Below are 144,179 nucleotides of genomic sequence, written 5' to 3'. Positions count from 1 at the left end.
CACATTCAATGGTCTGCAAGTGCTGCTGCACTGTAGCAAATGTCCCTCTGAGGTAACAAGGCCAGCTGAGGTGAAAGAAAGCATTGTCATTCCCTGTGGCTGCAGGAGCATCTGTGTCACTTCAGCTGTGGTGTGACCCTTGTCTGCTGAGATAGGAGTAGACTTTATTAACTTCCACTTGTCCCCCTGACATCAGCCAGAAATGCAAAGTGTAATTACTCAAAATAGGGTCAGCATCTTCTGATGCCAGCAGTTAGCATCAAGTTTGTGACCCAAACTTGATATCTCTGTTTCTTGGATAAAAGGAAGTAAAATGGCAGGTGGTGTCTCTTTAAAACAAAATATTCTGGCAGTCTTTCTGTTGTAAGCAGTTATTGGCTGTGTCTCTTAGGGAAAAAAAAAAAAAAATAGTTATCTTGATTTCTTAAAAGAACTGGACTGGCAGCTACAGCTTTTTCAAGACAAAGTGGTCAATGACCTCATTATTTCTGCAAGGCCTAATCAGCAAAATAAGGAAAGAGAGAGACCACCAGTTGCTATAAGAAAGACATGAGTATTTCAGGACACATCTGTGCTGCACCCAGCAAGGTCCTCTGTGGTTGCTGCTCAGCCCTGCCCAAGCTAAGCCCTGTGGGGAAGCTCCCTCTCACCTGCCCTGCTTGTGTGTGCCCACTGTGAAGCTGAGCAAGGCAATGACAACTTTTCAGGCTCAGTGTTTGGCACAAAACAGGAATGAGGACATGCCATGCACAATGAAATACCATCCATAAATAGAGGTTGTGGCTGTTAGGAAGACAAGGTATGGGTGGAGCAGGAAACAGGAAAACAACAGACAACAGGAAGAAAATAATCATCTCCTGAGGGGAAAAAAAAAAAAAGAAAATAGGGTATGTTACTTTCTTTTATGTAACTAGATGGGCGTGACCCTGGGCCAGACTGCTGTACAGCTGCTGAGTACTTGAAGGCCCCTTTCTGCAGGGATAGTACTTTATAACTCTCTACCCTCAGTACAGGATGGGTAACATCTCAAACATCAGTGACTTTCCCCAAGAGGAAGCAGTAATGGAGAGAGAGCCTTTGGGCTGTAGTCAGTGTGCCACACACTGTCATCTTCCCTGAGTCCCACAGAGCTGCTCCAATGGCTGAATGTTTACAGCTCTCTGTTCCCCCACTAAATGGGTGCTCTAACACATCTGTACCTTTGATATCAGCTAAAAAAAATCACTGGGAGGAGAGAGAGAGGTGCTTTGTGTATGCAAACAAGGGACTTTGTGTATGTTTTTACAAGGGAATCCAGAACCTGTCAAGGAACTATACAAGACTCAAGATGTGCATGAGCCTCTTGGGTTTGCCAAGCTTTTACACTTCCTTATGTGTAAATCACAGCAAGCTTGTGATTTGTAGGCTGTGGCTGCTGTGTTGTCCGGAGCACTCTCATGGTCCAGCAGTTGTAGCTGCTGCCACTCCAGGAATTTTGGCCCGTGGAGATCTGAAAAGGCTTGAAAAGGCAGCAGAAATATGAATTACTGGGGAGCCCCAATGTTCACACAGAAAATCAGTGCAAGTCAGCTCTTCTGCACAACCTGCTCTCTGTGTGCTGTTGTGTACATTCTGCACAGCCACACTCCAGCCTACAGTCCCTCCTTTCTCTGCATGCCCTGGGGCTGCCTCTGCATCAGTTATTCTGTGCAAAGCTCTTCCCCACAGCATCTGCCACAGGGGCTTTCACACCTCTGCATTTTGCCCTCTGCTACAGCTGCTCTGTTTGCCCTTCTCCCTTTGCACCAGCTATTCCATACCTCCATATATCCCAGACAGCAGCCTCACACTCTTTAAAGTTTCTTTTGACTGCTTGTTTTTTGTCTGAGGCTTTGTTGTTTTAGCAAAATTAAGGAAGAAGGAGGAATTTTTATTTCTTTCCTTCCAAGCTCTGGAGTCTGGAGTGCTGTGCTGAGCTGTTTCAAGCCCATAGCAAAATACTTGGGCACTGGGTTGATGAGAAGTCTATTTAACCACAAGGATACAGGATACAGGAGATGCTGCCTCTGTTTAGGCACCACCAGGCAGGAACTGGTGTTTGTAGACTTGCAAGGCTGAGGGTATACCCCAGGGAAAGTGTGTATGGGCAGTATGGGTGTGCTTTCTGTGCCCACATACAGTACTGAAGTCCAAGGAGATTGCTTTGAAGTAGGAAGAAAACTTTAAAAAGGAAGGAAAATGGTGTTTACCATATTTTTTATTAATTTTATTCCCTTTATTTACTTGGCTAGTTATAATTGTTATAATCTTCATTTAATTGGACATGCCCAGGGAAAGCCTCCAAGTCTGTGTTTATTCTGATCCTTATTCCAACAGTAGCAGGTTATTTTTGCAACTGTGCTGTAAATAGTAGATTTGGTCTCTTATCCAGGCTTTCCCTATGCTAGTGTCAGCAGAGCAGCTTTCTGGACCTTCGCTGTAGAAGAACTTTGCAGGTGATGCCATGGGCTGTAAAACGAGGTGGAAAGAAAAACCTCTGTCACTTAAGGGAAGTTGCTTAGGAGACTTTGTTGGTTGGTCCAATTCTCCATCTTCTGTCAATCATTAGAGAAAATGTTATATTGCCTTTTTATACTCAAAATGTGGGTTATATTTACCAGCAGTGAACTAATGCTCAGGGAGAACAAAACACCACTACAGGAGAGAAACTCAGTCTGCAACAATCACAAACAAAAAAAATATTTGGGTTTTTCCTCTTTTGATTTTTATCCTCTGGGGAGAAAGGTCAGACAGTGCTGCCCCATCCTCCCTTCCTCTTCCCCTCCCTTTCTCTCTCCCCCAGAGACTGTGAGAATATGTCAATATTAAACAGCATTTTCCCTGTAAAGATCTCTGGAGAATAACAGAAGTAACTTCTTGCTCTTTCTTTGTTCAACAAACACCAGCCAGGACTTCACAAACAGCCAACTGAAGCATAGTCAGGAAAAAACAAGTTCTTAAAGACAGCAGTCGCCAAGGAAAATAATTGGGCAGCGTGAGGGTTTTGGTGACGCAGCTGCACAGCTGCTGAGTTCAATGACTCTCAATTGCCTCGATCTGAAGTTGTGCTCCACTCTTCAAATGATTTTTACCTCCATTACTATAAATAGCAGGGCAGGATGATTTGCTGCTTGCAGCCCCTGAAGGATCTTGGGGAAAAAAACAAAACCACAACCAAACCCTAACAACTGAACCAACACACAACAAGAAAATAAAAAGCCTTCAAGTGTCTTCTCAGTAGGATCCTAAATATCAAGGAGATTGTGAGGTTCTAGAGTACAGTGCTAATGCTTTTGATGATGATTTTCTGACATCTTTGTTGATCAAGAAGATGTGCAGCACTACAAGAGTCATGCCAGCTGCTCTGTTCTCCTCCTGTAGGAAGAAGTCCCCCCAGGGCTGGTGTCACATAAACTGCTGGTCATCTCATCTGAGCTACCTGTCTAGGTGCCCCTTAGCATCAAGGGAAATAAACTTTCCTCTTCTCAGAAAGTAGAGGTTCAAAACAAGCCCAAAAGTTTGTATGCTAAAAATATTTATTGTAAAACCTCCTTCCTTTGAAGAAACCTCAGATAACCCGACTGCACTGTACAAATCCCAAGTTAGATGAGATTTCTTTCTGGAAATAAATAACCTTATATTCATAAGATGGATGCGGAATAATTAAGGTTTCACCTGTGATTACTAGTTTCAACTCAATCGTAATTTTGAATGAGTGAAAAAAATCCCTCAACTTTTTTCCTTGCCCAGCAGAAGTAAGCCCTAAAGTTCTGTGACAAGGAGAGAAATGTATTTTCTGAGTGTAGTAATATGTGATAATTCATGGTATTGTGTAGGTTTATCTACAAGAGAAATGGAGTAAGTTTTTCTACTGAAGGTAGCAAAATGTTGGTTCCTGACTTGTTCAGGTTTTAAGTTCACTCCCTCATGACATGCCCACCACAGCCACCTACCCAAAGTTATCTGATTTGTGTTTGAAATGCATTAATTGCACTTGCCTTTCTAGTTGTTTTACCACCAAAGCTCTTTCTTTCCTGTCTATAAATCCAGGTGCAAGGAACATAGGAAAATACACCTCAACCAGCAGAAATGCTCCCAAAACCCTTTTCTTTGTACATAAAATTATCTGAGCTTGGAAGTCCATCATGTCCTTGTGGTTGGACACCAGTGCTCTGTTTGCCTGCATGTCACCCACTGCCAGGTGTACATCCTGCTGGAAAACGAGCTCACATTAAGGGCATAAAGCTGCCAGCTGTGCCTCTGCAGAAAGACTTCAACATCTGAAATATGTTACTCCTCTGGGGTTAAATATTGCCATTCTGGCCCATAAATCTTACAGTGAAATTTCCCTTTTAGAGAAAAGCAGAGAAGCCTTTGCAGCAGGCTAACGGAGCTCTGATGTTTTGAAAAACTCTTTGCAGTTTCTCAGTGGTTTGGGATGTCAGATGTCATATGAAGAGGAAAGTCAGTGGGTGAAATCTGAGAAAGTGATGAGAGGGGCAGTGATGAATATATACCATTATTTTGCATGGTTTTTCCTCCCAAAATGTCTGTACACATGGTCTCTGGTTTTGTTTGTTTTATTTTTGAAGTAAATTTTCTGAGTGCTTCTGAGATTTTTTTAAGGAGAAGTTATGAGCTCTTGCTGATCAATGTCTTTCATCTTATTGGTATAAGGCTAAGCAACCAAAACCAGGAACTTAACATAATATAGAGGAGCTGCAATTTTTTTTTTTTTTTGGGGGGGGGGTCGTTTTTTTGTTTTGAGGGGTTTTTGTGTGTTCTGTTGTTTGTTTTTTGCTTCACATCTGTAGCATCAGCTGCAGAAAAAGACACATGAGTAAAATCTGGAAAATTGAAAAAGAGCAGCCTCTGAAGGCAGCCTGGCCAACTTCTCTGTATCACCACTACCAAGCAAGCTTTACTACAGCTTATTTGTGCCATTTAAACAATTTAATATTTGTGTTGAAAATAAAAATACTAACCTCTACACATTTTGAACTGGTTGGCATTACAAATTTTCCTTTAGTTGGAACAATATTTGAAAAACTTTTTGAACTATTTTGCTTTGAAACATGGTAGGTAATAAAATAAAATCAGAATTTTCATAGGAGAGAGGTAAGCCTTGTCTAAGATAACTTTTTAAATAGGTAGTGTTTTCATAACACAACATTTATTTTACACATTACTGAGGAATATTCACCCATCAAAGTAAGTTGCTAATGCTGACAACACTAGTGGTATGGAGTCAGATTCTGGGATGAAAAACTAAGACATAAAGACTATGTAAAAGATATCTTAAAGTTCCTTTGTCAGCTAACTAAGGCCTACCATGTAATTTGGGTAGGTTTCTGTAATTCTGCTGACTGCTACAGCCCAGGCATACCTTTGCCTCTTTATGTAACTGTGAGAGTTTGCAGCAATTGCTATTAATTACAGCAGCTGGGCAAAAGTTGTATCCCCCTCCCCTGCTTGCTGATACCCACCTCCATCTGTTTGAGAACATAACTCTGCAGGTGATAAATAAGCATAAAATATTAGCTTCATTTTCTCCTGAAAACGGATTCTTGCTTACATTTACTTCTAATATGCAAAAAAAATTGCTACAGTTATCATTTTGTTTAGGTCCATGAGATTTGGGGGGTAAATGGAAAAAGATACTTAAGATTAAGGTAGTCAGTGAGTAGAAAGTTATGCAGTTAAAAAATCACAGATTTTGAACAGCTCTTGGCACATTTTCATTTTGTATGTGCAGTGTGGGATAACAGATAGATGTACCCTCTGTGAAATCAAGCCTCTGTGGTCTTTTTTATTTTTAGAGAAAAACAAGGAAGGGGATGTCAAAGAGTGAAAAATGAGCTCCCCACCATCCTGCTTTTATTATTAGCACGGAGGAAAATGAAGGAGAAGAGAAAAGCAGGGGTGGCCTGAAGCTCAGCTTGCTCTTGCTGTGGTTCAGAGTGGTTGGATGATACAGAGGTTTATTTAGCTGTGTCTTTACACAGTCCCATTCCCATGGGATTTGAGGTCCAGGTTCTCCAGAAGATGTAGGTGGTATTTCATGAATACCTTATAGATTACATGATTCGCTGTGTGTGGTACTTTATTTCCTACAGACTGGCCATAAGACAAAATTTATATGTGTGTGGCAGTATCTAACACCAGAGCACTGGTTTGTGTCCTGATTTAGGGGAGAAAGCATCAGCATGTAAACATCTTTATTGGAGGAAAGACTTCCCTGAGGTTCATCTTGACACTTCTAATTACAGAGGCACATTTTGAGGTTCATTTATCTCCCTACAAACACATCAACAGCTCAGACAGAAAGAAAATAAAATACATTACATCACAGGGCACATAAAGTGTCCAGGAGAAGGCAAGAAGGAAATTTTTCAAATTTTTAATGGCAGCTGTATATAACTAATTTAAAAAATGTGGGTTTTGCTCCATATCAATCACCTTTAACTAAAATCACACCATTTTGAGGAACTACTTAATGTTCAACATTCAGATTTATACAAGATAGGAAAGCTCTGCATGACATTAAGGCTAAATGCTTAGTGATGTGTAGCAGCAGCTCATTCTCGCTGATAATTCCCCACCTGTCATTGTGCTAACTTTAACAAATAGAAAGTTATATTGGTAATAATGTATTACACAGGATAGATTTGGTTTAGATTGAAATTTTCCCCTAAAAAAAAGAAAAGAAAAAACAAGCCACTGTAGGTCATTTAACTTTCGTGTGTGTGCAGATTAGGGGAATTAGAGAAGGGTCTGTTAGTGGCATAGGAGGTGTTCTGAGTCAAACCCAAGACCTAATCCCATGGCTGTAGCAACAGATTTTGAAAAATCATTTTTCAGCTGCTAGAGTAAATGTTTCTGAAAACAGAGGAGGAGTTCATAGTCTGTTACAACAATGAATCAAAATAACTCTGCTCATTTTCCATACTAAGTCTCAATAGCCTTGGTAAACACAGAAACAGGAGAGTGGCTGACAATGTAAGGTAACTAAAATCCTGAAAGAGAAAACAGGTAGAATAATTATCTCTGAAACTGATACTCATCTGCTCCTCAGTTCCAGGCACAGGAGCTGTGTCTGCTTAACAAATAATCTGTGGGTCCAGCACAAATACACCATAGGGCCTGATCCTAAAATCTGGGAAAGAAAACATGTTCTTGAAGTTGAGCACATGGTTAATATATTGGTGAACACTGAAATCTGCTCCATGCTGGAATTTTCATGTTTCAAGTATTAAAAAATCTCTCTAAGTCTCTGCAAGTGAGTAATCATGATTTGCCAGTCCAACATGTTTGAGGGTTTTGAGGGCCAGTTTTGAGGGGGAAAATAGAAGACAAGATTTATTCCATTTTCTTTCCATCTGCCATAGGTAGCAAATTCACAGCAGCCCTGATCTTATGACAGATGAAGACACAGCATACATTTCTAATGAGTTACAGGTCATATATACCACAAAATATACATGATGCATTCATGTTGTGTGTGAATATGCAGTCTATGCAAGCATTAGCTATGAAAAGTAGAAATTAATATAAAAATTGTAAAAGTATTCACCAGGGAAATCACAGATGAATTTTGTGGCTAGCAGACATTAAAAAATCTGACCAGGAATGAGAATCTCACAGGAATGAGAATCATGTGGCAGGAAGAAGGCAAGGGAGGAGGTGGCTGTGGTAAATAAGCCCTGAATTTATACAGATAACAAGTTTTCATCAACTTACTTGAAGAGTAGTGAGGTTCCAGTTTAAATCTATTCCAGACTGTGATTGATGGTGGACTGGTTGTTTAACTCCTCCTCTGCTTCAATTCCTGCATCTGTTAGATGTAACTGGTAGCAAAGCTAACACAAAGCATTCTGATAACTCAGGAAAATAAGATTATGCTATCAAATTGCAAATTCTGTCTCTGTGTGATTTAAAATAACACGACTCAATGAGCCTGTGTGGTCTGCAAGAAGACAAATGTCTCAATGGACACTGGCTCCTCTGATATTCAGTCTCTTCACTGAAACCTTAGCTCATGGCTATGCACATATGCTTTTCTAGATGTCTGAATTCAGTGTCTCAGCAGGCTAAAGACAGCTAATACTAATGCCCAATTAGTCAGGGTGTTGTCTCTAAGCTTCCTCCATTTCATTAGGACTGATTTTTCAGCTGACAGTTTATATTTTAATAATTTTTTAATCCTGATAAGTCACCACCTATTCTCCAAAACATTTTGTTTTTCTGGGTAAAGTCCTGCTTTGTTTCCCCTTTATCAGAAAGAGTCAGTGCTGGTGGTTTTTTCTTTTTGTTTTCTTTTTAATTTTATATGTTTTCTTTGTGTGTCAGACCTCAACAAGTCTACTCTCTTAGGATATTAAGATTCTTGTAATTAAAAGATAGAATAGTAAATATAAAATTAAACTATCCCTTAGATAATTTCTTTCTTGTTCTTCATAAGTTAGGGCCATACTTCCTACCATAGGAAAAACTCAAGGCTAACATGCCAAAACAATATAAATCCTGCCTTGCCAGAAGATCTTCACTTGCTTTTACCTCCTGAGAGGAAGTGACTGGTGCTTGGGTCAAAACTCAGAGAAGTTAAAGCACAAGGATGCTCTCCAAATTTTATAGGGATTGGAGGGAAAAAAAAAACCCAAATGCATAAATTGTAATTGTGTTTGACAGATCTTACCTGCAGAACCACAGCAAACATTTGTCTGAAAGTGTCAGGTTTTTTTTGAAGGCAGCCTCCATTATCACCCCCCTACAAATTAACTCAACATTACAAGTAGGAACAGGAAAAGTCCCCAGAAACATCTTTGTGCATTAACAATGTGTTTGGTTCTGGAAGGTCTGAAATATCTGGGAGCTGTTAGGGTGTTTGAATATGAAAACCAGTGCAGGGCTTTGAGGTGTGCTAGAAGTGGCTGACTACAAGTCACCTGTCAGCCTCCTTGTAAATCTGTTAGAAAGCAGAAAATGCACAGGCTGGCTGATTTTCCCTATTTTTAGGCATGGAATAATATAGTAGTAAGTAATTTTGAAGTAAGTCAAGTAATCTGTGCATTTTATACAGCATAAAATCATCAGGCAGCTATTTGGTACTGGCAAGGCTTCTGAGAAAGCCAGTTTTGAGGGGGAAAATAGAAGACAAGATTTATTCCATTTTCTTTGATACCTCAAGATGCAAGAAAACATCCAGCCTTGCTGCTACTAAAGCCTTCAGAAAACCCTTTAGAGATCATACTAGGGCTGTATGCTCTGTGCTTCACCACTAAGGTCAGGTTGTCAAATTAAATGACTTGTATCCTTTTTATCCCTGTCTTTCTGCTCCCAGCCTTTGCTTTTTGCCAAGTTGACTTTTCCAAATAAAGACAGGAGACAATTTGGGAAAACATCAAGCAAAGAAAAGGAGGATTTGTGAACAGAAAAATCAAAAAAATTCTAAGTTTTTAACAAGAATAGCTATATTTTTATTATCTACATGAAATATAGTAAATCTCAGGAGGGAGATGTAGTGAGGCAAGATTTATTCATTAGCTTATAATGAAATGTAGGTAAATAAGAAGGCTTCTTTACATGTTGGAAAACAGTATTTTCCTAAAAATAAGCTTTTATTTTTTTGGGGAAAAAAATCCATTATCTGATAAATATTGGTGGGCTTCATTTTCAGTTTTGACACAGAAGCAGTATGAAAAAGGCAAGGAGTAAATCCAGACACCAGGCAATCCCCTCCATATGTATTGAAGTACAAACAAGGTCTTTGTGGTAAGTTACAAGCTGTTAAGATCTGGTCTAAGATCAACAAGGTCCTTTTTCATCTGTGATGAAATGGCTGTAATTTTATGTTTAGGGGTGACCTGGATTTGAGCCAAGTGGCCAAATGGAAAATATACTGCCAGTTTTAGGATCTGTATAAATTACTAAGCTGACTTCTTCTGAAGAAACAAAGCTAAAAGTGTTCAGATCCCTTTGAAACATTGCAAGAATCAAATTACAAATATATATCAAATATAAATACATAAAATCAAATGGAGGACAACCTAGTTCTGGCCTTGCCTGGCCTGGCTTGGCCTCTCCTATTCAATGCTCTCCTATCCTATTTTATGTTTTTCCATTCTGTCCTCACCTGACTTGACCTCTCTGAGGTAGCAAATAAAAATGTGACTATGCAGTCACTGGGTGTTATTCTCTAATGCTCTTCTCAAGGAATGCATGCAGTTGGTAAAAATAATAGGATTATGTAATGGTCTGCACTTTTTAGCTAAATAAAACAGAAGAAGTTTAACATCTAAGAAAATGTTGTCCTCAAAGAGTTTTAGACCAGCTTAGGCGTACCCTGAATTTTAATCATAGATTCAAAGAATCACTAAGATTGGAAAAGTCCTCCAAGATCATTGACTCTAACCCTTAACCCAGCACTGCTAAGCCCATGAGTGCCACATCTACACTTTTTTAAAGTACCTCCAGTGATGGTGGCTCCCTGGGTAGCCACCTCCAGTGCTTGATAACCCTTTCCATGATGAAAAATTTCGCAATATACAATCTGAACATCCTGTGGCATCATTCAAGGCTGTTTCCTCTTGTCCTGTTATCTGGGAGAAGGGACTGAACCCCACTGGCTACAACCTCCTTTCAGTGGTTTTAGTGAGCAGTAGGGTCCCTCCTGAGCCTCCTTTTCTCCAGGCTAAACACCCCCAGCTCCCTCAGCTCTCCCCATCAGACTTGTGCTCCAGACCCTTCCCCAGCCCCATCGTCCTCCTCTGGCCACTCTCAGCACCTCAGTCCTTGTTGCTGTGAGGGGCCCAGAACTGAGCTCAGAACTGAGATGTGACCAGTGCTGGCTACAGGGGGCTAGCATTTACCAAATGGTGAAGGCTCCTAGACTAGAGAGCCAATGCTGCTGTTGAAGTGAGAAATGTAAAGCCACAAGTAACTGTAATTACTTGAAAGAGAAAACAAAGCACACAGACCCATAGAAACAGCCTAGATGTCATATTATTTTTTCTTGGCTTAATGGAGGGGTATCTCAAGAATCAAAATAATAACCTTCAATCCAAAATACCAGATCTAATGCATAATTAGAATAAGATGCAATAGAAAAATCTTGTTGCAGTCTCTAATATTGTAAGAGTTTGTCAGTGTACCTCTGACGTATAAATACAGAACCAACAAAATTGTATTTTCCATATTGATGCAGCAGTAAGATAAAATTTAATCACACCAAAGCCAGTTTCAAAACATTTATTTTGGAGCTGGATGTAGTGATAGAAACACTCAGCTTCAGTGTTGCCCCTTGCCTCTTATAGCCTGGAGACACTGTTTTTCATAAACAGATAATTCTTATGACATCTCTTGCAACACTATCTCATTGTTCAAACAGGAATTGAATATGAAACAGATATATCTTTATGACTCTCTTACAAATTGTGGCAACTGTTTTGTTACAGCAGATATTTGTTCCTCTGAGAGAATCTCCCAATTAGTGGTAGCCTTTTGTAAGAATGCTTTATAAAATATTTGGCTGAAAACTCAAAAAGTAACCCATAACATCATAGCCTTGAATTTTGAGCCTGCACTTACTTCTGCAATTAGATCAGATCTTTTTCCAGTTACTTTTCTAAATCCATTTATGGTGATACAGAAGGTAGTATGACCAATAATGGAAGTTTAAGAAGACTCCAATAGAATAGCTTTAAACCCATTCTCAATAGCAAGTAATAAAATTCTATCTTTTAGTAAAGAGTTACCAGATCTCACAAAATAACCTTTACAACCCTACTTTCCAGTTCCAAATAAAGTAGACAGAGTTCTGATAAGACTATTATTAGGATTTTCCTTTCTGGGGCATAAATGAATTCAGATCTCTTTAGAAAACTAAACATTTAGTGCTTCATGTACCACAGTGAATTGGGTCTCCTTTCCTACTGTGGACTGGAACTGCTTCAGAGCAACAACTGACCCCTCTCTCTGTGTGCACAGCCTGTAGCCCAGCCACTGCTGAACTCTAAATAAGTGCATTGACTCTCACACTCACTTTGACTTAGCCTGGGTTTGTGGTTTGATAGATTTCCCAAAAGCTTTGAGAATTTAGCCCGAGATTTTTTGCCTGCCTGGCATGCTGCTTAATGCACAAGCAAGAGTGTTGGAATACACTTTCTTGTATATTCTCCCTCATCAATAGTAAAAGACCTGACCTGTGAAACTTTCTAACAGGCAGAAGTGCAACAGTGGAGCCACAGAAGTCAGTGAACGTGGGTACTCATGGACTGAGCAATTCTGGGGTCATTCCTATGGCTTGCATGGAAACCTCACCTCCACCCCAGCTTCCTTGATCTCTTGAAGGCCTTATCCCAGTGTGGGCTCTGAGCAGTGCCTGTCAGACCAGCCCATCCAGCAGATGTGCTGCACTCAGCCATGTGCTTACGCATTAAGGGGAAGAAGGGACAGCAATTGCTTCACTTTTGTAATTACTGGAACTTGGACACTATGGAAAGGTTCAGGGTATTTTGGTTGGTTTGTTGGTTGTTTTTTCCATGTCTTCTATTTCTTCCTTTCCACAGAGGGCAAGAATTTAGTTCCATTCATACCAGTTGACCTTTAAGTTCTGAATAGATTCCTCTCATGAATTATAACAAATACATTGTCTAATGGTACTGGAAATAAGAATTGGGAGAACTGGACTTTCTTACTCAGTGTTCTGTGAGTTCTGTATGATTCCTGCCCCAAGGGAAAAAAACAGAAACCAGACTGGATTATGAGAACTGGGTTCTGAGAAGTTATCTGAAATAAATCTTAACTAGGATTAGATACAAGCGTCCAGGATTGCAATATTGAAATGCTTCTCAAGTACCATCAATTCTGAGAAACATCCAAACTTCAACCTACAGCTGCCTCTGTGCCTCTATCCAATGTCAACGCAGCTGTGATAAGACTAGGAAAAAAGGTCTCTGTGTAATTGTCAGCTTTAGAGCTCTTTTCCTTCCACTCAACTTTATTTTTATTTGTCATTAGTTACTGGCCATTTTTAGAGACTTTCACTAAGAGCAGTGCAAGTGATCCCTGAGTGGAAGAAAGTCTTAAATCAATGTGAAATGCTTTCAGAGAGAGGTGGTATATACATATCCTTTCTTCTTTGTGGGTGGCTCTAGAGAATAATGAGCCTACTTTTTATACAGAGGCAAAAGGGCAAGACAGGGGAAAAAGTTTGACCCAACTGTAAGCATCACTGTAAGCAGCTCAGGGGGAGGAGGGTAATGCAAACACAGCTCCATAAGATGGAAGGCACTTTATTGAAAGCAGCTGGCAAGCAGAGAAATAGGATATTTTGGCACCATCAGAAACTTTATCAAGACTTAACCATGTAAGGTTGCATTGATTGTTATTTATAGCATCAGCTTAGAGGGGGTATGGAAATTATACCAGGAGCCTCATTAGTATCAGCATGAGAGCTGTGTCCAATCTTTCTGCTCTAGTGATTGTATTCATTCCATAGCACAGATAGAACATGCAGCCAGGGAGAAATCTTCTCAGTGGCTTTCAGCCTGATTATGGGGGGAAAGTGTAACCATGGAGGGCAACTGCAATACTGACCAGGCAAGACCTTTTTTTTCCTATCTTTTTCTAGAGCCTCAGATATATACTGCCACCCCTCTCCAACAGAAAGCAGATTTCTGTTTCCTTCACAAATTAAAGCATTGGAAAATAGAAAGTTTCTAGAGATAAAGCTTTAAAAATCTGTTCTTATTTTTATCAGAAGATATAATCCACTCGCAGATATGCAAGTTATCTACTGTGTGGCAAAATCTGCAATGAATTGGTTTTAATTGTAAACATCTTATTAAGTTGAGCATTTTTCAATATTTTGGGAACTTATTTTCTTTAGCTAGGTCACCTGGTCATGAGCCAAGTCAAAGAGATGGCTGACTGCTTGTTTAAACTAAGATGCTGCCAGTTGCTAATACTGCCTATATAATGCAAATGGCACTATAGGTGTCACAGCTCTGATTTATGCCTAATTTTCAGGCAGTCTGTATGTGCTGCAGTCTCATTTTGAATATTTGCTATACTCATTTTTTTTTTGCTTCAAAAAGCCTTTTTTCAGGTCTGAGCAGCTGGTGTGTCTGTCCCACTAGATCTTTCCAAGGAAAAGCTGAAAGAGGCTTTGCTTTCAAGGGTTTGAAGGCCTGGAATGTATATTTGAGGGCTTTGGTACTTAGCTGATTTGCAGACTGTATCATCAGAGAATTGCAGAACGGGGCAGACAGAACTTGAGGAGTCTCGGTTTATATAAAGAGCAGAGCTGCACAAATGTTATTGAAAAGAAAAATCATGGCTTGAAGTGTAGAATTTGCCCCATGTGCTTACTACTGCTTATTGTCTGCATTTAATAGCATATCCAGATTTTTAAAATTCAGACTCATTTGCAATCTGCCCTTATCCTACTAGTTTTATATCAGGTAGATTAAGTGGAAAAAGACATGCAATAGCACTATATTTTGAAATTCAGTGTTCCGGTGGGAGTCTGTTAATTTTCAAACATTGCAGTTCAGGCTACAACTGAATGACTGGGATAGACATTAACAGTCTGATGCTTTTCAGTATTAAGCCTTAGCTGAATTGGATTTAAAGTTGTTGGATTCCTTTAATGCAGGTTTATTTTGCATTCTGTACTGTCCTTAATAGTTTCATTTACTTATTGATAGTAAATCAAGTGATCAAGCACACATGAAATACAACAGCCCTGTCAGTAATTAAAACATCTGATCTAACTAGTCTCTCCAATTTGGTGCAGGTATTCCTAATTTCTTTACTTCTGAATTTTTCTCCTTTGTGAATTAATTACTCAAGAAAACTTATCCTGACAGTCACACTCCTATCTCAAGTTCTATTGTGCTAAACCAGTGCATCCATCCCAATTTTTTCTCTTGGACTAAATGACATTTTAGTACTTTTTCTTGTCTTATGCTTTGGCTATTACAGGAAAATCCAGTGTCTGGACCATGAATATGTTATTTTCAGGTGAGTTTTTTATATGCAAATTAGTTTTCTCCTTTTTGATTAAGTTCTGATATGATCTACCATTGGCAACTGTTCCCTTCAAGTCTTTATGAGAGTTAATTAGATCTATTACAACTTATGAACATTTGAGCTGGCACTTAATTCTTTCACTTAATTCTTAATTCTTTCCCATTACTGTTAAAAATCAGATGGAGTATAATCATATACATTTCAAATGGCCTCTTTTTTCTCATTGCCACTGCAGAGATCCTTCTGCATTGTTTATCTCCAACACTGCTTCCTCTCCTGGACTTTATTACATTTGCAGACAAACTTGAGTATTCCTAATAGGGACTTTTACTGGGAAATTACCTGCAATGTGCATTTTTCTGTAACTCTGAAAGAATGTCTTTTATTCCCTAGTAGTGTTTTACGGTGTTTCATTTAAGATTGGGCTTCTGCAATCAGAAATTTCCAACCCCACAAAGACCTTTTAAACTTATTCTCTTGTAAGCTGTCAAGAAGTGACTGAAGTTGTGTAATCTTGCATTTTCTAGGCCACAACTGCTGAAAGGGGAATCAGGCTGCTATTCTCAAGTGAGCTATTAAATAATGATAGAGGATTGCATGGTTTCTGGTGACTGCACTAGAAGTGTAGCAGACAGACATTAAACATCCTGTGCCTCCCATTTGCATAAACATTGGTTTGGAAATAACTAGGGTCAGTAGTCTTCAAAATGCTCAGTAACCACCTGGCTACCATTAGGGATTAGACATGCCAGGCCAGCTCCAGGGCAGGAGTGAGATGTGGGCTCAGGATCGTGCCCAGGCTGTGACCAACACCTGCTCATCACACAGCACTGGGTAAGGGCACAGGGAGGGAGCAGAATATCAAAAGGACCAATAACACAGCTCAACAGCAGTCTTCTTGTGCCCTGCAAGTCATCACTCCTCCTAGTTCTTCTAAAACTTAGGTGGAACACAAGCATAAAAGAGGTTTCTGCCTTCCTAGAAGAAAATTATATTTCCTACATGAATGCTTCTAAAGCCTCTGTAAAGTATTTAAAATTGTTTAAGGTTATTCCCTATGCCTAGTATCTGTACCAAAGTTAGAAAAAACAGCATTCTCCACTGATTTAATGGAAAATGAGAGTTTCCTAAGAAAGATTCCAATGGCTGAGATATGATTATCTCCCTTTGTAACTGTTGCTGGGTACCCGTTCAAGAGTGACCAGGGAGAGAGCAGCATTATGTATTAACCTGTGAGTCCTGAAGTAGGAGTTAGGGGTATTAAATAGTTTTAAATATTTGTAGAGATTCCCACAGAGATAATGACAATCAAGGTGAAAATTTGATAAAGTAGGAGGGGGAGAAAATGCTGTAAGGTAAATTGGAAGTCTAGGGTAATGTGGTGAAAAGAGATTGAAGAATAGAGGAGTGTCTGGCAAATGTTATATAACTGAAATTATTCTGGCCAGCTTTAGGTAGAGAAAAGCCAAAACCCAGAGAAGGGTCTGGTAAGGACCGCCCAGAATGAAGAATTGGAATGGAAAAAACTTGTGAAGCACTTTCCAACTGTCCCAAATTCCTTTGTCGGTAACGTGAAGTGCTCTTTATGAATTGCCTTGGATGGGGCTGGAGGTGGTGAGGTAGTGTCTAAGCTTCAGCATGTACCTTGCAGCTTCCATGCATGAGCAAGCTGAACTGGAGGAATGTTGACTTCCCCAATATTTCTGCAGAAGGAAAAAAAAGGAATTCTATTTAATTGCTGACTTTTTCTCAGTTTGCCTACCAGCGCTAAGCCATTGTTAGAACACTCAGATAATTTTCTCCAGAAAATATGCTACCAGCAGAGCAGCTGTGGTGTTTTAGTGAAGCATCTAAAATTAAATCACATGAAGCCATCTAATTTCTTATTTTCCCATTCCAGTAAAGCCTGTTTTCTGGTTCAAAAACATCTTGAGTGCCCTCAGCTTTTTATGACCTACATTCCATGCATTAGATAGTCTCACCCTGCCCCCCCCACAAATGACAGACACCCGAGGACAAAATGTCAATAATATTTTCCCAGAAATAGTGATGATGCATGTCTGAGTCAGGGAGAGAGAAACCATGGGTATATAAACAATGCAAGCACAGAAAGATGAAAATGATGCAAGAGAATTTGACAGAGTTTTTTGTGTTTATAGTTTTTTATAAACAGTCAGTATATTCAATACTGAAGCAGTATTATTTTCCTTTCAAAGTATTGGAGGTGAAATAATTGTTCTTTCACCACTTTAAAGGTGCTAGACACCTTTTTTCCTTTCTATAATTCTCTATATTGTAAAAGGGAAATTATTTTAAACTTTTAAAGCTCAAGTGTATGATGATGCAATTCTTATTTTTTACCTGGATACTTATTAATGATGTCTATTGGCATGACATCTATTAGATACATATTCCTGAAATAGGTCTGAGTAGTACTGTTACTGAAGTTTTGAGGAAAAGTATTGAAGCACAGTGAGATTTGAAGACAACCCAGAACAACCCAGAACAAACAGCAATTAGAAGGTTGAAGCTGATGGTAGCCCAAAAATATGTAGCCTTACTGACTGTCTAAGCCTTCTTTTTATTTTCTGATCCAAGATTTCATACTTCAGAACATGTAACTTTCTTGATAGCATGAGATTAAATAAAGATTGTGATGCAAATGGATTTGGTGGTAGTGGGTAATCTGTTGTTTTTCAGAACAAAAAGGCAGATCATAAGATGCATCGTAGAATGGCTTGAGATGGAAGAAACTGTAAAGATCTTCTATTTCCAACCCCCCTGCCACAGACAGTGATCCCTTTCACTAGACCAAGTTGCTCAAAGCTCTCAAGTGTTCTTGAACACTTCAGGGGTGGGACATCCATGAATTCTCTGTGCAATCTATTCCATTGTCTCACCACAGGAAAGTTCTTCCAAACACCCAAGCTTAACCTACTCTCTGCAGCCCAGAGCCATCCTCCCTGCTCCTGTCACTATTAGTTCCTGTAGCCTCTCTCAATCTTCTTTGTAATCCCCTTTCAGGTACCAGAAGGCCACAATTAGCTCACCCTGATGCCTTCTCTTCTCCAGGCTGAACAATCCCAAATGTCTTAGCATTTCCAAGCAGCCAAGAGATAAATAATGGACTTTAGATGGCAGCGAAAGAGCAAAGGTCTTTTTAGCAAAGTATTCTGAACTTTTGAGTAGCCAGTAACATCTTTAATAAGGTAGGAAAAGGACAAATAATCAGTAATATGCAGTTCTTGTATTTTTCTACCAGGAAAATATTCCCCAATGACTTAGAGAATTTGAGATCCAGGTTACAGACTTCTATCATTCAGTGATAACTGAATGATAGGGGTTGAGGGAATCCTAATAGAAATTTCATTCCTGGTGTTAAGGCATTAGCAACACTTAGGACAGTAACTGGAAAATATGTGTGTGATAGTATTTGTTCCTGTAATCCCATTCACACTAAGGAGAAGTGATTATAGACTGAGTTGTTCCACTTATATTGGCAAATCAGTTGCACAGATTTCATCAGAATATGCTGGGTGGCTTCAGTGTCTGGATAAAAAAATATTAATTTGGAATCACGAAGTGCAACAGTCCAGCCAGTGGTTTTCCATGACTCTTTTATACAGAGCTCTTACATCTCCATTTCTGTATCCAAAAAAATCAGTGTTTTGATTCTGTAATGTGTTTTCTAAACATTCTGCTTGTCACACTATAAATTGTTTTTCTATTTTGAGGGTAAGTTTTTGGTGCCTGGATGTTTTAAGTAGGCCAAATAAATTGAGATGATACCAAATTTTGTTACATACAAAGACAAGAAATTTAAAGTATGGATCTAGCCCATAGGTTGTTTTCCTAAGAGAACTTTGATGCACCAGCATTTCTAATTAATTGACCCTCTGAGTGCAAAGAATAAGTGTGTATGAAGGTACTTGGCTCCCTTTGAAAAGCAGGGGTAAAACTGGACATCTTGGAAAATACATAACACATGTATTAAGCAAGGAGAAGCTTAATGCTAACCAATAGGAAAAACTAAGAATGGTTTCTATGTGTTATGAATACTATCCCTCTCCAGAGCATAGAGTCTGGATTCAAGCCTACAGAATGATGTATCCATACATTTTATAGTGTAGAGGGTCTTTTGTGGCTAGAGATTTACATCTGGTTTTTGAAAGAATAATGCTTCATGCTTTTCTTTGAAAATAGAACTCCTCAAGACAGAAGCGATTCTCTTGTTTTATGAGTCTCGTGCTTTAAGCTCTTACCAGGCAAGGAGCTGTGCCAGACAGGCACTGAATGAGGGGCATTCAGCTGTGCTTTCCTGCCAGAGAGCAGAGCTCTGGCCCCTGCGCTGGGGAGAACTGGAGCTCTCCCTCTCCACTAAGCCAACAGGACCCCAAGGTCCAACAGGGAACAAAGCCAGGAGTATGCAACTTGTGGATGGTGTGGAGGAGGGAATCTTGTGTTTTGGTCCACTCTAGCACAGATAAAATCTGCACAGAATATTTTTTGAAGAGAATATGGAGGAAAACTTATGCTACATACACGAATAGTATTTTGTCTTCAAGATCAGCAATCTCTCTAAAGTGGACCTCTGGGCAAAGCTGGAGAATGGCTTCTGCCTGCATCTCAGATAGGCAGAGGGCAGGAAGCATCCAGCCTGACCACTTGGGCATTGATACCTTTGTTCTACCAAAGTCCTCTGTTCATGGTCTCAGCTCCTCACTGACTGTAGCTGTCAGAGACCTAAATCTGCTCTATTTAAACCAAGGACTGAATCCAGACCTCCTCTTGCCTGCAGCCTTACTGCAAATCCAGTAAGATATAACTGAAAGCCACTGCTTTGAGATGCAACCTGAGGACTTCTAAGTTTGGGAAGTATTTATCTGAAAAATGATCTTCCCAAATTCCCTTCATTTCAGAAAGATGAAAAGATTTTCTAAGAAAATCCAAAACCAGCAGTGCTTGATTAGAATTCTAACAAGTCACCTTTGTGTCAGCCTTGCTGTAGGAAGCCTTGGAGAGCACAGACAAAATACACTCTGCTTTAGCTCAAGTAAGCTTCAGCCCTTCTGCTGTAAGCAAGAGGAAGAATTTAATTCCATGGAGCTGAGGTTTTGGTGTTTGATGCTGACTGAAGTGGGTAGCTTTGCTGGCACTGATGTGACACAGAGTGACTGTACAAAGTCAGAGGCCAAACTAAACTGTGGAAAAACCTGTGGCTGACTCTTCCTAACCTCAACAGTAGGTGAAATAGAACTGCAATGGCACCTTAGGTTTTTCCAACCACAAAGAAATATCTGTGCTCTTTCAGTTCAGTATACCAAATCCAGAAAAAGTATCCAGATTGGTTTGTCATTTTCTTCTTTGGTTTCAAAAACAAAGAGCTGAACACTGAAATAAACTATGGGTATATAAATTCTGGTATCCAGAATAAAATTTCTTAGATCAGGAACTAAAATAAGGAAAACTCATGTGATAAAAAAGAAAATACACAGGAATATTTCATATTTTAGGGAATTGTGTGTGTCAGCACATGCAGAATAATTTAAAATGCCACAGGCAAATCTAGAAACTAAAATCAGGCACTGAAATCTTAAGAAGTCATTGGGCCCATGCATTTGCCTTCCATTGATATCAAGTAGCATTTTACACAAACTTTACACACTGTACCATCATTGTACCAAATAAATGATGGCCTGCCTATTTGTTGTTTTCCTACCAAACAATGACTTTTAGGCTATGAAGCATTTGAATTCTTTTATTGTATTTTAGGCCATGTCCTAGCTGGATATTACTGCAATTATGAGTTAAGTGACCAGATTGTGCGAATGCTCTTTGTCTAGTTCATTGCAACATCAGTCAGATCTGAGAATTTTTCACCAAAACCTCACCAGAATTCACACTGCATATGGAAGAGATATTTTTAGGCCACATTTAGAGATGATGGAGCCATTGGTACAGTTAAACCACCAGAGGCAGTCAAATTTATGGCTTAGACAGCAGTGTCATCTTAAACCACTGTACCCATTTCTGACCAGGCCTTATTTCATATTTCTTGTAAAAGAAATAGAGGTATTTCATCATGTATCATTGCTGAGCACAGCAGGGTGCTGTCAAGCAGTTAAATAATTTATAGCAGAAATAAATTGACATAATTTATAGAGCCCAGCTGTGAAGAAGAAAAATCCATTATAGATCACCAATGGGTTTCACAGCTACTATCTGGAACAGCAAGGGATGGGGCTTAGGAAGCTGGGTATCAATTGCAGGCTAAAAAAAGTATGTTATGACTCTCAACTTGTCACTTCATGTCTCACCTTGTCCAACATGTTCCTATGACTGCACTGATTCTTCTGGGCCTCTTATTCCAAGTAATTCATCCAGGCCCACTTTCCATCCTCCAGAAAAGATTTATATCTTCGTTCACTCATTTTCAGAGTGTCATTCTCCTCACTGGTCTGTCTTTGCCCCCTCTCCAGTTCTTAGTAGAGCTCTGTGCTTCCTCCCATCCAAGTTCATGTTTCACTTTGATTTTTATTTATTCTATACCAAGAAATCTGACTCCAAAGTGGAAATCTGGAAGATGCCCTATTTCCAACTCTGTGAGACCAGCACTACAGCAGATGTGAGAATATGAAGACTATTCACTGAGAACAGAACTGGTGCTGTTTTGCTTTTAAAACAGAAGCTGCTTCTGCTGAGCCCATTTAATCTATGATATCATAGAAGTTTATCTTGTAAAACTTCGTCTAGATTTGGTGGAAAGAAGTGAAAACGTGCTTCATGTAAGAAAGCATAGTTTTCACTGTATTTCCAATGTGTCTTGTAGCATAGTCTTCCAGCTTCTCCAAGAAAATGTCTGCATACTTTTAACATTGCAAAAGAGATTTAATTTTCTCAGTTTTGTTCATGAAGAAAGCTGGACAGTTGTGCAATTTTGGCTGACACTTGCCAATAAAATTCAGCCTAAGGCTGTATTTTCTGAGCTGCATGTAAAACTGCAGCCCAAACCATTCAGGTCTGGCAAAGCTATATGCTGTTAAGCACAGAGCCTTGTAAGTGGAAGTGTTAGTAATGTTTAATAGTAGGCAGTGCTACCAACTCCACCTCGAGGATATCTTAAATCTACTATTAGGTCTATAAATAAGATCATGCTAAAAGTAATATTAAAACAGTAACAAACATGTTTTTATCAAACTTGAAGTGTCATGAAAGGTTTTACAGCCTTAAACTGATATATAAATGTAGGTTCTGATCTCGCAGTATATCCTAAGTGGAGGCAGAAGTCAACACGTTTCAGTTGTGGTGTCAGTGTTCCCACAAGACCGTGTTGGCAGGGCTTCACTACCTTGATCTGCTAACTAAAATTTCTGTGGGAGTTCCTGTGCTCTGCAGTTCATGACCTGAAATCTCTGCTCCCACTGAAGTAGAATTTCCCTGAGAGAGTATTGAGCAATAACCAGATAAGGACCTCTGTGTGTAGAAACGTTTTTACAGTAATGCTACCTCTGTAGTGCAGTTTGTCATGCTTTTATGGTGAAGGAGAACAGGATCAGGGCGCACACATGGTGGGAGGAGTAGGCAAGCAGTGTAATAATTAACATCTAGCAGACCTAAATTCTTTCTAAGTTGCTGGAAAGCAGCTGTTAAAAGGATTAAAACAAGGAAGAAAAGAGCACAGTTGTTTCAGACAAATAGGTGCACTAATGTCTTCCAAAGTTTATGTTGAATTTGAGGTAGGCAAGAAAATGGAGAATGGAATGAAATGTCAGGGATCAAAATGGGTTTCGTTGGCAGAAAAAGTTGGTTTTTTTGTCTCCCTCAGGGGAAAAAAAAAACCAAAAAAAAACAACAAAAAAAACCCATGGAGCAAGAGAATTAAATATCTTGAAATGTCCATAATTGTAACCCAACTCTCATATCTACACCACCTTTCTCTTTACACTTCATGATCAGTAAAGATATCCTTCCACCTCTCTGTGCCCCAGGCCCAAAGAAACCATATAAAGTTGTTCTACCAAGTTTAGCTAATCCCTAACCCTCTCATTATAATTCATTAGGAACTTCTGATGTCTTGTCTTTTCTCATGTACATTTTCCCTTTCCACCTTATGCTCTTGTGTAACTATTTTGGTTGCTTTAAAGGAATTATTTTGTCTACTCAAGCTCCTGTATTTCTTTTGTTATCATACTGCACAGACACAGCTGTAAGCACCAGCTACAAGGTCACAGCAGAAGCATCAGATTATTGGATCAAAGTGTGTCTGATGAGATTTTGAACATGAGGTGCCCTAGAGGGAGATGGAAGCCGGGGGTTAGCAGCTGAGACTGTTGCTCTTTATTTCTTGCCAGTGCTGGGGGCTTATTAAACAGAATCAAAGTTAGAAAATGAATGAACTCCCCAGTGTCCAGCTTTGCTGATAATTGTTTTCCTTTCTGAAGAAGTTGTAGACTGTATTTTACACCACCTAAAAGTCTCTCAGTGTGCTTATCCTGTACAAAAATGCTCACAGGGACAGATGGAAGAAGAAATGAATATCATTAAATAAAAGGTTTGCTAGATAATTTATTATTACTCTTACTTATATTCCTTATTATATTTAAGAAATTATGAGAAATTTCTAATTGCATTTGATATAAATAATTTCTGCCCCTTTGCTCTTCAGGTGCTCTTTTGTGGGGTAATGGGTTGTTTGCCCCAGTGCAGAGGAGGCTTTTCCTTATCTAGATTCAGAATTCCTGCCTCTATGAATCAGATTTTCAGTTGTCTCCATTCCTCTTATCAGTAAAGACAAAGGTGGAAAGAAATCAAGGAGAAATGAGTTTTCAGCAATGGAGAAGTTTAAAGACCCATTTGAATTGAGGATTACAGAGTGAGACCTCTGAAAAGAAACACTGTTTTCAAAAAGCTTTTGAAAAAGAGCAGGTTTTAGTCCTTACAGCACAATAGAACTGTATTGAATACATCAAGGATGATCATACTAAACCAATTCCCCCTCAGAATGCCAGCTTTCCTGAAGGCATTTAGAAGATAAATAACAACAGAAATGAACTATTTTTCTATTCATGCAGATGAATGGAGCCCATGCTTATCAATTCATGAGGAAAATTAATAAAGACAATTTCATGCTGGCTCTTTGGCATAATAATAAAACAGAAGGTCAGTATTCCTGTACTGAAAAGGGATATGACTATTCCTGAAATCCAGAGTCCTCTCTTCAACCTGTCAGACCTGTTTTCCCTATTCTTTCTGTGCTGGGAATGCTCATTCTTAACACACCTTGGGTTTTGCGCTCTCCTTGAAGTGACATCTCTGGTTAAATGGAGTGGCAGGATTAATACACAATTGGAATTCAGAATATTTGCTGAATCTGGACTTTATAATAACATGGCATGTAATCTCATTTCAGAAATGAATTAAAAAGGAGTAGGATAAATACACTTTCAAGTAGGCTGGCGAGCAGACAGGGGACCATAAATCAAGGTTAATGATAATGGCTGTGTTCCAGTTTGGAAGGGAAGATGAACATAAGAAGTATTACAAGAATTGGTGCTAGGCCCAGCTTTACTAAAAGCCATTATTTATCATGTTAATGGAAACTAAGAAACACTGAAGTCAGACCTTGCCAAAATCTACAGAAGAGGGAGAAGACATCTTGCCTAGCTTCATCTATCTGAGTCCTACTTGCTGAGAACATTTCAGTTTTCTATATTTTCTTGAAAAAAAAGAAGATAACTTTCTTCAAAAAGGGAAATAGTCAAGAAGAAGGATGTACTTTCTAGAAGCACCTTTCTACAGATTTAGGAAAAGTCCAGATGACCATAGTAGTCACATCACTGAAGTATTTTCAGGATGAATAAATGCTATTAAATATGGAAAAAGATTAAATTATGGTCTTCACAAGATTTTCTTCGGAATGAGATATATAGCCAGACAAAAATATTCTGAAATCTTGGTATCAATGTAAAGTTTTAACACAAATCAAGAAGTAAGAAAACATCTTTTAACTTTGAAGACTTCCAGAATCAAGTGATTTTGTGTGTCATATGTAAATTTTAGATAGGTATTAAATAATTTAATTAAAATAAAGAAATGAATGTTGAATTTGAAGAGTTAACAATATTTAATGAGGAATCAATGAGTTAGTTAAGAAAAGCATTGGAAGATCAAAAAAAGGGTTTTTTTTCCAAATTATGACTAAGAGACAGAAGAAAACATGCTAAAGATATTTATTAAAGTATTTATGAAAGATCAAAACAGCAAGAGTGATAGCCCAAGGGGCATGAGTAAGGGGGATGAACTCAGTGTAACACTAAGATGAAAATTAAAACTATTGTTTGATACTAAATTTCTTCAGGCTTAGAGTTTGGTTTTGCTAAAAAGAAGATGGAAGCCAAATAACATTGGAGTTGTGCTATTAAAGTTATTGGTTTGGTTATTTTTACCTGGTTTTACAAAACAATGAGTGTACACTGTAGAGAGGGTGTTCCTATGCTACCAATGTTGTGGGCAAATCAGAAATGAAATGAAATACAGATGTGGCCTACTAAAATCAGAATAAAAGATTTTCTAGTGATGGTACTATTAAGTTTTGATCACACTCAAGGAAAAATGAATGAGACAGAAGAAGCAATGAAATCAACTCTCTAATTTAGTGGTTGGGTTGTTTCCCTGAAAACTGCAAAAACTCTCTTTTAATTTTACTGCATTTAGGAGTTTTGCATCCTATTTCTGCTGTATCCATAGTAATTGGACAGGATATTTAAACAGGTCTTACAGCAGGACTGGAACATGAGTCTGCCCTCATACTTTAAACTGAAAATAGAAGGATTATCTCTTGGCCTAGTGAATCTTTTATAACTCCAGTAAAAGCTGGCTGTCTAGAAGGGTGCATGAAGTCATCCTCCAACAATTCAATGTTTAGATCACATTCCTAGGACATGTAAATTTGATATTCCTTAGGCTAAGAAAACAACTAGAAATAGGTGTTTCACAGGCTGCATGAGTGCTCTGCCCACTGCATTAACAGATGACAAAAAAACACAAGTGCCAAAACCTTTGCTGGCGTTTCCATGAAGAATCTTACTCAGTAGACATGCTGAAAAAAGAACTGTAATATATAAGAGAGGTAGGAGAATAGTCATAGTCCTGATGATGTGCTGGGTTTTTCTGTGTTGTCAGTGCTAGAGCTTGCATGGCTGATCCTGACTGGGTGCTTAAGTTGCTGGTGAAAATGAAGGCATTGAGGGGCTACCATTTTGCAGTTACACAGCCTGTGTCACATATCTGAATTTAATTGGCAATTCTGAAAAACATAATGTGCTGACAGAAGCATCTGCTTGGGAATTCGCTGGAAAAGAATTGTCACACAGACAATAAAATCTCCAGAGCTGATTTTCAGGAAGCAGGAGTAGAGGACTGGTGTCTCTGCAGGCTGCCTATTTGCACTACATCCCCTTTGTTATTAATCCCGAAAACCTTGTCACTGTCTGGAAACTATTTGCTTTGACTATGTTCAGGACTTCTGGACCCCATTTCTACCTGGCCCCAAACAATTCCCTACACTGCAGGTAGTCCATTAAACACTACACAATTCCTGTTTAGGGTTTAAAAAAAAATAGCCTTTTGCTTTTTGCACCTCTATTTGGATTTTTATTGACTGACTGTAGTAGACTATTATGTCACTTGCTCTGTAAAAATGCACAAGCCATGAATGACATCAGTGTCAGAGATAAAAAGGAAAGGCCAAGGTCTGCAAAGGAGCTTAAGGTACTTAAATCCAAAACATTGGATTTTTTCATACCTTTCAAATAAATGTAATTCCCATCAGTGAACATGTCTAGATGTCTGCATTTCTAGTGTTGGAAATATGGGTTTCTTTCAAAATCCTGATTGCATATCTAAGTCGTCTTAGGGTTCTTAAGCTCCACACATTTTGTCAGTCTTCCTCATGATGTCCCTGTCCCCTGGGGAATACTCTCAGGATGTGTCCCAATTCTGCCTGGAGAAAAGCTGGGAGAATGAGGTAAAATCTCTAGTCTTTGACAATGCAATGATCAAGACACTCCATGCATGAAAATTTTCCTTGTGTCTAGTTTGGCCCAGATGTTTTTCCTGAGACTTTTTTCATATAGGTCAGTGAAGCCTCTCCTGTCTATAGCTCAGCCTTTAGTGAGCACCTTCCACAGCACCACAGAAGAATAAGTGCATGTCTAAGTGCCCACCAGTCTGTCAGGAGGGGAACTGAACCACAGGGTTGTTTGTGCACCGACTGACACTTGTTCTCCTGAGGTTTCTCAATGGATAATTTCACTGTGCACAAGCTGCTGAATAATCACTGGGTGGTGGAGCAAACTGGTGAAAAGTCTGTTTTCACTGGTAAGACACTGTTCCAAATTTATGGGCAATACAAACCTGGCTCCACTGCCTATATGAGTGCTGCAATTGAGTGGATGTTTGGTGGTGGAGGAGATTTGCATCTTTGCTTTGTGGGAAAACTGCTGGGCTAAGATGGGATCTCATTCAAGGCAAAAGTCATTCTGGGTCTTAAGAAAGGGTATCAAACCCTTGCATTTTCAGGGATGTGACAAGCAATCCATAGAACAGTCATGGAGTGGAAAGCAGAAGATCTGGCCTAGGTTCTCTAAAATTTGGGAAGTTTTATATCATGGCACTGAGCAGGAACCCCTAACCACCAGCACAGGTGCTATGCTAGGCTGAGTTAAAGTACCCACACAATATCTTGTGGTGCAGAAAAATATTGAGTGTCTCAGCAGGCTGAAATAGGCCATGGCTTTAAGGATCTCTAAAAATAGATACCTGGGTGGCAAACACATGAAAACCATCTAGAACATCATCAAAAGGGTTTTCTTGCTTCTTAACTAGGTATACTATTACCTGTATCACAGGTTAGTCCAAGATGGATGTTTAAAAAGCTCTTATGCAGGCTCAGATTGCACTTGATAGCTTCAAAACGCAACAAGCAGCCCTGTCATTGTCTGCAGGGTGTGTTCTAAGCGGGACTGAAGAAGAGGGAATCGAGACAGCATTCTTAGAGTGGGTGGGTCCCTTGTCACCAGCTTTTGGCAAGGTAGCTGCTGTGTCAAGGCTGTGCCTGCCTTCAAGTCTGCATTTTGAGACACTGTGTTCTTGTCTCAGATCTTCAGATATCCTTCAGATATCCCTGATGTTTCACATCACTACTAATGGTAAAAAATAAAAGATACAGGTCTTTTATTTCTATTAAAAACCTGCTGCCTAGCTCAAAGCAGATCCTTGACTTTTTGAACACTCTCTAGTATCTACCTGGACTACTGCTAAAATAAAAATCCATTTGCTTCTCTTTAAGCAATGCACTCAAATATGGTCTCTGCAAAATGCAATTTCCATCTAATGCTTGAACTAGACCTCATGAAATAAGATGCTGAGAAAGATTTACGAGTCACTGAAGCTCAAGCTAATGTGCTGATAGCTGTGGAATTTCAGATGTTTAAATAAAAAGTATTCACAGCTGCAGCAGGAGTTTCATAATTTGCCAAAAACCTTTAGAAAATAACTCTCCAAAATGGTAAGTACAGTTTACACTAAATATACACATTTAATTTTTATACAATTTTAAATGGTGCTTGCAAACAGTTAAAAATAATTGTGGAATCATCTTTATCTGTGAAAATACTTCTGAGAGTGAAACAAGCAAGCAAGAGGGAGATGGACCTTTCTGACAGCTCTGCCCCTGGGAATTCACCTAAATGCACACACCTGATGTCACCTACTCTGCAGAATAGCTGCTAAAACCTCCAGAGTCCTCTGGGAAGGCTCTTACTGAGTTACCCTCCATTGAGACTTTCCTTGGCTTCTAAGCACAGCATAAAGAGCATAACAGACCAGCTCCTGCCTTGAATAATCATTTAAAGGATTCAGTGATGTTAAGTGAATGTTTTATTTAGCTAAAGGCTGCATCACCAATTTAATTATTAAAAATAATGGAGGATTTGATGCAATGGAAAGCTGATTTACAAATATGTCATGTGCCAAATCCAACTTTCAGGTTTCTTGGTTCACTTAATGTTATTTCAAGATGTCAAATGGACCATAAGAAGGATAAAAGCCATTTGAGAAGATTATAGGCAGTGCCTATAATCATGTAGCTGGGATTGTTTAAGAGCATTATTATTTTTCCAGTGTATATATGCTGGCATAATGCTGTTTTGGATACAGTTATAAATGTATATTAATAAAAACTTTTCTACTATTATAATTCCTTGCCTGGCCAAAATCAGCTACACAAGTATAAGCATATGTATTTAAGCACAACTGTGTTTATACCATTAGTAGCTGCAGTTGAAGCCTCTTGTACAGGCAAACCCAAGCCCTTCAACTCTTCAGAATACACCAAAATGGCACCAGCCTTGATGTTTAGAGGTTTGACCCTCTTTTGTAAACAAATTAAAAATCACTTTACTCCTCTGTGTTTGGGGAATAGTCCTTAAGTGAACATGTTTAAAGAGATGTCGTGCTTCCAACTGAGGCATTGGAAACGTTTGAATTTTTTTTGTGGTGCCTTTTCAAAACCAGTTCTGTCAAGTGTGTCAAGTGTTTGATGTTGGCTTTCTGACAGGAGAACTTAGAAATGTATTGTTTGGGCTGATTTTGGATAACACAAATGTTTCCATGCTTCGATGAATCCTTGATGTTGTAGTACTTTAGAGGAAAGATGACCACAACTTCAAACTTCAGCCAAGGCCCTTCTATTATATTTCAGTTATATGTAGTCAGAATTCAAGCTTCAGGGTAACCACAGAATTCAAGAATGGTTTGGGTTGGAAGGCACCTCAAAGATCATCTAGTTCCAACCCCCTGCTACAGACAAGGACACCTCCTGCTAGATCAGGTTATTCAGAGCCCCATTCAGTCTGGACATGAACATATCCAGGGGATGGGCAACTTGTTCCAGTGTCTCACCACCCTTACAATGAAGAATTTCTTCCTTTTATCCAATCCAATCCAATCCAATCCAATCCAATCCAATCCAATCCAATCCAATCCAATCCAATCCAATCCAATCCCCTCTTTCAGTTTAAAGCCATCCCAACTGCCCTATCACTACATGCCCTTGTCAAAAGCCCCTCTCCAGCTCTCCTTTATCCCCTCGAGACACTGGAAGCTGCCCTAAGGTCTCTCTGGAGCCTTCTCCTCTTTGGGCTGAACAATTCCAGCTCTCTCAGACTTTTCACAGGAGACATGCTCCAGCCCTCTGATCACAACCTGGACATGGCCTGGCTACCTCACACGTGGGCTCTTGGTGAGCACCAGCCTACGAGAGAGTGTTGTAAACCCAGGATACTTCTGTACTAATACATTAATACATGGACTTCATTTAGGACCAGAAGGGTCAGTTTCATGTCCAAATTATTAAAAATAAACAAGAAGAGATGCAACACAGAGACGTTTCTGAACAATCTGTTGATTGAGTTGGTTGCTTCTCCATCCATTAGATTATTCTCAACTCAGATGATCCATTATTAGTTAGGGGAAGCTGGCTGTGAATGCATTGAGCGGTGAAGAAATAAATCTTTTAAAGCAGTGGGAATTTAACTCATCATATAGAAAATGATCTTACTTCTGTTCTTAGAAGTGGATATAAGTTAGACGTAAATCAAATTAATTGGTTTTTAATTTGTTGATCATGAAGATATAAATGTTTTTCAAGGCTTGACCCAAAGTTCATTGAAGTTGGAGGATGCTGCTATGCTGTTTTCCACAGGTTGTTTCTCCAGCCTCTTAGTAAGTCTGTATTTGCAATGCCTCAGCTCCCATGACTCATTATATTGCTCAAACTTCACACTCTGAGATAGCATGAATGTGTGATATCAGTTTAAGGAGAATAATAATTGCTAGAGAATTGTTCCAAGGACATTTGGGACCACATTAAATCAGATTATGTATTTTCAGTTCATCTTTCTGCAGCTCGTCAGTACGTGTCATTCCGAGAAGACACAGCTAAGTTAGGATGGTTTCCAGCTCACTGTAGGTTTTTGGGAATTTGCTGCAACAAATGAATACTCAGTCCCTCCTAGGAGAAGGAACCTCCTAGACATCACTGGGTGTGTGAAACAAATATCATCCAAGGGATCAGCAACATCAGATGCTATTTGACCAGTGATAAAACAAGACACAGGCAATTCAGAGCAGGCAGTAAATTTTGTACTTTGCAAAACAAATGTCTTTGCAAGTGTGAATTCAGCATTTTATCAAAGCTTGTGGTCACAAGAAAATTGTCAGTTTTATTTTCCATATTCCTTCTTTTTTCTTGTGAGTTGCTTTTATTAACATTGTCTTTGATATTTCCTAGAAACTCTCCTCATTTTCTTGCTATTTTTAAGAGGCATGCTGCTGAAAAAGTAATCCTGTGCAAAGCACTCCAGTGTAGAAACTCTCTTTGTTTTAAATGTTTTAAAAATAGTTCTAAATTTAAATATTCTCTAGCATTGAAGAGACTAACTGAGCCATTTTCTTTATGGTTCATACTGAACCATATGTATGTCACACAGTGCTGTATAGGATTTCATATTTTATTCATTAATTTAGTTTCAAAGAGTATCTGTTTAATGTGCAGCTATTTCAAGCCAATTCTACTTTCAAAAATCCTTCTAATCAAATTGGATAATCTCCTGATATAAATATTTAATTTTAAAAATCCTCACCCTTGTGATAATTTTTTATTCTGCATTGTAGCTTTCAAACTGTTCTTCCATGCATGAAGAAATTGCTGTTACTCTCATTATATACACAAAGACATTAACATTTAGTTCTACCTTCTAGTCAGCTTGTGTAAACATATTTCAGTACAATTAACTAGTTTAATGTTTGGGACTGAGTTTGGACATATGACAATGCTGTGTCTGCTCCTGTCTGTAGCTCTTGATAGAACAGCTAATTAGAGGCACAAATTGCAGATTTCCTAATGAATTTACCAATGTTTGGCTATAGCAAGGAGGGAAGGGTGGCCTTGCTTGTCTCTAAGGGGCTGGGGTGCAGCCTCTGGGGACCCCAGCTGTGCAGGCATCACCCTGCAACTTCAGGACATCACCTTTGTGTCCAGGACAGCGCTGAGATGGCCAGGCTTGGGCTGGCACCACGGGGGCTCGTGGTGGGTGACACGGTGCCAGTGCCACAGCCAGGCTCCAGCAGTCACATCACTGCAGCCCCCACACACAGCCTGGCCTGGCACCAGCTGTCACCCCATCCACGTGCATCATCTGCACTTGTGTCCTCAGCACGGACACTTTGCAAAGGCTCAACTCAGAGATGGCATTTAAAGAATAGTTAGAGAGAAAGAAAGCTGAGGCAAAATTGGCCTTTGATGTCATATCCTAATGATTATAAATTGAGCTAAAAAATGACAGAAGTTGGTGATTTCTCTTTTTTTTTTTCCTTTTTTTTTTTTTTTTTTTTAAATTATTTTGGGGGATTTTGCATTATTCCTGCAGCCTAGGAGGGCTCCTGGCTGAGCTTTGCCTCATGCCATTGTGTTGAGGCAAGCATGGCTGTGCAAGTGGGAGGCTTTACAGAGAAAGAGAGCTACCAGTAAAACGTAGCTTCTTCCAGGATTAACAGCAGCTAAATGACAGTTTTCCACATCACACTTAAAAACTTAGATTACTATTCAATTGTAGCTGGCTTTTTTGGAGTTAGCCTTTAACCCCTCTGCCTGTCTTTTTCCTCTCTGTTGAGGATATATACCTCCCTCCTCGTACCTCAAAGAAGGGATTAATATCTGTCTTATATTACCTCATCCCTTCCATCTTTCCACCAGTAGATTATTGCTCCTGGGAGAAGTATTTAGGATTTTGTGTGGTCCAGTTTTGAAAGACTTTGGACACAAGAAACAGCCTCTTTCCTTATGGCATGGTTTCACATCCCACTTCGTTCAAGTGGTGTAAATCGTATTCCAGTTTAAATTTTCATTTTTCCTAACTTCGTCCTGTGAGAGCCCATTTAATTAGAGCAAGCAACTAAGCCAATTCTCATTCAGCCAAAATGATGCTGGCTTAGTCTCACTCCCCTGAGCTTGGAAAAGCACCATGCATGTGGCAGAGTGGTAAAGCAAAGACACTCCCCTCATAGTGTGCTGTGGGTTTGCTGAGACCCGACCCCTCACACCCGAGGGAAGGTGAACAGCCTGGGCCCACATCTCCACTGCCCATCCAGATTTTCCAACAGTTTGATTTCTTTTTTCTACAACCTGCAAAAAATGTTGATTTTTCTATTTAAAATAAAATGAACCCCTCTGTTTTTCAGCCCATTGTTATTTACCACAAGTGGGACTGAATCATGATTCTGCATTTCCCCTCTGTTCTTCACTTCCTGAATCCAGGCCACTGGCAAATTTGAAATGCTCAGTGGCAGACAGCAGGGCACGTGGAATATATGCTGAACATTGTGTATGGGCTCTAGAAAGAAATTTAGCATTTATTAGAAGGTGGAAACACTTTTGTTTCTAATGTGCAATTAGGGAATTACAAATCTTTCAAGACCATCCAAATAGGCAGGATAAAAAATTCCAACAGACTAATATCCCCAGTAATATCCAGGCCTGGCATTTAAATTAAGGATCTCTCTCTTTCAAGGAGTGTTCATGGCCACAAAACAGCATTTAATGCCATTTACACACTTAGAAAGTCCACTCCTTCTGCTATATCAAGGATTCACAGTCACAGAATCACAGAATAATGAGGTTGGAAGAGACCTCTAAGATAATCAAGTCCAACCTATCCCCTAACACCACAATTAGACTATAGCACCAAGTGCCAAATCCAGTCTTTTTTTAAACATATCCAAAGATTATCAGATTATCATTCCATCACCTCCCTAGGAAGACAATTCCAGTATTTTATTATTCTTTCAGTGAAAATTTTTTTCCTAATACCCAACCTAAACCTCCCCTGATGTAGCTTGAGACTGTGTCCTCTTGTTCTGCCACTTGCTGCCCCATGGAAGAGACTGACCCCCACCTGTCTGCAACCTCCCTTCAGGAAGTTGTAAGAGCAATAAGGTCACCTCTAAGCCTCCTCTTCTCCAGACTAAACAACCCCAACACCCTCAAACATTCCTCATAGGGCTTGTGTTCCCAGGCCCTCACCAGCCTCGTTGCCTCCTCTGGACGCGCTCAAGCATCTCAATGTCCTTCCTGAACGGAGGGCCCAGAGCTGGACACAGCACTCAAGGTGTGATCTCACCAGTGCTGAGTATAGGGGAAGGATGACCTCCCTGCTCCCACTGGTCACACAATTCCTAATGCAGGCCAGGATGCCACTGGCCTTCTTGGCCACCGAGGCACATTGCTGGCTCATGTCCAACCAGCTGTCGACCAGCACCCCCAGGTCCCTTTCTGCCTGGGCACTGTCCTGCCATACTGTCCCCAGCCTGTAACGCTGTAGGGGATTTTTGTGTCCAAAATGCAGAACTCGGCACTTAGACTTATTAAACTTCATGCTGTTGGACTCTGCCCATCCATCCAACCAATCTAAGTCTCTCTGCAGAGCCCTCCTTCTTTCCAACAGATCAACACAAGCTCCCAGCTTAGTATCGTCTGCAAATTTACCAATGAAGGATTCAATGCCCTCATCCATGTCATCTATAAAAATATTAAACAGAACTGGTGCCTGAGGGACACCACTGGTGGCTGGCCCCAGCTTGGATGCAGCAATGCTCACCAGCACTCTGGGCTGGCCATGCAGCCAGTTCCTAACTCAGTGAAGGGTGCTCCCATCCCAGCCATGGGCTGCAGCTTCTCCAGGAGTGTGCTATGGGAAATACTATCTAAGGCCTTGCTGAAGTCTAAACAGACACATCCACACCCTTTCCTGCATCGACCAGAAGAGTCACCTGGTCATAGAAAGAGACCAGGTTGGTCAGACATGACCTACCCTTTGTAAACCCCTGCTGCCTGGGTCTGGTACCCTGGCCATCTGTAAGTGCTGTGTGATAGCACTCAGTATGAACTGTTCCATTGTCTTACCTGGTACTGAGGTCAGGCTAACTGTACCCTTTCATGTACCCTTTTCTCCTACCCTTTCCAAAAGCAGGGAAAGGGCTGCCTGAGGACTGACACTTTGTAAGAGAAGTTGTTTAACATGAGTTGGGCAAGTTTGGATTTTTTCCATAGCAATTCCTAGTGTAGCAGCTGTGAGGGTCCTGTCAAAACATCAGCCTAAATCATTTACTTGCTGTCCTTTGCCATTCCTTTATTTGTGAGCAAAACTAAAAATAGAGATGAATTATGGAGCTCCAAGTAACTACACTGAGTGTAGCATTTGAGATGAGAGTGTGTGTTTAACAAGAAATGTCTTATAATTGAAATAGAAATAGTAGGAGCTAAATATAGACTTTTAAAATCATTTGGACTCTGGAGTTGGCAGTTTTGTCTTTATGGTATTTGTATGATTTCCTTATTTGAACCAACATGAAGTGGTTTTATTTTTGTTTTTCAGACTGCAAACATTTTGATGATCCAACATTTTTGGTACACATGAGAATGAAATATCTGGCAAGTACAAGTCAAATTTTAAAATCAGACTTTTTTCCCTTAAACAAAGTTCCTGTGATGAAATCAAACTGGGCAGTAGTGAACCCCTCAAAGGGTGACAGTGGGAAATAATAACTTTTTTGGCCAAATCTATTATTTTTTGTTTAATTTTGATTAATAGGTCTGGGTTGATGATTCTTTCACTCTGTTTGTAGAGAGACATGAGTTACTTCCTCTCACACTGATGCCAAGCCAGAAGAGCTGAGACAACTGAGTCTGCTGTGCACAATTTATTGCTACCATGCAAAGCTAGGAAGTCCTCTTCTGTGATTTCCCCCTTGAAAAGCTCCTGAAGAAATCACTGCACCACATTGTGGATGTTCTCTAAATTCTCCTGGGTAAGTGGGAAGCAGTCTCCTTTCCTGCAGGGCAGATGATGCCTGGTCAATGAAAAGCAAAAGCACTTTGGGTTGTCATTGCCCATGGATACCTGGCTGTGGTGGGCAGTACAGGGTGTGGCAGAAAAGAAACAGGGTAATAAAAATAAGTTTATTAGGCCTTAAATTGCCCAGTAAATGGGCAGTAAAACATCATGAGTAGTCCTCTCACCCAGCTGTAGCTGCCTATATGACAGGAGCTGGGTCTCAGTTCATTGTCTCCAAGAGTGGGAGAAGGAGGATTAATCCCATCCTAACACAGGATTAGTACTGCCCATTGGAATATTTCCACTCTAGTGAATACTGGAAAAGCCTAGATGCCAGTTCAGAGTCAGAGAATCCTATTCAAAGAACAAAATTACCCAGAAAAATGCAAAGATCAATGTGGGCTAATTAAAAACTTGAAAGTGTCCCTGTAGAAGAGATTTTATACAATTTTTCTTTCTATAACAAATTATTTGAATAAAGATACTAGCACTGCTTCAGTTCAATCTCAATAGAAATATACAAAACATATTTCTCATTAAAAACAGCAATTAGTGAATAACAGGATATAACTTCCCAACACATCCAAAAAAGCTGCAGGCCTTTTGAAAACGCACCAGCATCCCGGTGGCAGAAGGGACATTGTTGACTGAGCTCTCTGGTGACAGTGAGTCTCATCTTCACCTCTCCATCAGGCCTGCCAGGGGGTGAGTTCAGAATTAAGTCAGGAGGGGCAAAGACATCACTGCATCATCTTTCAGCCCTTCGAAAAAAACAAAGAGCACATACTTGGCAGCACTTTAATTTCTATGGTTACTTATGAATAACAGCACAGCTGGGGAACTGTTGCTACAACCCACTAGCAGAGATCATTTAAGAGGTCACACTTAAGCAGATCTATTTTAAAAAGCACTGTTTTTTCAGAGATAACAAAACTGAGGACTGTAGGTTATACTCTTTATGTCAAGTGGACTATCCTACTAGTCATATATTTGCCCTCATTGTTTCAAAAGCAATAGGAGGAAGGATGGCTCTTTATTTAAGACACCAACTAGGTCTGATGATTTCTGGACAAAATCTTGACCAGCAACATGATTCACTTGGATTTTGTCAGTCACAGATGTTGATGTCTCCCATGCTAATGCAGGCCAGTGCCTCTTGCAGCTTGGAGAGGCTTTCTGGCTGGGGAGATCTGCATCAGGGCTCCACTTTCTACCAAGGGGACAGTAACACAATTTTCCAGCAAAGTCCAGAAAAAATATTTGAGTAACCCTGAATCAGAATGATTTGGGAGCTCTGACACAGATTCCTGTACAACCTGGGTGAAATGGCTGGTTTGTGCTTCCAGTTTTGGTCTTTATTTTGTTTCTTAGTTATCAGGACAACAGTCATGAAGCCCTGGTAACTTCATCGCAATAAAAGATATCTTTAATTGGTGCAACAGACTTTAAAAGCTTTTAGGCCAAGGAAAGGATATTGCTTTGTGTTTCACAGTGTCCAAATCAGGATGGAAGCGAAGGCAAAATTCACCCTTGATCTGCTATGCACTTACTGTGGTCTCTGAAGCAAATTCATTCCTGAACATCTGGGTATAAGGACTTTAAGTACTCATTTTAATTTGACAAATTCAGAAAGGCAGCACGTCATCAGGGAATGGAAAACCTGTTATTTTACATGTTTGTGTATGAATTTTAAAGGACACTATTACAAATATAAAATAATTATTAAACTTAGAATCAGAGAATCATAAATCATAGAATGGTTTGGGAAGGACCTTAAAGAACATCTTGTCTCACCTCCCCATCATGGGCAGGGATGTCACCCACTGGATCAGGTTTCTGCATTAATGCACTGTGAGTCAGCCCACAGAAATGCATTGCTGTGTCAATGCAAATGTTGTGTTTTGACATTTTATTCAATGTAATGCAGGATTAGTGTCGGAAAAGACAAATGAAATCCATGCAAGACCTTATTCAAGACTCTTCTTTTTACACACTGTCCCTACACACACTGGAATAAGCACATCATCCCAAATAAAGCCACTGACATCAGTAGAGTTTCACCTGGGACAGATTTGGCTTACTTTTGCTAATTGCATCATTACCCTCAAGCTACACTGAACAATTCATTAGTGGCAGACAGCTGAATTTCTAAACGTGTGTGTAACCTAACTCTAACCAACAGCACAGTAGAAACTACTCAGTAGCTCCTCTGGGCAACCAAGGACACCACAAAATTGAATAAATAAATAGAAACAAATAATGTTTTTCAATCTGCTTCCCATCTGGAGTCCAGGCTATTTTTCCAGCTCTTAAACTGAGGCACCTTTGTGTTCTATTAAGACTATCCTCTACCTTTTGCCATCTCTGATGACCCCAGTGAATTTAAGACCATTTCTATAGATTAGAGATTTCCCTTTTCAGCACTTCTAAAGAATAAGCCAATCTGCCTTTTTTTTTTTTTTTGGTATTATTATCTAAGGGAAAGGTCAAAGTACTATTTTGAATTTTATTAATTCTTCCTAAATTTTTCTCGCCTATTTTCCCCTATGTGTTAAATTACTACAAATAATGAGGCATTGCTGGGCATGGCTCCCAGCTGAGTGGGGCTGAGCTGCCAGAGCAGTGGCAGGGCTGGGGTGACAGGGGCAGCCAGCTCAGCCCTGCAGCTCCTCGGGCCATTCCCCACCGTGGTGTCCTCATGCTGCTGCCTTGTCCTGGAGGACTGGTGAGCTCTGTGGCAGAGCTTGCCCTGTGCCTGCTGGCCTGGGTGCCTGACAGCCTTTCTGAACCTGCTTAATTTACCAGCAGAGACTTAACCTCAAACTCTGCTGAGACACCTTTCACTGGTAGGTACACACTGTGGTCCTTCTTCACTTTTGTCTCTAACACCACTTAAAGAGGAGCAGTGTTGCTTCATCCCTCTTGTGTTGGGCTGTGAATAAACAGGATGTTTCCTACAGAACTTGCAGTTTGACTGATGTGTCTAATACCCAGTGTAGGACTTAAATAAATATCCAAACAATCTTAGCTGTTGGCTAAAGTTTCATTTCTCGAGGCACAAAAAGTTACCTAATCTAAAATGTCACAGTTCTTGTCCTCTTTCTCACTCTCTTACCCATGGTCACACTTCTCAGGAACAGTGCTCCAGGAGGAGAGGGACCATCACTCCATCAGTGTCATCACTCTCCTTTCTCCCTGTGATGGCTGGAAATGGCAGAGTCTGTATGTAGATACTCATAGCTTGTTTCTGGATCTCACCAGAGCTGGTTGGGTGCAAGTGCAGCAGATCTGGGCACATGTGAAATAGACCTACAGGATGTGCCCTAACGTTCCAGTCTGGAAACAAATAACTTTTTAGTGTCTGCAGAAAATGTGGTTCCTCTCACCCCACGCCAGACCTCTGAAATTGCTGTTATGAACTGTACCCTGCAGGACCCTGCTTGTGTTCCATGATTATAAGGGCATTCAAGATGATCACCTCAGCTGCACCTTCAATAGATATGCAAGATATAAGGAGAGGCTGGGTCAGACACCAATCCCCTGCTGTATATAGGTCTAGGTAGGGGCTGCTTGGCTCATCCCTTGATGAAGTATCACAGATACTATCTACAGAGCAAAAATCTGAGATCAAATCTTCTATTTCTCCTACATGTCTGTCTCCACCCCGATGTGTTCAGCACCCTTTGGCCAAAGTCCAGCCTGCAGACTGACCCCAGGTTTTCCTTACAGCCTGCCTGACTTGTATTTGAGGAAGACCTACATGTTCCAGTCCCAGAATCAGCATTTTCAAGTTTTTCAAGAGCTGAGGCTGTGCCCAGAGAAGTACTTTGGGGACTGCATTTGTGACTATTCCTGATAGATGCTGACTAACCTGCACCTGCTGCTCAAACAGGTCCCTGCCAACATCCTGGTTGTGGTCTGGATTTTCTGTTTTCTCAGAAGTGCTGACTCATCAGAGCCTCTCCCTTTATATGCTGGAGCATATAATGCTTTGTTCTGGAGTTTCTCCAGACCTTATCATCTCTAATAGCACAGGGTTCCCAGGAAAACAAATCATCCTTCATGAATGACCTCATAAGACAAGCACTTAATTGTCCTCCACCTCTGGTGAGCTACAAAAGTTCCATGTAAATAAAGAAGCTGAATCATCTTTTTTACAAATGTTTAACTTGACCCAGCCTATAAAGAAGGATAAGAGTAGAAAAAGATTTTTATAAACATAATGTACATGTCCAATTTGTCCTGTTTTAGTCAAGTGTAACCAAGAAGTAGAGGTGTTGACCAGTACTTCGTAGAAAGCTTGTTCCTTATCATCTATCTATCTATCTATCTATCTATCTATCTATCTATCTATCTATCCATCCATCCATCCATCCATCCATCCATCCATCTAATTTATTTATCTAATATCAGTGTGTTCATGCTTTCCTTATATATACAAGGCTGGTTAGCAATTAAGTTTGGGGATAAAGAAAAGTCTATTAAGGCCTAAATTAAGGGGACAAGACTTTAAAACTTAATTGAGACCATGAGTAAGTTTGAAGGCAGCTACTGCCCAGCCAAGTACTGTAAATCCCTAGAAAAAATCCCTAACAAACTCTCTGGTGAGGCTTTATCACCAAATGTTGTGTCTTCCTTTAATTAGTGGAGTAAATTACAAGTAGAACTTTATTTTTCTCTTCATTTCTCTACTTCTTTATTTCTTTGCTTTAGGTCTCTAAAGAATATGATTGTTTGTGTAAAAGAAGCAACAGCAGCGACAGTTTCTCACTTCCTCAGATTCCAGGAGTAATGACAAAAAAACCCCTCTGATGCTTCAACTCCTGCCTGTCCATTCAAACCAGCTGCTACAGGTCCAGCCATTTTAATATTTATCTGCATTTAACAGCTCTTTGCTAATTTAAGCAGTCAAGCAGTGATTAAAGGTGATTAATGAAATGGACAACCCAATGTCAGACTTACTTTCCTTTTAAACCCAGAAAGTGCCCAGTGTGGTGAGTATGAAGTGCCAGCACTGTCACTTGCAGTAACTGGTGGGGTCTGAAGCCCTGGTCGCTCAGGATGTGCTGTGGTTGACCACATTCCTCCTTCTCAGCTTCAGCCAAGGACATCACAGAAGTTTTTGTGCTGGGGCTTTGTGGAGCCCAGAAGGAGCTGGGATCCACACACCAAGCCTAAACTTCTACTGCTGAGCTGCTGAGCTGCAGCTTTGCTTCTGTCACTTGGGATGCAGCCAGGCGTGGTTTCAACTTGCTTCAGGCAGGAGAGTGGTGAAGGCATTTCCCAGGGAAGTGCAGGTTGTGCTGAGAAGGAGCTCGATGCTGCCCTTGCCTGCTCTGAATCAGTCACCTCCTTGCTGGCAGCATGGTTAATCCAGCATGGTTAATCCAGAGAGGGGCTGTGGATTCTGCACTCTCCTGGGTGCTCATCAGCATCCTGGACTGGACTCAGCAGCTGCAGAGAGGAGCAGGGCTCTAGATGCACCTGTCAGCACCATGCCTGCTGCCACCAAGCCCTGCACCTCTCTTGTTCACAGCACATGCACCTGCTTATACTTGTGCTCTTGCATTTTCGACCCATAGTTATGCCATGCAATTTTGAGTAATGTGATTACAGTGAGTTTGTTTAGCACTTCAAAAATAAAGTAAAAATGAGTATTGGTATGTTTAAAAGGAGCATTGGACAGTTTGGGTTGGGACAGCAAATAGTTGTCCCACTTTAAGCACATTTCTTGCTATAATTATTTAATGAAAATAAATTTAATTTGTTGTGTGAAATGGCTAAAAGATTTTAGGGACCATTTAGCAATTATGTACAGTCCAAGCAGATAAGAAGAACAGAAACTGAGCTCTTCAAAACTCAAGGAATCATAGCATGCAGCAATGGTAATTTGACACAGAGCTTACACAATGCATTTCATTTATTCTTAACAGAACAATAATTGAAAACTGACATAGCCCCTTAAATAAACCAGTGACAGCTGGGAAAATCAGCAGATTGGCCCTTTGTGCCTGTTTATAGTAGATTTTGGCAGCAGGATAGTTGATGTAGTCTCTATAGGACGCAGCTATTATATCTTCCAGATGTGCTTGACCTTTATCTTGGATAAAAAAGCATCTTGCCATAGAAACTATCCATTTATGTACTCTTAGCCCAAGTCATCAGCTCCTCAAATATGCTGAAAAACCCCTCTTGCAGTGGTAATGCTTCCACTGCCATTCAGCACAGACATCTAACTTGTGAGTGCCTAGACTTTTCAAACGTGAGTACATAATTTAGATCAATGTGCGTGTAGAACTTCTGATATGAGGAAGATCTGTAACAGAATAAGGATTGCACAGTGCTTGCAGAAGGACATATGGGAGGTCCTTCCTTTGCTAGCTGCTCACACTGGGTGGGGCAGAAAGAAAAATGGCAATGGCTTCTTCACAGGTTGCATTACTATTTGTTTATGTGCACAGGGTGATGCTACCATTGCCTTTAGTGCTTTGTGCTTTAGTGATTTATTGCTTTTGGGCACATCAAGCACAGTGCCCAGGGAAGAGCTAAGCTGCAGACAGCTTAGTGCTCACCTGCCAGACACTGGAGAAGGGCACAGCCCACCTCAGACCCTCTGACTCAAGGGGACAATGGCACACCTGTGGCAATGTCAATTGACCCACTGGCAAAACCCCCGAGCCAGGAAAGGGAAAAAGAAGTCTCTGGCTGTAAATGCACTTGAGTCAAAGGAGGATTTTCAGTGTGTAAATTTGACTCAAATTTTGTGTCAAAAACTACAGCAGCACTTGGAGTGGCACAAGTGCATATTGAATGTCATCAGTGCTCATGGGGAGTAGAATAAGAGAAACAGGTAGAGTGTTGTGGGACAAGAGGGAACCTGTGGGAACCCTGGGCTTGGCTTGGAGGCACAGAGAAGAAGTTGAGAACATCACATCATCTCAAAAAGAAGACTTGTTTTGCTGGAAAATAAAGCAAGATGATGTCAAGTGTTGTACTTGCTGTCATGTACTCAAGCCTCTGGGCTAGTAGTTGAAGAGTGTGACTACCTGCTTGCCAGTGGTTTTGTGACATCTGCTAATCCTATGGTGACTGAATTCCTTGCTTTTCTATTTCATATAAGTCAGGCATGAGAACTCCTGAAACAGAACACAGGTTTAGTACAGGAATCCAGGCTGGCACACTCACTCAGAGAGATCTGTGTTCTGGTCAGTGCATCTCAGAAAACCTCAGTGCAGCATTGCAAACCTTCTGTGATGCCCTTTCATCATCACAGGATGTGATTTCCTGGTCCCCTGTGACTAGACAGGTTTATAGATGTGCTTGTCACCTGCTTAGTGCTCCCACAGGGCCACCTCATTATGTGACTTTGCATACAAATGCTTCGTGCTGGGAATCCAAAGGTTTGAAGTGGGGTGTGATTTAATCAGGGTGGATCAAGGTTCCAGCAGAAGAAACCTTGCTGCAAGAAAGGCTGGAGCCAAGCTGCACAGGCCTGTGGCTCACCAGTATGGACCACTGACAGTGGTGGATGTGACTCTGCCCTCTACATTGCTGTGGGACAGGAATATGGGCTTACAGAATGATGGGAGTATGCAAGTGATGATGGGAAGAGAGAAGAAAGGGGCTGAACAACATTCTCTCATGTCCACATTTCACCTGGATGTAAAACCTGAGAGATCCTGTGACACAACAGTAAGGCAGTTTTGAAGGAGTAGGAGGATTCTGGAATGGCATATAACACTGTTTATGCAGCTGATCTTCTGAGGAATTTTTTGTGGGAAATTAAAAAAGAAACAAACCCACAGTAACTGCTCAAATTGGACCTAAATTGAGCACAAGTCAAAAATCTTGATTGTTGGCCTTTGTGTCTGTCTTCTGGCTCTTCTACTGAGTCAAAAATGCCAGCTGGCAACAGATGGATGGCACTTTCTGAGATGTTGTTTCCTGGAGATAGCAATATTTTGAAAAGAGGTGATAGGCAAGGCAGGACTTTGCTTCATCATATGGAGCCTCTGGTATAATGTTGTTAGAGGATATTGCTTAGTTTTGCAAAGTGACAGCTCTAAACAGAACTTTCTTCCTGTGTTCTGCAGAGCTTCCTGAAAAGGACATATTCTATAAATCCCTGTTGAGGAAGATTTTGGCAGCACATTTCTCTCTCTCAGGATTTTTTCATAGAGGTGCATAGAGAGACAGAAAGAAAGAACAATTTCTATTTCTGCTCCTTGTTTTTCTCATGTGGAATGTGTTTTGGAGAATTGTTTACCTGAAGTGAGTGCTTGATTGGATTCTGGTGAGGATTGTTGGAGCCTGATGGCCAATCCAACCCACCTGTGGCTGGACTCAAGAGAGAGGGTCACGAGTTGTGTTAAAGTAGTATGCAGTTTTAGTATCTTCCTTTATATAGTATATTAATGTATTTTAGCCATAGTTATAATAAAGAAATCATTCAGCCTTCTGAACTGAGTCAGACATCATCATTTCTTCCCATTGGGTTTGCCTGCATTTACAATAGAAGATGTCATGGTACACATGTCAATTCATCCACATTTGGGACTTCAGTCATTTCACAGCATCTTTAAAGAGGCAAAACAAGGGAATGCGTAAAGCAATATGGTAGAATGTATTTCATCAAAATAAGCAAAATGTTGAAATAGCAAAAAGATAAAAAAAGAATTGGAGTGGTGGGAGGAGGAAACAGCTGCATCAGTTGTTACTTTGCTGTGTAAACAATTTAAAGGAACTATAAATATGCTTCTGTGTTGTAAGTAAAAAGGTTTTTCATGTAACACTCTTCCTCTGCTTTCAGCTAAGTCCTGCTCTTGAGCCACAGGCTCTGGCTGAAACATCTGCTTGTCACTCCTCAAACACAGCTCCCCATGTGCTACCGAAGTGCCAAGACAGCCTGTGGCTCAAGAGCAGCTTCCTATGCACAGGGCACTGCCTGCTGCTTCTTCTTTCAGCCTTATGAGCTGAAACTCCCTGGCTCAGAAACCACTGCTTACTGTTGACTATTCACTATTGGGTTTGGGTTTTTTTTTGGGTGTGGTTTAACCCTTGACTTACCTGCTGTGCCCATAACCTGCAGGAGATATGGCAGAGTTTGCATGGGTCACAAATTCAAGAAATGGGTTTAGGCAGAATTTGGCCTTGAAGTGTGGAAACAGTACAATGGAATAATTTAAAACACATTTTATTGCCTCAGTAATCAGAGAGGCTGTATGTGTTGACATGGAGTTTGCATGAAACCTTCAAGCTTTTCTAACCATTTATAGTTTACATAGCTATATGTTAATCCACAGACAATCTATAGCTCTCAATAGCCTCATAGCAACCACAGATCAACAAATGATTTCCCTGGGCTCTCAGGCATACCACTGCCATTAGGTCCTATGATTTTTAATTAAGAGGAAATGTCTCTAAACATCTTGAGGTAATTAAAGTGATAGTATCTTCTGTAAGATGCATTTGATAAAATAACAGGAATTCCCCTATGTGACTTGAAAATATAACTGCAACTTCATTAGAAAAATTAGATTTACCCATTTTTTTTGACCTTAAAGTATGTTCACAGTTTTGCTGTAACTCTTGAACATAATAAGAGAATTCCCTCTCCCACATTTTACAGTGTAACTCTTGATATAATGATCTTATTAATTTTTATTAAGATTTTAAGTAATAGGACATATTACAAACAGCTCTTTATTATCTCTTTGCCATTCATTACACTTTCATAAGGAGATGATTCCTGTGATATGTTATGACTTAAGAAATATGCATGCTAACTTACATTTAGACATCTATTTTTGGCTGAATTCTGACAGAAAGAAGGAGCACCCAGAAAGAGAATGATTTGCATAAACCTGCTTAAAGTTGTTTATTTTTGCTTCTGAACATATTTGTGTGGGTTGAGTTTTGTAAATAAGTGTGTGTCTGTGTGTGTATGAAATCTGTATATGGAAATGTTGCAACATGTTGCAGTGAACCACTGCATTTTAGAAGTTTTTAGAAAAAAATATTATTCCAGGTGTTGCCTAGATACACATGGAAGCAAAAAGCAAAAAATAACTGAACAAAAATTTAAACAGATGTAATTACTTAAAGCAGTGGTTTGAGGAGAGATTTCCAATGTGTATGACAGCTCACCATCAGCCAGTCTTGTTCTTATGTCCAAACTATCTCTAGACTTTAAAACTCTTTTGAGCTCTCTGTAAAAACTATTGACTTCCCTCTCAAACAGTTAAACATACTTATAGAAGTATGCACCCATTATTTCTTTTTCTCTGTCCTTGGAAAATGCACCTCTGTCCTTATAATTTCCATTCCAATACAGGATTTTATTTGCACTTTCTCTTAGCACAGGACTTGGCACTATCTCTTGCTTTCTCTGTCTCTTCACTGACTTCATTCCTACATTAAGTGTAAACCTTGGTCTTCACTCTCAGAACTCATCATAGCATAATCTTAATTTTGAAGTCTTTTATTCACTGATAGGACATTTTCTCCAGACTCCATGATGCCATTCTGGATACTGAGCACAGCTACCATTTTTCATGTAAGCTTCTTTTCAAAATTAGGAAGGCGTCAGAAAATTTTGGTTAAAAATGGCAAATGGAACATTGAGATTGCTGCAGATAGTGCTAGCCAGTACTGACATATTGATTTGTTCAAAGTGCATAGTTTCTTGTCTTCTCTCTAAATTGCAGTATTTTGGAGATCTATTTGTGTACAGCACTTAGGATGGTGGGACCCTGGGCTGTGATTTCCTCTCTCATTCATTACAAGTCCACCAAGAATCTACAAAAACATGTGATGAACAAGTATTAGATTTCTAAAACAAGATCTATGCCTGCTGGTTCCAAGAAGTTAATTACAATTTAACATTGGATCTGTATTGAAGAAAATGTGAGATTTCAAGACTAATGCAGCTACTATTAATCTTGTCTTGGAGAACAGAACTTGACCATATGACACTTAAGTTGCTTCAGTTCCTGTGATGTGAGGACATCTATGAGTGAGTCTTTATTGGACCTGCTAATTGTTTATCTTGGTTGCATCCCTGAATGGGAATTTGAATACACATGAGTGAATGCTTCTGCTAGTTCAGAGGTGAAATGATGGTTCTGAGAAGTGCTGAGACACACCTCACTACTAATGATGATGCCACCATATTCCTCCAAACTAAAACAAGCTGTAATCAATCATTTTGCAGACTGACCTTCTAAGGAATGTGCCTTTCTGTAAAAGTTTTTTGCTCTCTACCTAATTAAAGCAAAATACAGTGTGAGCCTTTTGACTCTGAGCTTTCTTAGGTCAAAATGGGAAAAAAAAAAAAAAAAACAAAACAAGAAAAGGTTTTTTTTCTTTAAACATCTAAAATCCTGTCTTGTGAGATTACTGGGTGAATCAAGAGTTGAATAATATTATTATGGGAGAAGTCAAGCAAACAGAAAGATGACTCAAACCATTTACTGCCAGGACTATTTCTTAACACAGAAGAAAATCATATCTGGTTGCATATGGAATCCTCCCACAATGAACAGAGAGCCTGGCAACAGAAATAAAACTACAACTCCAACTTTTGCTGTTGAACTGTCCTCACAACTGGAGTGTAATGAGAAGACACCAGAAATTTGAACACTGAGGAGGAGAAATCATAACATACCTAAGCAATTCCATGCCTATTGCCTTCCTTATTGTCAAAAGAGACAGTCTGATCATTAGAAAGGTGAAATTTTCTTTAATTCTCCCTCCCCAGCAAAAAAACCCAAAATTAAACCCAAAGCAAAAAGTGATCCAAACAGATAGAGTAAAAATCCCTGAAGCCATGTCCTCTGTGTAACCAGGATGGGTTGTGCAGGCTGAGAACCTGCTCCTTCTGCTCCAGTAGAATAGAGCAGGACAGCCCTGCACCACCTCCAGAGGATGCCCTGGTGTTCAGAGCCACAGGGAACAGAGCCCAGCAGGGAGGGCAGAGAGTGGCTCTGGCTGGATCTGTGCCCAGGGCTGTGCCTTGGATGAACAGCACTGAGTGCAACTGATGGCTGTGACAAAAATACATGGTTTTCATCTGCCACAGAGCACAGTGCAACCAGGCAAATATTTATGTATTGAGCAAAGAACTGGGCTGCTGCTTGCTGAGTGTCTGAGGCACTGGCGTGTTTGTCCCACTGCCCCACACTTCTGGGTTCAGGACTCACCCACAGATTTAGGACTGGAACAGGATATGCAGTTCTGCAGGGCTGGAAGACATCTCTTTAATAAGAATTTGTAAGGAGATCAAAACAAGCACAGAAACCCAATTCCATCCTATATGTCAAAAATAAATTTACAGCTGGGAATACTCCCCAGGAGATATATTTTTCCTGGCTTCTCCCTCACACTAGTGAAACACAGCCAGTGCTCAGTTCTGGACTTTGCAAACACTCATCATTGATAAAGTGGATGGAAAAAGCCAAGTGTTTGTGTGGGCTTAATAAAAAAAATCATTATTTAATGACACTCAGACAAGTATGTTTTTGGAGGGCAGTTCATATGGCACCAGCTGCTCTGACTTAAAGGATCTTGGTACAGCATGTAACACAACCATAGACCATGGTTTGGTCATCCCAAATAACGTGTATATGCACAAACCTTCTTTCAAAGTAAACCATAACCTTAAATCTCTCCCTGGTGATCAGACACAAATTATATTTGTTTTGACATAAAACATTTTGCTCCACTTTGGAGAAGCCTATAATACTGCAATTGCTCCAAATTTTAAGCTCATCACTGACATGCTAAACATTGAGTTGGTTCAGTTTCCTGTTGTACCACACTTTTCTCTGGGTTTGAATTCAGTATTTTGGCTCCTTTTTGGTCACTTTGTGCTCTTAAGGAAAGCAGGAATTTGACATATGGTTTCTGCAGATGAATGCTCATACACAGTACAGTTTCCATTTTTTAGGCAGGCTGGCATTTGGAGCTAGCTTTTTTAACAGGAGGACTAGACAAGAATCAATTCTCTGATCACATTAAGGTTATAATGATCTTTCATTTTCTTACTCTTCCAGTGACACTCTGTGGCATTTAGGACAATTTCAATTCTCTCCCAAATACATTAGTTGAGGTCAGCCTTTAATGAGAGCAATCAGCCAGTGTGGAGAGAAAAGCACTCACCTTCCCTCAGCTCTGTCTGGCCTAGGATGACAAAATCTCTCTTTATCCCCTACATTTTTGAAGGAGATGTTGCATATTTGGGTTAGCAAAACAGTCTGATTTAAACTTATTAAGCATTTCAGATTATATCAGTTATCACCTAATTTACCAGTCCACCAATTCTGCACATTTTAATAGAAGAGATTTTAAAATTATTTCCAGCTCACTGAGGAAAATAATAAGCAGTGGCAGGTTTAGGATTATCCCTAACAACATCCCTAAAGCACAGAGAATGATTTCTCCACTGATGGCTTCCTGAGTGTGTTTGCTGATGGACAGAATGCTATTTTTTTTTTATCTCAGTGTCATGAGACACTAAATATGGTGTGTTAGAGGCAAATGTCTATGTTGCATGTCACATATATGTAAAAATCAGAGTTTGAGAATACCTAGAATGAAATCAGGTTTGTCTGACAAACTGTATTTTCTGTAAAGTTTCTGATTGATATTTTTTGTATTGCTATATGGTAATTATTTTAGTAACTTAATCCCCCTTCAGGTTTTCCATTAGTTTGCTTGTCATAGAATCAAGTTTGCCACTTTTCTTTCTTTTAAAATATTGGTAGAACAGCAAACTCTAATCTGGTGGAATTTCTTTGATATTATTAAATTTAAGAGAAATTGGTATGCTTAGGCCAGTCAAGTCTTCACCATCTTTTGTTACATGGCTCTGCTGGTTTTAGTGCTTACCATAGTATGTGTTGTTTAACACCTTTCTGGGTTACTGAGGGATTGGAAAGTATTTCATCACATGTCAGTGATAAGAACACATAAATACAGTGCAGAACCACTAGCTGAATACTTCTGCCTCTTTAGAAATAATTTTGTCATTGAAGCTCATATTTTTGCAATAGGAAATTATGTCTGTCTATAGACATTTGTTTTGATTATTAGTTTACAAAATAAAATTTAAAAAAATCAATAAAACAACACTGAGGTTTAATTCTCAGGAAATGGTTACCCACTGCTCATGGACAGGCTGCCCCCTTACCTGTGGAGTGGTAAGGAGGTGGTAAGTGCAGCATATTCTCTCTCTCTATATAGTATATTCTCTTTCTCTCTCTCTGTATATATATATACTGCTCAGTATGTGCACTATATGCTCTACAACACAGTAGCAATATGGTGGCTTTCCTCTGGATGCCCTGGAAGCTGTCCTGGCCCATGGATCACATGTGGAAAGCATGAGTCACATCCCAGTCACAGCCACAGGACAGACTCCAGATCCATGCTGGTCTTCCACAGGTGGTTTTCTAACTCCTGGTTATCACTCCATGGCAAATATGCTGCCCTTCTAAAAAACCTGACATTATGAATTGAGGCATTTTTTCTATCCAAGAACATGTAATTTAAAAATATTCTTTGCTTAAAACAAGGAGTAACAATGAATATTTTGTAAGTTGACAAAAATAAGTATTTAGCAGAGCTCTGAGTAGAGAGAAGATGACAAGTGAAATGAGTTGGGAAGGGCAGGAGGATGGAAGAACATGGGCAGGTGAAGGCAGCTAATGTCCAGTGATGCTGGCTCTTTGGAGATAGATGAAATCTCAGCAGATGCTCTACATTGAGGCTGGCCAAACGAAAAATATAAAAATGTGAAATTTGCCTTCAGGAAATACACTAGGAATTCTTCTAGCCATGCACTTACTAGTCTATTATTTGTCATACACAGTGAAGAAATTCCTGATGGAACTTGAATTAATTCAAGAGAGATTCATGCTGAGGCAGTGCTGAACAAGCACAACCAGGCTGCAAACATTTGAGACTAAAACAAGGCAAGGTAGTCAGCAGAACTGCTGTTCTCAGCATTTACCTCTCTTTGCCTTGGAAGGAACTGATGTGAAATGCTCTGCTTGTGTCTCATAAAGCTGTGGCTTGTCTTGCCAGGAGAAGAAGGAAGCTTCCTGCCCCTGTTGCCAGTGGCAGTGCTGTGGGCAGCCTGCTGTGACCCAGCTGACCCCACCTGGCTGGAGCGTGGCTCAGATGCGAGCAGCACGTGGATGTCACGCAGCCAGCTCCCCTGGCCTTGGTGCTCCTCAGGCCATTGAACCGAGTTAAAATGATCTCACTGTGATCTCAGGCTAATGAGAATTGGGAATAACAAAACCCTGGAGGCCTGTGAAGGTGTGGTGCTAGCACAGGAACCCTGTGGTGTCTGCAGGGCTGGAACAGAGGGACAGAGTGGTCATGCTGGCAGCATGGGCTGGGACACTCACGTTTGAAAACACATTAAGTCAGTAAAGAAAATATATGAACAAAGGCAAACAGAAGAGGAACTCGCATCCCTGCAGAATGTGTGATAAGGCATTAATTACAGTGGGAAGGAGGCTTTCAAACAGAAGAGCAGCATATGAGTCTACTCATTCCTGCAGAAAACAAGTACCCCTGAAACCACATCCACAGAAATGCAGATGTAAAGCATGGCAGGGCTTCCACCTGACCCACAAAGCATTCCTCCTGAAACTACCACTCCTAAAAAGGTGATGTGAAATATTCATGTATTTATCTTGCCACATCAGCAAGGGAGATGTGTGCAGTGTTCTAGCACACATAAACAATTCCATTCTTTCTGTTATAACCTTTTTGCTTTGAGTCACTTCAGAAGAAGTATCTTACCATAGAAGAAATACCTGGTTTGAAATACCCTGGGCAAGTGGTTTGACAGTCACAAAGCAGAAAACTGCCACTCTCCAGGAGAGGAGCACAGGGCCCTAGGGATGCAGTCTTATGGCTCTTTCAGGATTACTTGGATTCAGCTTCCTGGTGCCTTCTTGTGGCAGCTTAAAAGAATGGATTCCTGAGGCCAAATTATTTTGGACTGAAGCTATTTGACTGATTTTGACCCAGTTCTCCAACCAAGATAAAATGACACATCCAACTTTGCTTGGCATTTGAAGTGGGAGGGAAATTACTTCTCTGTTCTGCTAGAGGTCTCTCATTTAATGTTCTACAAAGAGGAAGAAACTGCATATAATAATGACATCTTGTGGTAGTTGTTGAATTATTGCCCTATGATTTAGTAGATAACTGGATGCCAAATTTCATTACATCTCTCTCTTTCCATGCTGCAGCTCTGCAAGTTCAAAGATACAAATTCTCCTGCTCTGAGAAGCTGGACGTAGAAGACCTCTGGAAGATTTGGCTGTTGCCTTCAGAGGAAAAGGAACATTTTGCCCATTTGATTACAGAGCTGGCTAAAAATACAGGTCAGAAATTCATAGTCTTACCTGATAAAAGAATCTGATCACAGTTACCCAGGTATTCATACAAGAAATACTACTTCTGATAATGTTGAGTGCAGAGTGGCTCTGGCCCATAGAATGAGCCTGCCTTTGCTGGACCACGGCTTTGTACTGGGTGTGAGAGTAAAGAGTGACAGCCTTGGCTGCAGCATGCAAAGCCTGACAGCTGCTGAACACCTGCACTGAGCTTGCAAACAGCCCCGGAGAGCAGCCACCAGCACCCAGTGCCTGGGGATGCAGGATGTTTCAAAGAGCAAATGCCCAAGGCCTCACAGTGCTTCTCCTTATTTCTGCTTTGGTGCTCAGGTCTGTAATTCCTTCCATCAACCAGGTGTCCAAGGGTTCCACAAAGCTCTAAGCTTACTGCAGGCTGTGTGACATTTCATATTTAGGGTTCATAACTGTGCTATTTAACTGAGTATCCCACTTTGACTGCACGTAATCATGTCCTTGCTGTTGCAGCCTCTGCTGTGCTTGCTCTAGTTGAAGTTCGCTTTTCAGAACAAACAGCACTTTTCACTTTGTACAGTCCTTATCATGAGAGGCACAGCTTGTATCAGGGAGTTTGTCTGTTGCCAGAATAGTCATAATAAGATTAGCAGGAACAGCTTAGGGATATATTTTTACAGGGTGTCTGTTTATCTTGTCATGTGTTTGGTGAGTAGCCTTGTGGTTTACCAGGTCTCCTGGTCTCTGCTACTGTGACAGTTTTGCTGTGTCTTTTCTTTATTGGGATGAAGGTGGCTTAAGCCATATGCCAAACACCTTTGCATTTTCTTCTGGGCTACCAAGGCCTCATAAACAGACTTACAGTTTATACACAAGATTTACACACAGCTGTTTCCCACCTGTGGGGAAGGAGGAAAGAAAAGACTGAGTCACTTAGGAAGAGCTCAGAGGTGATGGTGAAATCACAGACATGTATGACAGCACAATAATGCTGCTGATCAGCATTGATAGTGCAAAATGGGGACTGACACATCAGTGCTCCTACATTTAATGTGGCATGGCATCTTCCCCATTTGCCTTTTTTTACTGCCAGAGTTCCTGGTATCCACACTGGATACTGGGCAAAACAAGCTCTGCCTCTTTCCTTCAGAAACACTTGCTGGATTCCCCATTGATATGGAAAATTCCTAAGGATAATCATGAGACCCCACCACTCCATAACATCTAATGATAGGCGTTTTAGCTGCATTGATCTATTTTTTCTTCCATAGGATGATGCCACCTATTGGACTTTATTAAAAGAGGCAAAACAGTTCAAAGAAAAGAAATACTTTATAATGGGGGTGTTTTTTTTTTTTTAGCAAAGAACATTAAACTTTTCTACAGCTCAATTGCAAGAAAAAGAAAAAGAGCTTCTATTAGGACATTCTGAGTTATAGTACCTCACTGGAAAACAAGAAAGAATAAAGGCAGGAAAAACCATAGGCAACACTGACTATCTCTGGTGAAAAATAAAAGAAATTAAGGAAAAAAAAACATACAGTTTAACAGGATAGCTTTTATCCATTTTTCCAGTGGGACTATAAACAACAGCCATAGAATTTCAGACTTTTTGTTCAGCTTTTCTTTTAACTGAAGTGTGTTGAGGGTGATAATTTTGAACTTGTGCTGGTAAAATTAACATCTAAAACTGCTCTCAGTCTGGCCAAGAAGCTATCTTTACTAAAAGAACATTCCTTTCAGCTAAAAGTTAACAATGGTGATTGTTTCCAATTTCCCACTTTGAGCTAAGACAACACAGGGTGTGCCACCTATCAGAGCCATCTTCACACGTTGCCACGTTGCTGTTTGGTTCCTCAGAACCGGGGCAGTCAGCAAACTCCCCCGTGCTCCAAGGACAGATACCTGCCTTTGTTCACACTGAAATGATTGCTTGTCCTCACCTCTTCCCTTCTTGTCTTCTGAAAGGCAATATAGGTGGTTCTCTGCAATCTGAGGACAGAGGAGCAGGGGGAAAAATGCTCCCCCAAAGTTGCTATAATCATAGTTAATACAGGTTTTGTCCAGCTTGTCCTAATTTTCTTTTCTGCCTTTATCAGCTTATTCATAATTCCTGGTGGCAAATGTGTTTTAATTATTTACCTTCTGTTATATGAAAGTAACAACAGAGAGTGATTGGAAAATTTTATTATAAACTTTGCAAAGAAGTGATTATAATAAATCTTCATATTTTAAAATTTCATTGAGAAAATATCTATAGTGTGGAGATGTGCTGCTCTTGGATCTTGTCTTTATTATGGTAACAGTCTCTCAGATCAAGTTGGACTTGATTTCAAAGTTATTTTAAAACTTGGCACATCTCAATGAAAATCCCTTCCATTTTGGTGTTCATATGGTCTAATTTCCTCCTGATGTTTATAACAAGGCATCCATCTCAGGCCCATCCAGACCCTTAAAAGTTGTTTGGTTTACAATCTTGACCTCAGCCTGCCTATAACAGGTTTATTACTGCAAAATTCTGCCCACCAGGAAGGTCTGTTCAGAGCTTTGTTGCCTTGAAGGATCTCTCCCCATATATTTTTGTATATCTGCAAAACAATTAAGAAAAAAAGGATTAATGCATAGAGAAGAAACAAAACTTCTGCAAGATAAATTATTAAGTTAACTTATTGGCTGAAATGAGATTTTGACTGAATTTCTATATAAGAAATGTGAACAATTATGTACAGGCAAGACCAAACAGAACAATAAGGACACAATTTCAAAGTGAGATTTCTGTGTAAATCATTTAAACTATCATTGGCATAAGAGCAGGAAACCAGAAACTTTTATTATCTCTGGTTTTCAACTTGACAGGAGTTACACTATCAAAGGCAGAAATTTGGAAACAAGATTATATTAAGCCAATTGTTGTTGTGTCCCAACCTGAGGACTGTGTCTGAAAGCACCCATGGACAGCTGTTGTTATCTTTGAACACTCTTCTGGAAAGTAACAGAACTTCTTTCCCAGTGTGAACTGTTTGATTTGAGCATAAGAAATTCTTCTCCCAAGAGCAGATTGCTTATTTGCCATTTTACCAATTTGCATTTTTTTTTTTTTTTTTTTGTGTAAGAGTTTAAAAGAAGCAAATTTTGCAAAAGTATAATTTTAGCAATATTTGTCAATGCATAACTAACAAAAGCTTAAAACTTGAAATAACTTTATAGAAAAATCAGGAAAGACAGAACATCTTTTCAGCTGTAAGAGAATACAGTGTAACAAAATATTAATGTGGTATAAAAGCATTCAGTGAGGTAAAGTGAAATGCCTTTTTTCTCATCAAAAGATGCTGTGGCCCTAAATATCAGTGATGACTTAAATATTGAAATATATTTATTATTAAATATATTTTACTTTGATTACATGGGCTAATGTAAATTAATTATTCCATTCTAATTTTGATTAAATGTTGTCTAACAATTTTTAATAAATCCTGAAATAAATGTGGCAATACCTTTACAGACTTAGGCTGAGATTGTCAAAACTTTTATGGAGAAATTATTCACTCCATCAGTTTCTTTTAAAGAGAATCTAAATTATTCTTTATGGCTTAAGCCGCCTATAATAGAAATTGAAATTTCTCCTCAGCTCCAGTTATGATCTTTGGGTTATGGTGCAAGGCACTCCACTGCAGCACAACACACCTTATCCTGAATTAATCTCACCTTTTTGTTATACTTGGATAATCCATTCTTTACCATGCTGTAATTTTTACTCAAATGTTTGCATTGGTTCTTAGAAGGTGCAAAGATAGCAATGAATAGAGGATTAAACATAGACAGCCAGGAGACAATGATCTTTATTAAGTATTTTGGGTGAGGGATTGGCAGCCTTTTCTGAATTTCAGTTGAAAATATTTACACAAGTTGAAACCAGACTTACAGGCAGTTCAGAAAACGTTCCTGAATTCTATAGAACAGGGGTTGAATAGCACTGATTAAAATTATTTTCTCACTAATTCAATGACTTTATAAAAAAAGTATATAAGGAAGTGTTTGGATTCCTACATGCATTTCTCACATATAATACTCCTAATATTAGTGTCTAATATTGATAAGTCTCTATGGTTTCTGCATTTGCAAGAACTAAGAGGTACCCAATGAGGAGCCAGCCAAAACCGTCATGACAGCTTTATCAGACACTGATAAGAAATCTCCAGGTGACTGCTAGAAAGGGGATACTATTCTAGGAATGGATCACTATACACTTGTACCATATTTTATATTTCTGCCTATAGCATCTGCTCGCAGCTTCTGCCACAGACAGAAAATTGTGTTAAAATGGGCTTTTGGTCAATACAGATACTGTTAACATTCTAATGAACTGTGTTCCTTCTCTGCAGAGTTACCTTCAGAGCTTCCCTCCCACGACCTCTGCATTAATTTAATTCTCAAAAACCTATAGAAATGGAAACAAAGTGTCCAGTGATGACTATAGTGATGCTAGCCCTCCAGGCGATAGATGGGTAGGTAGAGGCAGCCTTTCCTGACTCATTTGCAAAGACTGTGCTAACAAAGTAATCACTGTGTTTGTGTTAGGTCAGCTCAGAAACATCTGCTCTGCCCTCTGTACTGCTGGATCACCATGGGAACAAGGGACAACTTCAGACAAGAAGTCACAGGAAATACTGAAAACCACAGAATCTGATGCAGCATTCCTGTCAAACATCCTGGCAGGCTCCCCAGGCTCCAGGGATTGTCTGCAGCATCCATCCACACCAACCCAAACTACTCTACAGTGACACTGGTCCCTACAGAATAGTTATCCCATAGCCTTGATGAGTAGGTTTGGCACAATCAGCAAGAATTTTGGTTTGCTGAGAATTTGGAATAAAATACAGATTTTGAAATATGTCCAAAAAAAGGCAGGGAGGGACGAGGAGCTGTTGTAGCCAACTCCATGGTGCACTCACATCCCAAGTCCTGCTTGTAGGTCTGGTTATGCCACTTCCGAAAGGATATGGCAGAAGCAGAAAATACACAGAGAAGGAAAACAAGGTCTGTCAGAGGAATGAAAAGGCTCCCATAGATGGCAAATAGATATGGACTGGGACTAGAAAGTATTTTCCAGCAATACTCAAACTGTAGAAATGATGGTGTGATATAAGCCAAATGACAGCTGAATTTGAAAATGGATGGAAAAAATGGAGAATAGACATCTGTGGCTTCTAACAGAATGATACAAACAGAACCTATAGCATGAGACATCTCTTAAACTGCCAACAGCTGAGGCATCAGGAAAAGAACACTTTGCTATTTCATCTGTTTCACAGGGCTCTCTTTGGCCATCCATCCCTGTCTGCCCCAGAGTATTCTGTGAACTGAATCCAGTATGGCTCTTCCTGTGCTTCTAACTCTAGCTTTGTGTAACTGCCTAAAAATTTCTCTCAGCCCTTTTCCAGTTCAGTGCACAGATGGCCACAACAGCAAACTACAGCAATGCTGTACAAGTTTCCCATTGAAGTTTATCTCCAGCAAACAAAAAAGTTCATTTTCTGATGATATCAATTTAACTCTGGTAGTATTTTCCACTGAAAAAGTGTCTTTCTTTTCTTTTGTACTTGTGAAATGTCTTGAATATGTTAAGGCTAATTACAGGCAATAATCTTTTTCATGATCAAACTTAAAATATTTACAATGTGTTTTCTTACCTCTCCACTTGCTTTACCAATGGTGGAATTGAGAATGAAGTCAGAAGGAGCAAAGACATCAACCAGGGCAACTGCATCATCTTTCAACTGTTTAAAACCAAAAGACATACATTTGACAACTTCTCTAGTTTTCTATGGCTGAACTACAGAGCAGCATACAAATTATTTTCATAAAGTGCCAGCTTTGATAATTTAAGAGAAAACCACAATAAGTAGCCTAGTTTAATTGTAATTTTTTCACTCCCTAACTGCCAAAAGAGACTGTATTTCAAATGTTTTCCTCCTTTACCTAGGGAGTTTTAAACACATTTTAACCAATATGGTGCTGCTTACACATATATTTTTGAACTTTAAAAACATAACGACCAGATTATTTTTAAAATTTTCCTGACCAGCAAAGAATATGTTACGGTTTGGAAAGCTTTTGTGCTAAGAAAAAAAAATAAATCACAAACTAACTCAAAAATGAAATAAGAATAACTGTGTTGAAATATTTCACTGGCTTTCCAATAAGATTGCAAGGCCACAAATGCTATGTTGTTATTTGCTAGGACATATTGTTATCCATTTATTGAAATAAACTAAGACTAGATTCAGGGTTAATGAGCTGCTAAACTTTACAGAAAATTACTCAGAAATTATTAATGTAATATCCTGCTAAATTACCCCTTAAAGTAAAGAATATTCTGATGACTATAAGCCATGTATCCCTCTTTTAGCGATTATATACTACATACTTAATCACAATAATCAGGCTTACCCTGTAACAGAGCTCCAGAATAGCATCCTGAATAAATTTCCCAGGTTGTTCACCTGAAGCATAGCCACCTTAGAGACATTCACAGAGAAGCTTATACCAGTTAAGATTACACTGATAAAAACTTTTTGCCAAGTTCATGAGCTCAGTAGGCAAGACTAGGTAGCTGCACCTGTGTAATTGAACTGACAGTCTTTCATTAATGAGCTGACTGCAAAACTCTTAATCCAAGCCATGCAGAGCCTTCTGCAGTAACGAGCTACACTACAGCATCTTGCTGCCTATCCCTCATCCTCTCACACAAGCACTGGATCACAGCAAAACCTGTGATCTCTCCATCATCTCTAAGGTAATAGAGAGACTTTTGGGTTAATTTTTCACTGCAGATTCCAGCTCCTGAAAATTTGGTCGAGAATGATTGTTTCGTATTAAACAAACAGTAAGAAAATACTGCAACATAAATCATCCTTAGGATTCCCTGCCCCGGCCAGAGAATACTTTTTGTACTTTTTATAAAAAAGTGACATACACAGAACATTCAGGGAGCTGATCTCACCTTGGTAGAGCACAGCCAGGTGTTTACTCAAGGACCAGAGCCCATAGAGAGCAGTGAGATCCCTAAGCACTGGCTGCAGAGCTGCCGGGACGCTGGGATCGTGAGTGTAGTCGTGGTAGCGCTGTAAGGCTGTCTGCTCAATAAAAGCAAGAGCCAGAGACCGACAGTAGAACACCTTAGGAGAAGGGAAGAACACTGAGTAACAAAATACAAAGAGCCACTCCTCAGCCTGTACAGCATGGCATTGGTCTGGTGAAGTTAGTGGAGTTCAGCTGGTTCAGGTGTGATGATCTAGCTTGAGAAATTCTAAGAAACAGTAGGAGAAAACACTTTCCACATTGTCTATGTAAAGGTTACTTATGGAATGTCTTATGAAATGCCTATCAGAAGGAAGACTGAATCCCTATTACCAGTGTAATTTTGCATCCAGTTGCACCCAGGCTCTATAGGATCAAGAAGCTACATCAGAAAGAAGACAATGTAAAATCAGGTCTGCTGGTTTTAGGATTGTTAAGAAACCCACATAAATCTAGAAGGAAAAAGGTAGGTTTATATTTATTTTATATGATCCAGCACTTTATAAAGAAGATAAAATATTCCTATTGAAAAATTATTACAATCCCTTCAAATAATAAACAAAAATCTGACCATGTCAGCGTGAGGGGATTCTGTTGATGGATTGCAATAGATTGCAGCATGTTTTGAAGAAACTATTAAACTAGTCCTTGTCAACTATCTGACAAGAAGACAAGTCACCAATTACGTTAATGCAGAGTATAAAACCTTAAGTAATTGTATGTACTTACATAGGAACACTTCTCTACATTGATATACTTTAACTTTGCTATATGTGCTGCCATGGGATAGATTGCTGACTGACATTCTAGCTGGTGAACAGCAGGGGAATATGATGCCATTGCTCTCCTGGCTGACTTGCTGCAATGATGTAACTCGTGTGTGTTTTGTTTTGTTAAGGTTTGGGTGTTTAATTTTTTTAGTGTAGACTTAGTTGAGTAGTTTAAATTCTTTTATTTTAAATACTTGCATTATCCTTGCATTTAGATCCATTGCAGCATATAAAAAAGGCATATTCCAAGGATCACTGTCTCTCTCAACAGCAGCTGCTCAGTGGCACATTTATGTCCAAGCTCAGATATATTTATAAACAGCAAAATACACATCCTCTATTCTCTGCAGCAGTACAGATAACTGCTCCCATACTAGATGTTTTTTTCAGATATGCTAATTCCCTAGTCAGAATGAAATAAGCCTTAACATCACAAATGAAACATTAAGAATTATTTTCCTGTTGTTCTCTCCTATAATTCTATTTTCCTCTTTCCCATTTCTTGCACTTCTGTATTGTTTCTATCAAGCTGTATCCAAACCAAAATAACCTAGGGATAGTCTAGGAATCTCTTACAGATCCCCCATAGCATGAACAAATATTTTGTATTAGTCAACCACTGGGCTGACAGAAAAGTGTTAGTTCATGCTGAGAAAGTTTTAAATCAAATATGTACATGATGTACATGTCTTCAAAGCATAGCTTGTAAATCATTTTCAGATGTTTTTGAGGCATGACATTTAAAATAAAAAGTCCTTCTGTCCTGAGGATGAATTGTAGGGAGAAAAAAAACCCTAATGACCTGAAGTATATCAACATCTATCTCACAATCATTTGTGTGCCTGAACCTCTTTGAATTCTAAATATAATAGATAAGACAATCTTCATATTTCTGAGCTCACTCTCTAATGCACTGGCCCCAGCACCAGCTTCACCAAAACCTGGCTAACTACAATCAGACTGGAGTTTCTGAATATTCCCATTCTGGATTTGACCCTGAAGAGTTTCTCTAATAATCTGCTTCTAGGGTAAAAGCAGGAAAGATTTTCTCCCCTCTACCAGTGGTTTCACACAGATCACCCCCCGCTGAAGCCAGGCTGGGTCTTTCTAGGTGCAGAGCTGAATGCTGATTATTCCTTCTTGCTGTTTTTTAGCTTTGCAGATAAAGTAAATGACAGCAACCATCTTAAGGGAACAGACCTTTCCCAGTGACAAATGACAAGTGCTCATTCTTTGGATGAGAGCCAATTTTCCTCAATGGAGGTAGTAGAGGAAGCTGGTGAGCTTGGGGATAAATGCTGAAATTTGGAGTTAAGCCAATCCTAGCTGTTAAAACTCTCTGGTGAGAGAGTGGATCTGCTGTATGTAAATTGTCAATGTTTCCTTTTCAGGTTCCAATGCTGTCAGTCTGGTATCTTTCATGAGTACTTTGCACTATAGGAATTAGAGATGAAAAAGACCTATTAGGTCATCTAGTTTACCTACCTGCCAGAGCAAGATTCTTTCCTACACTATGTATTTGGCCACAAGTGCAGATGGAGAAGTAATAATCAGATGCTGCAGTGTATTTAATACTAACAGATTTAGTCTTCAGAAGTTGTGCTATCAAAATTGAAGACATCACACAGCACATGCCTGTAACTTTTCTGAAGGGAAATATATCCTGAATATATCCTGGAAGACTTCTGCTGTTGGTAATTATCCTCATGCTGTCATGTTCTATGCAAAGCACATGGTCAGGTATTAAGTTTTATTAGTTATTTGACTTGCTGCTTTATGGTTCAGGAAATTGTACTTTATGATACAAGAAGATAAAACTAATAGAAACTCACAAGACTTGGATGAAAATAAATAAATAAAATAAGAAAGATTATTAAGTATTACCTGACTGTTGTTTTTTGCCTCAAAATCACTTCGTCCAGCCTGCTTCTCCTTATTCATTTTTCGGTAACTTTCTCGGAGCAGGTAGCAAACCAGCCATTTATAAGCTGCTAAAGGAACTAGAAAAAAGAAAAAAAAAGCAAAATTCTTAACATTCACAGTTATGATGCAAGAAGTCACATGAAAATTCTACTACAGTATCATATTTTTTTTTACTAGTGATGAAAACTAAAAGCATTAATTAATCAAGCCATTGACATGCCACTTTTGCCAATAATGTAGATACAATAAATATCTGGGGAGATCAGTCAGGTTGTGAGGGTACAGTGAAGACATAATCATGTCTGGCCATACACTACTTCAAACTGATCCTAAGTTGGAAGACAAGGTGTAGTCACAGCTCAGCTTAAACCTCTTAACTTGAATAATTTTTTTTCCTTTTTTTTACTTAGGCCTGCAAGGTACAAAGTCTCTTCTGCGAATACAAGAACAGAAGACAGTCCACAATTATTGGAATCATGTGACTTGCAACATTGTTTTCACTGGTGGCTGAATGTAATCACATTTAAATTACTAGCTTTTACATAATTGTGTCATATTTCTAAGAGCAGCCTAGAACTATTAAGGTAAAAAGTTATTCAGCATGAAGTCCTTGCATGAATCCAGTTTGCTTGTTTCTTAGTTGAAGATTTAATGTAGAATATACCTTAGGGTATAGGGAGTGTTCACACACAGCCTAAATTAAGGCATCTAGATTAACAGTCCAGTTTCTAACAGAATGGATCAAGAAACAGATTCAGACATTTTTTAAACCATGGTCTGGTTCAGTAGGTATTCCATGAGAGGAGAGAGTATGTGCTATTTCTCTCTCATTAGGTGTTGGTATTCTTTTTAACTTTTGTGTCTAAGGGCCAATTTGGGCTCAGTGATACACAAATGGGAACGGTATCTCATGTCATACTTGATTATAGCAGAGTAAAGCCACCATTACTCATTTTTTCTCTATAGAATCAAAAGCATCTGTCAAAAGCAGATGAACTTCATGCCTTTTTCAACATACTTGTAAATCCCTTGTATTGTTTACTAAAAGAAGCTATTTTAGTGATATCCCCTTAGAACTGGAAAACAGCAATACAGTGGTGAAAAACCCTAACTCAGAGATGTTATTTCAGAGGAAAAAAAAGAGAAAAAATAATATATGATGCTATCCTCCATTCCAGAAATGAATTTGGGGAAAATATAATGTATTTTGAAATGCAAACTATGTTCTTAGTAAACAAAAATGCATGTGATACAAAAAATGTCAGCAAATATGACAAATATCTAATAAGTAGCAGAGGTTGAATCTCAAATCTCTGGATCCTTTTCTTCGGAAAGGAATTTAAAATTCTGGAATCAGTTTAATAACAGCAGAAACCTACCTGAGGAGTCCATGCAATCTTCAACGCTAATGGCTGTGAATTTCCAGCCAAGAATATGATGGTAGTCTTGCAAAAAGTTTATTGTTCCCAAAGGGGATTCAAAAGGAGCTTTATCTGAAATACCAGAGAAAATAAAAATGATTTATGAGAAAATAAATCAGACTTTTTGGAACTAAAAGCCTATTACAAAGCCATGCATACACTTGACAGGCCAGATGCAATTAGACCATAATACTTATATTATTATGGCCTAGTCCAGCTAGAAGAAGACTGGTAGACAAGTGTGGAAAAACCTGACATCACTGCCTATAATTATTCCCCATAAGATTCAACTCCAGCTGCTGAATTTTCCAGCTCTGTAAGATGCTAGTGAAATTCATTGCTGGAAAACTGAAACAAATTCTAGAGAGCTCAAGATGTGGTGATGGATATTGCTACCAAGTCAGGTGATATGAGCTGTTCCAAGTACAATAAACAGACTTATGATGACTTTACCAATACAGAGTCACAGAATCAAAGAATGGTTTGGGCTGGAAGGGACCTTCAATGTCATCTTGTTCTAACTCTCCCATCCTAGACAAGGACACCTTCCACTAGACCAGGTTGCTTCAAGCCCTATCCAGCCTGGCCTTGAGCAGGGATGACTCCATTCAGGGATGGCCCCTCCAGGTCTCATCATCCTTGCAGAGAAGAATTTCTTCCTAATATCTATCCTTAATCTCTCATATTTTACTTTAAAACCATTCCCCTTTGGCCCATGATTATCTGCCCCTGTAAAAAGCAGCTCTCCCTCTTTTTTATAAGTACTGGAAGGTCATAACAAACCTTCTCTTCTCTAGGCTGAAGATACCCGACTCTCTCTCTGAGTCTTCACAGCAGAGGTGTTCCAGGCCTCTGAGCATCTTGGTGGCCTCCTCTGGACCCTCTCTAACAGGTCCCCATCTTTCTTTTGCCTAGAACCCCAGACTTGGATGTAATTTGATTGAACTAAACTGCACTTCTCAGGGAGTTAGAATCAGGCTTAACATGATTAGAGCAAAACATCTAGCTAGCTGCTGCAAGACAGGAGAAAGAATATTTCTTGCAGCAAGTCTTATGAATGTACCATATGACAGTCTGAAGCACATTATTTATGCTCCAAAAAATTATTAAATGACTGTCAATTGCTTTCAGTATGAAATTAGCTCCTAATTCCATTAGCTACACACTGTTTGGTCCAGTAAGATTCCACAATGAAAACATACCTCTTATGCAATTCATCCAGCTCATTAAGTAGTTGCTGGTTTGCTGAAGCAGGACGTTGTTATCTCCCTCATATGTGCAGTTTGGATCATTGTCATTTCGGATTTCACCCAGACGATTCACTTAAGAAGAACAAGGGCATGGTTTAATATACTGCAACATATTAGTAGAAGCTAAGAGAGATTATATAATTATTCTGGGACAAAATGCAGGAGAACTGTCTATTCCTGTATGTAAAACTACTGTTACAAACAGATGACCTTGAAAATTCACCGATTACCTTGTACAATAAAGATTTTAGAAAAGTGTGGCATTAAACTGACAAGAGAAATTTTCATCTAAAAAGTCTGCATCTTCATATTTCAAACTGAGACTGAATTACTTGTACTTGTACTGAATTACTTGCAGTCTGTCCAAATGCTGGTGCAGATCCTATACTGGTTTAGTTAGGTTTTTTTATGACTTCAGGTATGAAATAAAATTTAAAAATATGGATAAGAGGATAAAATACCCTCTAAACGCATTGCTAAAATTCAGAAATCATAGCACAACAGCAGTCAAAGAACACATCAAAATAACCATTCCGTTTTTGATCAGTGCATGTAGTGTCTTTAACTTACTGGCAAGGTATCCATGCCCTCCACAAGCTTCTCGGCACTCCTGGGCTGCCTGCTGAGCAGTCCAAGATGCCAGAGGTTTGCTGGCAGCAGATAAAGCATGAATCTCACGTCCCAAATCAGCCTTTATGAAAAACAAATTATTAATGAGGAATAACTTTTATAGAAATTAAGCTGGTGACCAGCTAAAGCCATAGATAACTGCTTTATAATGAACAGTAACTGGCAATACAAAGCAGATTTTTTGGTGCCACAGAAAAATTCTGTGACAAGTGAGGAACCTTCAGCACCAACTTTCCTATATGAGACAGCAATAATTTCTGTCAGGTAATGGGCACGTGGGTGTATCTTTGCTCAGCTGTACCAGCTGGCACAGCACTGAGTTAATTCACCACCTGCCAAACTTTCCCTCCCAAAAATGGAGAAGCAGGAGGTTGAGGGTGGCCTGTCCAGAAAAAGCTTCCATTCCCTCTGTAACATAAGCAGTATCTCTCTCCCCAGCCAGCAATATGATATTTATAATATTTATTGCCTAACAGAGTTTTCACTGATCTTTTAAGCATCAGTTTTGCAAAGAGCAGGAGAATTTTTATGTACACCCTCAGACACTCCAGAGAATCATAGCAGCCTGCATTTACACTAACTCTGTCGACCTTCCTTTGAAAGTTCATTTGGAATTCTGGTTTCTGGAGATAGGGGCTTGATAAAACCAAATCTTGTTTAAAAGCACCTCCCTGATTGGTGTTAAGATCTCCTGTAGAACAAAAAGAATCCATAAGGATTACATTCTTCAAGTTTTCAACAATGAGATTCTTTCTGATCATGATTTTTTCCTGATAGCCACTGTTTCCCCTAAGATTAGTGACTGCACTGCAGACCTCCAGAGATGAAGTATCAGGCAAAAACCTGATATCAAACCTGAATCAAACAGATTCTTCTTTGTTTTGTGCAAAGAGGAGAAATTAAAACACCCCCCATTAGTACAAATTATTTTCTGAGCTTTACTTTAGCTGAAAAAACCCTGAGGACTTAAGTAAGACCTGAGCAATAAACACCCAATATGTAGGCCTTACAATTTTTTTTATTGCCAAAAATTGTAAAAAAAATAAAATTTATATGCTGTAAAAACCCAATACTGCAGTTAGTTTGATTAAGAATCAGTCCTTCCACAGAGGCTGACAGATTTCCTCTTTTAAGGGATAAATTCCAGTGGGCTGATTCTGAATGAAAAATTCAGCATTAAGGCTCAAAAGTCAACTTTTTTTGATAAAAATATTTATTTTAATGCATGAACGTGAATTCCAAGCTCAAGTCAGACTGAGAGAGTCTGTGCAGGACTTAAGATTAGTGTATTTTCAGAAAATCTTTGATATATGCTCCCTGTAGAATAATTTATAACAGTTATAAGCTGAATTTACACCATCATAATATATTTATGATAAAAATTCTGCAAGAGAACATAACCTTCAATCCTACAAAAACCAATAAAATGTTAATCACTCCATCAAAACTAATCTGAATGCTTTTCTCTAAATGCAACTTCAATCAGTACTTTGCATACCCCATATTTCTGAGACATTGCTCTATCATTCTTGATCATAAGAGAGCCTAAGACTTCTAAATAGGTCTTCCATTTAACAGTTTACAGTTTATTACAGTAAGAACTCAGTGAAGAGGAAATATGCAAACATCTCACCTGTCTCTGACTCCTTTGCTTTGTCAAAACACCTGCATAAAACTCTAAAAAGTTCCCAAACAGGGACTTTGAGAAATAATCTAAGGCATATGCAGCAGCCAGATAAGGTAAAAGACGCCATTGCTGGAAAGAAAAGAATTAAATTGATTTGATTACAAATTAATATATGTTTTTAATGTTATTCTATCGAACCAACTTATTTTTACTGTGTTCAAATGGAAAACTACTTAATGGAGAAGAGAACAAAACCCACCTATAATATAATTTAATTACATTTAGTTATGTTATAGGTGGTTATTGTTCTCTTTATACAAGTTATGGTTATATTGTTTTAGTTCTCACATTTCATGAATTTATGATAAGTATTCTGTTAAACCAGGGAAAAGGTTCACTAAAGCTTTGGGGACTTAAGACATATTTTTGCCATGTGTTTATAAAATGTCTGGCATGCCAGGGTCAGTCATGATTCATACGTTTCTTCAGTACAAACATGACAGAAGTTGTAACCATTCCATGGGTCTCACAAAGAAAAAGAAAAACTGCTTGAAAGTCTTTGTGGTAAAGGAAGACGGGAATGAGAGTTTCAGCAAGCAGAACCTACAGAACAAGCAAAAACTGGGAACAACTGAGAGTCTCGAATAGTGGAAAGCAGACCCTGCCTTATTCAGAAATGGTGGAAGGAAGGCATCTTCTACCAGTCTGTAGAAGCTCATTAAGTCTTTAAACATTCCAAGGTAAGTGTCAACATAGAAAAAGGCACCCACACTGCAAGGACCAACTGGGCAGGCTTGTTTTCAGCACTCCTTATATAATAACCCTTGTTGTTCAGCAAATCTGAATTTTCCCCTTTTCCCAGTTATTCTATATGCAGTTTTTCTATTTTTTCAGAGCAAAAAGTGTTTTTCATCTGCATAAACTACAGGTAAACCTTGGTTATAATTCTCTTAAATCAGTATTAGCCTGAGACTTCTCCACAGTGAATGTCATTGAGTTCTATACTTTTAAAACATACAGGCTACAAATGAGAAACTTGGCGTAGCAACAAAAGAAGCAGTGATATTTTGAAACAAATGCTACTTTCTAAAACTGCAGCACTTTCACATGTGCATGTAAGACAGTCTTTTGCTTAAAAGGTTACTATTTTAGAAGACAAACATTTCTAGATACTTCAGAGAAACATGAATTTTTTTGGTTTTGCTATTCTAAGAACTTACTTTAAAAGCCTGGTCATGTCAGGAGAAGGTTTTGAGCTGGAATGAACCCCCACAGCTGTACTAGAATTATGCTTCAGGTGACACAGACAACTTTAATTTCATTAACTTCAGATTCCTTAGTGTGATCTGCAGTAGCTCTGAATGTGAGTTTCATTATACTGAAGTCTGTAGATTGAATTCCAAAGTATTTACCTGTGTTTGGTATTCAAGGACAGGTATTTCTTCATCCTCAGTTGGTCCAAACTGACAGCGAGCTGCTGAGAAGCGAATGGCTATTGTCAAGGCAAGCTTTAAGTTGGCTGTGCAAAGTCCTGTGATTGTAATTCTGCCAGTGGACAAGGATCCCAGAGCTGCACCAAAACGTTCTTTAACCTCCTGAATGAATAGAAGGCACAAAATGAATGCTGAGGCTAACATTTCATTTTACCCCCACAAAGATGCAACTTGGTAGCATGATCAGAAGCAGTTTTGCCAATTCTGTCTCTTGACTCATTCAAATGAGGCATTCAGGTGAGACTCAGAATAGTCTTGCCTGAGCATAGCCAAACTCTAAACTCTTTGGGATCAGTGAGCTGAGACATCTCCGAAATGCAAATAAAAAACCAATATTCGTATCTCATGTGAAACTGCCAACAGCGTTCTTAAGTTAGGTATCCTGACTTCTTGACATAAGAGACCCATTGCTCTGCCTCTCAACCTACTTATACCTTTGTATATTTATTAAAACAAACCCTTGTTTCATACCTTGATAGAACTTGAGTACTTCCCCTCAGCTGTGACATCTCCAGCTATATTCAGAATGTTTTCTTTTGGTATCCTGACGTTGTGGAACATGGCAAATCTGTTGAAACAAATACGCAAACAGTCTGAGGTGTTTATATTACAGAAAAAAGGTCACAAGAAAGAATGGATTGCAAAAGTCTCTCAAGCATGTCAGTGAACTGAAAACAGAGCCCATCAGACCAGATAGGCAATTTTAGGCAAGTATGCCTGAGACAACAAAGACTTTCAGACAAAGAGCAGTACAATAAATTCAAGAAGAGAAATTAATTGTTATAACTCTTCTGATTTTTTTTTTTAAGATGATGCTTACAAAACAACAAAAAAACCCACTTAATTGACTCTAGTCAATTTTAGCAGCTTTGTAAGGAAAGAAGTAAAAAAGAATGGAAGGATGAGCAATGTATTCTGGTTGAGGAATGAAACCAGTAAAGTTACTTATTAGAGACCTTGCACACAGGTACTTTCACTGACACCTCAGAAAGCTGACCTGAATTCTCAGTCTGCATGACTGGTTGGAATATCAGCAGTCAAAAAGCTTGGGAAGATGAACAACTTCCTTCTGCTGCCTAGAACAGGCCTGGGCCATTCTCATTCCAAATAATTCCCTGCCTCAAACAATTCTGCAGAACTGTATTCTTAACTGAGGTGTTGTTTAGTCCAGACTGGAGACTGCTTTGGAATAGAGACACTATATATTTTTATGAGTCTAAAATAAAGATCTGTGAGGATCACTCATTCTACTGCAATACAAACAAGGACATAGCTGAAATAGTGCCCTGAGAAGGAACTGAAAGGAAAATTTTTCTTTGTTTAAACTCGAATTAAAAATTCTATTCCTTGAAATGTGGCATCTTAGAAAAGGAAGAGCAGGACAACCCATTCTAAACTGCAGCACTCCAGCAGCAATAAAGAGGGAAGTTCTTAAGACAGGGAGAATGTCCTGAGTAATCATATTTTTCAAGAAGAAAGTGATTGAACCTTCTCACCCAAATGGGCAGCACAATTTGGCACAAAAACAGCATTATCAACCCCACTCACAAATATCTCACTATCTAATAGCACTTGAAAAGCTGTATTTGTAATCAAAGAAAATTCCTTTTTCCTGCCAATAAAGGCTGATCTATTTAATATGGCTCACGAGAGCCAGGTCTTTCACATTAATAAATTACATAAGGGCTGCATTGCTGCATGTGCTTTTAAATTATGAGTTGTTTCCAAGGAAACATATCTGAGTAGTGAATTTATTCAGCCTTAGAGATACACAGTATTTTCGGACTTAGACATGGAGAAAGGCATACTATCCCAACCAAGAACCAGCTGCCTCAACAGCTCCAGTAAGTGCTTTGTTAAATGCCAATTTCAGTGAGACCAAACTACTTAGTAATAGAAGCAAATTCAGATTTTCCAAAAATCTGATTTCCATCTACATTAATATTTTTTAATATCACTGAAAATAAAAAACCTTTTTCTAGAAAAATCTTTTGGCTAAATTCCTATTTTCTGCTCCCTATATCCCAAACAGAATCACAACTAAAACTGTACAACAATTGATATTTTTAAGCAACTGCATGAACCTTAGAAAGAACTTGAGCTTTTAAATTATTATTACTTACTACTTTAATTACAGGAGAGTGTATGTGGCAAGGTTTAGTTTTCTAGTTTACACTCTTTTTTCACAGTTGCTGTCCATCCACAGAATTCCAAGAAGGTGCTTCCTCCTAGAACCTTACAATGCAAGCATAAGGCAGGAAGCTACAAATACACTCAAACAGTGAAGCAGATACTAATTACTAAAGAATATTGTCCTGACAGCACAATAACAGCTTATCAATGACATTTTTTACAAGCAATTAGGGCAAATGAAAATTTTAAGAAAAAATCAGAGTGATGAAAATAAGAGAGCTCCACAGACATTTATGATTCCTCCCAAGAAGGAAGGGATGCATGGGAGGAAGCAATAAAATATTAAAAAGCTATTAAATGGGTGATAAATACTGGAATTATAAGACAGACTAAAGGAAGAGTTGACCTAACAGGGAGATGATACAATCTTTGGAGCACATTTAGGACCATATTCCAAAGAGCTCCAGTTCTTAGGCTTTCTCTCTGCAAATATCTATCTGGAACATGCTTAGCTTCATGTGAGATGAATGGTAAGATTTCATGGCAACATTCATAGTCATTAGGCTGGAAAACACCTCCAATATCAGAGTCCAACCACTACCCCAGCAGCACCATGTTCGCCACTAAACCACGTCCCCAGGTGTGACATCCACACATCTGAACTCTTCCAGGGATGACGACTCCACCCCTTTTCCCTGAGCCTGTCTCAATGCCTTAACACTCTCCCAGTGAATAAATTTTTCCCAGTATCTAACCTAAACCTCGCCTGGTACAACTTGAGGACACTTCCTTTTGTTCTATCATTTGTTACCTGGGAGACAATGACAATGAATAAAATGGCAAATTATCCTCTGTTATGTGTTTTGCTTTACACTGTAGTGATTAGTTCAATTCACTGAGCAAGGTTGTGCAGTTGTAGAAATTTTTTTATATTGACCTGTGCTTGAAACTCAAGTGTTCATAAAAAGCAAATTGAGAGCTGCTACTTTATAAACCTATATAGCAATTGCCTACTTTAAGAAATTTCAAGCCTACTCAAAACGTACATGTGACAGATGTGTGCAGAACAAAACAGCTCCCAAAATGAGCTAAACAATTTTATCCACTTTCACTTGCTGTAATACAATCCCAAACAGTTAAATCTAAGGGAAGTCTCCTGTTGTAAAGAGTGAAAAACCTTCAAGAAAGTTATACTATAATCTGACACAAATATAAGAAAGCTAATTCTGTACCACATAAAAGATGACCTAAAATTATTATGATTAAAAAGTACAAGCACACCCTTCTTCAATAACTTCTTTTACAGCTAGTGAACCAGAATACTGAATTTCCTATCATTTTATGATAGCCTATTTTCTTAAAATTAAAATGAATTCAAGTAACAGGTTTTTAAAGTTTAGATTTTTTTTTCCCTTGACATTATCCATTACAGTTATATTATGTAAAGATATGTGGATATGCATATCAGATGGTAAAGGCTTCAGAAGCAAAGCACAGCAGCAGAACTAGCAATTAAAAATTCAACAGAAAATTTCCATGTGTAAAGAAATAAGATATTTTGCCTACAAGCACAAGTGTCAAAAATAAAATAAGAACCTCACAGGACTGGTGGGTTAAGCGACCTTGTGAGATTGCTGCCAACTGCTGTTATACTCCTTCTCCAAGAACTTTGCTATTGGGAATTGTCAGACATACTGGCCAATTGGAACTTGGTATTGGAACATATTAAAAATAAATAGTAAGATTTAATGAAGTCAATGATCACGTTTTTAATGGTTATAAGCCTAGAAATCATAGACGTGGCCCACATCTGTCAACGCATTTAGGGGAAAAATCTCCTTAAAGAATTGAAGAAATATCTTACAATAACGGAACTGTACACACAGTCATGGGGATATCATGTACCAGCAAGTTTGGAAAATGGCTAAATTTCACACAGTGATGACAAGACCAGAGATTCGAAAGCTGCCCTACTTAGGGCCTCTTCAGCACAGCAGATAGTGTGACTGAGATTAAGACTCTCAGCAAGACAGACAGACAGCTGTCACTTTAAATAGATATCAGACAGCTCTACAGCAATGTGCAATTTTGCATCATGTAGACACATTTTTTACCACAGATAAAAAAAACCTGTATCACATAGATTTCTACCAAGAGCAACTGAGCAAAGTGCCATTCCAATAGTAGCATTCTTGTTTGGGTTCTTTGGCCAGTTGGCTAGGGAACATTTCAAACTAAGTTAATCTCACTGCCTTTAAATCATGCAACAGTATTCATCTGGTGTGCAGTAATGCTGATAAAAGAGAAGCAGCTGGAAAAGCTACGAGCTCCTTTTGCCAGTACTAAAGTAATAAACTGTTACCTATAGTACAAATAGCTCAAACATGCTTTGGTGAACTTCAGACATACTAAAATGCCTTTTCTGCCAGCTTTTGTTACTGACTACATTAGAGATGGTGCAATCATCTCTAATGCCAGACTTCCAGCCAGAGACAGAAAGCAGGTGAATGGTATTGGAAGGCTGTGAGTCAATCAATATCAGGGCTGTTTATGGGATACAGTAAACCTTGGGAAGAATAACATTTCAGAGGTTTGATGAAAAACTTGCAGAAGGAAAGAAAACTCACATATTCTAGACTGACACTCAGAAAGTTAGAGATGAAAACAGTTACTCTTATAGTGAAACTGAGGAAAACTGCATGGCAGTATTTTAGCTTTAGTTTCTACAATCAAGGCTCTAATCTAAGAACGCAATTCTGGATAGTAATGCTCAATAAACAATAAAACAGCATAGCAGTTTATAGGCCTTCTAATCCTAACCTAAAGGACTTCACAGGCACACAAAGACCTACTCACACTAAAATTCTTACAGTCCAAGTGCTAGTGTTGTGAGGAGCTCTGTATGTGCAGACTCCTGCAGCTAGCAAGAGCTGGCAGAGCTCTGCTAAGGAACAAAAATGGTTGGTTGAACTTCACTGCAGATGAGGCTGTATTTCTTGTGCATCAAAAAACAAATGTGCAACCAGATTTAAATCTACCTTTCCCCATTTTCAGCCACATCAAGTGCCTTTCAGTGTGAAGTAGCTATTGCTATAGAATCTTAAGGCACATGAACATGACAAAAATGAGGGGATAAGGCAGCACTCTGCAGCAATGTGACCACAGCCTAGTAACACCTGCAGCACTCTATGTACCCACATAGTGTCCAACACTGACTGCAGAAACTGCATGAGGAGGGCAAAGCAGGGAAGTATCAATGATTCTGCTGCAAAAAGCATGGCTTTAACTTAAACTGTAAACATGCAAGATGTGTTTGCAACATACCTGGTTTTAATTGTGGAAGTGGCACTTTTCACAAGGACTAAAGTGTTCATAGTGTATTCAGATAACATAAATACAGGCACAGGCATTTTAACATTATTTTTTCTTCTACAGCCACTTCATTGGTATGGCTATTACAATTGTTTGAAACTTAGGTCAGAGGCTGTAAGTCAATTAAAAATATTAAACAAGCCCAAGCTTTTTTATTTGGGAAGCAGGATTGATTTTTAGATTTGATTTCTTACATCTCTGTTCTTTTTCCTGTACCAAAACAGCCACTCCTAAGGGCTTGCAGTGAACCAGACCTGACAAATTATCTGACTGAAGACTACAAAAATTGGTAAGGTTTTCAGGCAGTTCCAGTTCCCCTAAAGCAACATAAATGTTCATCACAGCAGAAAGAAAAATACAGTGTGGGAGTAGAAGCAAATAACCAAAGAAGTTGATCATGGATATTATCTTCACTGAACTACTATTTCAGATTGAAAGATGAAGTTCCAAAGACTATTTAGGCTTCAACTATGTATTATAGCTCCTATCTTCCTAGTGAAATAACTGCAACAGTTGAAAAATCTAAATGAGCATTAAGAGGATAAATAGTAGAAGAAAAAAAGGACTATACTGATTGTTCTGTCCTTAAACTAGCAAAAGCAACATCATAATGTATTATTGGCAGTGATGCTGAAATAGTAATGAAGAAACAAAGTATGAATTAACCATTTAAGTGCAATTTGTAAAGTCTTGGAAGTCATGTGATTTATCCCATTTTTGTCAATATACAAGGAATTATACTGAGGGCTTTCTGAGTAGTCTCTTTCCAGAAGGGATCCTTTTACACAATTTATTGCTTTTCTGTCCAATAAATCCCCTTTACCCATTTGTTCTTGGGGATTTTATTCTGTTTTCACTATCCAGAACACTGAATCTGGCCTCACTGATTGCTAAAGAACATGCTGAACAGCTTAGTGTGTTGTATGTGTGCAAAGATTGACTACATTTTAATTTTATATGAAAGGTTGTTAACCAGCTAATAAACACCACCAGTTTTCCCACATCCAGAATTATCATTAGATCCAGTTAACAATTCTTCCTCCAGAAAGACTCTTTCCTCCCCTACAAAGGCTTAAGGTAAAATGACAGTTTCATTTCTCTAGTTCTTCCCCCACAAAGGGTTTTTTCTGCTCAAACTGTATTGGACAGAGCCAAATGAGCTAAGAAGATGTTTTACAAAGACAGGCATGGTAAGCACCACTTCAGAAATACAATTATAACTGACTTTCACTCTTACCCATGCAGATTCAGTTGGGCATCATTTCCATCTCTGGAGAGGGTAAAGCAGAAATTTGCTGTTTGTTACAACTGGACTTGGAACTGGTTCACCATCAAATTCAGTGTCAATCATTTACTGATGCTTACTGAAGTAATGAGTAATTTGGGCAATGCTCCAGTAGCTAAGGTACATTCTTTCCCACCTCCCCCCCCCCGCAAAAAAAAAAGCCCCACACCAAAGGAAGGAGACAGAAATGCACAATAACATATAGCCCAGCTCTTGCTTTATATATGCATCACCCTCCTACTCCTTATGACTGCCACACATTTTACTGAAAAGCCCCTGAAATCCCAAATACTTAGGGATCTTTCCAGCAGTTTTTTTTTTCCTCAGCTACTACCATTTTGGGTCCTCAGTGAGCAGCATATTTCAAAGACTCCCAGAGCACCAGCAACAGGTGGACATTTTAATATTATAAACTAAAGGCTGAAGCATTTGCATCCCCTGGTGGCAGTCTGATTTAATTTCAGTAACAAAACACAAACCCAGTCTAAACTCCCCATAAGACAAAAATCAGACTTCTATTTTTACCCCTTTATGCAGTGATTACACAAATTATTGTAAATTTCCTAGAGAAAGAAAACTGTTTTAAAATATTTTACAGTGATTTTGTCTTTTTTTTGTCAGGGCAGCTAAAGTTACAAAAACCTCAAAGCACCATGTGATTTTTGGACTTTCAAATTATGAAACTATGAGAATTACTTAGAAAGATAATTTTAGAAATAGATTTACACTGCAAAAATTCCCACATTAGTTCTGAAATTCTTTCTTTTACTAAAAACATTACACTCTGCATCAGCAGGAAACCAGCTTTCAGCCAAACAACCCAAAAGATTAATTCTTTTTCAAAGCCGGAATGGACAACTATAATCAACTATTCTGTTTTCTTACATAGCATAAATCAATAGCATTTTCTAGAGGCTCTGGAATTTCTTCCCCATGACCTTCATTGTTGTTCAGGAACTTAACTCTCTCTATCCATATTGAAAATTATTAGCACAGGAACAAAATCAAATATCTCTGTCATAGATGTCAGACTCTGATCCCCAACGTGACCACATATCCTGAGTGTAACTACATGGAAATAGACCTGATTTACTAAATGTCCAAGGTAGTTGAACCAGACTTCACATACACATTCAAAAAAAGCTGACAGTAGTGGAGACTAACACAAATCTGTGCTTTCTTTGGGATAAAGGAGGATGTAAGATTGCTAAATGGCCACGGAGAACACCTTGACAGGGCCGTATCTGGTGAAATGTCTCCCTGTGGATCCTGGCATTTTGCAGATCATGCAACCAAGAGTCCATTTTCCAGGGTGGCATGGCTTGTTGTCTCTGCAAACAAACGCAGAACTTCCTCTCCAGTCCCCATCCAGACCTTCATGTACCTCTGAGAGCCAACATCTCCAAGCCCTGATGCTTCTGACATCTCAGTGTGAGCAGGAAGGTTGCAGAACAAAACTTGGTTCCCTGGTTCTTGAGAACAGTGTTGGCCTGCCTCCAATCTTAGACCTCTCCAAAAAACAAAAACAACCTAGCTAAAGTAGTTCAGGAACTCAGGCCCCCGGAGTATTTAGCTAAATGAGGGGTATCTATGGGTAACCTTGGACTTCCTCATACTTCTCTCTTCATCTGCAAGTGCTATCTTAAGGTTTCTAATGCAGGGACTGTCTTGATGAATACTTAAGAGATCTAGATCCATGACTGGAGCTCTTTGGGCACTACTGCTTGAACATAATAATAATTTTTAAAAAACAACATATACAAAACAAACAGAAATGCCCTATGACTGCTTTAAATGATATATGATGTCAACTAAGATAAGGGACTCCATATGACATTAAGATAGGAAGTAACTGGTATCTCAAAGAGCATTTTACGAATGATAATTTCAAATTATTCAGTTATTACCAATATTTTAAGAAATACTCTATTTTTTTCCAGTAGATAATGGAGAAATTGATTTAAAATTATGTACATTTTAAAGTCACATAACAAGCATATTCTTCATCCCCGTTTTGCACATAAATCTATACTGCAATATAAGAATGAACAGCAGAATTTAAATATTTTTATAGAAACATGAAGTTGACTAACATTTAGATTACTCAGGCCCATGCTGCTATGCCATCTGGTGGCTACTAGTCTGTAATGCAGAAGCAGGAGAAAGCACCCACCAAACTTAAACATCCCTCTTTTCCAAGTCTTTCTCGCAGTTCTCCTCTATAAATTAACTTTGGTTTGTTTCAGATTTTTTAAATTTATTTATTCTGTGTCTTCAGGAAACAGAGAATCAATGAGAATGAACTAAATAACCGTAAAATTCGTACAACCTTCTGGAAAGACAGCCAAAGTCATAATATTTGAAACCAGGATACTTTAAGATGTCTATACTATGTTTAATATTTTAAACCAGGACACTTTAAAATACCTATACTGTTTTTACTGCAATGGCCTGTTTTGAAGGACAACACATAAATGTGTAAACTGAATCAACAGAAATAAGTAAATTTGAGGCATAAGGAAGTGAAACCCTTCTTTACCATTTAAAGTTTATGTCTTTATAGGGAACTACGTAATTAATCCCAGGATTTAAATAATTTTACATAATGACTGTTTTAATGCAGAAATCTACCTGTTTCCTCCCCATCAGACACCTCTGGTTAGTAAAGCAGACACAGAAAGGCCCTTGGAATCCATGACTAAGAAATGGAGCCAGGTACTTTTTCCATTTCAACTGTACACTCACAATACAGAAGAAAATAACTAGCCTTCTCTTTCCTGGCTGCAGTCTAGAAATCCCATGGTTTAAACAAGATACATAATGTTTCTCTTCAGTCTCATTTATCTTAATCTTTACTGAAAATAAACCTTGTCTGGGGACCACCACTAGCCTTCCTGTGAGCTGGAAATCAACAAAAAAAAAATAATTAAAGTCTTACATCCAGATTGGTGCAGAAGCTGATAAAGTTCTTTACTCAGAACTTACTAGATTTTTTTTCCATTATTATTGTTGAAGAGTCTGTAACTGCAAGACTGCCTGGGGATATTCACAGAATACCAGGAACACTTCACATTTTAAAGAGTTAGAAAGGCTGAAAGGCTGTTTATTCAGACAGAAAATACTGAAAATCAAGATCTTTCAGTCTGGAGTTTTTTCTTTAGAAGTATCAACAATTTTAAACCACTAGTGAACACCTAATGAGTAAGGGACAGAACAGATACAGGGGGATCTTTGCACCACTACATTATGATATAACCAGAATGTTTTCTCTTTCAAATGTATTGACTTACCCATTATCATACCCATTCAGCCCAAGTTTCTCTCCTATGTCACCCACCATCACACCTGGCATTGGTAGGAGAGTTTTTGTATCTCGAATCTGTATAGAAGTGAAACAAAACATTTCAGTAATAGAGCAATGGAAGTTAATGCCTGAATTTTTCAAAGGTTGAAAATATTCCCAACTGGTACCCTGTAATTAATGATAAAGAGACCTCTCTGGTTTTTTTCAAGAACATAATCCTGCATATAACTTGTACTTACGTATCCTCTCATTCAGGACATGGATACTTTAATGAAAATTACTTTGGAAGATGACACTAATTACATGACTGTTTTAAATATCCCTTAACACTGATGACTGCTCTCATCAGACGAGCACTGAAACCTCCTTCAGGCGTACACAGACAAAGCAGAAACCAATGAAATTTTTATGTAACAATCAGCTTTGAGATATTACAATTCTGTAATTCACTTTGTTCAGTCTGCAATTAGTCTAGTCCATTTTACTACATTTTTCTATTGCACAAAGGCATATTTTCTGATGCCTTTAATTTTATAAAATGATTTCTGTGGTAGAAGTTTTCAGATTTCATGCAGATCAGCCTGAAGCATTGGCAGACATAAATATCTTAACTCCCCTGCAAGACTTTCAGCACTTCATATGACACAGATGAGTTCTAACTATATAAGTAGCATGGTCATCTGGAGACTTTACAGCTCTTTTGTATTAGCCAAAGTTTTTGCAGAAAACTGACAGTATAAAACCAGCTCTACAACCTTCATAAAACCAATGAACATTTGAAAGAAGTATCCTGGTTACAACTCAAATAAATTTTGAAGGTATTAAATAAAGCATCTGCTGGTCAGGTATAAATAACAGCATAACAAAGTCTTTCATTTGAACTCGCTCTTCCCCAAAAGAATAAAATTATAAACAATATTTCTACCCTACCTGTACAATAAAGGAATGTAATCCTTGGCACTGTCCATCAGGAGTATAGAGCTGGGCATATAAAACTGCATGTGTGGCATGTTTCCCCATATTACCAATCCAGAACTTTGCAGCTTCAAAGTCAGGCGTATTGATAACAAATTCCTGTAGTCAGGAAAGAAAAAGAAAATTATATAAATAATAAAAATCAGGTCGCAGCTGATTTTTTTTTCATCACCCTTGCAATGTTCTGAAAACATTCATTAAATGCCAGGATTTTCTGCATTCCAGCACCTGAGATCTCTCTTATTGTGTTCGACTTTGGAGAGAACACATTTAGTAAGGAAAAAAATTAAGAGTTCAAAAAGCTCATGACCTCATTGTAAAGCCTGAAACTCAGCTTTTTTATTGCTCATTTAAGGAGTTATAAAAAAGAAAAGCAGACTGATGGACTGGGAAGCATTTCCTAGATCTTAGGTTAAACTGAGCTGCGAGTTCAAGTAAAGAACTGAGAGAGTTGTTTCAGCTGTGAGAGTTGAAGCCTATGCAGGGACCAACTCCTTCTTACACAGTTTTGCATGGAAAGGAAGCCTGGCTGACAGTGTGCATCAAGGACTAACCTGAGTGCTGGGATCAAATGTGGCTGTAGTCCGTAAGCCTTTGGTATTAGTTCCATGGCTGAGTTCAGTCAGAGCAAAACATCCAAAAATCTAAATAAGGAGAGAGAGGGCACAGTTCAAGACCACTTTATTACATTACTTGAAACTGCAAGACTTTCAAATTATTTCAAATTCAGCTAGTGGAGAGTAACTTGGCAAAAAAACAAACAACCAAACAAAACAGGAAATGATAAAGAGCAACAAAAGAAGCACAAGGCTCAGTTTAAGTGCACTCAAAATCAGAGGCTCTGGCCAAACAGTGAATGCTGCCCACATGGCCTAGACTGGACAAAATGTTTAGGATTGGCACCTTCGGTATCAGACAGGCTGCATTATTCTGCAGATTACTTGGTCATGAGTTCTCACTGAACTCCATGTGGTATTTCTTTGGCATTAAGACATTATTATTTTCCATTTTATAGTATTATAATGGCATTTTTATGGCAACATGTCAAGGTTAAGAGTATCCTAGCAGGATACTCTTAAATGACTCTGGATAGAGTCTGAACTGGTTTAATGTCATTTATATTGCCTTTTGCGAAAAGTTCCCAAATTTTGTCTGCATGTTAACTTGGACAGTCTAAAACATATCCAGGAAGTGGTTTATGAGCTAGCAGTGAGGACAGTTAGAGCTCAATGCTTGATTCTTCTCCATAGTCTTTCCTTTTGCTATTTAGAAGTACCTAGGTATGTAAAGAGATCAGAAATAACACAAAACTGCAAATAGTGCAAACACAGTTCTGATAGTGCTCATTTCTCACAAATTACTAGAAAAAATTACCTCCATCCTATAGGTTTGTTTCAAAATGTGTGCAAATCTCTCATAAGCACTCATAACTGGACCTGCAAATACCTGTAGAAACAAAACAATTAATGAATCAGTGCCCTGTGATGAAAAGCACAAACTGCATGTGACTTTCAATAGTGATGTCCAGTAAAGACACCAGGGAAAATGGTCTGCACAGTAATCTATAATTAGACTATAGCTGGGGGATGTAAGTCAGGATTTGATCTTGTCAAGGCCCCTTCATAAATGACTGAACTTGTCCCAGCTCTTCAAGCCTTCATTGCAGATGCTTAGAAATACTTTCCACTTGTCCTTAGTGATGTCCTTAGTGTCCTTGAGCAAAGGAAAACTTAAAGACTATTTTAGTTCATTTTACTGCAAATTGGGAACTGAAGGTAGCTGCTTCAGGATCAAACATGAATGCTGGTTTGAAAGCTACCTTCAGTTTTGCTACATGGACATTCACACAACAAAACTCCTAGATGCTCCCCAGCTATGTGAATAGTAACAATTAATTAATTAATTAAACTGATAATATTTGACCAGCTATGCTGAGCATTCTTTGTGAGAGACCCATCTGGGAAACAACTGATTAACAGAATTCAACCACTGATGTCAGTGAGCAATTTTTGGATTATGCCTTTCATTAAGACACTGGGGCTCAAGCAGGTAATTTCTGACACCTGCAAATCTTAAGCAAACACACAGCCACCAACAACCAAGTTCTTCGGCTGCCCTAGAGAGAAGGTAGAGGAGTAAACAAAAGAAAGCATCAAAAATGTTTTCTGTATCTCTGTCTGTACTGTTTCACCTTTACTTTCCAGGTAGGATTCCAGTGGAGACAGGAGTTTAACAACAAAAATTACCCATAGCTCTCTGACCCTTCTAAACAGTTAATACTATTTTTGAAAAGAAAGGATGAGGAAAAGATCAAATTTTAATAAAACAGGCATAAAGCAACAGAATTATGGTACTAGAAGTTAAATTCAAACATACACCACTATAGCCCTTGAACTGTACTTACACCACAATGTAGGAAAAACTGGAGACATAGAGAACAATCATACATTCCTAGAAATAATGCCATATTAAAAACCCTAAACGGGTGCTCCATAATCTCTTGCGGCATGAGAAATTCATACTCAAAGAGCCTTTTACAGCGCAGGAAGGTCAGCTCCTGATATTTCTCACGGCATAAATCTCCTCCAGGATGATGTGCAAAGAGAGGATCATTTTCCAGAGCAGAGAAGATTCTGTTCTTGGAGGGGAAAAAACTGACATGAGAATATTAACCTAAAAGCATTAACAAAACCAATTAACTTTCTTCTAGAATAACACTGGGTCGCAAACTATGATTGTTTGCTGGAAGATATAAACTTAAAAAGCAAAAATTCCAGAGAATTAGGAAATGTATTTAAATTATCTGTCACATATACAGCTCATGCAGCTAAATTTTATATTTAGTGATTCACTAAATTAAGTGATTCACTCTGGATCTACATGAACAGTATGGCAAAACTTGTTTGGTGTAGCAGCTTCACTATCTCAATAAATGAAGCTGCTGGCAGAATCTAAGGGGCAGAAGTCCCTCAGACTGAGGGTAAAGGTACAACTCCAGGGCTTACATTCAGTTAGAAATATGCCATCATGGTAAAACCATTAAGCTACCACAACTGCTCTGTTCCAGATGAAGGTAAAAAAAAGGCTCCATTTAATGGAACCATCATAAGCAGCCCATGAGTGTGGTGATGTGCATTTTTTAATGTTGTAATTCGGATCCTTTTTGTATTAAGTAATATATTACAGCATTTTTTTTTAATCTCAGACCTGTGTCTTCAAGATATCCACATCTTCTTAACTGTCTTTCACATAAAAGGGAAGAAACCCAGACTTCCTGTGCTGTCCTTTGAAAGCCAGTCATTCTCTTTCTCTGAGTAAACAACTCTTCATACCCACACAACTTTCAAAGTCCTTCAGACACAGAACACTTTTTTTTTTTCCTCTGCTCTAACACACACCAGTCAGATGTAGAACCCGGCCTTTTTGATTTCTCTGATCTACCTGCTAGGATTTTTATAATTATGCTGAAGATTCAAGGTTACTTAAATCCATATAAATCTACACCACCTTCAGAAAGATAGTTCTTTCTCCTATACCTCCAAGTCATGAATGTCGATACCAGCATAAGAGTTATGCTACAGTTAATCTCTCTTCTTGGTAGGGTTAGCTAATCTCCAATTGCAATGCCACATAAGCATTAATGCAAGCACAGAACATTGTAGGAAATTAGGTCAAAGTAAGACAGAAATATTGTTTGACAGTGGCTTGAACTTAGCTCTGCAGAAGTGCCTTGCAAAACCATGTGATCTACGATTTAATGCAAACAGTAAAGAAATATGGTAGAATATATTTATTTGTCAGTTTGAAATGAACACTCAAGTTATGAAATGTACCTCTACTGATGTTCAGTAATTAAATGAGTCTTATGAGACAGCAGAGTAGATTACTTAAAAGTTCAGCAGTTCTGAAAATTGGCTGTGCAAATCAAATTTCTTCATGCTCCATATTTACAGAGTATTATTAACAAGACCCCCTTTAAAAAAACATGCTTACTTCTACTGATATCTCCACAATTAAAACATGTTTACAATTCTTGCAAAGTTTACCTTCAGCTGGATGATATCTTCACCATCTATGAATACTGCCATCTCCTTCCAGTTGAAGGAAGCTTTCTTACGATACCTGGAAAGCGGACCTTTAGGAAAATCTGCTAGCAAATTATCCCATGAATTTTGGTTGCCAGTCATTTCTTTCTGATTCATTGTTAGCTAAACTGCAAACAAGAAAAGGTAAAACACAAACTGAAGCACCACATATGTCTGTCTTTTAATTATAAAAAGAAATTTAAAGTGTTAATTAAATCCATGGACTTGTTTAAATGTATGAGTACAGCACTGCAGAGGCAACTGAAAGCTTGCCCTTCCCTTTTCTAATTCAACTGGCTTGATACAAAGTAAGACAGAATGCCTTTGATCCAATGCAAATTAATTACATCAGCTTTGTTATTAAAATATGAGCTAAATATGAAGCAGGGACACTACTGGCCCAGGGCTGGCCAAGGACTCACTATTGACTCTGAACATAATGAAACAGGAACTATTTCAGTAGTCTGCTTTTTCCATCCCATTTTTTCCCCTCATCACCTTGATACCTCTCTTTTCTTTCAACCTTATCCTTTTATGGAGGTCATGCTCTAGTTCTGAACAGTACAAACATAGTAGAGGGGAACAGCGGGATCGTATTTCTGCATGTGACTTACAAATCACTTCTAGGAAGATGCAGCTCTAGTACTGAGCAACAGGATTGGAAAGAGAAAATTAAAAAAAAAAAAAAAAAAGGACATAGAGAAAGTGTTTCAACCTCCAGCCAAATAAACAGATACTATGCCTGTAATTGGAAAATAGATAATTCAGGCACCAGTTGGATAGGAAAATCAGGCACCTCTTCACTCAAAAAAGAGAAAAAAATTACATTGTAATAGTGCAGCTATTGCATCTAACTTTATTAAGGTTGCAAATCAGTGACATTACCTAAATGAGAAAACCTAAGAGTTCATAAAATAGCATTCTGTACTTAAAATATATTACAAATTCTCTGACTTCATACAATGTTTTAATATAATTTGGCTCCAAGTCAACAGTTTCAAAACTAATTAAGAAATCAAAACAGGTGGCTGCAATAGGAAAGCAACAATGGGCTGCCCTAAAGAATATCTTCAGTGTTAATTTCAGCCTTGCTCTGAAATTTTGAAACGTGTGTGAAGGTGGAAGCAAAAACCACATTATTTTCATTTTTGCAAAGAACTGCTGCAGTTTCACTGTGAAATGTCGAGTTGGAAACCTCTCTCCGTGGCAAGTGCTCCTGCTAGTAATTCAAATTCATAGCCGGGCACCAAAAACAGGTCACAAATAATGAGGGCAAAGGAGTGTTTGCAGGGTACTACCCTCAAGTATCTTAATAACGACACAGCTCAGACACTTGGTAGTTGTCAAGAATAATGATACTGTACCCTTATGGCCAAGGATGACATAAACAGTGTTTTATTTTATTTTATTTTCTAGCGGCTCTGCATTTCCGAGCAATCTGCTGCTGGCAGTGTCCCAGAGCAGGAACCCCGGGCAGGGCACGAAGCGCTTCTGTGCGGGTTCATGGCACAGAATTCACGAATTCACGGCGGGCATGGCTTCTACTCAGGGCAAAACCAGACTACATGGCATTATTTGCTAAAAAAGACGTACCGAGCTGTCTCCCTGATGGGCCGGGCTGATTGCGCGGTGTCAGTCACCGTCCCGGTCCGGGGTTTGCGCGCCGCTGTCACGGCAGCACAGACCGCCCCACACAGAGCAGCACAGGCGGTGGCGACCCTCCAGCCTCACGCCCCGCGGGGAGCTGGCGGCTCCCCGTGTTTTCAGCCGCAGGACGGCACCGCAGCGATCTCTGGCGACACTCGGAGCCTCACAGCCTCTGGGAACCCGGTACGTACCCGCGGCCGCCTCCGTCTCCGCCTCGGGAACTGACGGGAGCAGCCTGCGACGCGCTCCGCCTCCCGGCGCGGCTCGGGCGGCGGATGGGGCCGGTGGGGACTGCGGCCGTGCGGGACCCCGGCGGTGCCGCGCTGCCCCGCGGCTTCTGGGCGGCCGTGCGCGTGTGGCTGGAGAAGCCGCAGGTGGCCAACAGGCGGCTGAGCGGCGCCGCCGTCCAGGCGGAGGGCACGGTGCCGCTCGGCGAGGGCGGGGAGACGCCGCCATCCGAGGGGCGAGCGGCGGGGGCCGCGGAGCTGGGCCGGCTCTGGAGGGAGGTGCGGGGCCAGCTGGCTCTGCCGCCGCCCCTGACGGGCTGGGGCGGGCCCGGCGAGCTCCGCGCCGTGCTGAGGACGCTGCTGCCCCGGGGCCGCGCCGCCGCGCCCCCGGCCCGCGAGCTGGCGGTGCAAGGTGAGCGTGAGGGGCCGCGGCTGCCGCGGGCCTGGCCCCTCGAATTCACTGCTGGCTGGTGATTCAGGTCCTGACAGATTCATCTATTGTCCGCGACAGGCCATTGCAATAAACGCAGTATAGACATCTTAAAGTATCCTGGTTTCAAATATTAAACACAGTATAGACATCTTAAAGTATCCTGGTTTCAAATATTATGGCTTTGGCTGTCTTTCCAGAAGGTTGTAGGAATTTTATGGTTATCTAGCTCATTCTCATTGATTCTCTGTTTCCTGAAGACACAGAATGAATAAATTTTAAAAGTCTGAAACAACCCAAAGTTAATTTATAGTGGAAGACTGTGAGAAAAACTTGGAAAAGAGGGATGTTTAAGGTTGGGTGGGTGCTTTTGAGGTTGTCTCCTAGATGAGAGAGATGCCGTTTTTGTGGGAGCGAGGAGGGACTTCTGTCCCGATCGTGTGCTGAGGGTTGATTTTTACTTTACGTTGTTGTGCCAGGGATCATTGGCATTTCAGCAGTTGAAATACATGAATACAGCATTTGAAATAAAAGGGTTGTGGCACCCAGGAGCTCCTGTCACGAGTAATCTGCCCACGCACAAATGCTGCTCCTAGCACAGCCCTAGTGACCGGCTTGCCTGGAGTGACTGTAGTGGTTGGAAATGTGGAATTAATGAAGAGAGTAGGCAGCTGTGGTGCCTACCTGGCCAATGTTTGTATCAACTTTCATAATGCTTAGTATTGCTTCAGAAAGGAGCTCAACTTGGATTTTAACTGTTGTGTTGGGGTGATTTGTGTTTTTTTTGTTTTGTTCTGCTTTGTAGTGTTTTTTTACACTGTATGATGGTAATATGCTCCAATAAATCCTGCTATTATAAAGAAACTTACATAGGGTAGAACTTGACACAATTTCTAAGATAAATTTTGGAAAAAACGTTGATATGGATTAAATTCTAATAGTAATGTTTTGGAAAGGATCAGAATTCCAGAAACAACTCAACTTACAATTCAGAAAGACAGATAGTCATTTATGGGACACATCTGGGATGTTCTTGAGGCCTATGATTCTTACCTGGTGCCCTCAAGAGAAATAGTTTATGTTGTAGTTTTGATTTATTTTTTTCTTTTGATGCTAAGAGAAGATGCTTCTGAACTGCATCTGTAGAGCGTATCTCTAAGAAAAAGCCTAGGAGATTTTAATTTTTTTTTTTTAACAATTAAAAAATGTTAGAGCTGGCATTGCTAAGGATGAGACAAGATAGCAAGATTTAACATTAGCTCTACTGCTAATTAATTCTTTCTTGCCTAACTCAGAAAATTTTGGAGTCCATTGAAAATTGATTATGTAGCCAGTGTAGCATTTTTACTTGCAAGAATGCTTGTTTTGATGGTAATTCAAAAACCAGTTTCAAAACTGAGAACTGAGTAAGTTATTGTGAAAAAACTGCCCTAGGTAAGCAATGGCTGAAAAGATTTTTTAGTTTTTTGGGGAAGTAATGCTGCATATACACCTGCTTCCCAGGACTCTGGATTTGCTGTGGGATATGGAAAAGCAGCAGTCATATACTAGAAAAATCTTATTGTTTAGTCTTTACTAAAATAGTTAGGTGTGATGAAAATGAGTAGTCCTGGTCAGCCCTAGATATTTTGGAAACATCGTGCCATAGAATGCTAAATTTGGAAAATTCAAATCATCTGGCAGTTTCAGATGTCAGGAACACCAAGAACTGATCTATTCCTTTTATTGTGATCCTTTCTGTATTTTCTTAGATCTTGCCTCTCTGGTTTGCAGGCAGAAGTTCATTTTGGGGCTAACCAGGGTGGGTTGCACCATGGAATAATAAATCCTTATTTGCATATCTTTTCAGATGTTTACAATGGAACTGTGACCTTTCTGCCTTTGGAGGAAAACAGTGAAGGAAAATATCAGGTTAAAAAATGCAATATTTACCAAATTCAACTTAAACACATAAAAGATGAGGAATGGTAAGTATGGGAGTAAGAGAGAAAGCAAGCAGTAAATGATTGCAGGAGTCACACAATGGTTTAGTATTGGTATGTAGGCAGTTTAGATTTTATAATTTTCTGCTTGATTAGTAAATTTCAGTAGTGATGTGATACGAGTGGATAGAATTCTCTAAAAAGAAACATCTACAATACTCAGAAATAGTGTAAAACAAACCTTTGAATGTGAACACAGACTGTGGTCTAGAAAGAATATGCGTCTTCTGATCACTAGGATAGCAGTGCCTCTTGGAAAGGGTCTGTGGGTGTTAGTAAGGGTGAGGGTCCAACTGGAGTAAATGACTGAACTTTAGTCACTAAATGTAGACCATTCAGTTTGGTCCTGAGCATCTGGGGATGCTCTAATAAAGTCTGAATAAATTTAGAGATGATGAAATAATGAGTTGTGGCAATAGGTATATTTTTCTCTTAATTTTGCCTGTTATTTTTCAGAAATTTCAGAAGTTGACTTTCTCTGTTTAGTGTTCGGTTATCTTATGAAATCAGATTGCTCATCATATCCGAGTCCTCATTTATTGTGTTAAATGTGGCATGGACTCTTATGTTTGAATTGAGAGATAATGAGCTAACAAAATTCAGGGGAAACAGTTCCATTATTCAGTAACTTTACTGGTTTATTTTCCTTTTGTTTCTCTACATATTTACTTATTCTTCAGTCTAGTTTTATATCTCTGATCTGCTGATTTTCTCCACTTCATCCTTGTTTTCTCTGTCCTTGAGATAGCTGAAATGATGAGATGCTGTATTTATACTAAGTTATTTTATTGTTTGTTTTTAAGGTCTGTGTCTATTGTAGCTCCATTTCCAGAAGATTGGTTTTCAGATGGAATTGTGTACCCCAAACTAGCATGGCTTGGAAATGAACTTTTGTCCAAACTGGCTAAATGGTCTGTGCAGCAAAAGCCCAGTGGGTTTAAAAGTACACTCTCACTCATTTCACTAGCAAAGTACAGCAAGGTTTATCAGGACCTCAAAGAAAAGTACAAAGAGATGGTAAAGGTAAGTTTAGCAGTAAATGTAGTAATCCTTCCCTTTTACACCTCCCTCTCCAAAACTTTTGGAGGTTAAGATTTAACCTATCTTATTATGTGTTTGAGTTAGATGAGCAATGTTGTAATTCTTTTTCTCTTATCCTGGAGATCCTGAAGAGCAACAGAGTGCTGTATGAAGTAAGGTCTGTAATCTTGCAAACTTGGCTCTAACTGCAAACAAAAAGATTGGTAAATGCTTTTGTAAAACATACAGTGAAAATGTTCTACTGTTAATATTTCTGTACTAACAGGAAGATACATAGGAGAGAATTAGAGGTTTGGGTAAGGCAATGATTCAGTCTTGAGTTCTGCAGTGGAATCGCTGGTGTTGACCATTTTAGTCTTTGTTTCAATTCTTCATTTACAAAGTAAATTATATTTATATATATATGGGGAATTATACTTGTGCATTCTGTCTTCCTACTTCAGATTTTGATTCTTCATGTGTTGTGCCAAGATAATTCTAGGTCCGTTCATTGTGAAAGAAATTTACAAATGTTCATGTTTTCAATGTTGCAGTGGTACAGATAAGATTTTTTTTTTTTTCTCATGAGAAAGTTAAGCAAAAGATACATGGTCTGTTAAAGAACAGATGCAGCTATTTACTTGTGACCTGCACATGTGGAGCCAAAATGTTCTTAGAAACTTTATTATTTGGTTGAATCAAACAGTCTTTATATTCTCTGGGTATATGTTAATAAGATTAAAATGCAAAATCTGTGAAGTCCAAAAACCTACTGAAGTGAATAATATCGAAATTGCTGTGTCTGAGCATTTTTGAGGTTATTTCAGATGATGGAGAAAATAAATTTTTACCTATTTTTCATTCTGTTTTTTTTTTTCCCTGAAGGTGTGGCCTGAGGTGACAGATCCCGAGAAATTTGTTTATGAAGATGTTGCCATTGCCACTTATTTGCTGGTAGGGAACTGCTTTACCTAATAATATGTTGTAAGGTTATATTTCCTAATAATAGAACCTCTCTAAAGAAAATAATTTTAGAATTAAACAAAAACTTCCTTGTGAAGATATGATGAAGATTTGCAGTCTTTTGTCACAAGATATTCATCTACATACACAAGATTTATTTATTTCTGAGTGAGAAAGCCAAAAGCACTAATGTAGAAGTGATAAGATGGATCAGTTGAAGATTAGGATTGATTGTGTTACAAATTTTTCTATTACTTGTTCATTTTATACTATGAACAAATAAACACAGTTTTTCACTGCTGCGCCTTTTTTGATAAAATTTCAGCTCAAATCCCATCTTCAAGTGTAATTAGGTCAACTGCAGATGCTAGAAGTGCAGATAAATGCTTGGTGCAGTTTTCTCAAGCATCTACCTACTTAAGATTCTATGAAAATTCTGCCACCTGCAGTTCTTAGAAACTTCAGGTTTTTAAGAGGTAGGCACATAAGTGTTTTTGTTTGCCATCCAGGGTGTGGTAAGAAGATGTCTACATTGAACTATACTTGTAGCATCTTACGTAAATCAGTATTTCTGAGTAAGTTTGCTCATTTACAGTACTCACTGAGGACTAATTTATTTTGTTAATTAAGTGTTTAACTTTAGATACTGGCTTGTAGAAAGAGCTATGTAATAGACTCATCTTTACCATTTTTACCACCATCTTAAGATTCAATGTTGAAAATTACGAATTTAGTTTTAGCCAGCTACAAGAAAATTCTGGAGTGATAGCATTTTTATACATGAGAATGTTGGTTTACAGTGATTATGTTTTGGCTAATATAGCAGTAGTTTTCATAAAGTCATTAGTCATTCAATATGCAGCTTAGGTAAATGGAAACTTCAAGTATATTATTAATAATTTAACCTGCTGCAAAATGTTCAGGTATCTATTTGATAGTGTATGAAGGTCATTGCTTAGAAGTACATTACACAGGTGATTTTCTAAGAAAATGTAGTTCCAGTGCTAAGTTTTTATGGGTTTATGGCATCTGCATATGACCTCTTTTTATTTTCCAATCATATTGAGGTCACTCACTGTCCAGGGGCATGGCCAAGGACATAGCTGTTGTGTTGTGAAAAATCCTGCAGGAGTTAGAGGATAGGTAGGATCTGGGAATGAGGTAATTATGGATTTCTGGGATACTGCATGGAGTGCCAAAGTGCAATGATTGGTACATCTAAAAACATAATCCAAGAGATTAGCAGACTGTGTTTGTCATCAGCTTCTTCCCCTCTAGCAAATCTGACAATGTTACAAATAGTTAATTCATAAATACTCTTCAAGATTTTTGGTAGTCATAGTGAAAAATCATAGTGCAGAGTTATGAATGTGTGGTCTGTAACTTCTTATTGAAGGAAGAAGAATTGGAAAATGGTAAAGGTTAGTTCATGTTCTGCAGAGAAACAACCACTTATTAATTATGGATGATATATCTGTGGAAAAGGACCTACTTATGTACAGATCAGGGACTAAGATTTGGCTAAAAGCTCTGGGGTCCCTTAGCTGATGTAGAATTTGGGGCAGTTAACGTGCTAGGTAACCTGTTGCTTTGTTCAATAGAAGTGATGTTACACATACCAGTATATCACCAAGCAATTATAAAGAATATTTTGGGACTTATTTTTAGCTCTGCCATCAATGCTTTCTTTAGTACAGCGGATATAAATGCATCTGTAGTGTTACTTGCAGAGACACTGATGAAGTTTACTTGATACATCCCTTACTTTTCCACTGTTCTTCACTTTCACCCATTGGTTTAGCAACTTATTTTACATTTATGTTCATTCTAGCCCAGAGTTGTAAAGCCATGATTAATTTAAACTTCCAATGACTCAAAATGGAGTGGAGGGTGTGCTTGGCACTTAGAAAACTATTGATACTTTGCAAAATAATTCTTGTTTCACTCCATAAACAGTGCTTTTCTGTTTTAGTGTTTTGTTTTGGGGGTTTTTTTAGATTTTTTTTTTTTCTAAGTTTATTTTACCTGTGAGTGCAGTGAATGTTTTCTCTCAAGTCTGCATTTCCAGGTTTCCTCTTTCATCTCCAATAACTTTTGATGGTTTCTTGCAGGGAGACTTGAGAGCAGAAGCCTAATATGTTCTGTTTTCTTGTCTTAGGTTCTTTGGGAAGAAGAGAGAAAAGAAAAAGGATTGACCAAGAAACAGTCATTTGTAGATCTTGGATGTGGAAATGGTTTGCTGGTTCATATTCTAAACAATGAAGGGGTAAATAGAATGTTTTTTAAAATAATTATTAAAAACTAGTGTCAGTATTTTTGTTATGCTGTCCTTTTATGTGGCATACAAATAGCCAAAATAAATTAATTCATGTTGCTAAAACAGGATATTTTCACTCTAGTTACTAACAGAAAATCCTACCAGAGGATTAGACCATTCATTTATTTATCTTAATTAGTATATTTCATTTAAATTCAGGGCTATTTTTCCTGAGCTAAGAAACTAAGAGGAAAAACTAATGGAGTCCTTTCGTTATGCAAAAAAGAATGTAGAATTTTGACACATCTGTCACATCTGTCACAAGATGTGTTCATGAACTTATTTTTATCCAAACTGAATTCTACTTGTGATGTCATAAAATAATTTTCTATATCTTTGCAAGAGACCTGAGATTTCTTAATTAAAAATTCCTTAGAGCATACTGTACTTTTTGCAGTAAAAATGTGGCAACAGCATAATTCAGTTTGTTGAGGCATAGTTTCTAAAATAGAAACTGTTCTGAAAGAACAGTGAGACTAAACAAAACCCATTGAAGTTGGGTTTGTCTGTTTCAGAAAATTGCATTTTCCATTTCTGGGAGAACATGGGGAAATTTATAGAGGAAATAAATATCTCTTATTAGATAAAGAGATGTCATTGGGGGGTAGGGAAATGTTCCAAGTTCTTCTAGCACAAAGTATCTATTGTTGTGTGGCCAGAAAACTTGAGTGCAATATAAGCTGCTGTTTTTTTCCATCTGGATTTTTCAATCAGTCATTCATTCAGTGCTGACAAACACTGCCTGTCAAAAAAATCATGTATGAGAATTTTAGGAGACTTTTTTTAGTAATTGATTTTTCCTAGTTCTGCACTGTGTTCTGGGATTTCAAATACTACACATTTTGATTTCCAATCTATTTAGTCTTTCATTCATACAGGGGAAGAGAGTGTTTGGGTTTCAGTAGTTGAAAGGTGGTTCCCCACTAAGGACTGCTTAGAGTAGCATTCTTCTTTGAGTCTTGTGGGTGCTGCAGTAGTACTCATCCTGTGAAAGGTTTTGATATTTTAAAAACAAACAAACCAAAAATCAACACCTCTGCTTTTATATTTGTAGGGATAGAGATTTTAAGAGCAGTCTCAGTAGGTATGCCCAGGTAAAATTTTGAACCAGATATATTCTTTAAGATTTCCTAGTAATACCCTTCATATTTCAAAGGGAAGAAAGGGAATAAAAGTATTCAGCTGAAATGGCAAAGCTAGTTTTTGTTATGTGTCTAAATTTTAGCATGAATAAAATAATTGAAGTTAATATGTATTAACTTAATTAATATGTATGTAAATATTTACTGAACCTATTTGAAATTTCTGAAAAAAGTAGTAGTACTTAAATTGCGTATTTTTGTTGTTCAAATATTTCAGCATTCAGGCAGAGGAATTGATGTGAGGAGAAGAAAAATATGGGACATGTATGGACCAGAGACACATTTAGAGGTATTATGCAAATGTATGTCAGTTTTACTGATACGTACATTTATTAATTTGTTCATTGTTTCAGGGGTATTGATGCAAGTGTAAGGAAGCATACTGGGTTACACACAGTAGTCTAAAGGGACCCGTGGGTTTGGTATGATGCTACCCATATTCCTTGGGGGTGAAGTAAGTTGTAAAGGGAATATGAGAAAAATATTGTATTGTACCTTTGCATATTTGCAACTTGTTTGTTTCTCATCCAGGAACCACTGGCATGATTTCTTACTGCATATACAGACATGCACACCATGAAACAAGCTTTCTTTTTACCAGATGATCAATATTAAGCAGCTTTATTTGCACCACTTGTTCATAAAAGATAATAAAGACACTCATAATTTGGGATAATTATTTTAAAGTGATTCTGACCTTGTTGTGCCATGTTCTGTTTTGGGGGCAAAATTGTTGAACCTCAGAGGAGCCAACCTAAATAATTGTAATAATAGCCTTCAAAAATGAACAGGAAAAGAGTCTGCAAAAAGGATTATATTTCAGGTTTCATGTTATCATTTTTATGAACAATTTGAGCACAGGAACATTGACTTTGATTCTGATACTGATTCAATCTAATAATCTGATACTCATTAAAGTGTAGTGCTAATGAGCAGTTGCCCTTTGGAGGTGAGGTGTTCCTGGTTTTTTGTTCTGCAGGTCTAAAATTTCTTACTCTGTTCTGTCAAAATTTATCAGCTCCCAATATAGTAAAATAATTTTCCACCTGTGGTTACTCTCTAGTAGTGTTGCTTAAAGTTAATTCAAAATATTAAGAATTGTTTATTCAAAAACTAAGATGCTAACTTATGAAATTATGAAAAAACATCAATTTTCACAGATGGGAGGTCACAGATTTCAGTGTTGTGTAGCCTTCTCTTTGCCACCCTGCCATTTTGGGTACAAGTTGCCAAAACTGCCATATTCCTTTACTGCAGTCTGCAAGCAGATCTTCCTGTAAAGCTTCGACAAACAACCTAAACCATCAAGCTGTGGTGCTCCATCATTCCTATGTTCTGTATTAAGTAACATCTAATCATGATGAACAACATTGTCTCCTTATCTTTGTGTTACATGTTCCTTTTTCTGCCCAGAAAGAAACAATAAAATATATGATGACAAAAGTGATAATTTATGCTGGAAGGAGTTAGACCATGAGCAGGAAGGGTGAAATGATTTTGCAAGGCTCCTGTAGCTCTGGGAGCTACAGAAGGAAAGAGCACCTGCTCACAGCCTGTTGTTACCCCTGAAGCTAATTTTGTTTTGATCTTTACTTACAGCACGAGTTGCAGGGTAGATGTTGTCACTTGTGTGGTTCAGTACAATTCTAACAGCCTAAATGGATGCAACAGGTGGCACTCTGTTTCCAAACTGCTGTCAGACATGGTGAATACAAATTTGACTAGGGGTGACTGTCAAATAGGGCAGTGTGGCACTGATAATTCATGCTATGCCTAAATTGAATGATCAAAACTGAAATGTAAAGTATGAGTAATGTGTTTAATCAACCTTAAGAAAACACTTACCAAAGGCTTGGTAATTCAACATCCAGTAATCTGCCAAAAAGCTTGTTACATTCATTATCTATAAATGTTCATACATATCTAAAAATGAACTGTGGTATTTAAAGTGAACAATTTTAAGTGAACAATCACCATATTGATTCTTAAGAGGGATTTGGAAAGTAATCAAGATAGTCTGAATTCCCTAATAAAGGGTTTTGTTTTATTTTATTTTTTTAATTCATATACAGATACTGCTTTGCATGTGCATGTGAATTTTAAGCTCTTAAAACATATATTTTCTATATAAAAAAAGATTATGGGTGTAATTTTCAGAATTTTCCCTAAAGGACTGTAGAAATTCAAATCTAAAACTTTTTTCAAATTTGCCCAATAATTTTTTTAGTGTTCATACACATTTTCAGGGAAGATGGACTACTATGGACTACTACATGGACTACCATGGACTACTTCCATGGTGTCAACATCTTTCAGTACTTTCTCTGCTGAACTTAGTTCAAAGCGAGAAGATGTATTTGTGAGGCACAAACATTATAGCCACTGTAGAACATTTGATTTTAGCCTGTATGAAGAGTTCATACTCTTAGTTTTATTTGGGGCTTCTTTTGTTTGTTTTATTATATGTGAATGATAGCATGTGAAGAGTGGTGTTCTGTATACTAGGATTTGATTTGGGCAGCATCTGTGAAGGAGGAGAAAATAATAATGAAGCGGTGTTCTGATTAATTGCTATGTGAGTCCTACAGGCTGCAAGACAGCAAATTAAGTGCCTTTCTGAAAAACTTGAGTTCAGGCATACAAGTGGCAGAAGGAGATTGGCAAGAAATCATAATTTAGTGTATGACATTTGTTTATATATATTTAAATGCTAGATATCTTAATCAGTTATTCCACTGTTTTTTTGACCCATGTGTTGTGGGTGTTTGTTGCTTAATTACTTCTCTGTAGCTATAAAAAATTGCTAACTGAGGAAAACATTGTTGGTGTCTGTGGTGCTCACTCACTTTGTATTTGTCAGCTGGTATTACTTTACATTATTGCTTAGTGCTTTAAATAAATTGCATTAAAGAAACCTGTAATAGGATTCACTTACTGTGTTTTGTTTTTTAGGAAGCTACAATCATTCCAGGTGACAGTAATCTCTTTCCAGATACTGACTGGCTCATAGGAAACCATTCAGATGAGTTAACACCATGGATACCTGTAATTGCAGCTAGGTATTTTTGCAGAGGAAGGGGAGTGGGATGGAAGGAATTAAAAAAAAACGGGCAGAAAAAAACCAAACTACCCTCCCATAATTACCTATGTGGGCTTGATTAAAAACTGTCAGCTTTGGTTCCACACCTGTTGTTCTTGTAAGACTGGTTTTGATGCAAGCTGATTATTTTCACAAAGTGGAGAAGCACAGATGTAGTATTTACTTTCTCATAGAATTCAGTGCAGCATTTTGCTTTTGATATTTAAAAACCAAAACTGTTTTTTATTCCTTATACATGAAGCTGTTTGGGTTTTTTTGTTGTCTTTTTTTCTTGTAAATACAAGCTTATGGTTCTACCTGCCCTTGAGCTGTTGTGGTCTTTACAACGAGAAATAGTAATTTAAAGTTTTACTTCTGCAAACTAAGTTGGCAGAGTAGGATGCTGCATCAGATACTTAGTAAAATGGTATTTTTGACTAAACTAATAGTTCAACTGAAAGGGCAAGTTATAAATAGTACTGCATGAAGATCTGTTGCTTAATAAAAAATTTCATTGTTGCTTTTGTCTGATCGATTGTTTGTTAAATTTTTGTATTTTCTGAGATAACTTACTGTTCAGCAGTTTGTTATCCTTCTTGTAGGTCTTCCTATTCATGTTGCTACTTTGTGCTGCCATGCTGCTTCTTTGATTTCCATGGAAAATACAGACGTAGACAAAGCAAGAAAACTCAGTACAGAGAATATCTTGATTTTGTTGCCCAAGTTGGATTTGTATGTGGCTTTCATGTGGAAGAAGATTGTCTTAGAATTCCATCAACAAAAAGGGTAATTTTGGTCTCTGTAGGGCTTTTGTCTTTTGTTTTTTTAAAATTGGCTCTGATTGAAGCATATGGTTATTCATTGTTATTGTTTTAAGATAAGACTGTAGGCAGCTTCATTACTTGATACAATATACTCTGAAAAGAGATTAAAAATACTCATTTTTATGTTGGAAATTCTACTCTAAATGTTATAGGTACAGTCTTAAAACAGGAAAAAGTGAAATTTTTCATGGTTTTCTCTTATGTCATTCTGTATGATGGGAAAACTTTAAAAACATTACTTTTTGCCTTAATTTTTCTAGCTGCCTGTCTTACTTCTTTGTACTTAATTTTATTTTACTTAATTGCTGTTTTTCTTGTCCAATGAAATTCAAAATGAAATGTTCTCAGAGTAGGAAGAAGTATCCAATTTTAAATAATCTGAGGGTCAGGAACAATATTTTTGCTGTGTAATTGTAAAACATCATGGATTATGATTTGTTTACTGGATTTCTTCTGGGGCACCAGCATTCAAAAACTGGAATTAAAAACCCCTCAGGTGTTACTGAGCATTGAGTTGGTATTGGATTTTATTGTAGCTGGTGAGAAACCTGCATAAACATGTGGAGGTTGTGGGGTTGGGTGTTTTAAGTACAGGATTCTGATAGTGATTTACTTGTTTCTACTAAAATAGGTCAGCTTTATTGGGAAAAGCAGGAGCTACCCAGCTGCAGAACATGCTCTGATTGACAAGCAGATAACACAGTTCATTAACAGTCGTCGGACCTGTGCTGTGGCCGCGTGGGACAGAAGCGTTGGATTTAACCATGAAGATCACTGTGGTGGTCTGTGCAAAGAAGCAGGCTCAGAACCTCTTGAAGGTGACACTGAGACAGCTGGTACAGTTTGGATGCCTGGATTTCAACCCAGAGAAAAAGTAGAACAAGTCAGAAATTGTGTTTCCCTCCCTCGGGATTTTGTAGATGAAGTGGTTCTCAATGTGGCGAACTTGCTGTTAAATGCAGCCCCCCAAAAATCATGTTCTGATAAGCAGGGTGGAAATTCGAATACCTGGAATCAAGGAGGTGAGGTTATCTTTCCTTTGCACTGTCTTTAGGTGGTAGAACATGTTTTTTCCAGCAAATTTACATGTTTTTGAACAGATTTTTAGGAAACATCGACAACAATACAGTCACAATCAAAAGTGCTTTTTTTTCCCCACTATGTTTTATTGCACGTAGAAAATATTTTGAAATTGGTTTGAGTTTTTGTCCTGGTTTACACCTAAATACTATTATAGAATCGATTTTTATTAAACCAAACCCAACTAAACCCACAACTCTACCCTATTTGGGGACAATATTATGGTTTAGAATATTAACATAATCATTGGCTATAATTCTGTAAGAGTTTGTAAGAAGTCAAAGTGCCATTAGGTTACAGCATGATTAGGAATTTTTAGTTTAGTTTTAGGAAGGAAAAGAATGTTAAGCTGCTGTTAATTGTATAAGCAGTCAGTTCTTACTACTATCATCTTTCAAGTTTCTTCCATCTGTTTTTATTATTTACTCCCTGTAGTTTGCCATATGTTACTAACCGAGTCTTCTAACTGCATGCTTATAAACACTGCTTATTTGCTATGAGGGTTATATGCTACTGTAAAAAAAGCAGAGCAAATAAAAAGTGTGTCTTACTGTGGAAATTCTGACCTGTCCTGTAAAATGAAAGCTGATGTTTTACAAACAATATACATATAAAATATATACCCTATATCATAATATGAGAAAAAAGTTGCTGCAGTCCTAGTAGATAATTCTGACATTCTTCTCCTAATCGTTACCTTATATAGAAGTTGAACTGTGTTAAGGTTTTATAGAGAAAAGTTTTTAGTAATTCTGCCATTTTTTAAATGCAGAAAGTCTTTCCTTGAGAGAAGTGGCAGAACACTTGGATAAAGAGATTTTAAAAAAGCTGAAAAGTGAATACGGAGGCCTGCAGACACTACTCAAGAACAATCATCAAGTATTTGAAGGTAAAGGAGTTTTGAATTTTGTTTTTTTTCTTCTTAATTATTTATTTTATCTCCTCTATATACAGTTAAACTTAACTGAGAAATTACTATGGTGGTGGTTTTTTAACTGCTTTTTGTATCTTTGTGGAAAGCTGAATATTCTTTATGTGCCCATTGCTCCAAGATACTGTTAGTAAAGCTCTTATAAATGAGATTGGTAAAGCATCAATCAGCAAAACATTCTACACTGACTGTATCTGAAAAGACAAACCTTTAGTTTAAGTGGCTGATTTGATGCTATTCTTTGACCTTTTATTTTTGTTTCTTTTTATGAATTGCTGATGGTTTTGAGGCTGTCAAATACAGAGCAATTTTACTAAAGCATTTAGTAAACTAAATAACTGAGGCTTAGTCTGACCTCACCAAGCCCCAAAGTGTAAATGTTGATGTAAAATAAATTAGCCTCCTTAAGAATCTATAATTATGAGGCTTGATGTGTTTATAAAGCTTGTGTTAGTGTTGCTGGTGGTAGCATGGCAGAAAGAACTCAGTGGCAGGTCTCTGTGGCTGCCTGGATTTGTTGATAGCAGTTTTTGGGTTTGGAGTTTTTTATCTCTGTAGTAATGTGTGGTGACACTGTGCTTTGTGTAATTGGTTGAGGCTTTTTTTGTCAGTGTGAAGTTTTGCAAAACTAAAATGTAGCTTTGCAGTAATACGAGATCTTCAAGGTTTTATCAGCATTACAGCTGCTTCAAATTTCAAAGTGTGTTATGTCCTGACAGTTCTGTCTCTTGTAAAATACTGCTTAACTAAACCATGGCAAGTAATCTTAAGTATGCAACCTGTTTGTTGCCAGTGGTCAACTTTAGCAAGATTAGCATCCACTAAATATTTTTGTATGCTTTGCTGATAAAATCCTCTGAATTACTATCCATTAAAAAGTTGGTCACATGGAGTTCATTATGTGTCTGAATTTGTTCCCTATCATTAGATATAGCTGAAATAGGTTTTGCTAAGTGTTACATTGTAAATGGAATGAACGTTTTAAATTGGCTTGGAGGCTGTGTGCACATTATCTATGGAGAAAGGTCTGACTTTATCCTGGACTGTCTCAGTAATTTATGTCATTTATTATCAATTTATTATGGGCCTGGGGAGAGACCATGTGATTCCTCCCTTAGTAGCATGTCACCATAACAAGAAACTTCTGATGGTCTCCAAGGACATTGTTCCTGCCCAGGTGGACAGAGAAGAACATGGCTACAGCTCTTCTCTCATCTTTACTGAATTTTTTTTCTTTTAAAACATGGAAATGGATGGATGTACACACACACCAAACAAAAAGTTGGTCTTAGAATAACTGATTGGTGGCAGTTTCTTTAGTTCAGTCTTGTCCAATACAAGACTGATTTTCTAGGGAAAAATTATGTTTGATAATAAATAGGTGCTAACTTTTCTTCATCTTTTGTGAGGGATTTTAAAGCTCAGATGAAATTGCTTCTTGATTGGCTTAGTATGAGTTCAGACCTTACTGTGTATCACAAGGAGACCTGGGGACATTAATTCATCCAGGGCAACTGTGTGATAATTTAGCTTTCATTGGACTTGTTACTTTCTGAATAGCCATAATCAGAATGCAGAATAGTGTTGGTTAACTACTCCGAGCTACAAGTGTCTTGATACAGAAGGTTTGATTGAAGCAGAATATGAAAATATAGAGCATGGCAACTTAAAAGTGGCAGATTCTTCCCTGTTAATTTTCACTGCTGTCATCTGTTTTTTTCTTCCTTTTTGGCTAACTTCCTTTCATCTGTTTAGTTTACTCATTTAAGAAGCTGACAGAGATTCACAAGTGTGTGCATGTGCAGTTTATGGTCCTAACACAGCAAATGAATTTAAAAAACCCAAAGTGCTAAGTCCTTATTAACCAGTGATAATTTAGTGTTGGTTCATGTGAAGAATGAGACTTGTCATCTCCTCAGTGCAGTGCGTTTTTGGGTCAGTGAACAGTGAAAGTAGTAGAAGACACTGGTCATCACATTTTAAAAGTGGAATCATAAAGTTACAAACATGGGAAAAATTACAGTTCTTGAAGCTGAAACTTTTGTTAGAACTTGCAATCTAAGTTCAGATTATTTTAGTCAAAATATATAAAAATATTGTATTTAAAATGAGCTAACAAAAGCTCTACAGAGGTGATACAAAGGTACCTCAAACTATTGAGCATCCCAGTAAAACATCTCCCAGGGAAATCAATCAAGTCATCTTTGTACTGTGTCTACATTGTCTTGGTTTGTTGTGTACTTCTTTCTGTTTCTGTACAAATGGCTCATCTGGTTTTGCCTGAGTGATCCATAATTTGTAGAATGTTTTTTATTTCCAGAATTTCACTACAATTTTTTCCACTATAATTGCCATGGATGTCTGCTAACAGCTGAATTTGTTTGTTTTTTTAATCTTAGTTCTAAATGGGAGAGTTCATATTCGTGACTGGAGAAAAGAGGAACCACCAAGTAAAACTAAACCTGAAGTGAAACGGCGCATTTCAGCTGAAGCATTTAAAACACGCCTCTGTTGGTTTTTCATTCATCATCCTGATGGTTGTTCTTTACCTTCTGAAGCTTGCCCATATGCCCATGGGACTGAGGAGCTAAGGCAGTCCCCGGTGATTAAAAAGAAAAAACATATACAGTAATAAAATTTGCAACTTTTGTTTAGGTTTATGTACATAACAGAATCTATGATTGACTTTGGGACTGCCTAGTGCATGAACATCTATAAAAAAATGGAGGGATTTCCCTCATTTCTGTGCATCTTATTTTGCAGTTGGTTTACAAATTCTCCTGTATTTCTAATTCTTTATATTTTTATTAACCAGGAATAGGTATAGTAAAGTACATATATATTTTTGGATTTGTCCTGTCTTATCTAGCATGCATTTGTATAAGTAGAAAAGTTTAAAAACTTAATTTCCTGGGAAACTCCTCAAGATCCTTAATGAGATCAAAAGTACATGATGCAGCATTTTCAAACCCTGAAAATTAGCCTGTTTTGTTCCACATTTTCAAGGAGTGTTAAGGAAACTTCTCTGTCCAGCCATCCAGGTGCCACTCTGGCAGCCACAGCCACAGCACCTGAGCTGGGACTGAAGCCCCTTCACAGCAGGCAAGCTCCACTGAGCCCACAGTTGCCCTGCTTGTCTCCCTACGTCCCCCACATTCACACAGTTACACAAGGTTCCTTTACTCCCTAGCCCCAGGATTCCCCTAGCACAATCTCACATGTCTCAATCCTTAAAACAATTTAAACTTGGTGCAACAACAAAGTAACAGCTCAAGCTGCTGCCTCTGATGAGGGACCTTGTACAGAGAAACTCCTGGGCTTTCATACCCTCACAGGCCCAGCACACAAAGTCTGGAGGTCCTCAGCTCCTGCCTCATCTGAGTGTCTGGTGCTGCCACAGGTTCCCAGCCCCTTTCCTATGGGAAGGGTGGCATTTCTCAGCCCCTTGCCTGGGGCTCTCACCAATCAGAGCTCAACCTGCAGCCCACACTGCAGCTGTTCACCTTGCTACCTGCCCTGAGTATGTTCCTCAATGGGAGGATTTATGGTTTCTTATATCTCATAGTGGCTCTTGGAGTCAGAAATTAGAGAGATTTCACTCTTTCCTGCCTTGCTAGCTTCCTTTCCATGTTACTATGCAGTAATACTATAATAATACACTTCATAGTCCTTTCCTTGCTTTATATTTTGATTCAAAGTCATTGGCTTGTATGAACAACCTTCTGAGAAATTAACTGTGGAAGCCTTCAGACGTAGGTGTAGGTTTTTAGGGGTTTGTAGGCCACACTGTCATAGATTCATAGAATGAGTGATGGAAACAACCTTAAAGATCATCTAACACCCATGCCATGGGTAGGGACCTCTTTCACTAGGTCAGATTCCTCAAAGCCTCATCCAACCTGGCCTTTTCTTATTTTCAAAGTGAGGAGTAAAAGTAGAAAATGTGTTTAATACTATTGGGATGATGGGGTTCCTGTGTATCATATAACAAAGGAATGTTTAGCACTTTAAGCACCTTTTGGCATCTTTGATAGACTATAATTTTCTTACAAATGTTTAATTTTTAAATGCACATCCTAAGATGAATAATGAAGCTGATGAAGTGTCTAGAGAGCATGTCCTGTGAGGAGCAACTCAGGGAACTGGGGCTTTTTTAGCCTGGTGAAAAGGAAGCTCTCTACTACCTAAAAGGAGGTTGTAGTCAGGTGGGGATCATTCTCTTCTCCTAAGTAACAATAACAGGTAAAAAGAAAATTACTTCAATTTGCACCATGGGAGGTTTAGATTGGATATTAGGAAAAACCTCACCGAAAGACTTATCAAGCATTGCAACAGGCTGCCCAGGGAAGGCGTGGAATCACTCCACCATGCCTGGAGGTGTTTATAAGACATGTAGGTGTGGCATTTAGGGACAGGTGGTAAATTTGGCAGTGCTGGGTAAGTGGTTGGACTTCATGACCTTAAAGGTCTTTTCCAATCTAACCAATTCTATGATTCTGTCAACTTACCAGTGAACCTAATTACTACTCAGTGGCAGTCATTGAATGGGTGTCATAGTTCATATCTGTTAAGTACTTGTAAAGTTCAATATGTGCTGTACAAGTTGTGACAAGGACTTGTGTTCTGCCCAGTTTGTACGTTGATAGTGTGGAAACTCTGATCTACCGAGACTATACTTTGCAAAAAACCTTCTGAAGAAAGGGCAAGATTAAAATTACAGAAGAAAGTTACTAGAGAAGAAATGTGGAGGTGGGAGCAATGACACACAAAGTGAGTGCAGGTGAGATCTAGGGGTAAGAGTGGTTAAGCCATGTGAGGACTCTGTAAGAGCTCAGGGAATCTGGAGAAGAAAGGAAGGAAATAATTGAATACCAAGCAGAGGAAAACCAAAAGGTGACACTGGAAATACTTTTCAAAACAGTTCCACGCACCCTAACTTCAAGCAGTAGGGTGCAGTCTATTGCATGAAGATGAAATAGGCTCTAAATCTGTTGGCACGATAGGACCAAAAAACTGACTGAAGTGTTGCATATTCTCCTTTCTTCCTTTGCATTTTTCTGCCTTTGCATTTTTATTCTGATCTTGAAAGAAGCAGCACTTGCTAGATCCCAACGACCCTGATATTTGCAGCAGCATCTTGCTCATGGATCATTTACCATGTTATATGCTAAGTAGTACAGGTACCTGGCCTGCCAGTGCCAGGAGTTGTGGGCGTTGAACTTTTCCCATAGCTCTGGTTTGCAGTGTTGTGTTTGGTATGACATCCTGAGTTCAGCTCTAATCAGTGCTGTGTTACAAACAATACAGAATTTGTGCATTTCAGAAAAAAAAAAAAAAGGTACCCTAAGGTTAATTTTCTACTAAGAGGCACATTGGATGTTGTTCATTGAAGATTATTGGACTAAGGGAAAGAATAAGTCAGGGAAACTGCAACTCCCATGAAACAGGACAGCACAGAAAGGGAACACAGCTGATAGAGTAGTTACAGTTGTAAGAATCAGAAAAAAAACGTTTTGCCTATTGAGAAGAATAGAGTTGAGAAAAGAGGAAATTCCATGAACTTGGATGTAATCCAAGGATGATGTTGCCTGATTTAGCCTTTGTTGGGCTATGTGTAGAGTAAGAAGAATTCCTCAAGGCGCTTATTATTGTGGTAAACATACTGGTGTGTTTGTTGATGAGGAGGCCCCTGTAAAATTAAGTTAATGCTGTCTCCCAATGGAGATTGTTTCCAAATGGTGCAAAGAGGAAAAACAGACTTTCAGTTATTTTCCAGTCATTTGTGTCTACCCTGATAATTCACCTTTGAGTAGGACGTGTTTACTTGAAAAGGGTGATTTCCTGAGGAGCCTGGGGAGTCTTTTAGGTGGGCTTGGAGGAAGTCAGGGCTAAGAACCTGGAAGAAAGTTGGTTTTGAGGGTTTCTTTTCTTCTTTATGCTAAAAGGGAAATTAAATATGTGCTTGACTTATTGAAGTTGGAGATACACACATAATAAGACTAGTGAATTAGTTTTAAACCAATGTTTTTTATTACCTGTGTAATGCTAGTTATCAACTAGAATAGCTGCTGTTGCTGTAGCACACTGCCTCCTCTGCACAGGCTGTTTCTCAACTCACCAGCATTCAGCTCTGTCACAGATGTGTGAGGGCTGTTCCCCTCCATGTGTGGCATCCCTGTAGCTGGTGAGCCAGCGAGATTCTGTAATCTCCTGGAATTACAGAAACTTCCCTGTTGTTTGCAGGAATGGTAAGAGAACATTTTTGCATCCAAATGCCAGCCTTATATAATTCCACATTTGTATGTGAAAGTAACTGCTGAAGGCATAAAGTGGCTCTGTTTTATGTAAATTCTCTATCTTGTTGCTTCCTGTGTAATCCACAGCCTTAAAATGGCATTAATCCAGTTTTGGCAATGGATAAGATACTATGTGAAGTAGGAAGCAGCTGAACTCGATAAAAAAGCTCTTGATCCACAAGGACTTCAAGCATAAAGTTTCAATTTGTTATGTGATTCTGTCATTATACTCCTCAGTTTCTTACCTTACTACCCATTAGTTAATTCAGCTTTATTTGAAGCCTATTTTGTAGAGGCTAAATACTTGCTGTGTAGATATGTCATGTGAGTGAGAATATAAAGAGAAGTTAGATGTCAGACTGCAATCAGAAATTCTGGGATTTAGAGGTTTTTTCTTTCCATCTGTGCATTAGCTACAGTTTCATTAAGGCTGAAGAAATATTCTAAATTAAATAAGAAGGAAATACGTGTTCGCCTTTGCCCTTAAGCATCAGTAAAGGATTGTGTCTATTTGCTCATCCCTAAACTGACATCAAATTCCAAGACTGTATTGTTACTTATGGAATATATATGTTTAGCCTCAGCACAGCTGATTTTTTTAATATACCTCAAACCAGAAAATTTTCTCTGTATGTATTACTTGGGTTGTCTGCTTACAATATTACTGTCGTACTTCAATTATTAGCCCAGATTTAGAGCAATTTCTAGAGGAAGTCTTACATCTTGCTGACAGCAAAACAGGTTTCTAGCTATACTTTGTAATAAAATTAGGCTGCTTCTTATGGGTTTTGGAGCTTGTTTGTTCAGATTTAAAGTTTTAAATGCTAGTTTGAATAGACTGTACTTGTTGAACTTCATGAGGTTTGCACATGCTCAGCTCTCAAGCCTGGTAAGGTACATCCCCCTAAACATCTTTGGAGAATCTTACCATATTTTTATGAGCTGGTATCTTGCTTTATTTGTATAAAATAGGCAAGACTGAGCAATCAGTAGCCTTCCTAAGGACATGGTAATGGTAGATTTTTGGGAATCAACAGAGATGAAATGTAAAATCTGTACAATCCTACCAAGTGATAGCTAAAACAAATAATGGGCAGGTATCCACTGAAATATTTAAACATTTGGCATCAGCTGATGTCAGACAATATGTTTTGTTATTGCTGATTACTTCTGTTTATATCACTGAAAGTGTATTTATTAATGTGAATTAGCACATTTCTCTTGTGGGAGCCTGGTGCAGCAGTGCTGTGCTCACATGGCAGTGATTTCCTGGTGGGCTTTGTGTACTGGGAGCAGATTTCAGTGAACACTGTTCCAACCTGAGCATGTGTGTTAGCGCTCATTTACCATCTCATAAACACTGCTGTAGGCCAGTTCTCACTGGGTGCTATTACAATAAAACTGCTTGGCAATTGTAGCACAGCTCCTCTCTTCCCTCTGCAATTTTATTGTAATAGGTTTTAGCAGCTCTAAATAGGTGAGTGTGGCTTCAGTTGCCTCTGTGGCGAGAGCATCACAACAAATTTTTGTTCAGACATCAGTGGATCCACCTGCATTAGTTTCTCTGTGAGCCCTCCTGTGCTTGGCTCAGAGCTGAGCATCCAGCCTTTCTCAGGTGTGGGGGGCTGTGGATGGATGCCCAGGGAGCTGAAGCTGGATGTACCTGTCACACTGCAAACACCCTCCTTCAAGCTGCCAGTCAGTGTCGTTGTCTGACAGCTGGCCAGACTGCACACAATATCCAAGCAGTCTTCTGGAAAGCCTGCCCTGAATAAGGGAAATGCCCTCACTGTTAATTTATATTATGAGTGGGGTGTACACAGAGATACAACTGTTGTGAAATTAGAGCCTTTTTGCTTTGCTTTTTTGTTTTGCGTTAGAAGTTTTTAATCCGGGGGGGGGGGGGATGGAGCTGGGAGAGGAAGGGAATATTGCTTGCCCTTATTTTCAGCTACAAAATATTGAGAGAGCAAAGATTTTTCAAGATGTCTGTATTTTGTCAGTACATAATGTTTTTTCTTTCCTTTGACTGTGTAGCCTTCCAAGGAGCAATGCTTTTATTTTCCACCAGCATGGTGTATCTTCACTGGCCTTTGGTGTATTGTGAGAAAATCCATCTGGTACAGTCATTGTTATCCTTATCTCTGTTTTGCTATGGAACACTATAGACATAGTAATTCTAGGATTTTTTTTTTGGTTTTTTGTTTGTTTCTTTGTTTGGCTTTTTTGTTTTGTTTTCATTTTATTTACTGTTTGTTTTGGCAGATTTTTTCAGCGAATTTAAATCCCATGGTGAACACATCACCTGTGAACACTGTCAGCTGTGATCTGACAGTGCTGTGAATATAATTACAGAGTTTAGCCCAGCAGCCATATTCCTTCTCGTGTCTGGAATAGAAGCAGATGGGGAATGCTTTCAAGTGAGAGGAGTCTTCTCTTTGAAAAGCTTCAATGATCAGAATTTTGCACTTTTTTTCATGTTTTTTGTTTTGTTTTGTTTTGTTTTTTTTAATTCGGATGAATCATCAGAGGTTCTAATCTCAGTTTTAACAGTAAAAAAAAAAATAGCAGAACAATTTTATCAGTGCCCCGTGGAAGTAGCTGGGTGTGAGGACAGGATCACTTGGCTGTTTCCCCGTTCGAGTGCGGTGATGCTGTGCCGCTTTCCAGCGTGACCAGCAGGTGGGGAAAGGGACGAGGCGGCGGGAGCTGCGGATCCCGAGCCCAGCGGCGCCCGGGGCTCCTCCGGCGGCTGAAACTGCGCTGCTGGCCTGCGCTGCGCTTCTTTCCATGATGCAGACAATTGGGTCTTGAATGTTTCTTTCGAATTCTTCCTGTATTTAAAAGACAACCTGCATTTACTTCTCTCTAGGATCTTCCGTCTGAATAAACATGAGTATCTGAAATATATTACCAAGTGAAGTAACTCAAGTGCGCCGTGAGCATTATTTTGGTAATTGCCCTAATCACCTGAAAGAGACTAGTCAAATCATTTTTTGGCAAGCTGAAATGCAAATTATTATTAAAAAGGTGGGTATTTAATGTTGCATCTTTTATTTTTTTCCTCCCTCTGAAACATTGCCTTACTTTTTAAATATGCCTGTGGCGTTCTAGGTGTTGCAGTAGATGGGAACTAATGGTGCTTTTTGCCAGCTTTCCACTTCTGGTGAACTCATAATTCCCAAATGTCTCCTGATAAAGACAGATCTGTAAAATTCTTTATTTTTAAAGGCTTCTTGGAATCTCTGTGATTGTAGTGGTCAAAACAAATCACAAAAAATGCTTTGCACTGGTACAAATTAGTGTCATGGGGGTCACTATATGGAGAAGTGTCTTTATGGTGCAATTAAGTGCCTTTGTGGACTCTTTTTTTTTTGTTTGTTTGTCTCCTTGTTGTGCCAGCTTTTAGAGTAAAATTATCATTATGATAGAAAAAGGTGTTTTAAAGATGTTTTTGAACCTTGTGCCATCAAAAGAATACTATAAATCTAAATGAATAACCAATTTGAAGTGTCTCAGTAAAAATAATAATAATAAATGTACCTTATGGGCATTCAACAAGAAAAGACAATCAGCAAGATGCCAGCTGAACACAGCCAGTTACATTCTTAAAATGTGTCTTAGGCAGGAAATTACACATACCTCAAGTTCCCAAATAAAAGAGCTTGTCATCTTTCTTGCTCTTTGCCACCAGATATTTAGCATCAATTTGCATCTGACACAGGGTGTCAAATTGCAAAACTGATTTGTGTGGTATGTCAGTCACTGAAGCACTCTCTCTGTTTAAACATTTATTCTTTCCTCAGAAAATATTTATTCTTTGGTTTAAGGGGGGGTCCTTCCGTTTGTACTACCATGTGTTTTTTATCTCTTTGATGACACTGTGCCATATTGCAATGCTGCTAAAGCTTTGGGAACGTCCATAGAAGGACTCAGCAGCATTAGGATGGATGAGGAAGGTGTAAGAAAACAAGTAGTGTTGGTGTTGGCTACTGTAAGAACCACCAACCAAGCTGTAGCAACCCCTCTCCTGGGCAAATGGAGAAGCAACTTCCCTGGACAGCAATTTAGCAAGAGTGACTTTTAGGTAGAGAGATTCTAACTCTAATAATAAGAATAAATACACTGAGCCATGTAAATGGCACTTGTTGTTCATGAAGGAAAGTTCCAATGCTGGTCTACCACACACCACTGTGAACCTGGAGGCAGGTCCACGGAGCCATACCAGTGCATCACAGCTGGATTTGGATGCTTTGATCACAGAGCAGAGGTACCTCTGCAGCTGCACAGGGAGCCCCACAACTCCTGTGCCTCCTTGATTTACAAACAGATTCTGGTGTTATGGAAAAGGGGAAAATCACCTCTCTTCTCCTCCAAAAAAATGACCCTTTATAAAGGCCCTGTAAAGGCCATGAATTATTTTCTGTTAAGTTTTTTGAGGTATGGGACCAAGCCTTGAACAGTTTCAGGTTCCTTTGAACACCTTTGCTGCCATTACTCATCAATCACAGCACTGCATCTTTGTTCTTAGTAGATTATGGGCTTAATTTTGGAAAATCCAGATGTGTTTTGTAATTTTGTCAACAGGCAATCAGCTTTGGCTGCAAATACTATTCCTAAATGTGTGCCCTGATGGGAAATGGCTTTTTATGTGTGTTTTCTCCTTTGTCTTGTCAAAGCTTAATCGGTGGTTGATTCTTATGAATAGGGCACTGATGTTTCTGATGAAAGAAACATGTTATTCTCAACCTGCTTCTTTGAAGCACTTTACTCTCTGGATTATTGTCAGACCTTCTGTAGGGTCAGGAGAAGTTTGCTGCTCTTTGCACAGTAACTGATTTTTGCCAAGCACTGTGACATTTTACAGAGAGCAATGTTTACATCTGTGGAGAGTCAAATGGTGAATCAGCTGTATGTTCTTGACAGAGAAACCTATGGGTTGTGTTTCCTTCTCCAAGTGGGTGTTGAAGAGGAAGGGAGATAAGATAAATCCCAATAGGTGAGCACAACCAATGTTTTTTAGAGAGGATGAAAAGCAGGATAGCACTTGTGTTCCTTGGATACTTCTGAAAGAAATAATTGCTGCCTGCATTGCATAGTTTATGTCTGCAAGATTAGTTCTGGTTGCTGGCTGTCTGACCCTGAATACAGACTGTATGTTTTGATACTGAATGTGTCGACCATTTCTGCATTTTCCCTGAACAAGTAGAAGGTGTTTAGGCAGAGATGAGATCTGTGTATGCTCAGTTCTTTTTAAGGCTTTTTTTAGTATAAGTCAGGCAGCTTTGAGCAATTCTCCTTTGACTCATTAGCTGTCAAAAGGAAATGGAAGGCATAAACCTGTTTCTTTCAGGAAACAGAAATAGCTGCAATGCAATCTTCCTCCATATGGAAGCATCCTTCATGTCAACCTAGGCTTAGGCATAAGCAAGCACTTACACATAACATGACATTTTCACCTTGAGTCCTGGGGGCAGTTTTGGGCACCACAATACAAGAAAGATATTAAACTATTACAGTGTCCAAAGGAGGGCAACAAAGATGATGGAGGGCCTGGAGGGGAAACTGTGAGGAGAGGCTGAGGGCACTGGGTCTGCTCAGCCTGGAGGAGACTGAGGGGAGACCTCAGTGCAGTTACAAATTCCTGAGAGGGGAAGAGGAGGGACAGACACTGATCTCTGCTCTGTGTTGACAGGGACAGGACCCAAGGAATGGCCTGAAGCTGTGTCAAGGGAGATTTAGGTAGACTATTAGGAAAAGGTTTTTTGCTCAGAGGAAAAGGTTTTTGCTCAGAGGGGCAGTGGAACAGGCTCCCCAGGGAAGTGGTCACCGAGCCTGACAGAGTTCAAGAAGAGTTTGGGCAATACTCCTGGGCACATGGTATGATTCTTGGGGATGGAGCTGTGCAGAGACAGGAGTACAACCTGATGATCCCTGTGGGTCCCTTCCAGCTTAGCTTATTCTGTGATATTTTTAATAAGACAGGAAAATATATGAAGAATAAAAGTTGTATAAGCATCATGTGCTGTGCTGGTTTCAGCCGGGCTAGTTTTTAGTTAAATTGTAAAAGACATTTGAGATCATCCAATTCAACCATTGTGTTATACACAATGCAGTGATAGGTATATTATGAAAGAGGAAAGACTATTTTTGTGTTTGAGCTTTGGTTTTGGAAGTCCTAAGGTGGCTTTACAGCCAGCAGTCTGCCAGTGTTGTGCTACTTGTTATATTGCTTGAATCAAATTATTTTGATGCAGAACAAGTTTAGAGTTAAAAAAGACAGTCTCTGGCTGGCAGGAGGCAGTTCCTGGAGGAAAAATGAAAGGGAGAGACACAATTACTATTCAAAATTGTCTTGATTAGTTGCATAAGTGATTTGAGATCAGTGAGATGAGATTTAGTAAATTCAGATGCTCAATACATAGGAGTAGATGTGTGTTGGTAGGCAGGCAGGGAGCATTAAAAATACAACATGTTGAGTTATTGATTGGGTGATGATCTTATAATAGATCACAAACTAAATAAGGTTCTGCAAATGAGGGATAAATCTAATTCTGGGATTTATGAACAAGAAGATGAGGCATAGGGAGCAAGAGGTGAGGCCACAGGTGAAGTAGAAGGTCTGGTTCTGTACACCATGATTTAAAAAAGAAGGCTGCAGTAGATCCATAGAAATTATTAGATATTTAAAGATCAAAGGGCATGATCTTCAGGTGATATAAATCACTTCACGCTCAAAACCTCCCAAAGAACTGAACTGATTCACACCAGCTGAGGAGCTGATTAAATTACTTATTTTTTAAATTTTCTTTTTAATCTAACCTTAACAGCAGCAATTTACATTAAGTTCTCATTGACATCAGGTTTCCCTCAGGGCTTACAAGAAAGAATTATTTGAGTGTCATAATTTAACTCTCTCTTCTTTCATTTTTATTTTAAACTGCGCTATGGATTTTTTCACTTTCTATTTTAGCATTATTTAAAAATGAACATGGTTAAAATGAAAAAAAGAAATACTTTTTAAATACAAGACACAATTAACCTCTGAACCTTACTGTCTCTTGATAACATTGCTTCCAGAAGCTTAATAGGATCAAAAGAAGGATAATAAATAATGAGAAAAATCTCCTGATGTATCAGAGGAGATAAAAATAAAAAAGACTGTAGGAAGGAAAAAAGTACAAAAAGCTATGTGCTTCAAGAAAGAAGGCACCCTTCATATATCTGGATGGAGGAGGCTGATTTCTTAAAGCTCATGTGGTCCTGTGGTTGCCCTTAGTGGGCTTGTCTGACTTTGAAAGATCTCCTGTTAGCCCTTGTCAGATGAAGGATGTTGAAGCAGATGGACTCAGCTCTCAATGAGTCTGGCAATGGTGCTTTTTCCTAATCTGAATTCTGTGTTCCTGCAGCTAACCCCTGTAAAGGTGACTTGAAAGGGCTATTAAAAAAAAACAAAACAGCAAAGGAAATCTATTTTTGTCTGTGCATTCATGTCTGTCTGCTGAACATGGTCTGTTGTTTCAACATTCTTTATGTAGATTTGTGTTTAATTTCCCTTAGAGGCTGAATTGAGGAAAGGTTTCTCCAAGGTTTGATCTAGGAAATGGTGGACATCAGTAAAGAAAAACAACAAAAGAAGTATGCAAAAGCATTGCCTGGCTACTTAGGTATAAAAGTATAAATGACAATGCCTAGCTACAGCTAAAACCAGCAGAGAACATTAGGGTGGTAAGAATAGATTCAAAAATTATGCTAGCTACTGATGGAAATTTAGGAGAAGAAGTTTTGGTTAGACAGACAGTGGGGAGAAAAGCTGAAATTCTCAAGATCTTTTTTCCTCACTATTCACAGGCAAATGTGCTCCCAGACTTCTCCATGTACTGCAACAATTTGCCATAAGGAGATGGCAATCAAGAGGCAGGAGCAAGAGGCTAGAGACTGGTCAGAAAAGCTGATTTTCTAGAAACCTGTGAAGGTTTTTGGGATTCACCTGAGGGTGCTGGTGTGGTGACTGTGAGGGGCTGTTATCTGTCATTTATCAAACTCAGTCAGGGGAAACAAGACAGGGAAACAAGATTTGGAGCCACTGCCCTGCATTCTTAATGGATGGCTTTCTCAGCAAGGCTGTGCACTAGTCTGCTTGTGTGGATCCTCAATGGAGCTGATTTAATACCATGATTAAATTTTTGTAGTTCTCTTTTCCCCCCAAGCCTACATGTTGCTCTCTGGAATTGCCAATGACTCATTTCTAATAGCTTGATGCTGTTGGAGCAACATTCCAGTGACAAGATATGAAATCTTTAGCTGATTTCTCCTAGGAAATGTTATCTTCTGAAAGGAGAAACTAGTTTTTCACCCTTACTGACTCTTTACAGTGATCCTCCTTAGATCCTTCCTTGGAATAAACAAATTATGTAAGAATTAAATAGACCAAAATGGAATGCTGAGAGGATTTTTACTTCTGTATTTTTTAAGGTGCAAGTTAACATCAGATGTGGGATGTTTCTGATGTAATCTCAGCTTTATAGAAGTGAGAAGCAGTAAACTGAGCTGGAATTTTTGTTGAATTTATAGATCCTATGCACATTTTAAAACTTTTTGTAGCTTCTTTCACACTTTCTAACCTGAAAAACCTTTCCAAGCCATTCCAACAGCATCACAAAATATTTTTGAATTGCCCTGCAACTATTTGAGCAATATGTTCATGCTTCTTGGTTATGAGAAAATCATGTCTGTCAAAACTCTGCTTTTTAGAATTTCCTGCTTTCCTGTGAGACTGAGCTAAAAAGATGTGATTTCAATGATTTATGGTAATAGAGAATCTGGCCTAATCTATTTTTTGTTATACACAGAGTAGAGTCTGTGTGTCATTTATGCTGTGGTCTTTCCTTAAAGCTCCTTGTAAATAAGTGCCCCAAGGTAGGGAAAAGAATGGGTTAAGCTGAAGGGAGCTATCTTTCAATTTCAAGTGTTACTTTAAAGGTTTGAAAACTTTGTAAATGTCATGGTTTTCTTTTAGTGGTCCTTAGCTCAATGGGAGATGTCATCAGATGACAATGAGCTTCAAGCTGGTTTCCTATTACATTTGACAGGTTGTTCATTAAGCTATAATAAATTGATAGAACCGAGGGCTGTAAAAGGTCTGTGACTTTCTTCCAAAGATGTACTCTGTCTTCATTTGAAGGTCTTGATGCTTCATCACTCTTGCAGTTGAAAATTAGTTGAGTTTCCAATTTGAATGTGTTCAACTTGACCTGTATTCCCCTTGCTTCCTGGTTTTCCAGGAATGACTCAGCATCACTGTAGGTCTCTTATTGAAAAGGTAGGTAATATGACTTTAATTTGTTCATGTTTGTCTCTTCATTTTTGGGCCATGACTTTCCAAATGTGGGCACCAGAACTGGAAGCATCATTTCCATTTCAGTGCTATCAATAAATGAAGTTTTCCCAGGTTCATATACTGAAGGAATATAATAACCTTCCTTGTGACTTTTTAGCATTGAGACTAATGATAAGATAATTGTGTTTATCATTTGTTTATCCATTTTAACTCTAGATTAATTTTAAGTCACTGCTTTGCCAATACACCCTTCCCTCTGTAGGCTTGATTTGTACTTTTCTTTCTATGGGTATAATGTGAATGTGATTTTATTAAAATATTTTGTGGGCTTAATTGTTTCATATGCTGAATTACTTCAGATCATTCTATATAACTCTTCCTCTTTGCTCTTCATCATCCCGCCTGTTTTTGTCAGCTGTAATTGTTCTAAGATTGCATTAGCCTTATTTCAAAATTGTTTATGAAAATGTTATATATTCCAAAATCCAGTGCCAACCATGAAGGATCATATTAAAATTACTTGAGTTCCATAGTGTTTTCCCTTTCATGACTATTTCTAGAGGTTCATGGGACACTTTTTAGTTCACTTATTATGTGCTTTATTAATAAAACATAGTGTTGATTTTTAGGTCAGATGACCAGTTGGTTATGCATAAGTCAAATGCCTTATAAAAGTTTAAATATATTCTCACAGATATCTTTTTTTAAAGAAAATTTCGACCTCATTACATAGGTGAGATTTAGTCTTAAGGTCCAAGGTCTTTGAGCTTAATGTCCATAAAGTATGTTTTCTATAAAATCATCATCCCTGTCTGTAATTATATACCAGCACTGGACTTAAATGAGAATCTTTCCTTAACTAGTTTGTGACCATGCTGACTGTCTTACCTGCTTTTCTTATGTATGGGCACCAATTAGCAATCTTCTGAATTTGTTAAAAATAAACAGCAGAGGCAGTTACCTTGTTAGGAAGCTGTAGCCTGTCACTGAAGTGTAAGAAAATTTTTGAGCATGTTGCCAAAATATTTTATTATTGAATAAGGCTAATCTGGTGAAATTATTTTTTTTCACATGAGACCTTTATTACTTTAATACTGTTTTCAATGGAAGAAAAAAATTAAATGAAGTACTATTATTAATGTGTTTGCTTAATATAACCTTAATCAAAGCATCTCCTCCCCTCAATGAAATCATTTGTCTCATGTAAATAAAGCAAATTAAATGTAATTTACATCAAATCAGTAGTTAAAGCAGCATGCCAAAACAGGAAGCAGGAGGATGATATAATACTGGTTTTGTCCACACTTTCATGTTCCTTAGAAATAAATCAACCTGCGTATGATTGAAATTCAGAGCATGTGTCCTTGGTTCAAGGACAGACTGAGCATCTGGTAAGAGTGGCAAGCTCATTCTTTGTATTGGCAGAAAATAAAGCTGAATCTACTTTAACCAGATAGAGGCAGGGAAATTCAACAACTTCTGGGTGAGAAGAAAGAGACAGAAGAGAGACACCATCAGAGGTGGCCGAGAGGCAGCCTGGAGCTGAGTGGAAATGCACAGTCCCCAGAGACAGCTGTAATCGAGCTGCAGCTGTCACACAGGTGAAGGAATTATCTAAACCAAGAGATTTGGTGCCATATCAAGATAAAATAGAGCACCAATGAGAAATCCTTAAACAAACATGAGAAGAGGCAAAGGAAGAGCATGGCAGAAGCATGTGTGGGGAATATGAACCCAGAGCTCCTCCAGATCTGAAAAGGTAAGAGTATAAATCACAGGTTCATTTTGTGGTAACTCAGAATTAATCTGGCTACAATTTTTGATGGAGGCTTCCCAGCAGGAAGAGAAACAACCATACCCAGGTCCCCTGTGTTCACCAAAACAAGGGGAAAACTGATGGTGGTAGGCTGTGTACTTTGAATGCCAGCATATAGACATGTGTATGTAGATGTCATGTTGGCATCAGGAAATGGGGCTCCCCAAGGCAGAGACCCCACAGCAGCCCAATCCTAAGGAGAGCCCACTGCAGAGAAGAAGGAGTGATCAAATTCTCTACTATGTAATATCACTTTACATTTTACTTTATCTTCTGTGTTGCTCTTTGTTCCAGGAGCAAGCAGATATACCTCTTTATGCCAATAATTATGATGTTTTTGATGATAAATTCTTCAAGGGCAAACTTGTTCAACTTGAGAAATACATACAGTTTTCCATGTTTTATTAAAATATCCTGTTTCACTCATATGCACATGTTTACTCTCTTTCTGGAACAATGTGGTGAAGAAGCAATCTTCAGAACTGTTGTGACAGTAGGGGGGTACCTTAATTTATTGCTGGGCAAGGCTGGCAGAGAACTCCCTCTTCACAGGGAACAAGGGGAAAATAAGAAAGGATGTGCATTTAGATGCTTCCAGAGCTAATATTCTAAAACTTGAAGCATTAAAGCAATTAAACTCACTTCTGTCTTGTTTGATCACAATTGAAACAACTCTGAAATAATTAAAAGGAGCATATTTTTTTCCAACCTGAAGTATTGATAAAGCAGTACTTAAAAAAAGAAAGGGCATCAAGCAGAGGACATGAGCAGCAGTATCAGAGTCACAACAAGGTATTTGAACTGAGTTAATCATGGTATCCATCTGCACTATTACTTTCTGAATGTTTGATATTATTTAATTGCCATCAGATGACATTGTGTCTAGAACTGCTTCAGAGTGAATTGTGCAGAGTGAGATTATAGGATGTCACAAATATCTAGTAAGGTCAGATATACCCACCATTTAACAAAGATCAGTACAGCTCTGTGAGATTCTACTTTACATTTTTGTACCATTATTTCATTGCAAAATGACCCCATATACTACATTATGTTTGCCTACTTAACAACAGGAGAAAAAAGTCAGCACTATGCAATATACTTGTGGAACTAAGGTAGTGGAAAAAGAAGCAAAATAACATTTGTCTCTAATTTACTGTAAGCCAAAATTTATTTTGTTTCCTTATGTTTCTAGCCTGCATTTTGGATTCAAATGACAACACAAATCATGCAGAGACAATAAGCTTTGTTAATCAGAAATGTAAAATAATATTTTTACATCATATAAGAAGTTTCAAACAAGCATTTGAAACTAATTTTGTTTTGTACTTTTAGTACTGCCTTACCAGTTTGGGACACAAGACAAAGGCCCTTTGAAGTCCATTTCAAAATAAGATTTGCAGTGCTTAGTTTGGTATCTAAGAGTCATAGGCTTTGATAGAAGACCTAGCTTCAACAAATGACATTTGTTTCATTAAATAAATGATGTGCTTTAATTATTTACAGAATTTCTGTCCTTAAATTCCTTGAACAGTTGTGCTGATAAATTTAATGTATTACTCCCTAGAAGCTTTGTATATTCTTATGTAATGAAATAATTTCAACAGATGGTAAGTGGATGAATTTCAGTGGATGTCAGCAAGATGTGCTTGACTAGGTTTATCCTTGAGGAATCAGATCTTGCCAGGTAAGAAATGGGTCTGTGTAATCTACCCAGTTCTGGCATTTCTCTCAACAGGATTCTTATGCAGTACCAGAAATATTTTGAGTCATTGTTATATTGTGAACTGAGTTAATTTTTTCACTGGAAGTTATTATTTTATGTGTTCTTCTTCAAGGACATGTACTTTTATCCTGCGTGTTTTACAAATAAAAAGGAAATCTGAAATGTTAATGATATTTGCAAATAACATGAGATTTGAAAGACACAGAGAAATAGTCAAACAGGAAAATGAGAGCAATTCAGAATGCCTGCAGAAGACAGAAAGGATCAATTCTATATGGCCAGACTTAAGAGGAAAAATAAGTAGACCAAACAATGAAAAAGTCAGTGGTAGGGAGAACTTTTATGCTAAACACTGAATGGCAGACTTAGAAGTTCAGACATTTTATGATTAAATTTTTCTAATGCTTATTATGCCAGTACTCATCCAAATTCAAAATAACAGAGAAATTATCCTCACAATACATTATTATAACACCATAACATTATTTTACAGATTTTACAGCTGAGAAGCTAGACATACAGATGTAGCCTCCACAGAGCAGAGCAGTCTCAAGAGAAGCAATTTTCTGGCTTAAACCAGACAAGCTCAAGAGGCATCCACCAGGTGAGGCTATGGAAGTTCTTCCAGACTGAAGCCAGAGAGGTCCTCTTTGGCATGGCACGAAAATAAGTTATGTTACTTTAGTGCTGATGTGAATTTTAACACTAGAACTGTTCAGTTTCACTAAAAAGAAAGAAATAAATGGAGTTTACAGTGAGTTTACATTATGGACAGAAAGGCCTTTTTATATGTCTCCACTAGTAAAATATAAGGCTATTTATCCTTGGATTGAGAAGATATGCATGCTTTTTTTGTGACTTTCTGGGACCAGAAAACTTTGGGTTTCAGTTCTGGACCAGACAATATCGAAAATAAGCAGACTGGTTTTCAGTAACTAAAGAAAAAAAATAAATCTGGAATTAGCAAAAGAGATGAAAAATATTTATGCTAAGAATACTTTGTGATAATTAGCACCTAAATTAAATATATGTTTTAAATTGTTAACACCCAGCACCTCCTATGCAATGTTGGTTTATATGTGTCAAATAACTACTGTCTGTCCATTGCTAGTGTTATTCAGTTTCAGTGGAAGAATTGCCTTAGCCTTCAAGGTAGCCAAAATTTCTGCTGTAAAGTTTGCAGAAAAGGCATGTACCCATGGATGAGACAATGGCTTTTTGTCTAGAGCACTTTTAGGGTTCATGGATGTGACCCAACCTGGTATGCTCATTCTGCAGCAGAAACATGAATCAAAATTTGCTTTGTTCAATAAGTTTGGTGTCTGAGTCATCTGTCTACAGGCAATCTTTCAATCCTTCTTCTTGGCATTTTTCTACTTTATATTAAAAATGTACAGTTAATTTTCAATATTGTTTTACCTCTGTGGAATTAGAAAGGAAATCATCTACTGTTCTTTTTTCCTCCGCAAGGTCTAAATTTGATTTGCTCTATTTTAGATCTCCTTGTAAGAAATCTCACAAAAGAACGCTTAAAACTTAAAAGAAAAAAAGATCTGACTGCTGATTAACATTTTAATACTCATTCCCACTTTCTTCGGCTTGCTGGGACCCTTTTGTCACTGCAGAAGACAGGATCTAATTCTTACCTGATATGCCATGCTTTCCCTTGCTCCCTCTTTGCAAGAGCACTGAGCTGAGCTTCTACCCATGGTTTAGGATGAGACTATTGCTGCGTCTCATGGAGATATGCAGAGAAATGTGTGCTGCAGAGCAGCCCCTAGCATATCTTCCTTCCCCAGAAGCTGGTCCCTCTCCTGCAGGAACCTGTCTCAGCAAGGAGAGTCCTGGGCAGTGCTGCTGCAAGCACTGCTTGCGTTGTGCAGGGACACTCATTATTGTCTGTCTGCTTTCTCGGTCAGCATTTCTCAATCTTTTGTTGCTTTAAAGACAGGCAAAGGAATGGGATAAAAATCTTCACCAGATGGCAGCCTCACAGATGAGAAGGTGCTGCCTTCTCTCACTTTGTGATTTGTTGAAACTTCCTACTCTTGCTGTTTTAATTTCATTTTGTTGGCTTGTTCCCAGTGAACCTGTTTTCCCCATATGTGAATATTCGTTTTTTCTAATCCGAGGTAACACTGCTGGCAAATGTCCTTGGATGTAAAGTGCTCCTTTCTTTTTCTCTTCTGATTAATAGTACTTGTTTTTTTTCTATCAAGCATGTCTTTATATGTGGTCCAAAAACTGGCCAACATAAAAGCATCGTGTTATTTGACCACTTTTTTCTTGTGTGTAAATGGATGCTCAAGGAGTTTGCTTTGCCTCTAAGGCAAATGGTCACATCTCTTGGGTTCCCAAGACTTCAAGATCATGTATTCCCATATTCCTGAGAATAATTTTTCACCTGTTTTTCGACATAACTTGGCTATTAGCGCATGATGGGTATGCATCACAGTGTTCAGTCTGCCTATTTATACAAACACAAGGAAAAAGAATTGAAGTTATCCCATTGTACATAGAATGAGGGAAAACACAGAGAAAGCAAAAAACAGGACTGAACTTCTAGATCACCTCTTGCCTTGTAAAGAGGGACTAGTACAGTGAAAAATACCCAAGGAGAGACAGGCTGGCTATGCTTGTTTTACTAAACAAGGGTGCAAGGGCCTTGGTAGTGGCTTTGATGGAAAATGACATGGCATCTTTTGCATCCAGCTTTTTCCTCTCCCCAGAGTGGCCTCATTTATTTTATAACCTGGATATTTTCTGTGAGATTTGTGGTTAGTATAGGGCAAAGCTGCACGAGAGAAGCCAAAGGTTTAGCAATACCAGCAAACATGGCAAACTTGGTCTTTTATTTTTTTATCATTATAGGTGTAGCCTCAACTGAATTAGCTTAGACCAGATGGAGTGTGGTTTAAAAGCACTGAAGGTGTCAGGACAGAAACCAACAGATTCATTCACATTTTGGCTGCAGTCCTGCTCTAGTTCCTCTTCTTAAGTTTTGTTTCTCCTTCCATAAGGAGAAAAGGCCTCTTAGAAGAGCTATTGACCCTCCCCTTGGGGAAATTCCCAGAAATTTAAGGCTGTGTCCATCCTCTTCCTGGACTGACTAATTTGAAAGAAATATTTGAACTCACATCTGCTTCCAATTCAGAGGAAGGAGATGAAGAGTTCTTTGTCTGAAGGTCATGGTCTGGAGCCTTTCTACTTTGTATTAAACAATCATCCAATGACATGAAAAGGTGAGAAAATAAGAGAACAGGCAGTATTTGCAAACAGACAGGTAGGTCTGCTTAGTGGTGGATCTGCAGCTGATGCAGAGTGCCTGATCCTGTCTGTGTTTGCAGTCATTTGTGATACATAGCAAATCAATAAGAAAGATTTGTGCTCCTCCTTTTGCTGATGTGCCATCCTAAAAGATGTGAGTTTGGGAGCTTACAACTGAATGATTGTGGAACTGGTTGTCAACATGAATGTTCTCTTCTTCAATAGAAATGGATGTGGGAAATGAAGCCATGCCCTATTGATACTGGTGTCTCGTGATCAGGAGCTTATTTTGCTGGGTCACTGTGCACATCTCTCTGAATCCTCATCCAGAGAAATATATATATATATATATCTCCACATTTATATATAAATAATCAAGGAATAGATTTTCTGACTTCACAGACCTCTGCACATTAACTGATATTTCTGAAATTACTATTTATTTTGTTTCATTTAAACAACTGCAGACATTTAGTGTGGAGAAAATAAAGAGGTTGAGAGATGTGCTTTCTTTTTCTCATTAATTCTGTTAGACACATAAGGACTGTAGAGTAATTAACATATTGATTTAGAGTAAATATAATTTCTCACGTGAAACCTTGGGGAATTAAAGCTTGATAATAGTGCTAGAAAAATGTTTTGATTTTCCATGGATGTAAATTTTATGGTCAAGGAATGGGAAGGAAAAGAGGGTTATACATCAAGCACTGACATTCTCTTTCATCTAACAGATTTCATCTTTCTAGCTTTCAACATCAAGAGCTAAAGACAGACCCTAATGACTGTGATTAAGATATGCCCTCTTACATCAGGGCTTAACATTATGCCTGGTTATATGAAGGGGAATAATAAAAACCACATAGCTGTATTTTACTTGGCTAGAGCTCTCCTTGTATTAACCAACATACTGCAGAAAAGTTATGGGATAATGAAATTTTATATGAGGACTTTTAAACATAAAATGAGTGTAAATTACTAAAAATTTATGGGTCATTTATTCAACTACTGTACTGTTATTCTGGCTAGATCAAACATTTGTCTAGTGGAGTAGATTTTTTTTTTTTTTTTAGATGAAAGAAATCAATAAGAAATAGTATTGTCCTCAGACCTGTAATCAGCATGACCTCTGCCTCTTGCAGATTCTTCTGTTTGGCTATAAAAGAGTCATAGGACTAGGTTCTGAGCCTACAGAAAATCTATTTACTTCAATGCAATCAAGAAGGAATAGTAATATATTACTAGCAGTAATATTTTACTAGTGTATTCAATCGCCATCTGTTAATTAAAATGAGACTTAAAGGGACCTATACCTGGAAGATTAGAACATAAAATCTGGTCTCTAAATACTTAAATATTTAAAGCATCAGTCAAAGCTGCAGTTAGGATGGAATTCTCTTGGGGAAAATTGCTCATCCTTGCTCATTGGTGATTTCCAGCATCTAAGTATCTTTTCAAGATGTAAGTCTGGGGACATAACAGTGTTAGTAGATCTTTTGACCAGAATTTAAGAGGGAAAAACTGAGTTCAAACTAGAGAACTGTCTTGCTCAGACTGTGGTCCTAATGGATTCTTGGGGAAGGAGAGCAATAAATAGGTATTTCCCTGTTCTGTCCTGCATCTTGCATACATCCTAACATGTTCCAAAGCCACGTATTTCTAGCAGTTAATACCTTTATCTGCTAACTGTAGTGGATACAGAACTTAGGGATATTACAAGCCCCTTTGTGTGGATTTAAAGCAGAAAAACAACACAATCTTCATTTCTGTTCGTCTTTCTCCAAGGAAAGATACTCTATTTCTTTTCTTGCTTGACTCTCTCAGCACCTGCCACCTTCCTCATTAGATATTCAGGTGAAGCGATGGGGAAGACTTTGGCTTAGATCTTTCTGCTTCCCTCTGCCAGGAAGAAATTCACTGAATCACATCCCAGATCGTGTTGAATTTGAATATCACCCATAACAGACAGATGAGCGGAGCCTTATCACAACACGTACTCCTGCTGGGGTGGGGATGAGGTGATGGGACTGTGACAGGGAATCTTCTGGGACTGCATTATCCAGGTGCAGAGCATCCATGTGTCCTAAGTGTGATGGAATGAAAACTCGAGAGGGAATTTGTATTGCAGATCATATAAACAGGCAATTCCAAGGCCATAAAAAAAATTATCTATGGTACAGCACTTGGAGACCTAAACTCTAGGGTACAGCTTGTGCCTATCCACTCTGAAACTTCTCATGTACTTCAGAGAGTCAAAAAAGTGAGTGTGCTCTAGCGCATGCAGATGAAGCCACGTAAATCTCTGCCCTCATAGACAAAACTGTAGTCCCGCAGTCCAAACTAAAGCCATATATTTAAAATAAGGGAAGGTGCTCTTCTTGTCCTAGCTTTTTTTCCTGATACACTTCAGTGAAGTTAAATACAGCTCTGTCGCCAAATGAAATAAATTTTTGGTGAGAGTGAATAAGGATGTATGGAGAAAAAAATATTTTTATTTGTCTATTCAAGTCTTGTATAAACTCTCCTAAAAGTTGAATTTGATTAAATGTCAAAGCCAATTCACTTGGGATCAGAAACTCTACATTTTGAAGGAAGTTCATGTCAGGATAAACCTCCTTTCAAAATATTGTTACAAGCATAGTACAAAGGTTCAAGTTGATTCCCCTTCTCCTGGACTTATTCCATTTTGAATGAACAGGACCTGGTGGCTGCTCTCTAACTACTCCCAGGCAGTCTTTCCTAGTGAACACTGTGAAAATGTCACAGCTAATCATAATATTTAAAATCACTGGCACTATTAAACATGCAGTGTTTGTTAAGGAACATTAAAGAACAGCAATAAATGGTTTTCTGTGTAGTCTGAGCTCTGGCTGTACCAGAAACAAAATATTTGTCACATCAGGAGATTTTAATGCTTGAACATATACTAGAAGTAAACATGCCTAATGCAAATAATTTGTTGGTCAGATGTGAAAGCTGGGGCTAGCCTTAGGTCTGCTGTCTGTTGAAGATCAGGGTCACTCAGTGCTTCTTTGCCTTTTCATCCCTTCCCAGACTCTTATCCAGACTGTTTTCCCAAGTCTGCCAGAGCAGCCCTCGTCTGTGTGCTTGTAAACAGCCTTTTGTGCATCTTTTCTGCTGGACTTCTCCCCAGGCAGTAAGGCAGTGAAAATGTTGTTGGTGCCCTGTTGCTTAAAGGTGGCTCTCCAAGCCCATCCTGGGGGCACAGGATAAGCACAGTGGCAAACTGGCTGCCCTGATAGTGCTGGCTCCTCTCACTTCCACCTTCTGCTGAGAGGCTGAAAAGCATCTTGGAGTATGTTGCTAAGAGCAGTTTTTTTTAATTTATTCAAAAGAACCTAATGAAAATGGGTAACCAGGTTCATTAGACTGGACAGTGGATCTAGGGATTCACCAGGGTTAATTGCTGTTTATAATGATTAGCATAAGAGCTAGCTCCCCTAAATTCCTTTTGCAAGGAATGAGGAGCAGTAAACACTTTAAAGGGGTGGTTCTGCAGTCTGGTTAAGCTGTCTGCTACTGGATGCAAGGGAATGTATTCCAGAATTGCCTGATTTTCTCCATTAACTCTGAAAGAATCACATGATGCCTGACTCAGGTGTTGATGTATCACAGGGGATAGAAGACCCTGCCTCTATAGCTTCCTTAGAGAAACAACTAACACAGATTTTCTTCCCTGTAGATACATTTACAGGATAGGAAAAGCTAAAAATCACTTAGGACAGAAGTGAGTGGTGTTCTCATGCAATGAATACGCTTGCTAAGTCCTCTACACATTCACCAACATCCAGAGCACATCTATTCAGTATAAGTTGTGTAAACAAAAGGACTGAATCTAGAAAAAAATTAGTCATAACACTATTTTGTTTCTTGCTATTAATTCTATAGAAGTCAGAGAAGTTTTAGAATATAAACACTCTTTTTATTGCAAACCCATTGATGCATCATTACTTCCTACACAGAATAAGGATTTCATCATGAGACATTATAGAATAGTTTTGCAAGCTAAAGCAAGCTGCCCACTAATGTGATCTGTGACTAGACCACAATTCATTTTGGATTAGATGATACTGAGATCCATTTTTCAGGATCTACCTGTATTTTAACATGCAGCAGCAGTATGTCTTTTTAAATAGCCTTTTTCCTTTTAGCAACTCAAAGCACACTAAGAAACTAGCCAGCTTGTGAGAAGAGCTTTATTTTTTCTTTTCACTAGCATAAATATTTGTAGAAAGTTTTGTTCCTTGCATATTATAAATGCTGATCAAGTGTTTATATGTCTGAAAATCCTAAAAATAAAGGTCTCAAAAGAATATAATATAGGAATTATGCACTTACTGATTATTATCTCGGTGTGATTTTTCAAGTTAATCTCTAAAAACAGGTTAGCTTGTTACACAGGCTGTTTATAATGCATATTTTTCTTGGCATTTTATCTACATGTGTGTGAATATTTATATGTGTGTGTAGGTATGGGTAGTTTACTTAGAAATGCATTGTAAATTAGTTATTCTTAACTTCCCTGTAGCTACTGGCTGACTTTCAAGCAATCACAGGACAATCCATCATAAAAAATTCTTGATTTATATTCTGATTATAGGAACATTGATGCCATTTGAATACATTTGCTGTATGCATTATGCATACAGAAGTATGCATATTATGAAATGCATTTATCTATTTTCTCTACTTGTGATATTTTTTGCATGCTAGTCCAGGTTTCTGCAAGCAGATTTTCAAGGAGAAGTTTTGAGCACCCAAATCAAATTAATCTGATTTTGTCTTTTTATTTGTGCTGAGCAGAGACCAAGGGATTTGCTGTGTGCCTTGTGAGATGACTTTTTAGCAGACTAAATGTTGACCAGTATTAGACTATTACAGCTGGAACAAAGTCAAGTTATTTCCAGCAGCCCATTTTCTGCTGCACCAGAAGTGCAGCTCTTTGGGGAGCTGCAGCATTTCAGCAGTGGGGCCCTTCTGCCACAGCTGGTGTGAAGTTTGTGCATGGGCTGCTCTCAGAGAACAGGGAGCCCCCTCCCTCTGGGGCTTTGCTGAGCCTGGAGGAACCAACATGGATATTGAAATGAAAGCAGGCATCTCTTCCCTTCCACCCTCCTGGCAAAGAAACACACAGCGTTTGCTTTCTGCACCTCTTACAGGGAGTTTACACAAGCACGAAGTTTCTGTAAAATTCTGTTTTCTGCACTGGAAGGCTCTGACATGTGTTTGCTCTGTTTCACTGGTGTGTGATGTCAGGCTGTGGACCATCAGATTCAAAAATGTACTTGGGCTGTGTGAGCCACCTCCTGTCTCACACAATAGAGAGCCCAGTGCACAGGCAGAAAGCAGGAACACAGTGTCCATGCTGTGAAAGCAGTCTGAAGAGAAGAAGACCAGTTGGAAATACGACCTTTTATCAGCTGCAGGCTGTTGGCATGAGTGACAAAAGTAAATATGCCTAGCTCTTGTGTCTGGCTGGGAGCAAACAACACTGCAGCCTGACAGAAGCATTAAGAATTGCTGTTCCCTCAGCATGGGAAAGATGTGGCTGATATTGATGTGAGCTGGTACCCACAGCCTGAACCAAAAGCCTGAGGTGTTCCTACAACTTATGCACAATGCTGGTGGGACCTCGAGCAGGGATGTGTTAGAGCTACAGAGAAAATGAAAGTTGGGCCCATGAGGGAGAAAATCTGTTCAGCTGCCTTCAAAAATGTGCTGAGAGGTGAGATTGAACCAGTTACCTACCAGTGCTGATGGAGGGAGCCCTGGCTTGCCACTTAATTTTCATCTTTTCAGTCCTATAGCACTAAGAAATGTAAGCTGACAGCACAATAGAGAGTTCTCAGAGGCTTAATGTGTTAGTGTCAATTGAAACAAAACGTGAGCATAGCTTTTTAAAGGATTTTGTATGCTGAAGATAGGAACTGAAATCAGCTCTGTAGCTTTGGGGAAGGAAAGAGGGAGATGAGCATCAGGAAGGAATAATGATGGGATAATTAAATGGATTAATGGATAGAAACAATAAAATGATGCATTTGCCTACATAATTAGTACCTGCTTGGATTTCAGAAACTCAAGGTAATTGAAGCTGCAGATCATGCTGTAAGCTGAGAAGGATAAAAAATACATTTCTAAGACCTAGAAAAACTTGATATTGTGGTGATAGTGGCTAAATTCTAGGTTTTCTGGTTCCTTTGTTTCCACGTTCTGAGCTGTGTCACTTAATGTTGTATAACGAAATATGAATTTAGCCAGAAGTATATTCTCATATAGAAAAAAAACTTTCGATTGATGTGATGCAGAAGTGCTGAGGTTTGACTGACTCTGCCTTTTAAGTAAATCTTTCCTCCCTGCAAGGAGGAAGGAAAGTAGGAAAAGGCTCATGCAGAGGAGCTGGGTGGCTGGGCTTGCATCTTTGAACGCAGGTGGCAGCTCTGCTTCACTCCTGGATGGAGGTATTGGCTCTTGCCAGTGACCTTCAGCTGCATGCTGCTGGTGCCTGAAGTCTCCTGCTCAATATAATTGTGGAGTTGCTGCCTTTTCAGTTTAATGAAAGTGAAGAAAATTACTTGAATAACAGTTTTGCAGAATTGAATTTGAGTGACTCCATCACACAAGTGACTGAACAGGCAGAGCTTCCTGGAACAGCAGGGCAGCAGCAACACCTTGGAGGTCTTTCCTCCATCCAGCACAGCTGGACCTAGGAGCAACCTCATTCCTGCTACCATACAATGAGGACCATGATGCAAATCAAGGAAGAACCTCAGGAGAGCAGGGAAAAAATGTGCCTTTTCAGATCTGAGAGAGATGTCATCCATGAGCTATTCTAGAGCAAAGAAAATGTCTCTTGGTAGTGTTGTTCAATTGGTGGTCACGTTGCAGTGGGTAGCTTGGCTTTTGACAAACAGATGGCTTCCAAGCCAAAACTGTTTTGTTAAAAAATCCCCAGGCAATCATAATAGTGACAGCACACTCTGAACCACTTACTATGGGTATCTTCTGTGCCATCAATCTTCTCATGAGCAGCTGGTGGTTTCACCAAGGTATGTGTCCTGGCACGGGCTTGACAAGTCACCCTGTGGGGAAACTGAGATTTCATAAAGGCTTCTACATCTTGGTGCCTGACTATACATAGTACAAGTGTGTGCTGAGCAGATGGCTCAGATGGCTCTTGATTTGAAGAGCTGAGCCTGTCTTTCTGAGGATGCACTCTTCAGCAGTATTTACATGGCTTAAGAAAACACCAGCAAAACTTTCCAATTATACTATTGCTTATAAAGTACTTATGTGCTTACAAAAATGCCAGCTGCACTGGTGACCTCCACCTAAGTCCAGTTCTCTGGCTGCATGCAGACAGTATGTGTGGGAGAAAATTCCATTTCATTTCAAATCACTCCATTTTTTATAGTTCTGGTAAAATTTTGTGGAATTCTGTGAGGATATTCTGTAGAGGTTGCTGTCTGGCTTAAGTAGTTAACAGATGATGCCATTTATGAAATTCACAAAAGCTTAACCTGGGAAAATACCACAATGAATAAAACCCCCCTTTATTGCATTTAATTTTCATTTGATATTTATTTTCTTTCTTTAACCTTTATTTATCCTCAAGTCCAGGGCTTCATGGCTGGTTTACACTTAATTAAATACTTAAGCCGAAATCAGTATGAGGGTATCTTACAAATCTGGTTCTTACATAACTTTGTTAACTGCCAAACAGTGTAAAATGTTTTAATAGGACACCACGATTTAGCAGATAATGAGGGAGTTAGGATGGCACATGCAGCTTGCTTTCTTTCATGAGTACTTGCATGTGATGATTTCTGAGGGCTTGCTAGCACCAGACCCCCAGCCTCCACTGGCACTTAATACTGATTAAATTAAAAAGTGTTTAGTCCTTCTGTGAGCACCTACACTCAGAATAAAGTAGCCTTTGGTCAGCTTACCAGGAAGGTTAATTATGCTTAATTGAAATAACATTTTAATTCCAATTAAAATGAGGGTTCCTGCCACAGGAGTTTAATGTGTGATCACTTTACACCTGTAGGTGTGCACTGCATCCAGATGTTACTGCTGGGTAAGGCAGAATTTAAAAACCAGAGGCAGCTGTCTATGTGCACACCCTAAGAGATAAACAGTGGGTAAAAGGAGTAAATTATCTTCCATTTTTTGGGTGGCAGAAACATGTACAAATGCAGCTGCAAGGGTTGTTAATGTTCGGCTCTAAATTCACAGAATTTCATACCTTGTATCTCACGTGTGTGCTGAGGGCCTTCACTAATTCAGATTGACTTTCTTTATTGCTCCCAAATACATGAGCTTTCAGTCTTTTCACTCTCATTGTTTGTTAATTTGTTTGTTTTCTTTGTAAGAAAATGTTATTTCAAATACCTCCTGTTGGTTATTTCCCCTAACAAGCAACTGTCATTCGATAGCTGAAAGGGACAGGCTGTCCCAGGAGGATGCAGCTCCCCTTGAATTTCTGTATTCAGAGTTCTGTCTACACTGTCACTGAAGAAGTCTGGAATTGCTTAGGAGCTGAATTTGGAGAGAAGCAGTCCCCAAACAGAGCAGTGGAGCTGGCACCCAATCCTACTGACAACAGTCGAACTACCGGCTCCATTTTTAGCATAGCAGAAGCCCCATCTGCTTCCAATATTAAAGTATACACAGATAAAATGCTGCTCGTACAAATTGGATGTAAAGATGGTGTGGCCAAAGTTTGCAAATATGCATTTCTTTAGCAAGACTGACAAAAACTGTATTTTGAAACATGAACACTCCATAAGTCCTCATTTTAGTTCTGGAACTTCATGTTGCTGTATGTCAGGGTCACTTTATTTGAGTCTCCATATGTGTCATGGTAGCTGTGAAGTGAGCAGGCACCTGATTCTCTCAAGGCTGTTCAGTTGGTGCAGTAAAACCTTTCAATTCTCTTTAGTAAATAGATTTCTGAGCACCTCTGTAAGTTACGTTTTGAATTACTGAATGTCAAAGTATTTTAACTCCACGGTGGAAGCAAGGGTAACCACAGCTGGCTTCTGGTGTCAGCACAAAATGAGATCCATGGCAATATCTTCTGCTAAATCTAGAGAACATTTTGTCCTCATTCCTTCACTCCCATGCAGGATGAATCAGTGCTACCTTAGCTAAAGGTAGTGGAGTTACAGTAGCAGAAAATAATTTTAAAGTGGTGGTGGAGTGCCAAAGTATATGTTGTGTTTCATTTGAGATTAAATGCAGACAGACAGTAATTCATGTAGTTGTCTTGACCATACAAACTGCTTCCACAAACCAGTTAATTTTGGTCATTCCTAAATACTCTTTTGTTTCAAGCAAAGTAGATGTTTCAAGCTTCCAGTTATTTACTCTAGAACAAGACTGTGTATAGTTTGAGAAACAAACACAACTATTTTTTCAGAGGGTTCTTATGCAATAAGGCACCTGACTTGCACAGAATACAGCTGTTCACTGGGAACTAGTCAGAAATACATGGAACATTGGAAAGCAGCGAGAACAAAAGAAAAAAAAAAAAAAAAGAATAGCAATGATTAAAGCAGAATGAGCCAACATATGCCAAACAACAGGAACATAAAGAAAAAGAAAAGAGCCAAAATAAACCAGAAACAAAGCTGGAGAGACAGATAAGACATTAGCAAAGTTGTAAATGGCTTGAAAGTTGGGATTAATTTTAGGAAAGTGCATGTAAATAAATTTTAGTTGTCTGTTTTTGTTTTTCTGTAGGCAACACTTCTACTAGATGCACTGGGTAATGCCTTGTCTTTACCAGTCAGTATAATTGTCCAGCATGATACACAGACATCCCACACAAAATGTAAATCCAGAGTTTGCAGCTGCTTGGGCCACTGCTCTGTCATCACTCAGACTGCACTTCAAGGACCCAGAGAGAACCAGAGCTGCCTTCCCACTGGGTTATTCCCTTCAGCTGACCTCCTTGGAGCATGGCTGAGCTCAGCCATCTCCTCCAGTCTTGTTCAGAGGAGCCTGGGCTGTTTCAGAGGTGGTGGGACCCCAGCCAGGGAAGGTGCAGGCTCTGAGAAGGCTCTTTGTCCCTGGGGCAGGTAAAGGTGAGCAGGCAGCACTGGGGTGGTCTGGTTTTCCTGCTCAGACATGAAGTCCACTGTGCTTTGGATCAGCTCTAGAGCTTGATCTCAGGAAGATAATAATTCTTCAGGTCCATGATACTAAATTTCAGGTTTAAACTGTAATAAATATTATAAATGTTATATAGTAATTAATGTTTTCTGTCGTCCCCACCCCCCCCTGTTTTTTTTTATTTCTTGGCAGTCTCATGAGAGACCTCCTTCTGTATCTGAGTCTTAAAATACAAAAAACACCAAGGACTTTTTGGGGTGTTGGATCATAATGAAAGGAATTATTATGGGCTGCTGCTGTTGTTTCTCTGTTAATAAAGAATTAGCTATTTGAAGCAAAGGACAATGTCTGGAGTTCTACTATGCAACAAAGTTATCAAGGAGAAATAATGTAGCAGACAATGATTATTTCATAACTCATACAGAAAGCTATGATTAAATCTCATGATATGATTTATTGAATTTTGAGAAGAAAAAAGCTAAGGCAAGATAGTAGAATAAGAAATACTGAATGGATGATGATTTACAGACAATAAGAAACTACATCTGCTTCTGCCTCAGGTGTCAGACTTGGTCATCTCTCAGATATGCACTTTTCAGTGCCTTTAAAGGGAAACTTAAAAGCCATTTCCAGTTTTTTCAGTATGGTGGCTTTGCATTTAAAGAAGCTTATGACTCACACTATGTTTACTTCATCAGGGAGCCTGACATTTAGAAGGATGTATTTAGTAAGAGTGGTTGTATAGAGGAAGAAAATTAGTTTCTCTTAACTACACTTATATGCTAAGCACCAGCAATATGTTTAGATCCACATTAGAGATGAGGCCTAATTTTCTTCTCAGTCATGCCTCTGTTAATTAGCAGTAATTCTAGTGCAGCAGCAAAGTGACTTGGTAAAGTGACAGGGAGTATGAGCTTTTCCTTCATATGTTGTTGCTGTTGTTTGCAACAGATGAATTTTCATACATTTATTTACATTAAACAGAACCCAAATGCATTAGACATACCAATGAAATGCTTTATTTAGCACTGGAAAATTGTAGCTTTTTTGTTAATTTTTCGTTTATTATAAAGCTAAAGTAAACATCTGTGGAGACACTAACTAGAAAACACAATTTCAGTATTTTTTTTTCTTTGTGGCTTGGCAATAAGCATTGTTAGCCTTGACTTTTTCAGTTGCACATTAGGCTGACATTTTCCTAGAACAAAGGGGACATTTTCTTCTCCTTTTTAAAGATTTAACTTGTACTTTTCTCAGGAATTATTCTCCTTTGCTTATTATGACAAGCAGTGAGGGCTGCAAGACCAATTCGTTTCAGAAGCTTAAAAATCCCTGTTTATGCAATAGAGACACATCTTTTCAGCAGAGTAGGGCTATGAGTGCCAAAGTGGGAATGGACAAAACCTGCTTTTCTGGGAGTATCATGTTTTCCTGTTTGCCACGTCTTGCAAGAGAAAGCAAACATTTTCACCCTGATTTAGCTGTGTGATTTATTACACTTTCAGCTCTTGTAGCAATTTTCTAGCAGCTCTTCTTAGTGATTCTGAGACATTCTTTACTGGTTCAGGGGAAGGAAATCTCCAGAATGACTTCTGCTGCCTGGAGTAAGACCAAACTGTTGACCAGCAGGGCTGTATTTCTGGGATCTCTAAATGCAAGTGCAGGTTTTGGGGCTGCAGTTATACCCAAGGCTGAGCCACCTCATGACAGAGCCACATGTAAACTGTTATACGTGTTTGTCTTTATTTTTGGTGAAATTTTTTTGTGAAATCTTCTACTTTCTGAAGAAAATGTGGATTTTTTTTTTCTCCTCAATGGAAAAGAAACCATATACTTTAACCAGCTTGGGTTCAATTTACCTACAGATCAAAGTATATCTTTCTACCATGCTAAGGAGAAACACAGGCGCTGTTGGAAAGTTGATGCAAAATAATAGCCATGTCAAAAGAAACAGCAGCACAGCGGAAACCATTTGCAGCACTATTTGCTTTCATTTCTTGCAGCCACAGCTTCTAGAAACCCAAATTGAGAGGATTTCTTGGTGGTATCTACTCACACAACCTTTGTAAACCTGCCTGCCTCTTTCAAGCTCAAGTATCTTCAGGTCTCAGACCTCAGAAAATATCTTCAGGAGAGCTGCAGAGTCTTGCCCAAATTGTTAGCTCCTAATGGATTTATTGTCTCAAAAGAAAGGAGAATCCTCAAACTTATTCACAAGAACTGTTTTAGTGACCTAGTTAAACAAAAATAAACAATGCTTTGACATGCTGCTCCTTTGCTGGAACCTTTAATGACCATATCACTTTATCACCCTATGTTTTACCTCAGTTTTGTACAAAGAGTTATTAAATGATCTAAGAACCAGTCTCTGCAGTCTTTATAGATTTCCATGAGTCATTTTAATTCTGGGTTTCCCAGTGATGTTTCTTTTCATTATGGGTTCATAATTTCTGCAGGCTCTGTTGTGTAAGTTTGCAGTTTCTTAATATGCATAAAGATAGTGGGGTCCTTCTCATTTGGATAAATCTAAAAAAATCAAAGGATGTTTCACACCATCCCTACTGTACTGAGATGGCAGCTCTAGGAGTGGCTTGAAGCTAGGCACAGTCTGCACTGCAGCCCCAAATCTTGGCTTTGTAAGCCTGAACCTGGTTGCCTTTTAGGTTCTGTCTGGAATAACAGGTAGTCAAGAATAAAACCATTGTCACCTGAGGTATAACAGAAACTGAAAAGAAATAATCAAAGTCTGGAAAACATCATGGAGTGGAGTTGGGATACAGCTGGGAGAGGTACATGGGAGAGTAGGTGAACTAGTTTGATGGTAAAAATTTAACACTGGAATTAAGGAGGAAGGAGAATGGAGTTTTGAACTAGCTGGAAACTGCCTTGATACATGAAGATATATTTTAAAAATTGAGAGCAGACTGAAGTTTGTGTGCTTGTAACAGCTTGTGAATCTGCCTGCACGCCTGCTTTCCTACACAGTGTAGATGAAGCCATGGTGTCTGCACGAGAGGTTATTCCAGGATAGCTATTCAGAGATTCAGAAATACCTCCATGCATTTATTCTGTGCAGATCCAGCTTTGGAAATATGTCTTGCTTTAAGCATATTTTTCAGGATTTTTTTTTCAGTGGAATGTGTTCTGCCTCCTTGCTCAGTGCTGGCAGTGTTGCTTGTTTATTTGCTCTGCCATATCATGGTTCCAGCAGAAGGAAAAAGCTCCACAAAAGTTAACAGCAACAAATAGCTCAGTAATGAAATGGTAAGTATGAGAATCATTCCCTTTTGGGCTGTCAAGCACAGAACCTGGACCACAGAGCTAAGCATTTGCTATTTTTTATAGCTATTTTGCAGTGTAGATCACACAATCACGTTTGCCTGGTTAAATTAATGCTTTAATTAGAAAAGCATGCCCCATTGCTATTTTGGGTTAAATTGCAAGAAACCCGCAGTAAAGATTTAAGTCTGATTCCTCCTTTCTGTTGTTAGCAGCTAAATAAATGTGGTGTAGCCTGACAATATTGAGAAGTTACTGAGAGAAATGGAGGTGGTGGTAAAAATGAGTCTATACAGTACAGAGAAAATAATCCAGGCTGAACAAGATTTATTGGCTAGTGGTGGGAGGACAGGTGGTGTACACTGCATTTGGTGGTTTTGGGGTTTTTTAAGGGGGACATGTGGTGGACACTGTCTTTGGTGGTTTGGGGTTTTCTTTAAGGGGAACGTAGCATCAGATCAGTCTGCAAATACACAAAATGCAAATTGAAAAATGCATTTTACTAAATAAAATATAACTATTGACAGGGACTGCAAAACAAGGGAAAAGTACAAAGCCATAACTCTTCCTAAATAGCTTTTACTTTTCAAGATTTAGGGATATTTTATCTTGTCCTTGAATTTCAGGGTGATAATTCATTCCCTTCCCCAAATCTCTTTCCTTTAGGTTTGCATAATAACTATAGTCCTTTCCTTCTGTACCACCTCAACATACCAGTTACTTTATAGACAGAAATAGCTGTTACAGTTCTGACCAGGCTGCCTTATAAATAGTCACTGCATCTTCAGTGTTAGGCTTTAAACTCTTTTTTTCTGGGTGAAGAGAAAAAAGCCCTTATATGGCAATGTAGGTACAGAGTTTGTGGTAATTGGGGTGGGGCTGTGGCTGAGCCTCATCCCCAGTGGGTGAGAAGCAGGTGAGCAGCACTGACAGCAACGAGCCAGGGAGTGCCCAGGGGCACTGAGCAACCACAAAGGGAACAGAGGGCACACAGGTGCCATGCACCAACATGAGGGGTATAAAAGGTATAAAGAACAGGAAGGAGAGATGCTTGAAGCCTTCTAATCTTGTATGGTGATACTCTGTGTATTGTGGCCATCTCACCTGTGACATAGAACCAATGTATTGCTAGTGTTGAAATCTGAGTATTCTATAAAACCTTTCAAATTTCTTATTGAGGAGGCTGTTTTTGGCTAATTCAAGGAGTGGAAAAGCCCATTACCCTAATCACCAGCTGAAAGCAAGGCTCCCTAGAGCAATCTGGCTTTGAAGAGGAACTGCAACTCTGCAGAAGCAGTGGCAGGTTTGGATGAGGGTCTCCAGCTGCCACCCATCTTTACCTACAAGGATGCTTGTTCCATCCCTTGTTAAGAAGCCATCCTTCTCCCCTCATTTCTATTTTGAGCTGGTTTCTGTCTTTCACTGTACTGCATTAAAAAAACCCAACCCTCTGCAATTATTGGCATTTATAAACCTCCAAACCCATCAGTTAAAGTGGCAGCTCTGAGGAGCTGGTGACCTCTGGTAGGAAGGTGGGGTGAGAAGAGTGGGAGGGGCTGGGGTTGGCAATTCCCGTGCCTGGGTGGGTGCTTTTGATTTTGGTTTGAGTGAACCTGATGGGTTTGACTGAATCAGGTTAGGGAGCTGTCAGCTGAGCTGTTTGCAGTGAGTGATTGGAAAGTGTGCCACTGTTTCCCAGGGAGGTGCTGTGAGAAGCAATTGTTGAGCTGGGGGATGTAACCTTTTCACCCAGCTGAGCTCCAGCCGGGGCAGGGGTAACCAGATCCTTCAGAGGAAATAAAACTTCACAGAAATCTCTCATAGATAGCTGGGGAGGAGAGAGGGTGAGAAAACACAGTTTTGGTATTAAATGCTAAAATTTCAGCACAGTGAAATCTGAAAATGAGTGGGGATTTAACAGCACAAAGATTTTTCTACCAAAATGTCTCTGGGAATGATTGAATTTTTTTTTTTCCAGCCTCTCTAAACAAGCCCTGGAGAGGCTTCCAGCCAGAATCCTCTTCTCTCTGCACTCAATTCACTCAGCTCCTGGGTGCTCCTGCCCCACTCAGAGCTGCTTGTCAGGCCCCAGTGCTGGAGCTCCTCAGCATCATTTCCCCTTGTCAGGGACGTTCTGTTCCCTCCCTGGGAAGAGGCCATAGCACAGCAAGGGTTAAACTGCAGACTCTGTTATCCACTCAGCTGGACTGGGAGCAATGCCCACCATCAAAATGTAAGTCAGAAAGGAATCTGAAGAGCAAGGAGTGTGTTCATATAGTTTCTTCTTTTAAGAAGTTCACCCATTTTTCTAGGGCTGATTTATTGCTTTTCAACCCATTGAACCATGCTAAAACCTAAATTCAGCATGAATTTATGAGGATGGGAACATACTTGCTTCAATTTTCAAGATTTTAAACATCAGTACCTCAGTATTTTGTAATATAAAAGACCTATATGATATGGTATTATATCATTGTATAATGTAACTATATAACTGAGTTAAAAAATAGTCTATTTTTAAATTTAATGCTATAAAATTATTTTTAAATTTTTTGTAGGAAAATTAATTCTGTACATATGTAAACTGAGATAATTGCTTGAAATTATTAAATTAGCTTTAAGAGGTGTGCTTTTATTTATGCTTTTATCATAATGACATTAAGGTGTCAATGTGAGCTACTTTGAATTAAAAATTCTAGATCATTGTTTAAGTAATTCTAACTAATTTTTTAGACAAAGCCATAAGAGGTTATCTATGTTGCCTCAACATGCAGCAAGAGATGAAAAGTAAATTTCAAATGCATTTACTAGATTAAAAAACAAGTTGATTTCCTATTTTGATTGCAAACATTCTTCATGTTACCTGGAAAAGACACATGATAAAAATTGTACTAAATGGAGGATCCTATCCCGTTAATGTTTCAATGCAAAATATTTCATGGTACTCTTGAACTCTGATACTCGTATTAACAATGTAAAACACGCATTTAAATACATTTCCAATAAACACAGACTAATTAGAATCATAATTTGATTCATCTGTGCTTTACCAGTAATAAAGCTGGGAAACTTTCTCTGCTTCTTGCCCAACCTTTGCTGTAGTGGGGGTCTCCTGTTTTCTTTATGACAAAGCTAAGAGGTTGCGACTGCCAGGATAATTTACAACTGAGCCATATTTTTCAGATCCTGATAAAGGCTGGGTTTGATGGGTATATGGGCTCTGTCTGGCACTGCAAGCAGCACGTGTTGGCTTTGCCAGCCTGGCCAATTATCTGCATTTAGGGCACACCTGCCCTGCTGCTGCCATCGGAGCCAGGGCCTGTCTGGGGCTGCCACCAGCAGGAAATCTGGGCAGCCCCAGCCTCACTGCTCACTCAGTGCAGGGCCCTTTGTTTGCTGAGCTGAGCTGGGGATCAGTTAGTGCTTCTGCTCTGAGAAATTGTTAAAAGCATTTCACTCACACACATAAAATCACACGTGTGCTTTAGAGAACTGTACTGCCAGTTTTGGGTTTAGCAGCTGATGAGTTTGGGGGCAAGAAATAAAGAGTCCCTGTTCCCAGCCTCTAGGATTCACTGCTAGCATGGTCTTTTTTCTAATAGTGCATTTTGGTGCAATAACTACTCTTGTGGTAATTATTTTTATTTGTAAGGTATCTAAAGAGCAAGGTATTTTAAGACCACAAAATAATATTACCTAAAGCAAAGCAAGCTGAACTTCAGATATGTTATCTTGCTTTTATTTTCCCTTGAACCCAATTCTGCAGTGTTATCTCAGTGGTCCAATACCTGGGTTTTTTTTCAAGTGGTGCCTTTCTGATATTGTGACTAGTAATCTGTGGAAAATGTGGAACTGATAAAAGAAAAAGAAATTGTTTACAGGTAAGCCTGCTTCATCCTTGCTCTTTTACCAGAACAATCAAAATTGCTTTGTGAGCTTGAGAAAGAATACTTTTCAATTCCTGAAAAGTAGATATAAAACAAAGTAGGACTCACTGAAATAAGCTCACATTGCTACAAGAGAAATGGGATATGTACTATACTGTCATACACCTCTTTGTCAGCAGCAACTTAATTAATCCCACAGAGCTGAGGAGTCTGATGAAGACCTTTGGATTTGGCATGCTGCTAATAAGAAAGGCACAACACATGTCTGTATTCCATGGTTTGGTTCCAAATTTCCTGTCCTAGTCTGTTGCCTGGATAGCTTCCCAAATCTTCCTTTTCCAGCCAAATTTAGGAAAGAATAATTAACAAGCAATGTTTCACATAATCTAAATTTTCAAATGTTCAGATGTTTCCAATCCATCTGCTAGTCCAGGTCCTTTTACAGAAGAAGTGTGAACAGTTTAAGGAAAATTGTCCTTGGCTTGTACCATCTGGAGGTAACTGAGGCTGAGCCACATGGATGGGTCATGGATTTTTTGCTCACCTACTGTCTTTTCAAAGACAGCCCAGCTAAAAAAGCCCTGAAATTGCTTGGATTAGGTGAGCTCCCTGTGCACAGGAGATGAATAGCAATTAAATGACCCTTAAAAGATTTGGGTTGCAATTAAGACCACACTTGACTGTGATGATGTGGTTGTGTCTTAAAAACTAACCAGCAAAGCTTAGCTAAAGTAGCTGAGCCCTCAGGTGCTTTGGTGGTGGTGGTGTGGTTCCTGGGTCTGGTAGACATTGGTGTTGCAGCTGGGCATTGGAAAAGTTGTCATTTCCTGTCAAGTGGGGTCCCACCCACGCTCATCCACCACTGCCTGCTGGGTCCTTGCCTTTCTAAAGACATCTTGGACCAAAATTCTAATTTGTTACTGTCTTCTTGGGGTAGTGGAAGTCACAATCCATTGCTTAGGACTTGTATCTTTAGGCTTGCACAGGGCTGAAACACTGCCCCTAATAATGCACTGATGCTCATGAGCCATTGGAGGTGGTGTTTGTCCAGCTCTGTTTCTTACCCCATGACTTCCACCACAAACATCCTCTGTTCACTGGGCAAAACATCCTTTGTTCACTGGGCAAACAATTCCTAGGCTTCCAAAGTCCTTCTTGTGTTGCAGAACTTCTGAGACAGAGAGGGCATAATTCATGTCTGGAGTGAGATTGAGCTACCCCTCAGACCAGGCCCTGGTAAGAGGCCTTGGTGGGGCCTAGGAGCCTTTGATGCAGTAAGAAATTAGTTGTGTCACAGTTAGAAATTATGTTAAGGCAACTACAAAGTAATGAGCTTTCTGAGTGTGAATTAGGGTAGAGCTGCAGTGTGAAAAGCCTGACCACCTTAAGCCAAAGGTAAACAATGTTAGCTTGCCAATCGGAGTGCCTTTGTAAACTGTAAAATGTATAGAAGTGTATATAAACTGCCATCTTCTCTCAAATAAACAGAGAATGTAGCATTAACCATATTGGTTCGATGTGTGTTTGTCCTGACCAGCACCCCCTCATATTATAAGAAGTCCCTGCTTTTTTCTTGTTTTAATTTTATCTGCTGCTTTGTCCTTCTGCACCACTCTGGGGACTGATGTGAGTTGGCACAGCAAAGGCTGCCTTATTTTTGATTTTCTGTTGCAGAACTGTCAGTGAGGAGAGCCCTTACAGGAGAACCCTGTGCCTTAGCAGGGATCTGCATCGGGAGCCTGCTGCAAGCTGGAGTGGCTGGCCCAGGGCAGGACCTGGCAAAGGAACATTGCCAGCCTGCTTTTAGACTGACACATTTTGTTTTGCCCAAGAGGGCAAAAGAGGATGATAATTTCTAAAGGCTTTTTTTTGTTGTTGTTGTTGTTTGTTTGTTTCCTTTGGCTGATTTATTCTCGAAATTTGATCCATTCAAAAGAGAAAAATTAGACACAAAGAATTCCTTTGAAGCTAACCAATGGTATTCTAGTTCTAACAAAAAATGACTGCTTGGTGGACTGTTGAAAGCAAATAATTTATTCATTGAATGTAGTGCTTTCATATTTCCTAGTTGCCAGTAAACAGATGATGACAATAAAATCCAGAAATGTGAATGCTGCTCATATGTAAATCAGTAGAAGAGTATTTGTGTGGATAAACAACTCAGAGATTAATCTGGCCATTAAGCTTATGGTGCAGGTCTGTATGTATGTTTTATAGCCTCAGTTATTGTGATTTGTACTACTGAGATAGGTACCTCACGTTATTTTTATGAGGAGATAAGTGTTAGTTTTAGGAGCAGGACCAATCAAATGTGGATGCTAGAAAAAATTGATCTGAAAAAACAGCAATTGCTAAAAAACATTCACGTGCCAAAATTGCTTTTTGAACTATGTCTAAAATAATGTGCCTCATTTAAGTTTAAAGTGATTTGGAGTATTAAATTCTTAACTTCTATCAAAATTACTTCAGCACCTGGTATAAATGCAGTGTTTAACACTGCTGTTAACCATCAGAGAAGTGTGTTCTTACTGGTGGCATGGTTGATGTGGTTTCTATTACTGAGACTTTTTAAAGAACTGTTGGGATAAAAGCTGTGGGGAATGATTTAAATATGGATGATCTTCTTGGGGGTCTCTGTTTTCTGGGAGTCCCTCTGCAGACAATAGAATTGTCTCCAGTGGCTCAAGTGATGGACAGCCTGGAAGTGATGGGCCAAGCAAACTATGTTGAAATTAGTAGCAGCAAGATCAGCCTGCAGGGTCCAGTTTGGCATAGGATCTGCAGGATGACTGCAGATTACTCAGCCAGAACAAAAGCTGGGCCCTACTCTAGGGAGTTCAGTCTTATTCTCATGTCTTTGAAAAGCCCTTGATGAACAATTAAAACCTTAAAAAAAAAAAAATAAAGTCATCTTGACCAATAAAATAGGAATAGGATACATTTTGCATGTAAAGTAATAACTGATTGCACATTATTCTTTGAAGGTAAATTGCTATCAAATAAATAACTACTGCTCTTTTAACAACTATTTTTCTTATGCTGCTGTTATGTACATTTAATACCAATCTATTGTGCTATGAAATATGCATATGGAACTAAATAAGTTGACCAGAATTTCTCAAAAGAGCAATTTTCTACAGAGTACTTCAAAAATTCATCCTGAAATCATGTTGCTGCTCCTGGCTTGGAAGAAGGGACATACTTTGTATTTTATAGAAGATTAATGTGTAGTTGGAAGAAAGTGCTTATATTGGGATCATTCTTCACAAGCAAAAGGCTGAGTTTGTTTCACAGTGATTGCCTTTGTTTGATAAATAGTTTGTGGTTGAAATGGAATACGTAAATATTTAGGGACATAAATAACTCAGTCATGGTAATGACTTGTAGACAGTGATATATCAATGCCATTATGGAAATTTGTGTTCAGCACCATAAACAAAAGCTAAACTATATAAAATGGGAGGACGTTTCTATATAAGGATTCCAGGAAGAAAATTTCTTTTCTGTGTATGCTGCAATTAGCCCAGATTTTCTAAAGTGAGGTACAATGAACAAAACTTGTTCTGCAAATCTGTGTAGTCACTCAGTGCAGACATGGCCTGAGGCTGCTTTGAGTATTGCTGCAAGAGTACAGAATAAGGATAAGTCTTTAATATATAAACAATATTAGACTGGTAAAGAACTGCCCAAGGTAAATATGGCAATAGGTGGTAACAGCTTAGTGTGAAGGGGTCCCTTGATCATCTTGTGCTTTGAGCTGACCTGGGCTGGCTTTGTGCAGGTGAAGCAAAACTGGGCAGAACTACAGAGGTGCACTCAGGTATCTGCCAAAGAATGGTGCTGCTTTCAGGCTGGGGAGGTGGGAAGGAGCTGGAGCTCCTTTGTGAGGAATGTGCTGCCAGCCAGAGATGACACTGGTTGGTGACCCTGCCTTTTCACATGTTTACTTCTGGCCCTTGATTTTGTTAGAAATTTTAACACGGCTGTGTTTACTTGTTTATGTTGTGGGTGGAAATGTATGTAATGTCTTTAAACATGTGTTACCATCTGGAAGCAGGGATAAGAGCCAAAAAACACAGCCAGCTCTCTTAAAAACTCCACCCAGGGCTTTTCAAATTGCATCAGGACTTCCTGATTTATAGGATATGCAATTGCTGAATATTGTGAAGCACATGGAGCCTGAGAAATTATGAACTTTAGAGGAAATTTTATAGCTTCTCCAGAGACTCTGAAAATAAAATGGCCCCTCTACCCTGTTCAGATATGGCATGCACTGTGTTCAGACAAGTATTGCTGACTGAGTGTGACTTCCAAACATTATTGTTATGCTTGTGATGTACTTTCATATTTCCAAGAGCCACTGAAGGCTCTTTTTCTTGCCAGCAAAGCTTCTCCACTTCTCAATCAAAAAATTAACAGGGAATCTTACTGACATAAATGTCCTCCCTAAGAAAGAATTCTCCCCTATCTGTGTGAGAATAATCTTGTCAGAGTATATGAAGCACCTTAAGAAAAAAATCAAAACTCTTCTATTAAAAAGTAAAGCTACAAGACATTAGGAAGAAAGAAACATTTATTTCAGCTTTTTTTAAAATTTATGTCTGCATTGTTCACCAGGTAGCGTATACATTGTTTGGAGCATCCAAAAGCCAAAAAAAGGATAAAGACTATTTAATATATTATATCTAATATTATTATATTAGATATTATAGAATATTAATATTACATTATTATCTATTTTAGAATAGTACATTGCTCAAATAACACTGCCTGAAATGAGTCACTGTGGTGGCTTTTGACATACCAGAGCTCAAGCAAATTATATAGAAGACTAGATCTTTTCAGGTTCATAGGTCTATTTTTGTGTGAAGCAGAAGAATATATCTTGGCTTTCCTGTAAAAGTAATTTTTAACTTCAGATGATTACTAATTTACTAATTTGTCATCTTACCTTTTCTCTCCAGTGAAAGCAGTGTGTGTTCACCTTCCAAATATAACCAACCAGGTGCTGGAGGAGGATCTGGAGGATATATGTACACAACATTCTTCAGGAA

At 38.8% G+C, this 144,179-nt stretch overlaps 2 protein-coding genes across 3 annotated transcripts; one reads left to right on the top strand and one right to left on the bottom strand.

The window, feature by feature from the left end:
• Nucleotides 1-54,561: 54,561 nt before the first annotated feature.
• Nucleotides 54,562-85,677, bottom strand: ACOX3 (acyl-CoA oxidase 3, pristanoyl). Of its 2 annotated transcripts, none has more exons than XM_021550774.3 (18): nucleotides 85,577-85,677; nucleotides 83,700-83,866; nucleotides 82,058-82,291; nucleotides 81,028-81,099; nucleotides 80,208-80,297; nucleotides 79,609-79,752; nucleotides 78,665-78,753; nucleotides 69,056-69,152; nucleotides 68,504-68,686; nucleotides 67,098-67,220; nucleotides 65,405-65,525; nucleotides 64,787-64,906; nucleotides 63,543-63,656; nucleotides 62,125-62,240; nucleotides 59,394-59,568; nucleotides 58,841-58,908; nucleotides 58,081-58,167; nucleotides 54,562-54,978 (listed from the first exon to the last, which is right to left on the bottom strand). In XM_021550774.3, exons 2-18 carry the CDS (start codon nucleotides 83,853-83,855, stop codon nucleotides 54,859-54,861), a joined length of 2,109 nt encoding a protein of 702 aa, XP_021406449.2. In that variant the 5' UTR covers nucleotides 83,856-83,866; nucleotides 85,577-85,677; the 3' UTR covers nucleotides 54,562-54,858. The 2 variants fall into 2 exon arrangements, with proteins under 2 accessions (XP_021406449.2, XP_021406448.2); XM_021550773.3 differs by having other exon boundaries at nucleotides 85,332-85,676.
• On the top strand, nucleotides 85,654-102,358 carry TRMT44 (tRNA methyltransferase 44 homolog). Its single transcript, XM_021550776.3, has 11 exons — nucleotides 85,654-86,024; nucleotides 87,892-88,009; nucleotides 88,828-89,047; nucleotides 89,930-89,998; nucleotides 92,166-92,273; nucleotides 93,684-93,755; nucleotides 96,419-96,525; nucleotides 97,148-97,331; nucleotides 98,001-98,391; nucleotides 99,222-99,338; nucleotides 101,780-102,358. The coding sequence occupies exons 1-11, from the start codon at nucleotides 85,661-85,663 to the stop codon at nucleotides 102,010-102,012; spliced, it is 1,983 nt and encodes a 660-aa protein (XP_021406451.2). The 5' UTR covers nucleotides 85,654-85,660; the 3' UTR covers nucleotides 102,013-102,358.
• The last annotated feature ends 41,821 nt before the right edge of the window (nucleotides 102,359-144,179 follow it).

This window comes from Lonchura striata, chromosome 4 (assembly GCF_046129695.1).
Source record: "Lonchura striata isolate bLonStr1 chromosome 4, bLonStr1.mat, whole genome shotgun sequence".
Taxonomy (NCBI): domain Eukaryota; kingdom Metazoa; phylum Chordata; class Aves; order Passeriformes; family Estrildidae; genus Lonchura; species Lonchura striata.
The sequence above is the reverse complement of the archived record's forward strand: the minus strand, read 5'-3'. Positions and strand labels throughout refer to the sequence as shown.

Coding starts and splice junctions, on each gene's coding strand:
- ACOX3 (XM_021550774.3), bottom strand. CDS start 83,855: ATGAATCAGAAAGAAATGACTGGCAACCAAAATTCATGGGATAATTTG. Junction 67,221..68,503: donor TCCTTGAATACCAAACACAG/GTAAATACTTTG, acceptor TTTTCTTTCCAG/CAATGGCGTCTTTTACCTTA. Junction 64,907..65,404: donor AGGGCATGGATACCTTGCCA/GTAAGTTAAAGA, acceptor GTTCTTCTTAAG/TGAATCGTCTGGGTGAAATC.
- TRMT44 (XM_021550776.3), top strand. CDS start 85,661: ATGGGGCCGGTGGGGACTGCGGCCGTGCGGGACCCCGGCGGTGCCGCG. Junction 89,999..92,165: donor CCATTGCCACTTATTTGCTG/GTAGGGAACTGC, acceptor TTCTTGTCTTAG/GTTCTTTGGGAAGAAGAGAG. Junction 93,756..96,418: donor GACCAGAGACACATTTAGAG/GTATTATGCAAA, acceptor TTTGTTTTTTAG/GAAGCTACAATCATTCCAGG.